General features: G+C 41.9%; 3 protein-coding genes across 9 annotated transcripts in view; 1 reads left to right on the top strand and 2 right to left on the bottom strand.

Annotated features, from left to right (window-relative positions):
* Positions 1-12,399, bottom strand: part of LOC139678543 (interleukin-13 receptor subunit alpha-2-like) — a 20,605-nt gene extending 8,206 nt beyond the window's left edge. For 2 of the 4 annotated variants that reach the window (XM_071569430.1, XM_071569432.1), the window contains exon 1: positions 3,164-3,615. In XM_071569430.1, coding sequence (XP_071425531.1) covers positions 3,164-3,419 — 256 coding nt within the window. In that variant the 5' untranslated portion in view covers positions 3,420-3,615. Of the gene's footprint in view, positions 1-1,064; positions 1,159-3,163; positions 3,616-12,241 lie in introns of those variants that run through there. The other 2 variants (XM_071569431.1, XM_071569433.1) reach the window with 2 other exon arrangements.
* Positions 12,400-21,054: 8,655 nt separating this feature from the next.
* LRCH2 (leucine rich repeats and calponin homology domain containing 2) lies at positions 21,055-66,161 on the bottom strand. Of its 3 annotated transcripts, none has more exons than XM_071569800.1 (21): positions 65,888-66,161; positions 51,126-51,270; positions 49,015-49,141; positions 46,700-46,805; positions 46,462-46,598; positions 46,119-46,252; positions 44,564-44,651; positions 43,975-44,086; positions 43,572-43,669; positions 43,407-43,474; positions 43,077-43,181; positions 39,100-39,168; positions 36,657-36,705; positions 35,883-35,999; positions 32,832-32,876; positions 32,390-32,440; positions 31,302-31,359; positions 29,976-30,088; positions 28,763-28,900; positions 28,412-28,489; positions 21,055-27,558 (listed from the first exon to the last, which is right to left on the bottom strand). In XM_071569800.1, exons 1-21 carry the CDS (start codon positions 66,153-66,155, stop codon positions 27,439-27,441), a joined length of 2,226 nt encoding a protein of 741 aa, XP_071425901.1. In that variant the 5' UTR covers positions 66,156-66,161; the 3' UTR covers positions 21,055-27,438. The 3 variants fall into 3 exon arrangements, with proteins under 3 accessions (XP_071425901.1, XP_071425903.1, XP_071425902.1); XM_071569802.1 differs by lacking the exon at positions 65,888-66,161 and adding an exon at positions 51,896-51,945; XM_071569801.1 differs by lacking the exon at positions 32,832-32,876.
* Positions 66,162-75,422: 9,261 nt separating this feature from the next.
* On the top strand, positions 75,423-86,176 carry LOC139678606 (UAP56-interacting factor-like). Of its 2 annotated transcripts, none has more exons than XM_071569560.1 (9): positions 75,423-75,550; positions 77,590-77,733; positions 80,271-80,413; positions 81,734-81,858; positions 82,675-82,756; positions 83,182-83,225; positions 83,308-83,382; positions 84,059-84,170; positions 84,918-86,176. In XM_071569560.1, exons 1-9 carry the CDS (start codon positions 75,469-75,471, stop codon positions 85,011-85,013), a joined length of 903 nt encoding a protein of 300 aa, XP_071425661.1. In that variant the 5' UTR covers positions 75,423-75,468; the 3' UTR covers positions 85,014-86,176. The 2 variants fall into 2 exon arrangements, with proteins under 2 accessions (XP_071425661.1, XP_071425660.1); XM_071569559.1 differs by having other exon boundaries at positions 82,672-82,756.
* The last annotated feature ends 52,485 nt before the right edge of the window (positions 86,177-138,661 follow it).

Below are 138,661 nucleotides of genomic sequence, written 5' to 3'. Positions count from 1 at the left end.
TTTTATGTCCTATATTTGCATACCTTTAACTCATTATATTTACTGACTTTCAGGACAAGTATCTCTGCAAACATTATGTGCAGCACATGCACCAACACAGGATCACAGATCACAGCAGGCTGTGAGAGAGATTTATATTCCTTAACTGTAACAGACACAAATCACCCATATTGCTTTAAATATTTCAAGTATATTAAAGATTAATTAAAAAAAAGAATAAAAAGAGAGAAAAAGAGCAAAAAACCAGAGAGTTAAAATCATTCTTATTTTGGACATGCATCAGCTATGCAAAAATGTGCCTTTACAGTCAATTTGGCTTTTACCAAGCTATTGTACTGTGCTGCTATATGTTAATAAATCAATGGGCATTATGGAAGAATTCCATCCCAGGACAGGCCTCCTAAAGGTGCAGCTCTGCATGGAGTTGTCAGTCACATGACAAAAGCTGTTTGACTACTCAGTTTTATCTGCTCAAATGAAGTTGAGTTTTGTAACATATAAGGTCATTTTTCTCCACTGTCTAGAGGTGATGTTACCATTTGGTTTCTACATGTGTGGTGCATGGTATACTTTATTTGACAGTGATTTGGAGCCCATCTCCTGCAGTGTCAGTGGAACATTGCCACCCCTTCTCTGTTTGAATCTGGTCTCCAGATTCTCTGACACCTTTATCATGTCAGGATTTACATAATTTTTTTCCTTTTATTTCTTTAATAAATCCATTGGGAAAGCAGACTCTGGGAATATTTTTCAATGGAAGATGGTGACATAAATCAAACTTCAATGTGCTCCTTGTAAAGTTTGCAGGGTAAATCCCTGGAGGATTTGTCTCTTCTATAGAAATTCACCAAAAAGAAACACACTCCAGGCAGCAGTTTTAGGATCCCACTTTTCCCAGCATGGAAAGCTCCATGAGAGATTTGTTATTACATTAGACATCAATGTAGGAGATCATGGCAATGTATTTAGGGTGATGCTGGAGCAAGCGACAATTGACTATAATTATTCAGAGAAAAAAATTGATTTTATGCATTTTTCTGTGTAACAAGAACTCTCTCTCCCACCAGCTGTGAGTCCTGGGTTCCAAGGAGGGTGGTGGGCTTGCTCCAGCTCCAGTGGGGCATGGCCCTGCACGTGCAACATCTTGTATTCATGTTCCTGCAGAGGAGAGGATCAGATACTGCTACACTCAAACAGGCACAGGTTTCCCAGCATGGGCAGAGGAGAGGGAACAGGGGCACAGGAAACTCTGTCTGTGCAAGGAGTGCTCAAGCTGGACTCTCCATGAGCATCAGAGCTGGGGGTGGGGGCAAGGTGAAGGCATCTCACCCACCTCCTGGTCTTTATAAACATGCAAAGGCACCAGGAATGGGACAGGCAGCTCTGGGGACAGCAAGTCTGTAGGAACGGTGCTCCAAGAACTGCAGCTGCCAAAAATGAGCAAGTGGCTCATCCAGTATGGCCTTTTATAGCCACACTGAGGAGGGAGTGGGAAGAAGGCACAGGAATGTTCTTCCCAGCAGTGAGACCAGGCTGAGAACCATAGGGGCCAACAGGAGGGAGTTTTTCCACACCTGCTGGCAGCATTGTGAGCTGGGCTCTCCTGTGCTTGGGAAGCTTCTTCTCAGTGGATAAATGCTGATCCATGTAGCAATGCAAATAAGGAAGCAAAAAGCTACTTTGTCATGAGCCTGGTGATAAACTGTCAAGGGAGGATTAGATTGGTCAAAACTGGAATTTCTGACTGGAAACGATAATGCTTTAAAATTTATTTACATCCTGAGCTTCAACAAAACAGTCCTTTTTTTCTCCAAACAATTGCAATTGTAAACAGCAATTCTTGCAAAATAAATTTTGAGTGGATTTCAGAGGGAACAGAAAAGCTTCTTTGTGGGATGTGGCTTGCATTCTGGGATCTTTCTGCTCTATAAATGTCAGCAGTGCCTCTTGCAGTTTCTCCTTCTCACAAGAATACATTACATTACCAGTCTCACTCACATCATACAAAACACAGGACTAGAAATACTCTATTTCATTATCCAGTCTTGAAGGAAAGCTGTTTCTGAATGTTCCTTGAAAACAAACAAATTAACCACTTGCCTCCCTGACACTCATGGAGGTGAGTCAGATAGTGGTGTGCTGGCAAGACAGTCACAACCCCCATGACCACTCCTCCTGGATGCTGGGCACACTCCTGACAACATCACTGCTTTGGTGACAACTCCTGGTTGTCCCCAGCTGCCTCCAACCATTTGGCTCCACTCCATGCCATGTCTGAGGTGGTGCAAGCAGCAGGAGGGTCTGCAGCTTTCCACCGATTTTCCAGTGGAAAAATGGCAGCCTGTCAGGGTGCTCCCCATATGTCCCCTCTCTATGTCTGCACTTCTCTGTGCTGCTCAGAGAGGTTCAGGTGACTCTCCTGTTTTCGTAAACCCATTCTAAAGGCAACGTGCTTTGCTCAGCATGGCAGTGGCATGTTTGCTGGCAGCTTTCTGTGCAGGACAGGGAGTCTCTCAGTGGTCTCCTGAACAAGTTTTCACCCCTTCACCATGCATTGGTTGTGGCTGGGAGGGTCAGACCTGCTCACCAACCCCTGGGAGAAGGAAGGCCTTTAGGTGCAAAGTACCAGCTACTGGAGGGCAAAACAGTTGGGGCTGGCAGATGCAGTGCAGCCAAAAGGTGCTCGAGGGCTTTGAGCCAGGAGTGCTTGAAGTGCCATTGCCATGGATGATTGCTTGCAGAACAATATTTTTACAGGAGAAAGTATTATTCTTCACGTATGACTAAGCCTTGTATATCTTGTACCTTGCACAGTCTGTCTGTCTGTCTGGGATCACGCTCAGGAGCATTTATGTATACAAGCAGTATTTATATTTGATATCTCTATCTCAAACAATGTATTTCCTGTGCACCAAAGGCAGTTTCTGTTCCTTTCAAATTTACTCTGAGAAGTATCCACTAAACAAATAAAATGTATTTAGACAATGGATTACAGGTTTGTAAGTCAGCCACTTGCTGCAACGTGCACACACACACACACACACACACACACACACGAAGCTTGGATTGAAGGACTAACTCTATAAAGAGCTCAAGTTAACACGAAGCAGGGTTAGACAGGGACACAAAGAGCATGCTGAGGTAAAATCAGCACAGGTTTTACCTGTGGTGTGGGAGGAGGAGGAGACCACCACGCAGCCCCAGAGCAGCACCACGGAGAGCGTGCAGAGCCCGCGGAGAGCCATCGGAGGGGGCAGCTCAGGGTCCTGCCGGGCGGGCTGCGGCGTCAGGGGCTGGTCCTGCAGCTCCTCTGCGAGGGGGCTGGAAAGATCAAAGCGCTCTTCAAAGGCTTCAGTGCATCCGTGGAGCCCTGGAATTCCCTCTGCAGGCTGAGCACTGACAAGTGCCTTTTTACTCATTTACCCAGTCAGATTAATCATTTCCCAGAGGGCTCTTATTTGTAACTTTTGCTGATGGCAACACATGGATGGCTTTAGCTTCGTTTGAAATAGTTTGTGGCTGGCTAAGCACGTTCTCCAAAGGCTTGACAGCCTGCACTTCAGTCACCGGGGCGTCTGCTGCACGTCTTCTGTGGAAAGAGTGATTCAACTGACCCCCTGCGATACAGACTGCCTCGCACTGATGACATTTGCATAAAAAAAGAGCAAAACCAGAATGACTGAGCCTTGCCTTATCCAATAAACTGACACATCTTATGCAACTAACATCAGCCTCTGGCGTTCCAGGGTCAGGAATTGGTAGGAATGGTAGGAATGCCTGTGAGAATTTGTTTTCATCATAATTTTTGGAGGGAAGATGGGGTCTGAGAGGGAGAGGAGCAGAGTTGCCAGGGAAGGGGCTGCTCCTTCCTTCAGATTTCATGCTGAAGGTGGTTAGGAATTACTGCTGACAGACACACTTGCTCAGCACGCTTCCCTGTGTCTGAAAGCACATGGATTACAGGCTTTTAAGCAAAGAGGTTTTAATATTTTTGCATATAGATAGAGGTATAGCTATAGAGGGAGTTGATGAGACAGAAATATAGATATAGATGCAGATACAGGTATATAAATAAGTACAGACATAGATAATAATCTTTGTGAAAGTTTGAGGCTACTGCTTGAGCTCCATCCACTTGTGTAAGAACTTGGCAACATCTATGTGAGCATGCAGTGCATCACTGAGATCTATTCAGATTACAAACTCACTTTATATTGCCCACGTCACCTTAGCTAAAACAGGTGGACTCCCAGGTCATACTTAGGACCTGCAGCCACAGTGTGACTCAGTGAAAATGGGGCTCTGGTGAATGGCAGAACCTCAAGTCAGAGGGACCTTTTGAAATGTGAGGATTGGGGCCAACATTTAGAAAAGCGGCTCAGAGGAGCCAGAGGAGACAGGTTGTGCTGGCAGGGGTGTGTGTGTTTTAAAGTTACCAGAAATTCTGGCTGGCAACACATAGCAGCAACTCAAAATAAGCAATAATTTTAACACATAAGTCAATCACATAAGTGTAGTTTATTGTACACATAAGTATTATTATTACAGCAGTTATCAATACAGTATTTTCTCTGTTTCAATGTGAAATGAGAATGTATGGAGAAGTTCCACTCAGAAGAAATTATGAGAATTACACCTTAACACATCAAACACAACAGAAAACTTCTGTCAGTCCAAACCTGGCTGTAAGCATAAGTGTCTGTCTCAGAAAGGTCTCCCTATTCAGCCCAGAGATGCGGTGATATAGAGAGCTGGCTCACAGAGCTGGGCAAAGAAGCAGCTGAAACCCAGAGCTGCTGAACAGCAGCATTCAAGGACTGTGTGTGAATGTTAATGGGGGAAACTTTTTTCATTTCCAATATGGTTACTTTGATCATATTCATATGGTTTCACAAGGCAAGCCAAATCAAACAAAGGCTTTCACAGAAAGATGTAAAACTATCAAAATGCTCTTACCTGAACCTCTAAGTGCATGGGAGCCCATGTCCCTCTGCAGTGCCGAGCTTCTTATGGTTCATGGCTTCTCTGAACAAAAACTTTATGTCTCAGAGAAATCTTGAGGTTTTTAAAGAGATTTGAGGTTTTCCCTGTTCTCTCCAGGGATCATATGCCTCACTGCAATGCTACTGCACTCCGTACGCAATCAGAGGCTTTCCTAAGCCAGCACCAGAGGAGACACTGCTGGGATTTATGAAGTGCTGCTGTTAGCTGTTGCTGTTACTGTGCTGCAGTAGGTCAAAGGTGTGTTTGAAATATTGAAATGATTCATGAAAATGAGAAGCAAATGGCAGAGCAGGTGGAGTGCCAGAGCCCCTCGGCACAGCACTGGCACACAGCTGTCTTCGGAGCCCCTTGGCACAGCACTGGCACACAGCTGTCCCACAGCTGGGAGCCACAGCCCCACGCCCCACCTCGGCCCCACACATTGCCTCAACACACGTGGCTCCAGCTGGGGGTGCCCAGGGCCAGCCTCAGCATGACCCACCACAGCGCCTTCCCATAAGCTTGCTGGAGCAAATCCAGTCTCTCCTGGTTCTCAGGGCTCTGTGGGAAACACAGAGAATTATCCGTCCCCTTACCCCTCTCCTGTATTGCCTTGTCTCTCACCATCTACTTCATCCCTCCTTTTCTGCATCCCCTTGCAAGCCCTCCCGTGGCCTCAGCCTGGGGAACTCTGTGCAAGGAGCAGGGACTTCAACCACACCTGGTTTGCCCCAGGTGAGAACCGATGCCAAATACATCTTGCTGAAAAAGAATCTGCTGATTCTTGTTTCTTTACTAAGAATCCTGGTCAGTAATACTCAGGTCAGCCATCTCCATGTTGCCTGGTGAGCGCTGAAGGAATTTGGCTGCAGCAACTCCCCTCCAGGAGGGACAATGAAGGGCATTTCAGACAGACTGGAGCCGTGGTGCTCATGCCCTGACAGGCAATGGGCTTTGGCTCAGGCTGCATCTTCCCTTGGACAGATTTAGGCATAAACAATTTAGACATACAAAGAACATGTTAAATGGCATCAGGAACTGAAGGAGTGTTTCTTGCTGGGAAGAAAACTGTCCTCCAAGCACCTGTATAAGACTTATGGTATCACTGTTTGATTTGAGGCCCAAATGAATGTGTTATCACTTCCCTTCTCAGTTGTAGTCCATGGGAATGTTTTAGAGCAGCAAAGGCAGGATCAGGATTCTTTCCACCCTCCAGGTATTCTCTCCGTTTCTCTGTGTGCATGCACACATTGCCAGCCTGCTGCCTTGGCTGTGCAGACCTCAGGTGTGAAGCTGTTCCCATCACCTCACAGGCATTTGTTTCTGGCTCCAATAAGATGCTGTGGCAGTAGGTGCCAGTGGAGACAGCATGACCACTCAAAAGAGCAATTCTGAGCTTTTTGAACTTTCAAGGCAGTTGCAAGGAAAATTTCAGAACCTTTTAAATTTTTGCTATGCCAAAGGTAAAAAGTGATCCCATATGTCTGATTGTAACAACTGCCTCCAGGAACAGGCACCAGCTGCTGTGCGCTGGGTGAGACCACAGCTTTGAAAACAGAGAGGAGTGTGAGGAAGAGTACTCAGATGGTGAGGACCAGTTAGTCCTGATGGGTGTAAAGGGGAGTTCTGAAGTGGGGAATCAGAAATCTCATGACCCACTACTGTCCTGATCTGCAGTGGCATTTGGTTGGGAAACTGCCCCAGAGAACTATGAGGGTTTTACCTGTGATTGATTGGTGATCACTGAGCAAGTAAACAGCCTCTTGTTTCTCATCTTTCCACAGCAAAAAGTAGCATAAATTAGTCATGCTAAACCTGTTGCCTAAGAGCCCTGTGAATTTGGATGGTAAGGAGGTTATGTGTGGGTTATCCCTTCACTGAAATTGCACAGTGATGTTTGTTTCCTTCTTATTTCCTGAAAAGCATGGGGGGAAAAAAGTCCCTTGTTGCTGGTAAATGTATGGTCCGTTTTCAGAGTTATGCAAGATTAGAATTTAACATTTATGTATTCTCATTGTGTAAGCTATTTAAGCAGAAAAGGTCATACTGGACAGATCATTTGAAGCAAATGAGAAACATTTGCCAGCAGAGTAAATGCCAGTTCCCCAGTGCTAGAACTGGGTCAATTCCTGAGAAAATTAGCTTGGAAAAAAGGCATAGTTGGGATTTGCACCAAGAGGTCTCTACAACACAACCACCAGTGCTGGAGCACTGGTAAGGACCAGTGAGGGCAGGTTTGTGCTGAACAGTGCCTGCTGGTTCAGCCTCCTTCAGCCACCCTCCTACCCAAAACAACACCCTTTGCAAACTACAGGTGCTTTTCTCTTCCTCTTCTTTCCCATCTCTGGGACACACAGGAGAAATCCCTGCACGTGCTGGACCAGAGCCTCACAGTCTGGAGGTCAAGGCAGGGAACAGGCAGGCAATTTGTATTTTGCAAATGGGGTTAAGTTGCAAAAGTCTCATTCATGAAGTGATGACAAGCTCATAGAAGAAAATGTAAATGAAAACAGACCAGCTCTGACTCACCAGCAAGTGCCCTGACAAAGCTCTGAGCTGTCTCCAGGAACCATCACTGCTGGCTGGGCTCACTGCTGTGCCCACCTTCCTTTGGAGCCCCACAGTATCAGTAGCAAGACACCCCTGGCACCAGCACTGGGTAAAACCACAGGGATTGTTTCTTGTTTGATTGTCCTCCTTCCCTGTTGAAGCTGTATTTGGAAGTTGATTCATCTTGTTTGCTCATGAATGAGATTTTTTGGGACTTGTCAGCTGGGTGACTGACTCCTTGAGTTATTAGGTGCTCAGGAATATCTCACAGAAGATTCTTTCTCCTCCAGAAGCCTGGTCAGGTCCCAGAGCCTCAGAGCTGTTCTGCACTAAAGCCCAGCGAAAGCAAACTTTGGTAAAAGTGCCTCCAGGCTGAATAAGAGATTTCAAAGAGCAGAGAAGTCCCTGATCTGAGTTCTTCTTGGACTCTGACAGATATGCAGCTGCATGCAGAAATTAATAGTTGCATCTGTAAAAATCTACTTCTGTTTGATGAAATAAAGAAACAGCAGCATCATTGCTGAAACATTTCATTTCAAATGGCAAAGTGGTTGGCAAAGGTAATGGACCTAAATTTAAAAATGGGCCAAATCTTTTTTGGTTAAAATATTTTTATGTATTTATCCCATTTGTGCTACATTGGTTCTGTCAAGCAATCCATTGTCATCCTAGATTAGAATATTGGGATGTAGTAGTTCAGAATAAAAGCTTTTGACTTTGCAATTCACGTCTATGTTTAGAAGCAGCTTTCTATTTGACAAAATCAAAACAAAAAGGCTCCAGCTATGAACAGGCCATTTGGTATTGAATAGCATGAGTCATTTGATCCAAAGAGATAGTTTTGAAATTGTCAGTGGCATTGAAACATCAATGACTTGTAAAAGCCTCTTAACTGCCTCGTGTTTCAGAGAAGCCAGTCTCTTTTACAGGACTTGCATTAAACAAGCTCTTTCCAAGGTGCCGGAGTAGAGGACTCAGTAATTCTGACCAGAGCTGTGGCCTCCGGCACAATGTTATGGATTGCATTGGAAAGGGGTTGTCACCATGAGGAGACGTGCTAGGAAGAGGAGCACGTGACAGTGGAGACAGACTGAGTGTTGCAAGAAAGAAAATCCCTTCTTTGCATTAATAAACTAAACACTTAGATCTGTCATGGGATTTCAGGAAATGATGGAGGGAATCCAGACTCTCTAGCAATGCCCAGTGTCAATATTTACTTTTTTGGTGAGTGGAGACTTCAGTTTTCCACATTTCTTTGCTGATGGCTACTATACAGGCATCTTAAAAGGGACAGCAGCTGTTTGAATGTGTCTGTATCATGTAAGCCAACAAGGCAGCTGCCATGGAGTTGGCTCTGCTGAAATCTGTGCTTTCTGTAATCAGTGTTGTTCCCAGAAGGACCCATCCAGCCGAAAGCTGAATGTCCCACACTGCCTCGCTCTTTGGGATGACTCCATCCATGGCAGGTCCCAGCTGTGGCCGAGGCGCCCCTTGCACATATTCATCATCAGTTTCCTGGAACTCTCAATGAAAAGGTTTCTGTGTGGAGTGTGTCTCCTACCTGGGGAACACACCCTGGCCACAGTGTCTACATCCTGCCTGCTCCTGTCTTCACACGGAGTCATCTGCTCCATCAGCAATTTCATCCACAACCTGTACATGTCCTTTGCCCACACTGGGACTTGCTCTGACTCTCCCTCCTGTGCAGGCTGGGGTTTGGCAGAGACCATGAGAATAATTTAGTTCTTATTGTGGCACAGTATGAAGTTTTAATAAGGAACTCAGTGACTGGGTTCTGCCCTGGCACACCAGAACACGTAAAACTTTTGTAGAAAAGAGTTACAGGGTGGGCTAAGGAATTAGACAGCACTGACCAACATGTGTAGCTGCACTTGGGAATCAGGCTGTGGCAAAAATGGGCTCCAGGGCCTGGGAGTGTGCAGGTAGGCTGGGAGATGCTGGGCATCAGCAAGCTGGAAGGGGATCAGGAGCACAGCCTGGCATGCTGGAGCCCAAATTCTGCCCCTAAATGCTCCAGGGCATTACAGAAAGAACTGAAACAAAGGCACAAAGCTGTCAGAGCAAAAAGTAATGCTAAACAGCCACAAATACATGCAGAGATATATGTAAAAGAAGCTAAAATTTATCTCAGAAAGGCTCGGCTACACCTCCCAGCAGGAGCTGGGGTGGCAAAGAGCCACCACATGTGTGCAGAGCTTTGCTACAGAGCTGCTCTTGGCAGACCTGGCTGCTCCCAGCACCATGAGCACTGGGTGAAACTGGGTGCAATTGGGTGCAATTGGGTTTTGTGACTATGGCAGGCTCTGCCATAGGATGCAGGATTTACAGGGAAGATCTGTGTATCCCAGTCCCCACGAAGGTGCTGTTTTCCCTGTTGCTCCTGTTCCTCCCTGTCTGTACTCAAACCTGTGCTGCCCAGAGTTAGTGGAAGATGCTGGCCCTGAGAAGCAAAGCCCAGGGATGCTCCAGGACCCCTTCCCACTCTTCAGGCAAGAACAGCCAGAAAACACCTCATACTTAAGGGACTGAGCTCTGAGCCCACCTGGAGCAGACAACATGGAAACATGCAAAGACAAATTGTTCTCATCCTTACTGGCTCCCTCTGCCTCTCCCACCAGTCAGACAGGAGCCAACTACAGCCTCCTGGGCACCAGGCTCTGGCCATGTGGGTCCCTCTTAATAGTTAGAAAACAATCTCTATTTTCTTCCTCCCATCAAATCCATCAGCCCTGAGGAGTGCTGACACATTATTGGGACTCTCCTGCCATGGCCATGTTCAGCCTTTTGCCTGCAATGAATGTCCAGGTCTCAGCCCAGTCAGTCTCCCTCCAGAACATGCTGCTGGCAGGCATTGCACCATTATCTCCACTGGACACCTGCCCTGCCTTGTACCAGTTTTTTTCCCAGCAGCATTTCCTCCCAAATGCAATTACTCTTGTGGTAAAAGTAGAATCACAGAATCATAGAATATGTTGAGGTGGAAAGGACCCTTCTGGATTATCAGGTCCAACTCCTGCACCTGTGGTAATTCCTTCCAGTCTTGGTTTCAGGTTGCTCCAGAATTAGATGGACATATAAAAAAAGAGGTTGCATGAAGTGCTGCCTCAGTAACTATGAAAACAAGCCTGGCAGCAGAGCAGCAAACTGCAGGTTGGCCCTGAGACTGTGGATGGTAAAGGCAATGAGATGGGCAAAGCAGTGTGCTCAACAAGCAGCTGCCTCTGATGGCACCAGAACAGACAGTAAAAGCAGCCAATGCTCCATCTCAGCATTCAGGCTTTACTATACATTCTTAAAGTAAGAAATAGACTCCTGGCTTTCTCCTCTCTGTTTCATCCTCTAAAAGTGATTTTTCCTCTGCAAGCCACCAAGCCCTTGGGATAAGCAAAATAAATTTCCCTTTCCTTCTCCTTTAAACTCCATCCAATATCTTGTACTGGAGAGCTAACAGAGATCTTGGCAGAGGTCTTTGGTGCAATCAGTGTGCAGTGGGACTAATAAGTGAAAAGAAAGATATTCTGTACAGTTAAATGCCCTGACTTGTGGCACCAGGGGACCTGAAATTCCCACTCTCTTAATTTTTGTCTCCAGCTAGGATGCAGCACTGCCACTGTTGCGGGCAGGGCAGGATCTGCCAGGGGCTCAGCAGCCATCACCTCCATAGTTCCTGCTGGGCTCCAGCACACACACAGCAGGTACATCCCACAGGGAAACCAGGCCAAGCACCTGGGAGGCTGGCTGGGAGGAGTGGTCCTCCCTGCATAACAGTTCAGCCCAGGAGTTCTAGAGGCACCTTGCAGCCAGAGTCTAGTCCTGCCTTTTCTGCTATGAGCAGGATCTGGCAGCCAGTTCCAAAGGGATGAGCACAGGGTCAGTGCATGAGCAGGGCAGCTGGCACATGCAGCACAAAGGGCAAGGTCCAAAACACCATCATAGAATGGTCCTTGAACCCTGAGTCGCAACTCTGAGCATATAAAATAGCATTTTCCCTGGGGCAGGTGTTTCCCTGGAGTATGAGGGGACAGAAGTGCTGGCCTGCTCTCCTGTGCCTTCTCCACCCCATATTGTGACCAGGAATCACCAATGCAAACAGCAGCCCAAACCTTTATGGCTCACATAAACATGATGTCCTTTTCAGGTGCAGATCTTTGACCTTTCCCCCAAAAGTGAAGAGTGAGCCCAGAATAACTGCTTGGTGAGGACAGACAGCCTCTCCATAGAGGCTGCTGACAGCTCTTATCAGCAAGCCAATGCTGAAATAGGACAAGCCTAAATACTGGTAATTATATGAAAAGGTGTTTTAGTCTTCTCACAAAAGAAATACTATGAGAAGGCACTTAAGAAGGACCACAGGGAGGATTTTAGAACAGCCAGAATGTGGCTTGAAAGGAACAAGACACATATTGGTACAACAATGGTGTAAACACACACAAACTCAAACGCTTGTTTGAAGATATGCAACTTAAGCATCACCTTGAACTCTGAGCAGATGCAACCAAAGTTATTTCAGGAATACAAACATCGGTACCACTTAAAAATAAACAAGTGCTGTAAAACTCTTTCAAATTTATATAGATATTATGGGATGCATAAAAACATATTCTGTACTACCCATGAACAACTAAATTGAATTTCAAACACATACTCACACAAAATAAAATCATAATATAAAGTAGTTATGGCTTACCATAACACAGCAGGATTTTCCTTTGAGCCAGGTAGCGGGCCAGACAAAATATTTATTAGCTCTTAAAAAAAAGAAAGCTGAAACAGTAAAGCAGAAGAAAAAGTCCTGCATATGTTCCTGTTTCTAGAGAGCAAGTTTCAAGCAGCTGTATCTGGCACTTTCAAGCAGCCAGCCTGAAAGTGTTCCGTGTGTAGGATGAACAGGAAGAAATAGGGAAGGCAATCTACTCACAGGCGTCTGGCTCAACATCCTGCCCCAGGGAGCAAAGGAAGCACATTACACACCGGGGTCATAGTAAACAGCTCCACAACGATGTGTGAGGGATTTGTTCGGGAAAACCTTAGTTAGTGTGAACTGAAGAGTTTTGTAATTTCCACCAGGCTCCTGCCTGGCTGTGGGCCAGTTCTCAGTGAGGTTGTGCACCCCAACACAGGGACAGTGCCACAGGCAAACCCTGGCAGCAAAGGGCTTGCTGAGGGCTCTGGGGTCTGAGGTCTGGGCTAGGGACTCGGTGGGAAAACTTTGAGAATCCTGGCTGGTCTTGGAGGTTGCAGGTCTCCCAGGTCCCATCACCTGCAACATGGTCACTGCTGGAGGTCTGAAATTCTGGACTCACATCAGCACCTCGGCTGTGCCCAGGCAAGTCTCCATAGGCAGATTACAGCTGGACCTCCTCATGTAGCAAGAAAAAAACCAAACCAACAAACAACAATGTTGTAAAGTAAACCATTTTTTATCCAAAGTGACATTTTGTTCTTTGCATCCCCTGGGTCCTTTCAAACTGCATGGGGCTCCTTCATCAAAGAATAACCTTGTTCTTTTATTATTTCCAGAGAAATATGTTTTGACCAAGGTCCTGACCAGATGATTGGTGCTTCCAGACAGCAACACAGCAGATGGAAAAAACTGCCTCAAGCAGTTATAGGCAGATGTAACACTGGTGGAATGGAGTTGATTAACAGAGAGCTCAGATCTCACATCCTGAGGAAGATGCTGGTTCTCCAGCTGTAAACTATTATCATGCTGAAGAAGGACCTGCTGGCAGGACTGCTTTCCAGGGAGCTGCAGGTACAGCTGGTTGGTCTTCACCAGCATCAAATGGCCAGTGAAATCAGAAAGAGGTTAGGTTTCACTGGTATAAATCGGCTTGTGGATGTTCTTACACAGGTTTGTTCTGTAACAGGAAATATGAATAGGGAAAAAGGGTAGACAAGTCTCTTCTGACAGCACAGAATTCCCTGTACAGCCCAGGAGCATGCACACATTGGGGAACAGTGAAAAGGAAGGCAGAGGAATCAGAATCCAGGAGAGATCAAGGAGCTGCTTTGCAGCTCTGCTCTCTGTAGAGCATTACTGGCGAGATGACTTTCTCCAGCAGCTGCTGCAGGACTGTGGTCTGCCAGGGATGGTGAGGGAGGGTAAAAGAGCCTCCTGACAGGGTGGTCCGGCCAATCCCCCTCAGCTGTGCTTGGAAAGGCAAGCTGTTCCCTGCCACTCTGGCAGTGGGAGGGACCAATTCTGGCCAGAGGTGTCCCCGGGATGTTTTGGCCGGACAATTTATCAACAATTTATAGCACTGATGAAGGACTAGGTCGTTGTGACCAGATCTAAAGGCAACATTGTGCAAAGTTCTGTAAAAGCATGGCAGATTTCCAAAGCCAGAGCTCTGTGTGGGCCATTCCCACACAGGTCTCCCAAAGGTCCTTTTTCATAGGGGCTGTGTTAGGTTTGCCTTCTGGAGAAGTTCACAGAGGAGCATTTGCACCAACCACAGCCATTTACCTTGGGTTAAAGAAATGTGAAGAATGATATCTTTGACATAAATTGACAGTGTTACATTCCCCATGGATAAAGTAGTCCTAAATTGTCTGAGCCAAAAATCAGATGTCACAGAGAACGTGCAGTTAGCAGTCCAGTAAAAAGATGAATCAAGGCATTGTAGAAGAGCTACAAAGCAGTGACTTTATTGATTCAGTCCTTGCAAAGTCATTACTGCAAACCTCCACAAAGCAAATTAATGCCTGCTGAGCATGCAAGGTTTGTAACACCCAACAAACCACACAACTGGAAGTCAAATGTATCCCAGTGTCCCTGCTTTTCCTGAATAAAGGCCCTACCCCTGTGATGGTTGGATGTGGATTTGAGTCTCCAAACACACAGTTGTCAGGGAGCATGAAGAGTCAGGACAAGAAGGAATGGTTTCAAACTGAAAGACAGTAGAATTATATTGGCTATTAGGATGAAATGCTTCCCTGTTTGGATGGTGAAGCCCTGACACTGGTTGCCCAGAGAAGCTGTGGATGCCCCATCCCTGGGAGTTCGATGGGGCTCTGAACAACTTGATCTAGTGGAAAGTGCCCCTGCCCACAGCAGGGGGGTTTGACCTAGATGGTCTTTAAGAACCCTTCCAGCACAAACCATTCTGTGATTCTGTGATTCTGTGTTCAGCATCTGAACTGGTGTGTCATTTGAGGTTATAGGGATGTTGCAAGCCAGGGCTTTGGAAAGCCCACTGCTCCCAACTCTCAGCAGACCAGAGCATGGCACCTCACTGTCACAAGTTCTCACCCTGCCAGGCTGTGCAACGGTTCAGTTTACCCTCGGTGAGTTAGATTATCACATTTGCTGTGGCAAAGACTGTGTTCACACACCAAGTAGGGGGAAATGCAAGAGACTGTGGTCTCTAGTAAAAAAACCCACTGTTCTCCTACTGCATTTTTCATGCTTGGGTACCCTTAAAGACACTGTCAACCTCCAAAACAAACACAAGCTGGGATAGTTTAAATGTAGATCAGTTAGTGATAGAGAACTAGCATTTTCTCCAGTTTCACCTTGAAGGCAGAGCTCAAACAGTTTAAATACTGCTTTTACAAACAAAAATGTTGGCCAACACCCAACATCTGAAGTCTAATGCTTGAGAAATGGCTTTTGTGGCCCAGAGATCATGATGTTATTTCCTACTTGTTCCCTTTTCTGACTTTCACTCTGTTGTTGTGGCTTGCCCTGTGTTATTAAGAGTTTCCTTTATAGATTTGAGTAATAATATAAAGATGTACAACAGGAAAAAGAAACATTTCAACAGAAGACATATACTAATAAATCCATCAGTATATTAATCAGTTGCTGCTTAAAAGATGGATTTTAGCTGGTGGAGAAAAATCTGTCTTCATAGAGAAAAGTATTTATTTTAATGAAAGGATGTGAGCAGTTTGCCTACTTTTGTGAAAGACATTCTTTAATCCTGTGGGTGCAGCAATCTGCATTCTTCTAAAACTGAGTTGTGCTCCCCTAAATTCCTCAGAAGTTGACTAAGCAGTGACTTTCCAATGTTTTTAATCCAGCTACAGCCCTAAATCTTGAAGAGTTGCCTTCTAAAACATCTCCCAGTCCTGCACCAGCTATCTCTGCAGAAAGCCCCTGGGTACACACTGCAGGATCAGAGGTCCCTGTGATGCTTCTTAGTGAGTCCTACTGCCCATTAAGTCCCTCAAAGAATGAAGTCCCTTGATCCCTGCACTGGCTCAGCCCAAACCATATGATATGGCTTGTTAGAAACCAGACTATATTTAATGAACAAGGTTTGAAGAAAACCCAAGTATTTTCAGGAACAGGATAAGCAGGAAAGGTCTTCACAGATGTTCAGCCACTGAAATGGTTATGCCTTCCCTGCTCCAGAGCACTGACTTTAGTTCCACAGGCTGGGATTGCGGGTGGGAATGGAAGCAGTACCTTCTGTGTCTGCTGGGTCAAGAGCTGCCAGTTTAGCCTGGTGCCCACCCTTGGGCAGAGGGGTTAGCACTGGGAGTACTGTACTCATTGTGTGCTGAAGAGAGGACAGAAGGGGCTGGAGGAAGGAGAGCAGGGGCTGTCAAAAAAAAAATGGTCAGAGCCTCTGAGGAAGCAACGAGCCACAGCCTTGGCTTATCTTCCAGCCCACAGCATCTGTCCCCCATTGCCTCTCTATTTTATAGTCTGAGAATGTCAAGCATAAGAAATCAGAAATTCCTCCCCACTGAGAAGGACTGGTTAACAGAATACAAGTTAACCACTGTCTTCTTCCTGTTGGGAGGGGAGGCAAGTAAAGTTTCCAGTCTTAATCACTTTTGACAGCCCAATTTCTAATGCCTCATTTTGATTTGAAATTTGTCTCCTACACTGTTTAAAAAATTTCTGGCCTGCAGCACTGCAGCAGCACTTTGTGTGAGTGCTTTTCATGGCACCATAATGCATGAACTGTCCACTCAAAACTGTGAGCCTCATTGAACAGTGTGGGGCAAGGGAAAAATGCCTTCGGATTCCTTTGGTCCATCAAAATCACAGCGAGCCTGACAAATTAACCAGCAATAGAGATACATTTTCATATCAATCCAGCTGTTCATTTTGGAAGTATCGGAGCATAGTTGCTTGTGAAGAAACATCCCCCGCTCTGTTCTGCCAGCTGACAGGAGCACCTGAGTGCTCCCCAGCTGTTTTCCTAAAAAAAGTCATAGGATTTAGCACAAACTACCCATCCACAGCTGTCTAAAGGCTGCTGCAGGCCAGTCAGGGCTTCCTGAGGCACCATCCTGTGGAGCCCAGAGCCAGCAAGGAGGGCGGCAATTGTGGGTCAGAGCCCAGTCTGGGAGGCTCTGCAGGAGATGGTCTGGCCCTTCCTCCTGGGCACCGACAGGGGCAGACACACCGCCAGGCAGGCAGCTGGCTTAAAATCTCAGCAAGACACGTTCTAGCCCTGGGCTAAGTCAGGGTCTCTGTTGAAGCAAAAGCACTAGGGGAGGCAGATGTGGAGCTCTTCTGGTTTGGTGAAGGGATGCCAAGACTGAATCCACACTGGGCAACTTTGCTGGAAGATGATGAAGAACTGAAACCCCTTTAGGCAGCCCTGAACACTACCCAGATGTGTATTTTTAACTGCATCTCACTGCCACATCCTCTGCTTGGTGTTTTTCATGTTTATAAGCTCAGAAGGGTAACAGCTTGAGTGGCAGCAAGTAAACAAGCTGCAAAAGTGACAAAGAGCAGAATGCTCTGTACTCCTGGAGATCAGAGTGCAGGAGCAGTTCCCTATGACCAAAATAAAGGGGGTTCAATGTAGGCACAGCACAACCTGCACTTACAAGTGAGTGTAGGATAATTCAAGTTGCAATATTGTCAAGCAGATGCAGCCTGTCAGAAAGTGAAAAATACCTACAGGTTTTTTACCATTGTTGAGTAAACTGTCAATTTAGGCTTGAATTTGCTGTGGCTTTTAAAAATATAACAATAAATTTAGTTTTTAAAATTTTCTGTTTAGAGAAACTAAATTTACCCTTCTGTGCAGAAGGCTTTCTTGGTTTATGTACAAGTCCAAATGAAAAAAAAAACAACAGATGGCGACAAGGTTTCTTTCCCTGTCTGTATGTGAGGGAACAGAAGTGATAAGATCTGCTCTGTTTTATGGATGTCTTCTAAGTACATCACGGCAACTCTGAATTTGCTTTTAGTGAAAACAGAACTCCTTGTAACTTGTTTATATCTGATAGGTAAGATAATTAACCAAAAGGAACGTAATCCCAGTTCGGGGGCACATAAATCCAGAAGGAATCAAGTATTATCCTAACTACAAGGTTTGTCATTTCAATTTATGCATCAAACACAACTCTTAAATTCGCAATGAAAGAACTTTGAAAAAGAAGCCCAAGCAAATTACCGAAAAGAGCATGCAGCAGACACAGCCTGTGTTGTAAGGCTCTTTCTAAGCCACCAACAGAAAAAAAATTGGCAAAGGGAGTTTTGAGACTCCCAAATACAGAAATAAGGCTCAGTGATGCTATATAGAGGCAACACTGTAGAACTGGAAAAAACTGGCCAGGGTGGGACTGCTCAGTCTGACTGAGGAACAAATTGTGCTTAATTCACTGGGGTAGTGAAGAGGAATAAGTCTATCTGCTACCTCTCTTCTTTTGCAAACTTTAGTTTGCAGACATACATGAGGAAGGAAACTGAGAACTCCCCGGCCACTTCACTAGACACAATATAACCATCATTTAAACTGATATTCCTTGGAAATAGAAGTTTATGTTACTTGAGCCAAAAATGATGAAATTATCACTGTTGGCAGAAGTATCTCAATTTCATCACCATATAAATGTCTTCCTAGAGAAAGAACAGAATGAACCCACTTTCAGGACATAGTGGGATATGCAAAATAGACACATTACCCAATGATTAATGCACAAGAATAGCTTTAATATAAACATTGTTTGTAAGTGAATTCAATCTAAAAACCTCCCCTGGCACAACTTCAGGCCATTTGCTCTCATCCTGTTGTTATCTGGCCTTTCTAATTTTCTACCTGCATAACCTCCTGACATCCTTGCAGTCCTTCTGAGCTGCCTGCACCTTCTTCCCAAGGATCATAAACTCCATTTCTCTAACTCCTGCTTATTGATCTAGAGATCACATTCACACTGTATCTATATATATATATGAAAAGTTGTCAAGACTCTGATAATGAAATAATTATAATAAAGTCACAATTATAATACTGCAAAGATAGATGTTTATTGAGTTGCTGAAAAATACAAGTATTCCAGTAAGTCTGTCACATTTAAATGTTAGCTAAAAACCCCTACAGTCCAGATACAGTCAGTTGTTCTACTTCCCCACTATAATGAAAATTATGTTGAGAGATACAAAATCAAACCTTTAACAATCACCTAGGAATTTCAGAAAAGTTAACATGTTCTTTCCAGTTCTCTTATATTGCCCGTACTAGTGACTACGAGCTGTTGTGCTGAAGTTATGCACTGGTCAGCTCTGAAGGCAATGTGTTACAGCTGTGAAAACTAGGTATTTGTAGCAGAATTTACTCTTTGGCTCTATGATCAGAACATTATTAGCATGAGATTTCCCTTATTAATGAGGCCTAACTAATTAAACTCTCCAATAACTACATGCACACTTTTCAAACAGATTTAATCTGCTACAATCATTGCCATATTAAACTTCAAACTTTTGAAAAAATATTCTTGGGAGGGTTCCAACAGCCATTTGAGTGATATTTGTAGCAACCCAGAGTAACTGATGTGACTTAGAATCAGAAACAGGAATAGACAATTTTTTTCCCCCAACTCTTACAGTTTCCACAAAGTAAGAGCATATCAGAACAGCAACATTTGCCTGGGGCACTGTAGTTACATCCACCACTGGTGAGAACAAGTCCCAGTCAAAGTTAAAAGGCTCCAACGGATCTTGGCCAATGCAGACCCGCAGCTAAGAGCACAAGATGCACAACTGCTGTCATCAGGACCTGAAGACAGATTGCAAAAGCAGAAACAGCAGGAGAGCAGACACTGAAGGTATCTGATGCTATGGATGCAGATTTCAGGTTTGAACAGAAAACAGTGAAGTTCTATTAGCAGTAGTTCACCATCTTTGATTTAGGAAGTAGAAGCTCAGTAAGCTCAGTGTGACACATGTGCTGCACTCAGCAAGACCTACACAGACCTACGAACTACTCCTGAAGAATCACTGGGTGGTGGAAGCACTTGAATAAAGATCATTAAATGTTTTTGATGTCTTCAGTTCCCAAACACTGCTGGAACCACAGCAGCCTGCCAGCTACAGGCACCTTTACCAAAGCAGGTGTTGGGAACTGCCTACATTTTGTTCATAGCTGGAGCCTGCCATTCACAAAATGTTCAACCCTGAATGACTCAGTGAAAAAAGTCCATGTCTGAGACATACAATCCACAGCTGATAAGGGAACAAACTAGCTCAAACTAGTAAGAAAATTACAGTGCAAAGATTAATGACTTTTATGTTTCTCTCATGTGGGAACCACAGAAAGTTTTGCTTACACGACTTTGATTATTCAAGAGTGACCCTCCCCATGAAGATTGCCAAGGACAGACAGAATATCATGGTTCATGGAGTTCAGCCTGGAACAGAGGCTTCTGAAAATGGTCTCATTCCCCCTGAACACTCAAAAAGCCTTTTCATAAGAGGAATGTTTCCTGTAGAGCTGAAAACTGAACAGACTCACAGAACATTTCAGCTACAAATCCCTCACTGGTAACAAAAAAAAAGTTCTAACTGTTGAGATGCCTTTGTCAAGGAATGGTGTTCACTCTCTGTAATGCTGTTCCTCAATTGCTGTAGTCCCAAAATGTGCTTCATCAGAAAACAAGGAGCAGCTGGGGGCACACAGGTGCAGAACAAGGTCTCACAGGGAAAAGCATTATCTCAAAAAAAAGAGTATTTACTTTCAAGTCTAAAAGTAAATTTGTCCACATCTTTAAATAGAAATTAAAAAGAAATTAAGGTAAAATTCATCATACAAAATTCTCTTTAACCTGTATTTGAATAACTCAGCTTAACACCCTGGTAGTTCCATTTCCCTAGTGCTAAATCTTGTAAATAATGACTGCAAACAACACAAAAGATTATCTGTGCCCACAGAACAGAATGGAAGCAGATCACCTCTGGTGAGAGGAGTTTCCAAAACGGGATTAAGCTTATTATTAGCAAGATTCAAAAAACTACATTATTCCAAATATACAGGCCAGAAGATACGGGGTAGTTTTCCCATTGTGCAGGACAGGAACGGGTGTAAATGCATAAAGACAGGGAAGTGAAGGCATCGTGACCTCACATATTCTCACCAGTTTTCCCTCTTGGTCAAACCCCGAATCCCAACATACTGTGTGGGTGTGTCCTACCTCCCTGACAAAGGAGTCAGGATTTCTTTAGTTTGTCAAAGAACAAAATTCCTGGTATGTAACAAGACAGGTCACTTATCTATTGAAATGACAACACAGACATTTGAGAGAACATACAACAAATTCTCATTATTTACTACAAATATATAAAAACTGAAGTGAAATCAAATTGAATAACTTGACTACATGAAAGTTATGAAACAGTTCGTACTTTATACACAGCGTATGTACACTGGTTTTGGAAATGTGGGTTTCATCCATGCAAATTTAATACAAAACACTATTTACAAAAAAGTAACAGTAAGAACATTTTTCAAAAGAAACGTGTATGTTGGAAGCTCCAGCAATAATGGAAATCCTGAAAAAAAGGCTTAATACAGTATAGTACAAGTAGACAATCTGCCAAAGTGTGGAAGATGCACTTTACAAGAACATGAAATGCAAAACAAATTGAAATGCACTATCAAAATTTTTTCAAGTATATACACAATTTGAGCATCTATTTTTAAATGATCACCCTCCAGCTGTGCCTCAGAACTACTTCTGTCACATCCTGCAACATTTACATATTGACCATTTGGTTACATTGCATTTTCTGAGTTTTATAACCACGAGTGACAAAGTAAAATAATTGAATACCAATTGAATGGCAATTATAAAATCAATCACATTTTCTTTGTTCTAGACCTTACATAATAGTAAAAATTATTCACATTATTCCCAACGTATTCCACCAAACCAGCCTTTTCAACACACCTGTGTATGCCCTTCCTGGGAATCCCAGCCTGGCATTACTGCTGGTGCCACTGCCAGAAATTCCTATGGCTGCAGGAATGCTTCATGTAACACATCCTTTCAGGAAACACAACTGGATCAACATCTGCACAATCATGCACATGCTCCAGAATGCACATTAATATTGAAAATTACTGGAAGTTCCCAGGGCAGGTATGGCATGACCAAACCCTACATAAATATAGCAATTTTGGAAATATTTCAGTTTCACTCATTTAAATTGAAGAAAGCAAAAAAGCATCCTTGTGGCATTTCTAAACATTGTCTATTTTACAATCTGCCTTCATAAAATTATGAGGGGAAAAAAAAGTTATGTTTGCTTTATTTCACACAATTTTGAAAGAAATGAGGAAATCCTCGTTAGTGCCAAGGGTTCACTTTAAATACCTGACTTCAGGTTGTAGCTGAGTTATAAAACTGTTGAGGGAAGTTCTGGTCTCATTGAAGTCTTAGAGTCACAGGCTTGTTTAGGTTGGACAAGGCCTTTGAACTGATCAAGTTCTACTGCAAACTGAACACTATCGAAGAGTTACCCAAAGCAATTAAATTGGCCATCAGTCTGAGCTATCCTTCTCCTTTAAAATTTGCTAAGATACTAATCTTGGAAAAACTTTTTGGTTTTTGCTTCTCTGAAGATTAGGATTCTAAAATGTGCGTGAAAAACATACACTGAAAATTCTTCTTTGAAAATGTAGTCAGCATTTGAACTGAAAATGACTGTGTGATTTTATGATAACTTGTACTCCTTCCACAGAAATGAATGGGTAGCTTACAGCAATTCTGCCTTCCTCTGCCTCATGTTAAAAAAAATGGTCAACATGGTCAACAAGGAAAAAAATACTTCATATAACCACAAGTTGAAGATAATATGCTGTTGAACTGTACTATGTGAAATACTTAAAAGACAAATAAAGCAAGTGGCATTTTATTGTGTAAGAAACACAGGAGCCAGACCTGCTGCTGTGCACCAGAAGGTTAAACTAAAATTCAGGTAATCACATATATTCTCTATTTTAACAGTGAAGATCAGCAGAAAATTTCTTCACAGTAAGGGAATAATTTATCTTCCTATTTATTTTACAGAACAAGCTTGTACCATAAAATTCCTCATTAAAACACAGTTTACCCTCCCCTCTGCTTGTAAATGAACTACATACATTCCAACGTGGTGAGGTCAGAAAAACAGCAATACTGCTTTCATTCCCTCACATGAGGGCACAACGTGAGTTGTGTCCCTGGACAATCACACTTTGCCTTTCCCACTTCTGGTCTGGATGACTTCTCTTTTTTAATTCTAGTTTTGTGTGTGCTGGGGAGGGTGTTTTGTTTTGCTTTTGCTTTGCAAGTAGAGATCCTCTTGAAAGAAACACAGACATTGGCCTGACTTAGCAAGGAAAAAGAGAAATTTGATTTGCCAATACAAAACCACATCTCCTGTCTACAGGAACTGCTAAAAACTCCCACAGGTTGCTTTCAGCTGAAATCAGTCAAATCAGTTCCCTTTCAAAACAAGCATTTAAGGAACCAGTGGAAGGAAGAAGTGCCAGACCTTCGTTCTTCTCTTCAGTATCAACACACATGGAAGTTCCCTCCTAGTGAAAACAGATGTCTTCATTTTTGTGTGATTTTGAGGACGAATTTATGTCAAGATCTGAGGAAAGTGCCACTAAATTATATAATATTTGAAATAAAGTTTTTAGTGCAGTAAATAACTGATGGTTGTCCACACCTACAACTTTACTAAGGTAACACACCTTCCCATTGTATGAAAGCTGTGCTTCAATGTCATTTTCCCTATCACCTAAATACTGTATTTGGCATATCAGAAAATTTTTATTAAATAAAATAAATCAGTGTTAACATTTTACAGATTCCTTTGGCTTACCAGACATCACTATTTTTAGTCAAGAATTTGACCGTGAAGTTTGCTACTGTCAAACAAGTTTAAGCCATGTTTGCTATGATCTCCAGCTCAAGTGTTCCATAAATGAAAAAATGTGAAGGCTGGAACTCGCCTTGACCTCAGTAAGGCTAGGATTTAAAAAATAAAAAAGAATCCTTATGACTCATGTCTTATTTATTGTTTCAAATTAATTCCTCTGTATTTTATGTAGTTTTTGGTTAGATTTTGAAGGGCCCCCAGACAGATGGGTATGGGTGGTTTCCTGCACTCCCAGCAGGGCCCCAGCTGCCACACTGGAGCAGCAGCACTGGAGAATTGGTGGGAAACACTTCTGAGTTCTGTGTGGGAAGTCACTGCACTTCACAACAATTATTTTAATGTCACTGCTCTAAGACCACACCGTGTCTGGGACATTATTGCTTAAATGAGAGACCATTCATATGTGACATACTGCATCCAATGACAGAAAACACACTAAAAATACACCAGGCCAGAAGCCCTGTCACTATGTTGATTCACTCTAATTTACAGTTCATACCAGATTATTGCAGTAGCTTTGAAGGGCATTCATAACAAAAGCACCCTAGTTAATTCTTAAATTAAGAAAATTAATGCAGCTTCCTAAAGCTTTTAAAGTCAACTTTTCTTTATGTTCTAAGTAAAACTGAACGACTGCAACAGGAACTGAGTAGGCCTCTGTTTTTAACTACCCTACCAGCTGCAGCAGGTATTAAGGAATGGCACTGAATCCTAAACAAAACAGAAGGGTATCTCAAACACTGTAGATGTTTGGAGCAGGGATTCTGGCATCACAGTTCACCAGTGCCACTGGAACCATTTCTTAAAAAACAAAGAGGAAGGAGGAAAGTGGCACAAAGTAATGAACCACCAATGAGAATGCACTAGATCTGAGAATAAACAAAATTAAGATGCGGGGAATCAAACAGAAAGGGAGAAGGGGGTGGAGGCAAATCCTCATACAGAGAAGACAGCAGCTATTTCCAGAGGCTGCCTGGAAATAAAAACTTCAAATTCAAATAATTTTTAGCATCACTTTTGCAGTTGCTCCTAAAACAATCCCAATGGGAACAACCAATTTTAGCAAGACTTTAGATTATTATTATTTGTAAATGCAGTTAAGGATGAGAAAAAGATTCATCCAAGCACATGGGAGCTTTTTTCAGGTTGCTCCTAAGGCTTTAAATTTTGTAGTGCTAAAAAGGAAGCTCTGGAAGAACTGGGATTATCCTTCCCCATAAGCAAGAAGGTGGCTGCAGTAATTCCAAGGGATGGCAAAGCAAGACTTTCCAGCAAGTTTCTGGGGAAGAGCTTCAGAATATTGAAAAAAAAAGTTATTTTAGTTAGTTTTCAGAGATACAGTTTAAGACATAAGTTTCATATCCAGTTTCCAAGTTACTAAGAGAGATTAAAAAGCCCCAAGCAGTAAATGCTGCTGCCATGCTAGATCAAGGGAATTCTTAATGTTTACACTTTGATGTAACTTTATGAAATTAATTCAGGGAGGAAAAAAGCTACTTTAGGATCAGAAAACTTATGACAAGTAGTAGTAGAGATCAGCAGAAGACAGGTAACTAAAAGTGACAAGTTATAGTTAGAAATTCTATGCCTAAGACTGAACTAGAACTTTGCTCTGGGATGAGACCAACAATAAAATGAAAGACAATGACTTATTCTTTTTGAATGGCTGGTTCTTCAAATGTAGCAGGCAAGTATTTTGCTTTTTAAAATTTTTTGCATGATTTTTAGATGTGCTCTCTAACGAAATCAGAGATTGAAGCTGTTAAAATGAGTATTAAGGAATGATTTAAAAACCAACCAGAGAGATTTGAAATACCATATTTCAAAGGTCAAAACAAGCCACATTTATCTAACCTAAGATTTATTATCAAGGACTTTGCAAATTAAGTTATACACCAGCCCCTCCATGAGCTGTATTTTAAGAAAATCCTATATAAACAACTGTGGTTTTTAACTATTACACATACACCAGTTTGTTCCAATGGATTTAAAAATAAGTTGTTGGGATTTCTTTTTAAGCTTGTCATCAGAAAAAGGTTCTTTTTCCTGCCAGCTACTGCCTATAAGGACTACAGCAGAAGGAGTACACAATACTCCTTCATCATTCTTTTATGAATTATATTACACAGGGTCTTGATCAATTGGAAAGAACAGAATCAAGTCTTGTTACATGCCTGGCAAATACATCCCTCAATCGAAAATAACTTAGCCTGAAATAGAAAATCTGTGACAGTCTAAACATTGTTTTAATTGAGTCACCTATTCATGAAGAACAAACTAATGCAAACAGATTTCCTATTAAAATTATGAAATTATTTGCAATTTTTTTAAAGAACTCAACTGTGTATGGTTTCAGAATGTTCTCAAAACACTAAGAATTTGTGCAGAAGCAAACAAATACATAAGCTCAGAAGTTCTGAAAAACCGCTAGTGGAAATTTTCCTTTCTCACGTTTATGCAGAAAAATCTGTCTCAGCACAGTGACACTTCTACAAAGTGAGCAGAGTGCTGCGCCACACGCGTGTAGAGCACACAAGGAATCCTGCAACCACTAAAAAGATAAACACTGATACTTCCCAACTAAATTACGGGTATACCTGTTGTAAAAATGTAATGTGACATCAGGAGCAATATCACACAAAAGCCTGAACATCACAGCGTAAACCTGAGATTTTGGCAGTTTTATCAAAATGTCCTAAATTACTCTGTATGAATCACTAGTCCTCATGTCTTATTCATTGTATTTGTTTGTCCCAAACAAAGAAAAATAGACAAATTTTTTTTGTCCAACAATACATTAAACCAAAAGTAATTATGCATTATCAAATTAAATATCATAAATAAAAAGTATTTACAGTATTTTCTAATTATTAGACAACAAATAACCAATTAAATTGTGCAACAAACTTAAAACACCCAACATCAAAAATGTGAAGAATTACTTAAATCTTCACATACTGATTTTACAAAAAACCTATTAAAATATTAAAAAATTTCCATTTTATCTATTTTAAACAAAGAAATTTCAAAAATGTTTAAGACTATTAAGAATTATCAATTACACAGGCACTTCACATGTAAACAATCTACAGTACAACTGAAAAAAATATTTGGCACCAACCTAGAAGACTGGAAAAACTCAATAAAATGTGTCCTTTTCCCATTGTATACTGCTTTGTGCAATCACCACACACTCAGACTCAATACTGGCAATGTTAGAAGTGCGTAAGTTACAATCAGGAGTGCAAAAAATAAGGAACGCAAATATTAAGCTTTCAGAGAGTGAAAGGGGATTACAAGTGATCAGTTGCTCGCATTTTTACCATCAGACCATCGCTACATTTTTGTCTTATCCTTAAATCAAATAATTGATTCGAGAGAATAAAGTGACAGGGATGTGCTTTGTACTTCTAAATTAATTCAAACAACGTTTTCAATGTAAAAAAAAGAAATCCAGCATTTAACTGTAACACTGAGATGTTAAATGGCAGCTTTTAACTTAACTAGAAAGAGAACCTGATGCTACCACTATTCTCTTTGTATATCCAATTACAAAAGAAAAAAAAGATTAATTATGGTCTTTCAACTGTGAACTGACTCCAAGGTTTTCACATACAGCTCCAAAGTAAGGCTCTCTACAGCATCTGGACAGGTATTAGTTTTTGATGGCTTGGGTGTTCCCATGAAGGAGGCTGAGCTGCCTCAGAACAATCCATATTAACAGAGCAAATGGGAAGTTGTTGAGCTTCCAAGAAGTCACATCACACAGAAGAAAGCTGAGATACTTTCAACGCCGGCAACTCAAGCAGAGCTTGAACTGTGAGGCCAACCTTCACCAGACCCCTTTCCTCCAGAATGTGGTGAGGCAAGCAAAGTCTCTCCTGCAAAGTAACACAGTACACTGAAAAAGTTTCATCCATTTGTCCCCAGGGCTGTACCAAACACACTCTCTCTGAAGTCACACACACATCACTAAGGCACTTGCACAGAAAACATCTTTGGCCTTAAACTTCCCGCACAGTTCTCTACAGTAACAGAATGGGCAGAAACTTATTTGAAGTGTTAAACTATGACAACATCAGAAGATACATAAGAGAATGTGAGATAAAAAGTCAGACACTTTCTTTTTGTAAGCAGCACAAGAAAAACAATGGTTGCTGTTGGCTCAGTGGCTTTCTTCCCCCTTTTCTCATTTTGTAGACTTACTATTGATTTTTCCCTTGGAAAAACTTGTAAGTACTGAGAGTCAATAGAGTCAATAATGATCCATCCCCCAAGAAAGTCACCTTTCAGTTTGAAAATTCAGCCCAAGCTGGACGATATTCCCAACAGCCAGCTGGTGTTACAAATAATTCAGGAGATAAATCTCAGCATCTCTAACTTCTGAACAGCTCCATACTAGACAGAAGCTGTGGCAGAGCAGTAACCCAGGCTCCTAAATCCATGAACTAATTTTCCTGTTGCACTAAAAGGCAATCAAGGGAGTTTAATATGAAGGAAAGACTGAATCTTTAGTTTTTTCCCCCTCACACAATGAGGTAAAAGGTTGAACTTGGGCAACAGAAGCATAAGTAATGGACTGCAACTACAGGAATTTCTGTTCATACATTCAAGTTCCTTAGTCGTGTTATAATCACTACTGCTCCCTGAATAAAGCCCCATAAAGCCCCCAACTTCAGCATTTGCTGACATTTTCTGTGCTTATAAATAAGTCAATAAAGTAATCAGTAATACCTGTGGAACGCCCAATTTTTTACAAGCATCAAGAAAGTTTTCAACGTTTCTTCGGCACTTTGCCATGCTGAGTTTAGGCTGTAAAGGCAGGACATGAGATGAGCATCAGACAGTTGTGAAGGACCATATTCACTTAGAGTTGCTAAAACACAAACTGCATTCTATGAAGGCTCAGTACGTAAAAATAGCTCTTAAACCAAACTGAGCGCTGTTTAATGCTTATTCCAGAAAAAAATTGACATGGAGAATGTAGCAAATTAATATGCTAAACATGATTCATGATGTTTCAGTACTGAAATTCAAAAGCTTGTTTTTATGCCAGATGTAAGAGAAGTGAGACAAATGACTTACCACTGCTGGCGATGGGACGTGAATGCTGGCAACAGAACGTGGCCTTATGTGATTGGCCAAATGGCAAAGAACCACCCCATCCATCAACGCTGCTCCAATGTCATCTGGCAAAATTACCTTCAACCTTGATTCAAGATTCTATAAAAAAGGCCGTAAGTAAGTTACTTCCAACATTAGCTAATTTTTAATTTTAAACCCAGGGCATTTTAAAGCATTTAGACGTTTAAAAGGAACATTTTAATATTAAAGTGAAGCAAATGGAGTCAAATTTACACTTTACTGAATATAAATAACCTTTTCTCCTTATTACCCTTACGTTTCCTATTTGTTTTCTTGTTTTGCTTTTTTTTGTGTGTGGTTTTTTTTTGAATGACACAACTACCTACAGTAAGAAAAGACATTCTACCAACAATGACTATGATGCACAGCTCTCAGACCCACAACATGAACTCACTATTCGTAACAGGAAAGCAAAGACTTTAAGGTCAGAAATGTTATGCTGAATATGTCATCAGTGGTTAGTGTGCAGAATCTGTGCACTGAAACCACAGATGATTTTATTAGAAGGAGATAAAAAAGGGGAACACAACTTTGGGAATGGCTTTTACAGATGGCAGTTAAATAGCTGAGGTGGCCAAGAAGTGTTCACTCTTGTGTTGTAAAAGCGACAAGGCAAGTAATGATTCTTCCCACCCCAGCAAGAGTTCACTTCTCAAGAAGTGAATCAGACAAACAAACGTCCTTCACAGAAGTCACACTGAAAATTAATAGTGCCCTGAAAAGCAAAACTCCTATGATCTAGTTAACTATACCTATTAAATATCTTGAGAAGAAAACTACAGAGAAAACTACTTATTGGAAATCTGAAATGTAAACTCCACTTAGTACTGTGTAACTTGAAGCAACTTTACACACTCAAAACACATTTAGCTATTCAGAAAACTGTGATAATTTTTCTTCAAATCTCAGGTCAAACATAAGTAGACTTACTGTCTCCCTAGGAAAATCTAAAACCTCAGGAACCCAAGAAAATAAATAATTTTTCATTTCACTACATTTTTTAGCAAAAAAAAAAAAACCAAAATAAAATTTAGTTCCTGGTTGGCATTTTGGTTATACCCAAATTTGTACCAGTGTAGCCTTAGAAAGGATACCCCTGCAGTCCAGAGCAAACTGAATGCACTGCACTCATACAGTGAGGAATGGCACATACATTGCGAAGCTGTCTTATTTGTTCCCTTTCTTCCCTTAAATGCTCCATTTTCCTCCTCATTGTAAATCCAGGATCCACTGCACCATAGTCCTGGCGTGAGGCACGGTTGAAAGCTAAGAAACATTAGGCAAGTCAGTTGTCAGAATTCAGATTCAAAACATTCAGTTACTAAAAATCTATCATCAAGGATAAAAACTGCAGAACTGTTAAGAACATAAAAGATACTGCCTATGAAACATCTAATTAAATGCAGAGATCATCTTACTTCAGTGTAAATGGATAGTTATGAAATAGGGAGACAGAATTGATTTCAGTATTGAAGTGTAAGTTTGAGATATACAAGTCCATTTGCACTTCCTCAAGTGTGTCTCAATGTAGCTTTGAAAGTATTTTCATTGTGTTTTATTTTTAATGAAGTATAAAGTCTCTAAAGGGCACTAAAACCAGGACAGAACTCCCTGATATAACTTAAAATGAAAAGCTTAAAATATATACACACACACATGTATGAGAGGTAGGTGTGCATATACAGACACAGGGATTGCTTATGAAAGAACTAAATGAAAAATATAAACTGTCTCACATAATAGTTCAGAGTTTTTTCTGTAAAAAGGAGGTCTGTTAAATAATAACAATCACACTACTGGTCAGAAAGCCTTCAGGTGACTACTATTTTACAGTATACTGGCAAATGCAAACTCTTCTGTAGCAATATTTCTGTATCCTTAAATAGTTTATGCCATGCTTTTGAGAAAAAAATAACCAAAACTCACATAACTGAGAACCTTTTTTGTTGTCTTTAATAGTCTAGATTTTAGCAAGATAACTAAGAATCAAAAATACAATCTGTACAACTGTAACTGGGGGCAAAAATTTAGTATTTCTACCTAGACTGCAGAGAACTGAAAATCTCCTTTAGACAATACAGCTTGCAATAAGGGTATGGCACAGTCTTGAAAGAGTCAGGGTACAATAAAGCACAAAGTCATAAACCTACTGCCATAGGACAAACTACAGAATATTCTACTTTTGAAACCTTCCTGCCTCAGCAATCAGATCTCAACAATTGTATGCTGTTTTCCTGTTTTTTGACAGTGAGTAAACATGCAAAAAATAAAGCAGTGTGAGTAAAAAAATAATTAAAAAAAATAAAATCACTGTGCAACATGAGGAACTTCCAATGATTCATCTGCCAAAGCAGCTGTCTGTGTCTTTCCCAGTGCTCTGCAGTGATAAGCACACTGAGTGAATTGCTGTGCTGGGACATCTGCAGCCTGGGAAGGAAACTTCTGTTCTAACACACCATGTGAGAGAACAACAGCTTACCCGATCTTGGTTTGAGACCAAATGGACCATGACTGTTACTATCTGTCCTTTCATAATCCTGTTAAAAGAGATAAAGTCAATTTTCTTCCACTCATTAAAAGAATTAACTTTTGTTCCCATCAAGATACTCTTTAAATTATTCTTGCCTAAGGAGAGTCCTTCTGCTTAACTGTAAAACAGTCTTTTGGAGGAATGAAAGTAACCTCACTACATGCAGATAAAATTATCATAATGAGGAAGAAAAGCTGCACTAGATTACCTAAAATCTACTGCAAATTATTTCAAACTACTGCAAACCATCCTGTGAACAGAGTTCTAAGCCAGCTGTAAGCAAATGCAAATATTCTTCCAATGCTTAGCACGAAAGTATTTCTCAAGAAATATCAACTTCCAACTATGAAGATCAGCTTTTTCTCATTTCACCACCAAAAAAGAGAGATGCACTCAATATTTTGGTATGTACATGAGATATCCTTATTTCAACTCATTTCACTGTGTTTGGAGATGTTCTGATTGTGCTCCCTCAGGCTCCTCACTGACACGAGGGGCAATTGTGAACAGTATTTGGTTTATCTGGAGCTCAGCACTGCAGAGCTGCCATAGAGAGACTCCATGGACAGCAACCCATGAGTGAAGCTGTAAAGCTGCACCACAAGGGTGACACCAGAATCATAAGGGATGAAACTCCTTCAGAAGTGCCAGTGCCTTTGGGCTCCCAGTGAAACAAAGTATTAAACCACAAGTTTTACTTTAAATCTTCGTGATAACTGGAGCACAGGGAGCACCTACTAAATATGGCAAAGTTGGCTTCTGTTTCACCAGATATTTTCATTGGGAAAGGTGATGGAGGTAAAGCAAAGGCACCTTCCCTCACACCAAAAAGAACCCTAAGAAAGATCAGAGATTTGCAAAGGTAAAACAAGTTGCAATATCTGTGTCTAGTTTCACTCTATTTTTCAATTTTTATTATGATGAAATACTTAATTGTAGTTTCAAAGGGAACTAACAGCTTTATATGAGCATGAAAGCGACAGCAATGCACACAAAGAAATGTTTGTTGAATGAAAAACAAAACCATGAACTTGTACCTCAGACGACACAGGAGACTGTGGGGACACATTAGTATTATCACTGTCTTGCTAAAAAGAAATCAAAAAGATGAAATTATAAAAATGAAAATGATAATTTAACAAGAAACATGAAATTATGAAATCCATGAGACATGTAACATTTGTCAAGTGTGCTTCAAAGTGGCAGAAACTACATTTTAAAACACATAAGCCAAGAAAGCACTGTTTACATCAACTATTATTTTTACATTACCTCTGCTTGATAAGTGAACTAACTTTGCTATTACCAAAGCAGGCAAATGTCCTACTATTCCCCAGTAGGCAACCTTGATTCTTTTTTTCAAATAAAGGAGTATAATACTTATTTCTGCTATGGCTTTGGAATGCAAAGTTAATTTGTGCCAAAAGGACATGTGAATAAATTTTTTCTGATATATTTCACATAATTACTACATCTCACCTCATCATTTTCATTTCCACTTGAACTCTTTCTGGAAGACTTATACTGCAAAACACACACAATTATTACTTTAAAATGGAAGTATGGTTTTCATTTGAACTAAATGGCTTGGTATCACTCAGATGTTACTTATTAGTGATGAAGCTGCTGAGGAAAAAAAAGCCATGTTACAGAATCAAAGAAGCAAAGAAGAAACAAACCAGAAAAGGAACAGGAAGTTCCATGTTGGAGAGATAAGAGCATTTCAAAAGTAAATACTTTTGTAAAATGAACTCTGCATATGACAGTTGATCCAAGTGAAAAGATCTTAACTGGTAATGTCAAGCATTATTTCTTAGAAAAAAATTATGCAATCTATGAAAGTTACTTTCATAATATGTTTTCTTATGTGACTTTAAGACTGCTTACACTTTGAGATTGACTTGACATTGTAAAAAATATAAAAAAGAAATAAGACTGCCTTTACAACTTCAAAGTCTCTTTACATCCTTAAAAGCATTTAAGACAATGCTTTTCCCACAGGTCTGTCTGATTTGTTGTGCACTGCCTTCACCACTGTCCCACTTCCCTGATTGTGCTGAAAGAGTAGGAAATGAAGGAGGGATTGAAGGAAGACATTTACAAAAGCAGTATTTAGGAAAATAAGTGAATTTCATTGCCTGCAGAGCAAGTGTACAAAAAAATAGAAAAAATCCCTATGCAGATAGAATTAAAAAGATCATCACAACAAAACTCAAGTGTGTTGAATGCCCATGGCCAGCCTACCCATCTTCAGGTGTAACATGTAAGCCAGGCTAAATTAATAGACTAACTTTGGCACTGAAAGGAGGGTTCTCTTTCAAAGATCTAATTTTCAGGGGTACATACAGGTTCTAGTTAGAAAAATTGCTTAAAGAAAAACCTGACTCAAGCATAGTCGTTAATATTAATAAACACACAAACTTACACAGCTCTGTTAGAGAATTTGTATTTGTTATGCACAGAAGAGGCCTGTCATCATCAAAAGTTATTACTGAGCAGTGTTGGACTGTAAAATTGAACAGCTGAATTTTCATCAGTTTTTGAACCACATGTTGAATGGCACTGAGAGCAGTGATGGCCTGTACCTCTTGAAAACAAACTGCCTTTGTTCAGAATGCTACTGCCATTAATCTTCTATGCAAATTAAACATGTCTTTTGAAGAGTAATTGAATAAAGCATCAGTTGTTGGTTTGTGGGATTCTTTTGTTGAGTTTTTTGGGAATTCATTTGCTTTGAGGGGTTTTGGTCAGGATTGGTAGATTTATTATTTTTTGGTTGCTGTTTTTTTGAACTATGCAGAGAGTACAGGTAGTTCTGTAGGCAGAAAAGAGATCTATTGTTCATATCCATGACTGGATACTGTTCTTCTTGGGTTGGTTCCTGTGTGTATGTAGAACAAAGGAATATATTACTTAGGCAGCTGATAAGGCAAAGCCTCATCTTCTATGCCCCACAGACCTGTATCCTTTTCCATATGCTAACCAGAATTTCAGCCTGGATGTAGCCAGGATCCAAAACAAACTAGTCCATTAAAAAAAGTACTTTGGTTATTAAAGTTTGTCTTTTTACATATTTAATAGAACAAAGATTTCAGGTTCCATATTTACTGCACTGCAATGCCACGAAAAAAGGATTTCTGATTCTCATGGGCATTTCTCATACCCTTCTGCTGCACAGTAAAAACATATAATGTGCATAATGAAAATGCTCTATAAATGCATCTAGATGCCAATCCAACTCAGTTTTCCCTGCTCTAGTGACACCCATTGCAGTAATTTGGCACATATTCTTAAGATATTAATGTCTGGCAGTACAGATATGATTATTCAATCAACTTTTCTGGCTTGAAAACATGGACACAATATGAACTGTATTGCAGCTGGTTTCTCAGAACAGCAGTGCTACCTATTTTTTCCCAGTTTGCCATGGAAGACAGACTCTGTTTCACTTGCTCATTGGCTTGTTTTTGCAAATGAAACTATGAATGATACAGTATATTTTCTTACTGGTGTGCCTGTTTAATTCAGTTTTGAGGCATGTCTATAGCTGCATGTAATGTGATTTCAGGCATCTGCTTCCTTCACAGAGCTCAAAAGTGACTGGCATTTCAAGACATACTTGTAAGTTATGAGGAATAACTTCTGTATTGGTAGCACAGCTGTTGAACAAGTCAAATCACTGAATTCTGTTTTACTTAGAAGTTTCTCTCCCTCTCCTTAAAGGCTACAGTGCAAAAATAATTTCAAGATGAAAACCCTGGAAAGAGGATACAACTCCACCATAAACACTTCAGAAAAAAAAAAAAGAAAAAGCTTCTGTAATCACAACAATGTATCTAAGCTGTATGGCACACTCTGTTCTCCCAAGAATTTAATTTATTTGAAGTTCCCTGGCACTTCTCAAAGACATTTGATGACAAAGACCCAAGAAACTAATTTCATAAGTGGTAAATTTAATTTGAACTCAACCTAGCACTGCTCAGAACTCTCCCCTATTTCTCTACATACTCCAAAGACACGGTTACCTAACGCTGCCAGAACTCCCCTCTGTGGTGCAGTGAGCAGACACTGGCACCTGCTGACCGAGGCTGTGCATTGCAGCAGTAAAGGAGATAGAAAATCTCCCTTGTGAAATGCAAACACCAGGAGAACCACAAGATATAAATCACTCTTATAACCATGCTGCAAAAAAGGTAGTATAAATAAATAAAAATTCCTCCAAATTGATGGAGAGGGGCCAATGACTAGATTAGTTACTGTTTTTCTAGAAGATACTTGTTAATTAGGTTCTTTTATTTAAAGGATAAACAAATTCTTTGGTCATTTTTTTGCCTCTTGATTTTCCAGCACTCAAATTATCCTAAACGCATACATACATACGTGTGTATATATATATGTTAAAACGGCCAAATAAAAAATCACATGTTACATGCAAATTTACAAGCATCATAACCTTAGAGAATTTACCTACACTTATAGTTTCTTCTACCCTTGTAAGAAAATGTGTCACCCACCCTCACATGCCATTACCTTGAAATACTCTTTTCTAATTTGTTTACTCCTCCTTCTTTCTTCATTCTGCCAGATCACTGGCTGTGTTTCTGGCCAATGCTGCTCATCAACTGAATCCTTCTGGTTTTCCAGTGGCTATGATGGTCAGAAATAATTTTATGTAAAATGTAAGTATACCTCTTGTGCATTAGCATAAATTATTATGAAATACAGCTGCTTGTTAAAATAATAATATATATAATACTATATTTGACTATCTACTTTAAGAAAACTGAAAGCAGATAATCTGAACAAACCATTAAAACATTTCCAACTGTTTCTTATGAGAATACGAAAGCTTTTAAATCAGTTGTAAGTAACTGAGAGATTAAAATCTAAAATAATAAAAAAGTACTGCCCACAGTTTAACTGGAACTTTATCCTACCATGGAAGATTCTCACTGAGATATGGAGAGTGAGAGGCCTACACCATTCAACCCATTTACAATTCACATGAAAAAAACCACTACGATGAGGCAATACATCTATACGGGAAGAAATTCTAAGCCAAAGTAAAACTTACTAGTTTCAAGACCTTCAAGCTGGTACCATGTGCTCTTAAAACAAAAGGCCTCCATTACATACAAGTGAAATTATCTTGAGGCTTAAGTTCTTCCACCAAAATTAGACACTTTCAATAAGCAACCATACGAATGCATAAAAGTTTTCTGTTATAAAGACAAAACCAAGCAAACAACAACAACAACAAAGCTCTCAAATATAAAGCCACCACATTTACATTTGAGTCTTTACCTGCCAGCTGTATGGGGACACTGGGGAGTTCACTTCATTTGTGGAGACACTACAAAGTAAGATGGGAGGCATTATGAAGTGTACTACTTTTTAAAACCAAGTTACTTTAAATTATATAAAAAAGTGAACACTTAAAAGTAATTTCTTCACAGCACTGCAGTATTTTTTGGCTACCTGTATAAGGAGCCATGTCTTAATGTGGCTGAAAGTATGACAATTGCCTAGATCTCAAATATTTCACTCTCCTTTACCATGAGTTGACAATAGGCCTTCCACAGTACAGCATTTTATTCACATTAAGTTTCACCTTAAGGATGCTGATCTTTAGAGATTTATTAAAGCACCTCCATTGTTTTGTTTCTCAAAGCAACCAGCCACAAACTTTCTTCAAAGCTGACAAAAGATCTATTCTGAAATGACTGGAAGACTCACATATTTCATGTTTAATTTCACTGTTAGCTACACAAAATAAAGAAGCAGTTTATATTAATAAAGCAGGGAAAAACATTTTAAAATGGGGCAGTGAAACTGTAAAATGTCAAAAAAATTACAGTCTGGAACAGACTTCCTTGTTCTCAGGAAAATAAAAATGCTTACATTTAAAGCCACTTCAAATTTTTCCTCTGAATCTTTCTGTGAAATTCAGTTCCATCACCTTCCAAACAACTATTTCACTGCCTTTCTAATTGCTGGCTTAGAAGCTGGGCAGTGAATGGGAAGGCAAATGCCTGGGGATTGAATGCAAGGAGGGCATAACACCATGAGCCATCATAATACACCCTAAAGGAAAAGCAGCCTGGCACTTATTTCTGTTAGTCTGTACTTTCTCCTTCCTTTTCCCTTCTGTCTGACCAAAACCATTAATGCTATTTTTAAAGCTGTTACGCACTGGAAATTTGTCTGAATCATATCCAATGGCTTGATAAGTAATTCAGTTGAGAATTGCAGCAACACATGCAATAAATAATAGACTCTGCTGGTGATACATATGTATCTATTAACTATGACATGTTGTAGACATGTGAATACTTGAGAGAGATGAGTCTTTCTATGTGCCCTGTGCAGTGTGTGATTTGGGTTCCTATAAATCAGTGCAATAAAACATCTACCTTATCTTGTGTGCACATCGCAGAACTAAGGGGGGTTGGTTTGTTTCTTGGGGGTGTTTTTGGTTTGTTTTGCAGTGAAGTCACAGAACTGTTTGTTTCATTAATGAAACAGGAAAAGGTAAACTTAACCTTTCCCGGATTACCCTGGAATGAAAAGGCCTAACAGAGCTGTACACTTGAAGAGGTGACAGCATCTCCAAGAGAATAAACTACGTTAAGGACTGGAAAGTTCCCAACAACAGCTGCAGCGTGATTCATATAACCACAGGACACGTGTGCAACCAGCTCTTCAGAGCCACAGGTACCAATGAGAGCAGAGAAAACCAAAATAGGAAGTATCACACTGCAGGATCTACTCTGTGCAAGATGCTTCCTTGAGCTGGTCCCACCCCAGCATTCTCCAGCAACACTAACAGCAGTTACAGCTTTTCTCTCCAAGTTTAACAGCCCAACCAGGGTCTGGACAGCAGCAAACACAGATTCTTTTAAAGGCAGAGATTTTAGAAGACTATGGGGCATGCAAATATTACAACAGCCACCTTTTGAATTGGTTCTCATCAAGAAGCTGCCTGTAAGCTCTCCCTCTCTTTGGCATAAAAATTAAAATAGATTATTTCTTGACCAAACTGTTTAAAAGAACTCATACAGGATTCCCTATGCAGGAAAATGGGAGGCTGTGACTTCCCAGTTTCCTAAAGACAAGGTTTAGGTATTCGTTATGGATGGTTTGTGGGGCTTTTCTGTTTTGTTTTGTGTGGGGGTTTTCTTGTGTTTGGGCTTTTTTTATTTCAAAGCAAAAGCACTGAAGTGCAGCTCCTGCAGACAGTGGATTCCCCACTGACATGTGCTCCACAAATAGTACAGGTTTTGTGGGCTGAACTCCTGACAACACTTCTCCAGGAGGTCTGAAGAGCCCAAAAGGATGGCCAAGAAGGAAAATTCAGATGCCTCAGCACAGCCATGCCATGTTGTGTAACACAGGCTCTGAGACATCTGCACAGCACTGTCACCTTTGGAAAGAGACACAACCTTCGGGACTGGGACTGGATGTCCAAAATGTAATGCCTGTCCTGAGGCACCTGAATTGCTGCCATGATCAGCAGCATCATCAGACCTACAAATCAGTTTCTGGATGACACCAACTTTCCTAAAGGCTTAAAAGAACAGATTTTCTTTAATCTGAAAGGAAGAAGCTCAAGAATAGATCATTTTTGTAGCTTCAACTTCATCATGAGTTAAAAACATTATGACAGAAGATGGCAGCAATGACACAATAAACGAAAATGAAATTAATAAAATATTGAAAGCTACATTACACTTAAGTATATAAATACCATTTTTCAGATTCCATTGGCTGCTTTGGCCTGTTCCTTGTGTTTACTGAAACTGAATGATTAAGAAGCCTAGAAAGAAAAAAATACATATTGAAAACATTTTTCTTAGAATATGTTACTTTCACTGCATAAAATTTCCTGTAAATAAAAAGTTTTCAACATTAAATGACACCTTACAAAAAAACTAAAACATATATGTGTGTACACATGAAATCCAAGCCTGTTCCTGCTTCCATTTAAATCAGTGATACTGTTCCTAGCTCTTTAAGGATCTCTGGTTCTATATTTTAAGGAAGCAAAACTTCAGGATAATTCAAGCCAAAATGAAGCTTCCTCTTATCTGTCTCCCTAAATACAGCCTTTTAAACTGATCTCACACCTTATACTGCCCTCAACACAAAAGCCACATTGCTCACAAAAATTAGAAGGCAGAAGATAGTTTAAGGCAGCCCAGAAAGGATACACAGATTGAGCACAAAAGAGTCAGTCAGTAGGAGCAGATCAGAAAGTAACTTAGTAACAAACACTGCAAGTGCAAAGGAAATGCAGGGAAATACGAGAGGAGCAAAATGGAGAAATGCAGGCTAAAAACTAAAGAAAAGTCCAACACAGAAGTGAACCAATAGAAATTCCATTTTCTAAACAGTCAAAAAAGCCTAAACTAAGATTCAGAAATGTTTTCTCATCTGAAGCAAACACATACCATACATGTGTGTGCACAGGAAGATGATATGAGCTACTATGGATGCTTTAAGTATTAAAAATAACAAAACCATCAGTAACACTTGAAACAAAACATTACAAAGTAACTTGAGTGAAAAATTCTGAATTCCTGAAGGTAGTGATAGGACACTTCAACGCTGACTTCATGTGCAGAACTGTGATGAAAGTGTATTTATGTAGAATTATATAGAAAACTAGAATGTAGTAAGAACCAGAGAGAATCACAACACAGCCATCTATGCAATGGAACAAAGTAAAACAGTAAGAACCTTTTTATATTTCATTACCACTACATAGGGCAGTACAGCCATTAACTGTAAATGATTGATGATTTTTCAATCAAACTTCCCTGATTATTGTGATAACTTTAAGCTCAGTAATCTCATTTGCAGTTTAAATGTCTTATTGTGTGACCCCCAATTTAATGGGATTGTGAGAAGTTAAGCCTGTAAACCACCAGTCTGCTGCACTCAGTCTGCAGCACCTGCTCCATACATTTTGTCTTCAGCAACTCAGTATTGAGGGTGCATTCCAGAGTTAAATTATACTACAGCCCAAGAAAACAGCTACCAAAACTAATATTGAGAGCATAGGTTATCAAACAAGCATATAATTTTGCTATTTTAAAGTCATTCTTTGAGAGAATCCCTATTTAAACTTGCTTTATGCTGTCAGCCAAAAAGAAGGAGAACTTCAGAGACATTGCAGCAAGAGACAATTAAAATTTTAAAACCCCCACCTGAGTCAGTTTGATGCAATGTTTGCACCAAAACTGACACCACAGAGTAAATGCAATGATTGTATATAACACAGGCCATTCCTTTTATCAAACTCATTATATGAAATGTGAGGAAAAACTATTCTAGCAAATTAAAGCATGTACATACACAGACTTTTCAGCTGCACTGTTCCCATGCAGCATGTATATAATTAATGATTGAGTTTATTATGAACTAAGCTTATTATAAACATGTTGATGGAGTATGCCAGGTGGTGACTACCATTTTTAAGGTACAGCCTTAGTAATGGAAGAGCTGTTTTGCAATGCTCAGCCAAAGCTGACTTGGAAAACTCGGTGTCTATATAAAGCATTACAGTTCTTCATCTCCCACCCCTGACATTCCACAACCACTGCCTGGTGAGGGCAAGGGGGTTCCTAAAATACTTTTCTTGAATAGTATTTCATCCTAAAGAAATGTATTTCAAACTACTTTTGATAACAAACATCTTAGTCTAACTTAGCCAATCCCTTCACTCTGTTTTTGAGTTGGCCAAGCCTGTTTCTTTTGTCCACATTTTAGCTCTGGAAATCTGAGGCTCCACAAACACTTTATACCTTGATGCACGTCCTGCCGCCCTTGTCCTCTGGAAGAGCTTTTCACTGAATGAAGTTCTATAGCTTAATGGCCTTCGTCTGCATTCACATTTCATGTACACCAAAGCCAAAGACGGAGGGAGGAAGCAGGACAGGTTGATGGGAGAGGACAGGGAAGTCATTAGCACAGCAAGCAAAAGAAAGGAGACTGCATAATATTACAAAAGCATACACTGAACAAACAGAAACATGGTTAGTAAGGAATTATTCCATGATGCTTAGCTTCTCTAAGGATTCTGTTTACTGATTGAACATATTTTCCACAAATGAACACAGAAAAATCTTCACTAAATACTAAATATTATTATTGCTATTTAAAAAAACCCAAAAACTTTATATTGGGGTGATTTTGTCCTCATGTATTTAATGACACATAAGCAAATTTTAAAATATAAACGCTAAATTAAGAAGTAACACTTAAGAACAAATAAGATTGCATACATCTGCATGGTTCAACACAAAGAACTATTAGCAACATCACTGCATTAAGACACAACAACATATGACAAGTAAAATTTACGTGGCAGTACTTCAGAAGAGGAGTGGCCTGGTATTTTAAATGATTAGATAACTAGGAAATATTTAATCAAACAACAGCCACATGCAACACAAATAGCCATCATATAAAAACCTAATATAAGGAAAATACACTAATTCTCCCTTTAGTAATAAATTAATATGAGAAAACTTTGCATTCTTGGTCTTATTTGCAATACTTTTGGTAATAAGAATATATTAGCATTAAGATTTCATTCTTATTTTTCCCTTTCCTGTGTGACCAAAAAAATCTTGAATGCAGGGCATGGAGTTCTAAATAAAGCCAATTTTTCTCACACACTCACACACACACACACACACACACACACACACACATACTACTGTTACTGTATTTACCTAATACAAATGCTGTTGAATTTTTAAAGCCCTGTAATTCACAGTATTGGGATCTCAGTTTCTCTGAGGGCTTCCCATGAATTTAATCTCTCTTAGAAGAAAAATGGCAGTGCAGAATCTCATAATTACACAGAAATTAGAAAGAAACCAAAATAGTATGTAACTGGTATGAAGTTATATCCATTACTGTGGGATACAACTTTTACCTCCCTTAAAGAACTTACTCTCAAAGTACCTCACAGCATTTCCCTGCTTGGTAAAGGAACCACACAGAACACTGTTCCTATCCTAACCTGTTCACATCCTGGGTATTCCTTCCTGTTTTACATTTTACACGGTTCTTAACTTGTTCCATTGCATTCCTTTGATCTGCTGCTTGTTCTACAGCTCTTTTTCAAGAGCCATTCTATTGAGATGCCCAACATGGAGCACATAAAGGCAGGCACTTGGAATGATTTATAATACATCTATACTGTCATTTGACAGAATAATGTTCAAACAAATTTCCCCTTCAGTTCACAGGCTATTTATAGGTATCATCAGACAGAATGGGGAAAGCATCACCTAAATTAGCTTGTATTTGAATAAAAATAACCAGTCACAAGCAAACTGTATGCAGGTTCTGTAGTTCATACCAACTAAGAAATTAATGTGTTACCAATGATCTACTTACATGAGCATTAACCAGTCTACTTAAGTATACTGCTTTGAAGAAAAAAAGTATAAAGTTAACACATCAAATCAGGAAATCAAGGGACTTTCGGTTTCATCTCTCCCTCTCCATAGAAGATTTATCATTGTTTCTTTAGATGGTGATTTTATGAAAAGAAACATGGGACAGGTATCTTGACAGTCTGTCACTTTAACTGTTCACTTTTACTGGACAAACCTGTTCTCAAAATAAGGTGACAAGAGCTACTGGGTTAAGAGAGGTTAAAGAATAAATTAAGAGTAACACAAATTATGTTAACTAATATTTTAATACCTGTGTTTTTGTTCTTGCTGCAGTAACTGAGCTGCTATTTTTCTTAAGTCAGTCACTTCTTTGAGTTCATCATCATCTTCAGCCAACAGCTGCTCTTTCTGAAGTCTGAAAAATTAAACATTAGCCATGTGACTTTAATGAATCAGGACACAGAAATGGTCCATTGTTGGACAATAACTAAGAAGTGATTCCTTTAAGCTTATTTTCTGTCCAAGAGGAGTACTTGATATTCAATATGATATTTTTTTCCTCCATAGGAAGGAGCTCAAAAGAAAACCACTCTCACCACCATCACTAACAAAACCTACTGCAAAAGATCCAGAAGGTTACCTTTTTTCATCTCCCCAGTCCTCATTTTGTTCTATTTTCTGGGATTTCTCAGGATGTTTTCCCCGTTCCTTACATAGAATGAAAAAAATTAAAAATCTTAGAATTCAACTGTGGGGGTTGGGGGAATCAACCCTGGTGAACAGTTTTTATGTCAGTCCCTGGTACCTTCACATAGGACAGCAACGTGCCAGTCTGTGCATCTCCCTGCTCAGGAGGAGCTCCCTCTTCTGCATTTGGATCAATGTAGTCATATGTCTCCTGGTCTAGTGAGGATTTGAGAAGAATAGAAAAGATATTAAACAGTTGTCTTGACCAAATGTTACTCCTAAAAGAAGTAAGTACTTATGAAAAATGTCAGATACAGATAAAACATAGAAATTGTGTCTCTTTAACCTAGAAATAATCTTTCTCGCTAGCCTTGTCTATTTGTGATTATTACATTGTTTTCTTAAATTATGAAAATACAAAGCCAACATGTGATCACATAGTTTTGTGCAATTTTCCTACATTAGATTACCTAAGCAAAGTACCTCTGTCACCTAAAATGACAGATACACAACAGGTTTACCTTTCTGCGGATCAGGTTTACTTCCCATTACATGATTGTCATTCCTTAATGTCTGTTCCCTTGTTGATTCTGACACCTGGGAGTGGAGGCTGATTGTATCATCATCAGATGGCTGCAAAGACACCCACATTTAGTACAGAACTGACATGTAAATTATACTGTTACATGATCTTGTAAGAACTCACAAATTACAGTGCAACTGACCCCATCTTGAGGGGTGGCTCCCAGGACAGAGAAAATAACATCAAGTCAGGTAGAGGATTTTTGTGGGTGGAAGGGAGTTTAAGAGAATAATTGTTTAGGGACAGCCAGACAACTGTTCATTATGTAATACTGAAAGACAGTATTTTGTTCAAAGAGGTCCAGTCCAGCCCCAGTCAGTGGACTTATGAAAACTGTACTTAGGTACTTTCTTATCTAAAGCCTCCAATTACTTTGGCCCTTGTTAGACTGGCAGTCTAATGGTCTAAACTCAACAGATACTCAAAGAATGTTAAATGCAACTTACTCAGGAATTTCTCAAATGATACAAAATCAAAGGAAAGTTCTAAAAATCAAAATTATAAATCCAATAGTGAAAAATACTCACTTCTGTGGTGGACAACCTTTTATCCCCATTATCACTTCCAATGCCAGAGTCTGGTCCATGATTTTTATTGGGATAAAAGTCCTCCATGCTGCAGTAAGAAAAACAACACATGAAAAACCCACATAAGAATGAAAGAAACAGTAGTGCCCCTTTTCTAAAAGAAAACAAACATCTTTTTCAAAATATGTTCTGTATACTCACCTACAGCTGCTGGTACAGAATTTTTGCACAATGCCACATGTGCAGAAAAAACCTCAAACTCTTCTGAGAGTTGTTTAATGAAAGAGTATCAAAGCAAAACTAAAGAGGAAACTATCCATTATGGTACTCTCTGTATCTAAGCAATTTTCATTCATTCAAACAGCGAGGACATTTTTCATTCAAATGAGGATGTATTTAATTGAAAAATACTCTCCTCACAAAAGAAGCTTTCTCTACTAAACCACAATTCCCTGAATTCTATTGGCAGACATGGTTTTCTACTAGTAACAAAAATACACATTCCCTAATGGACTGCAACATTATAATGATTCAATGGTTATATATTAAAATGGTTTAACTCTGCCTGAATATCCATGAAATATTTCCTCCTTTTGAAGACATAAAATCACATGTGTTGGAATATACATCAGCAGGATGTGCTTTCCAGCTGCACTGTGGAGCTTGGTTTAAATCACAAGATTATCTGGAAAGTTTAATTAAACAAATTCTCACTCACTACAAATTTGTTCTTGGTAATACCCATGACCTTGCTCCTTTGTAAGGCTTTAGGCCTAAATTCAGTGGAGGCTTTTGGGGAGCTGTGGGCTGTGATGTTTAGGAGCTACCTGTGGTCTAATTCCCTATGGCACAGTTGCCAGAGACCAAGACCATGGACTGAATCTGATGGTTCCGTTCTTTTTGTGCAAGCTTTATTCAAAAATTTCATCTTTCCTTTAGCCTTGAACACAGAGAAGCACATGACAATTTAAGAAAATAGGTAGAACTTAGTAAGTAAAAAATAGGAAAAAGAATATTGTTCCCTATGGTTTCCAATGGCAAGTCAATGATGACAGTACATACAAAAGCATTCCCATTTAATTACCCAAGAGGTAACTCAGCACCAAAATCCAACAAAATATCCCTCAATTTTTGACCTCAACTAAGTTTAATAAAAAACATCAGTGAAATACTGTGGGGTTTAAGTTAGTTTCCCTTAATATGTGTGAGGCTGACTTTCCATCCCACAGACTAACTATATTCAGGACATTTATTAGAAATTCGTATCTACTGTTCTGACATATCTGTTTATGAAATAAAATCACTCAGATTTCCAATAAATTTCAATTTTGGTCATTTAAACATCTTTGTTCTGATTTCTACATCTCTAGTAAATACAATGAAAATTTTTCATAGCAACTCGGATGAGTCAACTAAGCTTCCTGTAACAGAAAATAAATACTATGACTCTTAAAAAAAGAACAAGTCAAGTACTGAAATGATAAGCACTATCTGTAATAAACAGATAATTTAAAACAAATGCCAAAGTAAAGTAAAACAAACCCCCACTACTCACCTGTCTGTGAGTGGCTGGGAGGGAATTCGTTTACCTAATGATGGAAGATCCAAAGAATCTGGTTTTTTATCTATTCTGAGGCACGCCTGAATGCTGAGGAATTTAAATATATGCACTTTACCCTTTAAACATATCTGTTAGGAAAAAAAGTGAACAAATAAAAATCTTAATTACACTGCATGTCTTCAGAAAATACACCCCAAGAAGGACTTTCTACACTGCATCTGTACCCACAATTTCCCACCAGGACCTGAAAAATATGAAAACTTGATTGGTATGACTTAGAGCAGTTTCCTCTAAGATCCTAATGAAAATTTCTGTAGTAGAATCTTTTAATACAAACCTGTGCTGGTGGTATCTGCATTGGATTGTTATCCAAAACTATAACTTGTAAGTGACGTAACTTTCTGTAACAGATTGGAATTTCTGTAATTTTATTACAAGAAAAATCCAGCTTTACCAAGGGAAGGTCTCCTAATTCTGCATTCAGGAAAACAAACAAACAAAAAAAAAGAATCAGTTATCTTCTTAACAGTTTACCTAATTTACCTACATCAATGGAAAGAAGATGAGTAACTCACCATCTGGCAGCATATGGAGATTGTTTCTTCTTATGTTCAATTCTCTAAGTGACTGCAATTTTCCTATTTGCTGGGGAAGGACCTGAAGTTCATTACAGCTAATATCCTAAGAAAGACATAATTAATACATCAAGTGAACATCTTAAATGAAATTACACAAAGGCATACTGCTATCAAAGCTATTATAAAGCACTCTATTAAAAGAAAAGAAATCCCAACTCCCTTGGTTTTTCCACACAGGTACCATAACAGATCTCAGTGTTTCTTCACTATTTAGTGATTCATGTCTCAGAAACTCAATTCAAGAAGTTAAATCAATGAATGATGAAATACTGGTTTTGAGATTAAAAAGGTATCCTAGGAACCAGGAGTTCCTGGTACAGTTCCTGTATCAGTTAAAAACTTCTTGTGCTTCTGCTGGCAAATGACTGTCATTTTGCTCCTTTTCTAACAATTTTTCTTCCTTAGAAAACCTGAACCAACCCATGCAACTAAAAACTTAAGAGAGAGCAATTGCAGGCTCACCAACTTTTTGGATGAAAGCACTAGAGGGTGACAAAGCTGCACCAAGTGAACAGACTGACCCTGAGATCAGCTCAGTTGGTTAAAACTTGGCTGTAATAATGCCAAGGTCATGGGTTCAATCCCCTGTGTGGGCCATTGACTTAAGAGCTGGACTTTGATGATCACTGTGGGTCCCTTCCAACTCAGAATAGTCTGTGTATGTGATTGTGTGTGACTACAAGTGTTTCTGATAGTGTTTTAACATCAATTTATGTAGCTCAGAGTGATTAAACAATCACACCGCTAAAGAATCTTTCTAACCTTTTTTATTTCTAAATCAATAAAAACGAATTCTGAGAATTCTGGTTTTCCCAGGCAAGATAAAGAGAGATCTGATGAAAACCTGAAAGGTGATTTTCAAGGCAAGCTGAGTCAGTAATCAGAGGCCAGGCCATCACCAGATGCACCCAGGTTCCTTCCCTACACACTTGCAGAGCCTCAGCTCAGGGGCTGCCCACTGCCTTTGCACACAGGGGGATGTCTCACCAAGCACAGGCTACTTGGGATACACCACTGTGGATCTACTGCAAGTTCTTCTCTGTCCATGTCAAAGTTGAGAGGGGATTCCCGTCATAAAAGCACCTTCTGAGCACAAGGCTCAGTTACAAACTTTTTTTTATATGTGTAAAATACATTCTTATGTTCTAGACAGGTATATCACAGGTACTGAAATCCAACTCTCTCTAGTATGTCTTGATTTATATCATCAAGGATGCTTTCTAGGTTTGACAACTTTGAAAAATCAGTCAAAAATATCACAACTGCAACCATGAAAAACATTCACTTCTTCCTGTAAACAAAAGGAGGGATCACAACTTGAAATCCTCTGACATTGAAAGGAGCACAGAGGTCTCACCAAAAGGTAAAGGACACAAGAAAAGCCAAAAAAAGCATTCACAGTATCTCAAGGTACTTGTAAGTTAAAAAGAATGTTGATTTATAGCTTAGAAATAAGATCCTATTAAAAGACTCTCCAGGGCATACATGGAAACAGGATAAGGATACCAAGCCCTGCAATGACCACAGAAATCCCACATATGAAAAACAAAAGCACAAAATGAGACCCAGTGCAAGTGCCAGGTCAGTGAATGACTCTTGCAGAGCTCTCCAGAACACGGGATATTAACAGGGAGCAATGATCACAAAAGCACAGAATATTAAGAAAGTCATGGATGGCAAAGCACAAAACTTTATTATGCCACACAATAAAATAATGTTGCTCACAGTGTGAGTATCATTTATCGTTCCATTCACCCCAAACAAAATAAAGAAACAGCAGAAATGGGCGGGTGAAAAGAACCACAACCCACAGAACAAGAGAACAATGATTGAAGGGCATGACTTGTACCAGAGTACAGAGTAAATAGCAAAGACAGATGAACTCTTCAGGTGGAAAGAACATTTCTGATAACATACAAGGAAAATAAACAGCATTATGATTACTCTAATGAAGGTAAATGGAAAAATTCACCATTTTTAACAACATACAAGTAAGAGATTCAAAATCATCTGAAAAATGATTTTATTTACGAGCCCCTTAAGCTTTAGTTGACCCAACATACTGATTTCTATTTAACCTTATTTTTGAAATACAATATATTTTACCTGTCATTTCATCTCAAAACCCAGAAGAACATAGTAACTGAATTTAAATTTTGTAGTTCTCTGTTTTAAAAAAATTAATTTGTAACTATACTGAAAACACACTGCTTATAAATTTACTTAGTATAAAGACTCACAATTATACTTACCAACTCCATCAGATCTCTCAGCTTTCCAATTTCCTCTGGAATGGAGACCAGCTTGTTATTACTGACCACCAGAACTTTCAGTGGAAGATCAAACAGGTATTTTGGCAACGTTGACAGAAGATTTCGACTTGAGAGAAGGAAAATGGGACAAACAAGCAAGGCTGGATTATAATCTCATTTTGTTAAACCTGACAGGGAGTCTGAGATGCACATTGACACCTTCTATCAAAGCAGACATTCTCCACCTGTTACAATTTCATCTACATTTCAGCCAGTCCCCATCACCAATTTCTCACCAGGTACAGCCTCTCTCAGACATCCTTTTGCACTGCTGAGATCTTCAGGAGGAACACCCGACCTGACAGTCGGACAAACCAGACCTTTATGTGAGGCCATTGCTCCTCATGTTATGTTGTCATGTCCCTCCTGTCACCACAAAGCCCTGAACATTGATTTATTATTTTGCTGAGCAACAGACTGGAAGCTAAGTCTTAATTAAAATTTCTTTCTTCCGTGTATATAATTTTCCAACTGCATGCACGTGTATCTGCTTTGTGCACACAAAATACAGTTACTCACTATTTGATTTGAATCCATATAAAAAAATTATCAACATTCTTGGACTTTCACTGCTGGAAATACATAAAATTTTTCTAACAAGGTAGTTGTACATAAATGCAATTTGAAAACAAGCTTGTTGGTGTGGTATGAATATAAATATACATATAAAAGAAAAAAATCAGTAATTGTAGTTAATTTAAGAAGAGCTAGTTCTACTTTTGACAGAAAATACTTTTAAAGTGCAGATAACATGTGTTCACACATTAAGAAAAAACTACAAGTTTTAGTCTTTAATTGACAAGAGCACTGTTTCCATATTAAAAAATCCCAACCTTTTTAGATTATGTTCTCCATGACTGCAGTTTATAGGGCTGCAAAACCAACAAAAATAAATGTATGTCCTTGGAACATTCCAGCTTCAAAGACATACTATAGTTTTTACACCATAAAATAACAGGAAACAGTATCTTTATAAAAGTTCTGTTAATTCCAAGTGAACAATATAAACAGGTTTTGGATACAGTTATGCATATGCATTAAGCCTCTTTTTATGTTGCATTTCAGGCAGACATGCCAGGCTTCTTTGGTAAGAGTGCAGGAATATAACATAATGTACAAGAGAATTTTTTTGAATGGATTATAAAAACGTGGCAATGAAAGTTGTTCTCTGTGCCACTTGAATGGATTTCCTCTGTTTTTTCAGGGTTTGGTTTCTGTAGCAGCTGTTTTACTATGAATTGCACAATACATTTCCTCCGCCATCTGAATCCAAAATTAGAATTTAGGATCACATGGTTTTCCTCTGTACCAAAAGCATCTGATCCAGCAAGAAGGATTTTAGCCTGTTCTCCAGAGCCACAGCCCTGGGACAGGAACACAGGGAGAGACAAAGCACAGCCTGGCACAGGATCAGCAGCAGAGTTGACTCCTGAGAGAACATGCAATGCCCAGTTAGAACCACACAGAGAAACACCTTCAGCACCTCGAACACCACCATGAGGGAAATGGGCTGTTGCTGAAGAAAGCCAGGCCAAATTTCCTTCAGATAATACTGCAGTTTTACATCATATTAAGGCTCTTCAGAATTGCCAAAGAGCACATTGAATTATCACTTAAGGACTGATATTTGCAGATTTTGAGACAGCAGGTTTTTGGGATTTAAATAGCTCTTAACGGAGAAAACTGTTTTGGACTTGATGCAGTTAATATCAGAAACAAGGAGTATTGTGGAAAACAGGCCATGAGGGTTCTTTTGGATTCCCTCCCTTCCAGAGCTCATATCCATCTCCTGTGCTTCTGAGAAGAGCCAGCCATATGTTTTCCAAGTTTAAAAAGAGCAATACAGCAGTGGATGTAAATACTGTGCAAAATGAGCAGGGCCTTCTGGCCAGAGTCACCTGCACTCTTCAGACTAGAACATTTTCTCACCCGAAGTTTCTGAACACAAAACCAAAGAAAACTTTGCAAGCCCAATGACCTGATGAGGTAAAATGCCAATGTTCCAGTGAAATAAGTTATATAAAGACCAAAAATAAACCATAATTACTCACCTAATGTTAAGGTAGGTAAGCATTTGCAGGTTTTTAATAGATTCTGGAATGGATTTGATGCAGTTGTGATACAAATTTAACGTTTCCAGTGGTGCAAACAGCCAAACATCAGGAGGGATTTCAGTAAATCTGTTCTTTGAAAGATCTAGAAGCAAATGAAAGGAAAAAAAATCCTTTTTTAGTCAAAAATTTCCCTGCAGTAAGTAGAGATAAAAGTACTCACTGTTATTCTTGTCATGCTCCTAAAAATTAAGGTGTTGCAAGAAGTGTAAAATAATTCAGTTTTACCAGATGCTACTGCATATAATTAATACACAAAAGAGACTTAAGATACTAAAAGATTCTTGCTTAATATGCAATTACAACAAAAACCAGACAACTGACAGGAATTCAAAAATACATTTCCCACTACAGAGTTACATTTACAATTACAGTGAACAGCAACCAGGATTGTCCCTCCTCTATCAAGTCTTTGTTCTGTGCAGTTCTGGGCTTTCTTCCCCTCCAGCTCCAGGCACAACAGTAAGTCAAGGTACAAACCCAGCCAAAGTTATTTTTGCTATTTGACAGCTACATCAGAATCTCATGTCATTGTACAACACAACTGCAATGCTAAAGCCAAGTTCCCCAAAACCCCTCACACATTTATTTCTCTTAAGAACTACAATTCTCATCTAAAAATATTTTATTGCAACCACAATAACTGAGACTTTCTCCAGCTACATTTATAACTTAGCTAAAAAGAGGATAAAGTTGCAAAAACCAATTACCTACAAAAATGAGGATGCAATTTAGCCCAGCCTAAAAGCAGAAAGGGAAGATATCTTTGACAGTGGAAACATAATACTTGGGCTAGAGTTGCTCTGACAATGCATGACTGCATTATGCAAATCTGCATGCAGAAGTTATGGCAGAACAGTCACACCACTAAAATACACAGCACCTCTGACTGTGGGAAACCTTGCAAAGGACCAGAAAATACAAATGAGATGTGGCCCAAGAATCCTGGAAATTATCAGTTAATACCAAAACCTTTATCATCAAAAGTGCCCAGACTACCTTGGAAGAAAGAGATATTTACTGGAGAACAACTGCCTACTCTTTTGAAAGTAACTCTGGTTCCCAACCCAAGACATGTCAAAAGGATGTGGTTTCTCAGAAATGCTGAACAGACTCTTTTAACAGAGAAGAAATACAGATGCCTGGCTATTTCAGGCTTCAGTTCCCAGTTTTTAATGCTCACATGGAATGACTGTGTGTCTGCTTAGCTCCCATCACATTATCACTGGAACAAACACACAGTTTTGCAAAAAGTCTAGAAAGCGTTTGGGAAAGTGGCTCAGAGTCACTGTCAGGCTCCAAGAGCTCAACAACCTGGCAAAGCAGCACGAGCAGCTTTTCTCAGGGCCAGCACTGGGATCAATAAATATGTTTAATTTCTCCATCAGCAACCTGGAAAACAGGACAGAATGTGCCCTCGGGAAGAGCATGGACAACACCAAGGTGGGGGAGCAAAGACAGTTTAACTGCTGTCAGGGGTATACAACCTCCACCACAAGATACAACCCCATTCTGAAAAAAACAGCTCTTAACCTCTTCCTGATTTGGTTCTATCAGCAACTGGAAAGGTAACTAAGGCTGGTACACAGACCTAGTCCACAAAACACCAATGACAGGATCCCACCCTCCTGCCACTGATACCAAGAGCAGCTCTGTAGGTTATGCCTGAACTAGAAAACTCATGGGCACTATTAAAATTCTGCTGTATTTGCATCCAGCCACACCTAAACCACATGGCTTGGTAAGACACAGGTTAAAAACAGCTTTGCTATTTCTTCTGCCGAAATAAAACCCAGAGGTGGGCCAGACAACAACCACAGGATACACCAACTCTCTGCTCCAGACAGTGAGTGGAAAGGGGTGTTGTACCCACCAGGCAAAGTAAAACCAGCTGTGGTTTTACAAAACTTTTGTGGTGACAAAAGTCACATCAGCACAGTCTGGCTGCAGCCCCTCAGTGTGCCCTCCCACAAACACACCCAACTTCACATGAGAAGCAAATACATACCAAGTTTACAATATTTGTGCATTACTGTAGAAACCACTTTGCTGAAAACAATGTCTTTTGTTTGCCCCACTGTGGGGCGAGGATCACACTTTTCTATTATGAAACTCAGGAGTCTATTAAAATAGGAAAGGACACCCACTATCTGTCAATAATAAAATTAAAAAAGTAAATAAAGAGGTGGGAGATTGCATGACTTCTCTTCCAAGCAATTTTTCTTTCCATCATTGCTGAACAGTATTAGAATAGCCCCAGGGGTTTTTCTGAGAAGATTCAAATATCTATAGTTTTCCACAACACTCTCATATTGAATAAGTCAGATTTTTTAAAAAAAAAAAGTAACACTATTTTTACCCAAGCTAAAAAATTATTTCCACTCCAAAAATGTTTGCACAACAAGCAAAATGTTTATGAGATTATATTGTCTATTATACTAAATAAAATTTAGATGTGAAGCTTATGCAATTTAGGTGTTTTTATGGATGACCAAGAAAATATCATATTCCCCTCTAAAGACCATCTCAATTCAAACGAGAGCACATGAGAATGGACTGGTGAGGGTTAATAGACTGGAGAAGAAAGGAAAGCTGTGAAATGCAGAACCACAGATGATTTGACAACTCCTCTACAACAGAGATTATAGGAATCCTTTGCTTAACCAGTTTAGACTGGAAAACTCTCAGTGGGAGTGTCCTGTGATGGCTAAATCGGAGACACTGTCCATGCCTGCCCATGGATCACAGGGCATTTCAATTCACCATCTCTGCAGGAACAATAAATGTGAGAAGTGCACCATTAGTAGGGTTAAATTTAAAAGGGGAACTAGAAAAAGATGAAGAAGTTGGTTGCAGCTCAGTTTTTGTGACAGAAAAAGTAAAGTTTTTATTGACTGTAAGACAATGATTAAAAGCACATACATGGAAGATCAAAAGGAAAGAATTTGAGGAAATCAGTCAGTCTGGAAGGCAAGCTATTAGAAATGAGAAGTATACAAATTTAAGCCATGATCAAAAGGAAAAACAAAAAGCTTAAGCTGCCAGGTTACAGCAGTGTGCAGCAAGGTAGTTAAATTCCCTGAGATCAGCTCAGCTGGTTAACACTTGATTGTAATAATGCCCAGGTCATGGGTTCAATCCCCTGTATGGGCCATTGACTTAAGAGTTGGACTCGATGATCCTTGTGGGTCCTTCCAACTCAGAATAGTCTGTGATTCTGTGATTTGCCTTGTTTTTGCACTTTTCCCAAGCAAACATTAGTGCTTACCACCAGAAGACACTGATAGAACAGACTGGCCTTTCAGTTAAGCCAGTACAATCCTTTTTATATTCACACTTTACACTCACTACGTGTTGAACTTCAAATACAAGGCTTAGCTGGGAAATTTACACTTGAACCTCATGTTGATATTGTGACATTTTTCATAAAAACATGCTGCTGATCCAGGGTACGGTGTCAGGTTTTGATTGCTCAAAATGCTCCAAAATGTTTAGAAACTAGACTTGACAAAACCCACATCCCTCACCCCATAAAATCCAGAACTGCTCTCCCAACTCATCATCACACACACATTTTTCTAGTCAGCTTTTCTAGCCTAAGCAAAAAACATCTAAGCACAACTGTAACTATGTAATTAGTCCTACAGAAGTCAATGGATGCATAAAAAAAATGTTCAGACCTCATCCCAAAGACACACTTTTAGCCAATCTAAACATAAACTGGAGATCACTACAGAAAACATGGGTAAAACTTGTTAGTCTGTCAGATGGATGACGACTGGAGCAGAAGAGTCTCAAACACTACAGAAACACCTGCATGTGGTAATTCCAGTTTCTGATGTGATATTTCAGCAGTGAATATCTAATAGTCTTAAGAATTAGTCTTCAGTGTAACCTTATTTTCTATCTCCCTTTAATCTTCAAAAGATCCATGTGAATTCTATACAAATGCAATATTAAAATGACAAATTATGTATATAGAAAAAAAAAAGAAAATTGTATTTTTGAAGCCTACTAATGCTTGAGGCTCCTTCTCCAGTTTGTTGAGAAACTGAGAAAGGCAGGAAGAGATGTGTCTCCCATTACTGACCCCCGAAATGGCACTGAGCATGAAGAAATCAGTGTCACTGTTTATGTGACAAAGCTTTTTCCAGTCAGAGAACGACATTAACTGAGGCTTTCAGGAGAATCCAGAAAACCCATTTCAGAGAGACTGGAATATCACTGGAGATTCTCAAAGCTCAGCTGCACAAGGCTCTGAGCAACCTGTGCTACCTGGCCCTGTTCCCATCGGCAGATTGCCCTGATGATAATGGTCTCTTTCAACCTGTGTAATTACAGGATATAACACTGTCCTTTGTTTGCATTACAGGAATTTAACTATCTTATCACTGTGTGGGTAATTCAGTTATCAGTTCCTGATAAGGGTAAAGAGAAAAAGCAAAGATGCATTAGAAAAGCCAAGTGTGAGTCTATCCACTTTCTCTAAGGGTCGTGATTCTGCCAGACATTAATTTTGACAAGAGCATTAATGAATCGAAACTTCATTTGGAGCTTGCAGAGAGAAAATTACAGAAGAAAAGGAAAAAAATAACGAACACGAGACAACAAAAATCCCCACAAAACAAATTCCATTCACCTAAACAAACCCAATGTGGATCCTGTCTCCAGTTTACCCCAAAAAAGTGAATGCACTCCAGCGTGTTTTAAACCCCTCGCTCCTTTGCTCTGAGCTGGTTTAGAGGAAAACAAAAAAACCACAACACTAAGCCAGAAACTGAAAGCTGGATTTGATCCAAAGAAGAGCGACTATTCAAGAGGTTTCTTCCCCTCTCTGATCACAAGCAAGTCCTTTGCACCAGCTTCCTGCCACCTTCCGTTACCACTGGCATGGAACAGGCTCCTGGAACCACCGATTCACCGCCCGGGATGTGGATTAGTGGTGACCACTGGGGTTAACTGGTCAAGAGTTGGGCTCGATGACCTCAGAGGTCTTTTCCAACCTTACAGGCCCTATGAGTCTTTCCACATTTTCAGCAACCACAGAAGAAAGGAATTCTGAAGTTTCCCAAGGTCACCTCAAATGGTGAGAGGCTGAGGGAGCTGGGGGTGTTTAGCCTGGAGAAGAGGAGGCTCAGAGGTGACCTCAGCACTGTCTACAACTACCTGAAGGGAAGTTCTGGCCAGGTGGGGGTTGGTCTCTTCTCCCAGGCACTCAGCAATAGGACAAGGGGGCACGATGGGCTCAAGCTCTGCCAGGGGAAATTGAAGTTGGAGATGAGAAAAAAATTCTTTGCAGAGAGAGTGCTCAGGCATTGGAATGGGCTGCCCAGAGAGGGGGTGGATTCCCCATCCCTGGAGGTTTTTAAACTGAGATTGGCCGTGGCACTGAGTGCCATGATCTGGTAAAGAGACTGGAGTTGGACCAAGGGTTGGACGTGATGATCTCAGAGGTCTTTTCTAACCCAATCCATTCTATGATTCCATATAAAATAAATGGGATGTCTCTCTAGCATTTCCCTCAAACTCTACACATCTACTTGCAGGTTCACAGTTCAAATCCTGAAGCATAACTAGTGTTGTTAAGCATAGAAATATTTTAAAATTTTCTCTTCAAAGGAAAAATTAACCTGGTTAATTTAATAATAAGTAACAGAATTCTTCACTTTTATTTATGTTGCAAAATGAAGTATTGAACAATTTAAATATGCCCAGATATGAAATGACTGTGCATATGGATATAAACAACAACCATTTCAACTGCAAAACAGACCAAAAAATTTAGAACTTACTGGCAAAGAACATTCAAGAATTAGAGCAATATTATTTTTGCATGGAACTTTGTATTTCACACACAAATCAACATTTGCCCTCCAACATTAAGAGCTACGGTGGAGAATTACATAGAACAAACTGAGCACCCACCAGCTCTTATGCATAAAAAGGAAACTGACAGATCTGCCAAAAACCCTCTTGCTCTCACAAAACTAAACTGACCAGAAATTGTCACAAGGAAAGGTACATTTAAAGTCTATTCTTATAAGCTTATGTAGGAATATTTAACTTGATTTTTAGCTGTTGTTCTCTTAAGATGTGAAAAAGCACAGTCTGACTCCAAGACCAGAGGTGGCTACAAGCAGCTTTTCCTTGTTTTGCAAATGGGTGTTTGACATCAGAGAACAACTTCTGGGTTTGTACAAAAATATTCAACAGGTATCAAAGTGGCATTTGGGTTTTAAATCCAACAATTGAAGAGCTTGGAACTCCCTGCTTTACGGTGATCCATGTCCCTTAGTTTAGTTACAGGCTTGGTCTGTGCAGTTAAAATGACAAATGAGGAAACTGTACACAGTCATGTAAATAAAGCAGCTCATCAAGCACAGAGGGAGGGTTGTACAGGACATTTGACAGATTCTGAGCTCTTGGCTTTTCCAGTTAAACAGCACCTCTGAAAAAAACCTTTTTAAAATTATATTTTTATTACTTTAGAGACTTCAACAACAAAAAAAGCATCCTGTCAGATTGAACCGCAGTTCTTTCACATAAAGTTCATTTCTGTAACTGGAACAGAACAATAATTGTTTCTCAGACTTTTGCTACCCAGGGAGAAAGGACTGAGGTCCAGAACACCGGCTCTGAAATCAAGGTACCTTTGAGGAACCCGCCATTCCAGCTCACCCTCACTGAACTCACTCTCCCAGGCCACACTGGACTCATCTACATTGAACAGACCGAACTGATGGTTTAGTTCAAACAATTCTTGGTTTTCATGTAAGTCACCTCCACTCGTCCCACGCTGGTTCAGGTGTGTGAGGTTTTTCCTGAGATTTACAGCAACAGAAAACTAAACCAGCAGCTCTGATCTAAAGGTTGGAACAACTGGGGGCACGTCAGCACTGACCAATGCCGGTGTCCACAAAATTGGGTTCATTACCTGATGTGCAACAAGCCAATAATGACTCACTCCAGAGAGACACTGATTATTTATTTCGGAGTTGCACGAGCCTGGGTGCTCAGTGGTGAATATTCCACAGATGGAGACACCAACTAGCAAAACTTTTTACTATTTATACATTTTAGCAAACAAAGGAATTAGTATTCATTTGCTACAAGTTATATAAGTCTCTTATAATTAGCATTCCATCTTCTATTGGTTAATTATTCTCTCTCACTTCCCATGTTATTTAGTTCATGTGCTCAGTCTTTTCCTTGTTTTGGGTCTGTGGGTTTCCTGAGTCAGTGGTTGGATCTTCTTCCCCTGCTGGAATTACCTGTTACTGTCGGAGCTAATTCAGCACAGTTGCTGAGTTGGTTTTATCAGTTTTCTCCTTATCTTGGGAGTTCTCTCAAATGTCCTTGTGGCTCATAAATTCTGCATTCTTTGTGTCCACTATCAGTAGACATCATCCCTCCTCCTAAGCTTTGGGAACCTTCCCCTAGCTCTGACATCATGGAAGAGTGTCAAGCCCTAATCCTTAAAAAGGCAATTCTACCAACAAGTAATTTGTTTTTCTAAGACCTGGACATCACTCAGAGCTTGCCTGTGAGCTGCCATCTCCTTTCTTGTTGATTAGGCTTGAAGGTATACAAAGATCAAACATCAAAGAACATCCCTCCACACCAGGATGAAACCAACAGATGTATTCAAGGAATTCTTCACTGTGTTACAACATCAGAAAGATCGAGGCATTGCCAACACAAGATAGGAAGGAAACTGGACTGTGTTCAGCCATTTCAGCCCAGCATGATTAAAATGGAAAATGAAGAACAACACCAGGATCACCCCCCACACTGGCACATGAAGGTGTAAATTCACATGTCGTGTCAAAAGGATATTTCATTGTGTCAGGGATTATCTTCCTTTCCACTGCTGAAGGTGTCTTGTCTCCACAAATCTTTAGGAGTTTGAAGTGGTAAGCAGAAAATCCCACAGGATGCTTTTTTGTTTTGACACTCTAGTATTTAGTCTAGACTATAATCATTAAAATGCCTTAGTACCAGAAGGAGTAAAATGTATTTTTCTGACCAAGCAGCAAGACTTAATTAACCTGGTGTAATTACAGCACAGAGCATCTTCTTCCCACTTAAACTGGCCTTGCTATTGGTTTAATTCTGACAATTTCTTTCCTGGCTTTAAAATTTTTAAATTCTATGTTTCTGTTTCACAGAAATGTAATTTAAGGGAAAGTAATAATCCTTTGACAATAAAGCAATGTCTGGGTTTGTTAAGGAATACTCAAACTGTACACGAAATTCCCAAGGCAAGATTCTTATCAAGGCCTTTGTCCTGAGGAGTTTACAATCCAAACAGACATGAGGCAGAGACAGAATGCTACAACCAACCTACTGTAACTGGTGTTTACTTTATGCTTTATCTTTTGTGCAGATAAAATGGCTTGTCACTGGATAAACTGAGCAGAAACACTTTCCAAGTAAGCTGGACTGCTGGAGGACAAAGAACACTGGAAATAAAGACAAGTGCACTAATAGTAAAGCAGAAAAATCCCTGAAGAAACTGGGTAAACCCACAGTCCACAAGCACCGAGTGAACAGGGTCCAGCAAGAGCTTCAACAGGTTCTGAAACACAGAGGCCTCTGCTGCAGCACCTTCAGCATCTGTTCTTATGTGCTGGTGGCTCCTGCTGACTCTTCAACTCAGGCCAGACCCCATGGCAGCATTTAACAATGGCTGTAGTCTCTTCTATCAGTAATTGTATAATATCTTATTACTGCATGTAATGACTTGAAGCAAACACTTCCATAAACCTTTCAGCTCTAGGTCAGTCTCCAACAGAACAGGTTCTCCTCCACCACATCCTGCTTCCACCTACTGAAACAGGTGCAGTGACAAACTGAAGGGGTGTTTGGAGTGATACCCAGATGGTCTGGGATTTGTTCATTGTGCAGCTACTCCTGCTGCTCAGGGATGCAGAGCCCCCCCAAGCCTTGTAACTACAAAAACATTTTTTCACAAATGATATGCTGACACTTGGGAGCACATTTGTGATGACCATTTCTGCCAAGCACAAAACTATTTTCGTTCTTCCACCTGAAGTGGCCAACCTTCCCTAGATCTGTCACACCTGGCAGCTTACTCTCCTGGAAAGTGGCAAACCACCCCAGGCTAGCTGGAAGAATGAAGACTGTTGGTCAGCCACAGAAAAGCAGAGAACTTAGAAGACTCTTCATTGTCATGTACAACTGTTACCACATAAAAAAAGATGTATCAAGTATCTTAACAATTTCTGTGCAATTCCAGCCTTTAGACCTGATTCAGTTACCTTTTTGCTAAGGACAGAGTTCAGCATTACATGCTAGAGCCTTGATGAGAAAATGAGTATGTACATTTGTATCAGCTCTGACAAAGCTGCTCAACTCAAATGGGAAGACACATTTCACCAAAAAGAGTATCTCAAAACTGAAAGGCTTCTCCACTTTATCACACAAAGTTTTGAAACAGTCTGTGATTTAAATACATTTGCCCCCTCTGCAAATAATCAGTAACAAAGTAGACATATATAGTACTGTAAGTTCCTTAGTTGACCAAAGTGCACACAACTCATTTCCTCTTAGCCCAAACATGGGACAGGCTCTGAACACACTGTGGGGAATTTCCACAATTACTGTTTATAAACTTGGTCACTTCCAGATTTCACATCAGATCCATTTCCAAGCCATAAACAGTAGCCCCTCCCCAAAAACCCCACAGAATCTGAGTTTCATTTTTCATTCAAATCTGAAGGAGTAGCTACTGAAGAGCCCTATTCTGCAGTATGTTTGATTTCTAGAATGTAATCTAGGTGTAGGATATACATCTGACATGAAGGTTAATTTCTTAATCTGGACATTGGGATTTGCTGTTGCTCTTTAGTTACCTGCCATCATCCATTTCATCAACATTGTCACCACCACCAAAAATAACTTCATTCAGAAAGGAAAACATACTTTGTTTAGAAGTGTATACTGTAAAGGCAGAACAGCATTATAAATTAACATTCTTGTGCATTTCCCACTCAGTATTAAGATGAAGGTTTGTTTGGTTTCATCTGTAATCACACAAACGACTATATACCTTAGAAGGGCCAGAAATAGGATGCAAAGAAAATCAGAGACATGCAAGCAATGCTGATAATGGTATCTGTAACAACAATCAAGTCTTCTCCTACCCCTCAGCAGACCCTGCCAGGGATCACACGGTGGGAGCTCAGGCTGCCCTGCAAAGGCTGGTACTGGCTGTGACAGAAGAGCTCACTCTGAAGTGACACTAAAAATACACCAGGCTACTCTGCAGCTGTGAGGAGGAAACAGGTGGTAAGAAAGGAGAAATTTCAAAGTTAATCTATTTACTCATTTACTTATAATTGCTTGGGGCAGTCCCCTGGTGCAAAGGAGAGCACGCTGGGCTCTGAATCCCGAAGTCTTGAGTTCGAGCCTCAGTGGGACCGTCCCCTGGCAGTTAAAGCTTCCCTGCCATCCCATCCCGTCAGATCTCGGATGCTCAGCAGGGTCAGCCCCGGTCAGTACCGGGTGCTGTGACAGTCCCAAGGACTTCCCTGTCACTGTCCAAGCTCGCTCGGCCGTGGCAGATGGACCTTAGGACTTAAAGGGTGGGGCCAGTTCAGCGCAGGCTGTGCCTCACCTAAACAATCCACTGCACAGCTGGAAGGGCACACCCATGTGGGGAGAGCCCTTCCCAAATCTGCGTTCGCCAAGTCTGGCCATACATACACACATACTTATAATTGCTTGGAAGTTCCCTCAGAAAAGTGGGAATCAAACCTGCTGCGGCAAAGCCACAAACAAGGAAGCCTGAAGGCTCCACTGGGTTCATCCAGAGCACACAAACTGTATCTGAGCCATCAGTCAAGCACCTTTCACATTCAGTAAATTCATGTTTTAATAAGTGCTCACTAAAAGAGGGCAAATCACTAAAGGCACAGGTTGACTTGGTTCAGCACGGCAATATAGCACAAAACCAATCTTCAAAAAAACAAAAGAGCAAACACACAACTCCTCAGCTGAGCAGACTGTGATTACCCTGATGTGATAGACACAATCACTGAACTGCCAGGGGCCCAATGCTGCTCACACAGAGAGAAGCAAAACTACACATGTTCATAAAATGACTGGAATATTCAAGATACCTCTTGATACCTCAAGACCCATGATTTTTTTTTTCCACAAGTTCATTAACAGCAGCACAAGATCTGTTTGAACAGCCCGAAGACAAATTCAGTTATATAATAAAAAAGGACTTCTTGGCCTAACTGCTACAAGGACAAGTCCCAGTTTAAAAAAGAAAAAAAAGCTATAAACAGTCAGATACTGTCACTATGCTTTTAGTACAGCAGTAATTTTTGACACATAACTTAAGATGCAAAAAGTATGCCACAGTATCTGAAAATTAGGTATTGACAAGTCATTATGTAAGTTAAATGCAAAGTAAAATTCCAAGTTATTTTTGATAAATCAACAGCAGTTCTGCTTCAGCACTGCTGTTGATGACTTTACTGATATAAAGGCAGAATATTCTGGGTTTATAGTAACACTGCAGAGCCTACTGCATAAGAGTTGATGATATGGAAAAGAATTGTTTATATCCAGATTGGTTAGAGGCTGATTTTTAAAATGTTTGTTTCAAGTACCACAGAACCCAATTTCAGAGTCACTGACTTAGAACAGAAAGTTAAATATTGCAGAGATTTATGACCAAACTCCCCCCCCATACCACACCTCAACCTCAACACAGAACCTTGTCCATGAGGACATTTTTATGTGAAACGAGGATAACTCCTACAAAAATACCAGTAACTACATGACTGTTGCCTCTGACGCAGCTGCTGATCCCCCATCAAGATTCAGGCCACACTGACAGCATGTTAAGGATGTCCAAGATTCACCAGCAGAAAACCATTTACCCACTAACCAAACAATTCCACAGATCAAGGTAAAACAGAGACTACAGAGCTTTTCTTTACAAGCATCTTTTGAAAGAAATTTGTATTTCTCAGAATCCATTCCTAAATCAGAGCTACATTACATCAGATTTGTTACAAGAAGGCACTTGCACAGACCCACTGCAATTATTTCAGGAGGGAATCTTACAGCATCAAGTAATAAAGCTATTTCTGTCAGAGACTGCCCTTCAACATTCCCACACGGTAACAATTCAATCCTGATGGCACTGACTGGGCTCTACTACACCCTAAAACAGAAATACAAGATCACTGCAGACAGCTCTTACTCAAATGCTGAAATACAAAATAAAATGAACAAAAAACTACCAAAATGCAAACAGTAATAATGAGAAGCAAACAAAAAATATGGATCATTGATACACCCACTTCAGGATACAAAAAATCTTTTAACAATAGGTTGCCTAGATGTCTACAATGCTTCCTACTTAATGCTTTACTGAATATTTATACACGGCAGTGACCGACAACATCACTAAATACATTTTGATGCAGCTTCTATTATTTCATGGAACCTCTTTGTATTTCAAGGTACCATAGTGGGCAGTCTCTTAATCAAAACAATACAACAGCTATTCATAGCCCATGGGGAAAGAAAAGCCCCAAAACAAAACAAAAACCCCCACAGCATTAATTAACCCAAGCAACATTTCAGAAAGCCACCACTCCTTGTGAACAAAAGGTAGTATTTTCTTCTAGCACATCACTCAAAATGATCCATTTTCAATAACTACCCCAACAGCAAATAAACCCACCAGCACATCAGAGATGATCCCAAATATGACAGAACCTCCATGAAAAATGCAGCTTTGTTTTCCAGGAATTGTAGAGAAAAAGGTCTCTCCGTTTACTTCATCTGTGAGTCTGGGTAAATTCAGGCCCACACTCACCATATGCAAGCCTTTACCGACATGGTGAACGCATAAAGCTCTCCACACACCTCCAGGTGCGCACACATCCCTCGTACCCGCACCTTGAACCATCTTCCTGCCGAGCTGAGGACAAGGACCGACCGGAATAGCCTGGGCGATGCTGCGCCACCGCCAGGGATCACCCCTGAAGGCACAAACCAAGCACAGCACGGAGCTCTCACTCCCCAGAGCGCGAACTCACCAGCTCCGCTCACCCTGCACACCCTGCTCGGGGCACACCGACCGCAAGTCTCCATCCTGATGGCACGGACAGAGCGACAGCGGGGACACTGTGGCCGCCCTCCCTCGCACGCACAGCCCGCAGCACCTTCCCCTCGCCCACGGAGCCTTCTCTCCGCTCCCCGCACAGCCCCGCAGCCCGGGCACAGCGAGAGCGCCGGCCCCGCTCCCACCGCACACACGGGGGGCAGCGACCCCTCGAACACACCGAGCACCGCAGAGCGGGGAGCTCGGACAGGCACAGCCCGGCGGTGCGGGGACCCCTCTGCCTTCACTCACACATACAGAGTCCTGTGCATTCATTCACACACACAGAGCCCTCTGCCTTCACACACACAGCCCTGTGCCTTCACTCACACACACACAGCGAGCCCTGTGCCTTCACTCACACACACACAGCGAGCCCTGTGCATCCATACACACACAGCCCTGTGCCTTCACTCACACACACATACAGCCCTGTGCCTTCACTCACACACACATACAGCCCTGTGCCTTCACTCACACACACATACAGCCCTGTGCATCCATACACACACAGCCCTGTGCCTTCACTCACACACACATACAGCCCTGTGCATCCATACACACACAGCCCTGTGCCTTCACTCACACACACACACAGCCCTGTGCCTTCACTCACACACACATACAGCCCTGTGCCTTCACTCACACACACATACAGCCCTGTGCCTTCACTCACACACACATACAGCCCTGTGCCTTCACTCACACACACATACAGCCCTGTGCCTTCACTCACACACACATACAGCCCTGTGCCTTCACTCGCACACACATACAGCCCTGTGCCTTCACTCACACACACATACAGCCCTGTGCCTTCACTCACACACACATACAGCCCTGTGCCTTCACTCACACACACATACAGCCCTGTGCCTTCACTCACACACACACACAGCCCTGTGCCTTCACTCACACACACACACAGCCCTGTGCCTTCACTCACACACACACACAGCCCTGTGCCTTCACTCACACACACATACAGCCCTGTGCCTTCACTCACACACACACACAGCCCTTTGCCTTCACTTACACACACACAGACCCCTGTGCCTTCACTCACACACACACAGAGCCCTATGCATTCACATTCTCACACAGTGCTGTGCCTTTCCACACTCACCCACACACAGCCCCACTCGCTGCTGAGGCCTCTCGCCCCGCATGTCCCCAGGCAACCCCAGGACCCCCCGCTCCCCCCGCACTCGGGAGGCACCGGGTGCGCCGCTCACAGCCCAGAACTGCAGGGACGCTCCCCGGGGACACTCGGGCAGAGCCGCCCCCCGTGCGCACCCCCAGATCCTGCAGACCCGGCCCGCTGCCTGCAGGGAGAGCCCCCTACCCTCACAAAGCGGAGCCAAGGCTCCTCTCCCAGAGCAGCTGCTTCCGTGTCACCCCCCGGCTGCCTCGTCCTCGCAGGGCCCCCTCACTGTAGCCCCTCACGGCCCCCGCAGCGGGGCCCGCACCCGCCATAGCCGGGCCCTGCGGGGACGCGCCCCCGCCCCGCACGACCCCCGCAGCCCCGGCCACAGCCGGAGCTCCTCACCTGCTTGCGTGGTGTCGCTCAGGTCGCAGCCGCTGCCGGGGAAGTCGCGCAGCTTCCTCCCGCTGAGGCAGAGGATGCCCGAGCTGCCCGCCTCCTCCAGGGCCCGCTCCAGGCTACGCACCGTGTGCGGCTGCGGCAGAGCGGCCGCGCCCCAGTGCGGCCCGGCCGAGAAGGACAGAGTGAGGTGCCCAGGGATGCCCAAACCCGCCGCTCCGCTCCCGCCGCCGCTCCCGTTGTTGCCGCCACCGCCCCCCTGCCCCGCCGCCATCTTGCCCGGCCCCTCCACAACAACGGCCGCGGCCGCTGCGCAGGCGCCGCGGGGCCCGCAGGGGGCGCCGCGCGAGGGGGCGGGGCTTCCGCGGGCCCCTCGGCCGCCTCCGCCAATCAGCGGCGGCGCCGCGGGCGGGGGGCGTGGCCGCTCCAGGGCCTGCGGAGCCCGGGGGGTGTGGGCTCAGAACCGCGAGGGGGCGCCAAAGGGGCGGAGGGAGCGGCGCGGGGGGAAAACCCGGAACGGGAGGGGGGAGATCCTGGAACGGGAACATCCCGGAGACGGGGAGATCCCGGGAACGGGAACATCCCGGGGACGGAGAGGTCCTGAGGACGAGGAGATCCCGGGAACGAGGAGATCCCGGGGATGGGAACATACGGGAACGGGGAGATCCCGGAACGGGAACATCCTGGGAACGGGGAGATCCCGGGGACGGAGAGATCCCGGAAAGGGGAGATCCCTGGGACGGGGAGATCCCGGGGATGGGAACATCCCGGGGACCGGGAGATCCCGGGGGTCCCGCACCGGCCGGGAGCGGGGGGAGCTGAGAGCAGCGCTCGGAGCCGACGGGTCAGGGGACGCTCTCGCTCGGCAGCGCCGGTGGGAGCCCATCCCGGCCCGGGGGGATCGGACGGGACAAGGAACGCACTTTTTCCGCAGCGCCGCTGGGAGAGAGCGCTCCCCGCCCGGGGCGACCGGCCCTGAGGCGCCGCTCAGGTGTGAGGGAAGTCGGGCTGTGCCATCGCAGGTGCTCGGCCGCCCCAAAGGGCACCTGCGCCAGGTGCATCAGAGCCCCCACGGCCTCTGCCTGCAATCCCAGTAAGGGCAGTGCCCGGCAGGGACTGCGGATCCCCGCTGAGGGCAGGGAAAAAACCAGCCGGGCGTCGTCCATGGCAGAACAAAGGGAATAGGTCACCCTGAAATGGGGTGAGGAACACTCACAAAGGCCTCAGAGATGCAAATGTTCGTGACTCAAATCGAAGGGGAAGTGGTGAGACATAAATCAGGAGGTGGTTGCAATGTCCGGGGCCCAGTTACGTGAATAAAGTGCTACACAACTGCTGACATACCATATGGATGGATAATTGTCTTTGTTACCATGTAATCTGTACGTGTGAGGTGAAAAATGACTCTGGAGCCATGATTAGGAAATGCTCAGAAAAGGATCATAAAACCATGTTTTAATGGAATTGCTGTGGGTTTGATAAGCAGAATCTGCATTTATGCCTTGATTCTCCTGAAGGTCCCTGAATTCTTGAATCGTTTTGAGGTTTTGGTTTTTTGCATGCATACATCATGTCTAATTTGAGGATCTAAGGGAAATTCTGTCTATAAGCAGTATGGAAGAGACTGGCCTTCAGTCAGCAACATGTGAGAGGGAGCTGAGCCCTTATCAGTCGAAAGAGGAACAGCCCTGAAATGCTATGTGGGTTTGTCTTTAACCAATTTCTCTGGCTGAAATTCAGTAGAACTAAATGAGCCAGGATCAGTCAGAAGGTACTGAAGAGTGAAGGATTCAGTCCTTCAGTGCAGTGTGGTATGGACTTTGGGATCACCAGGTCGTGGCAAACACATTCCCCTTCCAGCAAAGAGGCCTATGTGCAAAATGCAGGTGTGGTGAGGAAAGGGCTTCCCTGGTCACCTGAAAATGCTGTGGCTGGCTGCTTGCTCTAACCCTGGCTACTTCGGGGGGCTGTAGGATTCAAGCTCACAGATCACTATCTACCAGTCAGTCTGCCTGGGCCAGAGCAGCTCTGGCCCTGAAAAAGCTGATTTTTCCCTGGATTCACAGCAAGAAAATCAGACAAAACGCTACTGACTGCTGCCCTGGGTTGAGGTTCCAGCCAGAGAGGGTGGAGGGTGAATAAACTCAGACTGGTGTTGGGCCAAGTGTGTAGGATGACTTTGCTTGCAGACGTGGAGCAGGAGGTACAGTGCTCTGCAGCTGGCAGGAGTGAAGCAGAGCAGCAGCCAGGACCAGCTCCAGCTAAACCTCAGAAGCAGTTCTGAGTTTCCAAAGAGGGTGGTTTGGCACAAGGCCAGCTCAGAGCTGCAGATTTGCTGTCCTCCCTCTCAGCCACATCACTCAGCTTGCTCACTATTCAGAGGCCAAGGTAGATGGAGAAAGGGATTCAGCTCTCTTTGGTTAAAATAAGCCTGACAAATTGTCAGAAGACTCAAAACACCTTTTTGTCACGCTGGAGTTCTCACGTACGAGGGGCCTTTTTATCTTAAACCAAATACTCGCTGTGCCTGCAGGTGCTCCTACTGAGCAGCAAACCAGCTTGTTCAGCCTGCTCAGACACATGCTCACATCTTCAAAGGCATTACTGTGTCCCATACAATAGGCTGGAAGAAATGTCTGAGGCTTTCCCTAAGAGCTACCCAAAAATCTCCAATTTGCAAACTGTCTAAGCAAACTGCTGCTTATTCGGGCAAAAGCTTGAAAAATGATTGCACGTTCCTACGGTGGAGCAGATTTACCTGTGGGGGTCATTTATCACCTTCAATAGCTGCAGAACCAGAACACATGTCTGAAATGCTAAAGTCTAATTACTTTTATTTATACTGAATTTCACAGCCTTTCAACAGTTCTTTCTCCCCATGCCCCTACCTTTGTAATTTCACAAGCAAAACCAGAGGCACTAGCCTAGGGGCAGAACTTTTCCCAAAACAGCCTTCCTGGCATAAGAAGCAGTCAGCCATAGCTGTGACATCCCTCAGCTTCTCTTATAAAACAGACACGGTTGCATTTTTGTGTTTATTATGGCAATTAAGATAACTACAGGAAGAAGTGGAAACACATGTTTTCATGAGACTGCACAAGACAAAGGTATTTTCTTGCTGCCAGAAAGAGCTGATGTTTCAGGAGTTTGAAAATTTCTGAAAATTCCACGCTCCCTTGAAGAGCTTCCACTCTGAAAGTCTTTGTGGTTACCCATATCTCCTCCAAACAAGATAAAAACTCATAAAGATATGACATCAGCAGACTTTCACAGGTCACATTAATGCCTAGAGGAATGAGATCTAGATAGGCTTTGATCTAACTTTCAACATGGAGTGTAAGATGTGGTTGCTCACAAGTCTTGCAAGGATGTAGTCCTTGGCACAGTTGGCCCAAGCCATGCTCAGAGCAAGCATGAGTGAGAGCAGCATGCCTGTCCTGCAGCTCTGCCTGTTCTGCTGCTCTGCCTGTGCTGCTCCCACAGCTCTTGTCACCCCTGCTCAGCATCATTGCTCACAGCTCCAAATGTCCTCAGAGCACTGCCTTGTGGAGAGTGCCATGCAGGCTCATCTGTACTGGAAACGCCGGTATAATATTGATTATGACAGCAGGGAAAGTGAGAGTGGAGTCCCTGATCTCGCTGTTTCCTTCATCATTCTGCAGAGTGTGCTGTCCCAAGTCAGGCCAGGGCATGCTTTCAGTTCTGGGCCCCTCAGTTCAGGAAAGATATTGAGGGGCTGGAGCGGGGCCAGAGAAGAGCAACGAGGCTGGTGAAGGGACTGGAGCACAAGTGCTGTGGGGAGAGGCTGAGGGAGCTGGGGGTGTTTAGCCTGGAGAAGAGGAGGCTCAGAGGTGACCTCAGCACTGTCTACAACTACCTGAAGGGAAGTTCTGGCCAGGTGGGGGTTGGTCTCTTCTCCCAGGCACTCAGCAATAGGACAAGGGGGCACGATGGGCTCAAGCTCTGCCGGGGGAAATTGAAGTTGGAGATCAGAAAAAAATTCTTTGCAGAGAGAGTGCTCAGGCATTGGAATGGGCTGCCCAGAGAGGGGGTGGATTCCCCATCCCTGGAGGTTTTTAAACTGAGATTGGCCGTGGCACTGAGTGCCATGATCTGGTAAAGGGACTGGAGTTGGACCAAGGGTTGGACTTGGTGATCTTGGAGGTCTTTTCCAACCCAATCGATTCTATGATTCTATGACAGCAAAGCACAGTGACAAAGCTGAGGTTGTTGTGCAGAGTGATGCTCCCTGGACACCTCCACAGTGCCTGCAGGCCCCTGCCAGGCAATGAGAGCTCTGGGCACCTGAGGCCAAGCAACAGGGGCTGTCAAAAGCATAGAGACCCCTGAAGCTCTCAAGTGTTCCTGAACACAGCAGGGCTTTTTCAGTCTAGATTGCCATTTGCTTTGAGAAATTAAATCCTCCTGAGATGTCAGCAGTGACCTTTTGTGGCATTTTTTTGAGACTTTCTTGCTTTAAGCAATTAAATCCTAGAGCTTTCCTGCTATTCTTGCTACACTTCTTTATGGGTAGCCTCAGTCCTCCTCCATGGGTGAGGTACTGAGATAACACAGTCACGGTTCCTTCAGTACTCCCATGATCCTTGATGCCTTTGCAATTCCTTCGCACGTACTTGGCATATCAGTGTATGCTCTATTACTCCTGGATACTGCTTTTCTTCTTCTAGACCTGCAAGTGTTCATAGCTTCCCACAGACATTTAAAATAATCTCCAAATACCTGGATTCAAGATTCATACTGTAGGAGCATCATCTGGCCCACTCTGAAAGCAAAGCGAGCAAACGAGACATATATTCCTAATTAGGTCAAAAGGCAACTGACACTCTGTCCGTGCTAAAGGACAGTCATTTATCTGACACAGCATTTTAAAGAGCTAGAAGTAGCTCAAAATACTCCAGCATCTGATGCTTGTATAGAAAAGAAGCAGGCAGAATTCTGTCCAGCTGCTTTGGGAAGCAATATCTGTTCTTAACAGTCTTTTCATGCAGATACAAGAGAGCATATTCATTAATGAGAAGATTCCTGGTACCTTTCCCACTGGGAACATCTGATTCATTGTACAGCTAGCAATGCTTCATTGAGCACCAGAAAACACGATTCTGAAGGCGGGGGGAGGGCAGCATCTTTCCTCAAAGATGTCATTTCAAGCACCACCTATTCCAGCTACATACACTGAAAATACCTCCTTGTGGTGCTGCAGAGGCCTTTGTCCTCCACTGGATCATTCTGGTGTGATTTCAAACAGGATTTGTCCTTTTATTCTATTTTGAATAACTTGTTTGCTGTGCAGGAGCATGCTTGCCTTGCTTGTTTTTTGGTGAGATTAGAAATGTAGTCTTTGCAGTGAAAGTTTACTTTGATATTGAGAGACCCCTAAAAGCAGCATAAACTGAAACTATTGCATGGCAGTGAGCAGCATGTGGTATATCTGTGGATCTTCATTTTCTGGGCTGCAGCTCGGCTGGTTACACATTGCACTGAAGCCACAGACTCCCTGTTATCCTGTACACAATTTATTTTTTTATGGAATGACTTTGGGGACATTCTGCACAGTCCAGAGGTACTGGGCTATTGTAAGAGTAGTTTTGCATGTGCCAGTCTGAGACTGCAATTTTAATACACATGCAGAGAGAGGCAGAAAAAGCCAACACCACCTCTTTAAATACCTCACAGCTTTACTGCAGGCAGGCTGCATCTGCTAAATGTGTAAGAAGCAAAGCATGGAATTTGTCATTATCTATGGTTGAGCAGTTGTTTGCCCTGAGCAGAGCTCAGTGACCTGTGCACCTCAGCCACTTTATACCATCTAGTCAGAACTTCTGCATAAAAAATGAATTATCATCATCAACGTAACTCATGTAAAATAAAGAAATAATTTTCTTCAAAAAGCCTGAAGAAGAGTTTTGTTTTCTTCCATCTTCTCAAGAAGGTGATTTTCAAGTGGTGACATTGGTTAAAAGACCATGTTCAGCATTTAACAATAAACATAAGCTCTTTTTAGTGGTGGTTCACCCATTTTGGAGCAAGCTATAAAGGCTGTACTGCTACCAGGGTTCCTCCTAAGGAGTGACAAAGATGGTCCTGTGGTTCTCACAAATCAGGAGGCCTAAACACTCCCCTTGTGGGCAAAATACAGAGTGCCACAGTGATCAGGATTTGGCCTGTTGAAACAAGTGGTTGTTTTTGCTTTGAGCAAGTCTGGGAGAGGCTGGAGAGCTTCCACACTCTCAGATACAGATGTGTATGTGCAGATGCTAAATCTTTCCTTGATACATATTCCTACAGCCACCCAGACATAGTTCCCAAGAAAAAAAACATGTATTAGCAATTCAGTCATGTAGTTTTGGGTCCATTTCACTGAAAGAGAATGGCCATATATTTTCAATTTTGTATTAAGTAACTGTGATATGAGGTACCCCTGGGAACAACAGACAAAGTGACCAGTGCTAATTTTTAGATCATGGTGTAAGATTTATTACAAATCATCACGAGTTATTTAACATGTAGAAGATTAACTGAATCTATTGAGAGACTGAGAAAACATTTCAGATGATAGAAGTGTTGGATTGCTGACAGGTGTTCCCTTCTCCCACTGAGTTCTATTTTTATTTAGTTTCAGTTAAAAGCCTTCTAGGGTTCCTTAGGGTTTCATTATGTGACAATAAGAGCATCTGATAAATTGAAAAGCCCAGTGACCCTAATTAACACTTGCTCTTTGTGAACAAGTTGGTTGTGCCTGTGCCTAACAAGGGGAAAGAATACCTGGCACCTTTGCCAGAGGTGCCCCAGTCTTCTTTGAAGGCTCAGCTTGGCACTGGTTGCCACAGTATCAGTGAGTCAACACAAACCAGTTCTAGAGGAAAGTGCAATTTTCCTTTCTTTTTTTTTTTTTCATTGTCCTTTTATTAATCTTACTCTTCCATTGCAAATGTCACATTCCTGACATTCCTTTCTTAGGGTGCAGGGTCAAGTCTGTCTGCCAGACACCTGCAGTCCTCTCCAGTAGAGGGGGATTATGCTTTAGAGGAGGTTTGGGCTCTTCAGGCCTTTTCACCAACTCCAGCATGTGTCACCTACACTGTTAATATGAGAAATTACTGAGAACTGAGATAATGGCAGAGCTTAGACATACTAAGCAAACGGGATACTTGCCAAGTAAGAGGTCACAGACTGGCAGTTGAAAGATAACAGAGTACATATCAGCTCATACTTTCCAGATGCAGAAATATGGCTTGGAAAGGTTTTATCACTGCTTTTAATGCTGTGCACTTGAAGGAAAGCAGCTAATTAAACCTCTCACCTGGTGAAGTAGAATTTGCTGCAAAGGCTGTGTTAGTTCCCTGAGAAAATGTCTTTTGAAAATAACCTAATATTTTAGAAGTTGGCATTTTTAAACTCTGCCTTTTTTCTTCTTTGATCTCAAATGTTTGTTTCACTAAACATGATGAAATAGAAACCTTGTTGGAAATCTCTTAGCTGTTGCTTTCAGATTTTCTGAAGATGCAAATGTGCAAGATTTTGCAGAAGTCACAAAACCTTTCATGACACTGTCCCACAGTGGGGCCAACTCCAGCTGCTGCCCTGCATGGAAACTTGGGTCATGGAGCACCTGGCTGGCCTGTACTCAGAGGAGATTCCAGACCCCTCCTGCATCATTCTGTTGTGGCTTCTGGCAGCTGCTGCTTCACAGCTCAGGACACTGCCCAGCACCTGCTCCACCACCCTCCTTAGGTGCTATAAACCATATCTCACAGTCTGTTGCTTTCATGGATACTTCCAGTCCTTTCCCAGCAGCCACAACTTCCCTGGCTGCTCTGGCTAAATTGCTTGGAAATTTTAAGGACTCTCTTTGGAGGAAAGCTCTCGGACTAGGGGGAGATTTGAGCCAGGGCTCCCCAGAGAGCAACAGCACCCCCAGCACACCTTGACTATCCCAGCACACTGAAAAACTGCAGAATCATGACCCCGGTTTCTCACATTTCACATTAAGCTGCTTTAATGGTCATTCTGCAGTGTCACTGCAAAAGACAGAAAGCCCTCTCAACACTGTTCTCTTCTTTTCTGTCATGAAAGAACACTTCCCTCAACCAACACTTTCTGAAGCACTTGATCTTGCTAAGAGCTGTACACATACCAGGAGGTTCTCTGCCCTGATTGATCGGCGTGTAGAAATTTCTCTTCCATTTAAAGTGCAAACTGGAAAAAGAAACTGTCTTGAAAACATAAAACATCAGGCCATTGCTCTAGATTTATGTGGCCCCTATTAAGTATGTGGTGTGGAAGATTATTTCAGAGCATTTATCACATGGAAACTTCAGAGAAAATCATGCTCTTCACTTGATGCACAGCAGACTTTGGAAGAGCAGGGATTGTGACCCCATCTCTCTTTTTATCTGGCTTTAAAAGTAGAGGAAGATGGTTTAGCTCACAGTTGGTATTTAAGCTGCAGAATAGCCACGGTGCCACAAGCAACGTGACACAGACTGAAAGATCCCCTGAAGAATCCGACTTTTGTGAGGATGGTGCCGAAAGACCAGTTCCAAATGGGTGCTTCCTCCTCGAGGCGCTCACAAATACAGAGAACACACCACACTCGAATACAAGAGTATCTTTGTTTGTCGAGTCACCTTATTTTTCTAGTCCTTCAGAATGATGCAAGATCATTCCGTCATTCACATCGCTCAGAAACGACGGCTGGGTTTTTAAGATCCATTTGCTGCCGCCATAAACCCCAGAGGGGAAGGATTCGGGTCACGGGGAAAGAAAAGGCGAAGTGTCAGCCCAGCGGCTTGAAAACGGTGCTTAGGAGAGAGATAGAGGGGATGGGCCAGGGCGGTGGGGAGGGGGCGACGGGCAGGGAGCCAGCGCGGGGCTGAGCACGGAGATCCGCGGGGTGGGAGGGGGTCTGGCAGAGAGGAAAGGGGGACGAGAGAAGACCCAGGGCGGGGCCGGGGGGGACCCAGGCACGGGAGCAGCCCCGGGACAGGAACGGGAGCAGTCCCGGGACAGGGACGGGGGCGGACGCGGGACGGGCACGGGAGCAGCCCTGGGACAGTGACGGAGGGGACGTGGGACAGGGACAGGGGGACGCGGAACGGGCAAGGGAACAGCCCCGGGACAGGGACCGGAGGGACGTGGGACGGGCACGGGAACAGCCCTGGGACAGGGACCAGAGGGACGCGGGACAGGCACGGGAGCAGCCCCGGGACAGGGACCGGAGGGACGCGGGATAAGGACCAGAGCAGCCCCGGGTTAGGGACGGGGCGGATGCGGGACGGGCACGGGAGCAGCCCCGGGACAGGGACCGGAGGGACGCGAGACGGGCACGGGAGCAGCCCCGGGACAGGGACCGGAGGGACGCGGGACAGGCACGGGAGCAGCCCCGGGACAGGGACCGGAGGGACGCGGGACGGGCACGGGAGCAGCCCCGGGACAGGGACCGGAGGGACGCGGGACAGGCACGGGAGCAGCCCCGGGGCGGGGCCGTTGCGGGGCCGTTCAGGGGCCAGTACGGGGCCCGTGCATTCCGCGCATGCGCAGTGCGCGGCGCGCAGCGCTCCGAGCCCATGGAGGCGCCGGGCCCGCAGCCCGTGCCCGGCCCCGCTCTGGGCCCGCAGCCGGGAGCCGAGGAAATCGACATGTCACTGGGTACGTGCGGCAGGACCAGGCTTGGGGCGCTCGGGGGGAGGCTGCCGGCGGCTCCGGGGCACCGTGCGGCGGCGGCGGCGGGTCCCGGACAGTTGGGGTTGTGCGGTGGGGCGGCCCGGGCCGGGCCGGTGGCCTCTCCCCACAAACCGCTGTCCGAATGGCACCGGGCGGGACAGGGAAGGTGTGTGCGGGATCCCGGCGCCGGGCCCTTTCCAGGCAGCAGTCCGGACCTGGGAGGGGAGGGCGGCCCCGGTGACATGAGGAGCGGAGCCATGTCCTCGGGGTGCGGCTATTTATAGCTGCCTGCTCCGATGCTCGCCATTCCTTTGGCACCGGGAATGTGAACTGTGCATAAACAACCGCCCTGTCAAGAACTGCCGAGGCCTGGATTCTGGCGCATTGAAGAGAGAGCTCGGTGGATTATCGTGGTGGCATCCCTGCTGTGGGAGGAAAGTCCACAGCACCTTTTAGTATTGGGTCAGCTTCCTAACTGAAACCTTGTGTCATTTCTTCCCAGCAGTGAGCCATTTGTCAGGAACAGCAGAACATTTTTCACTGCAAACTCAAACTGATCCTTAGGCTGATGCACTCGTATTTTAATGGTTCTGTGAAGAGTTCTAGCAACAGTGGGTCCCTCATTTTTGTGTTATTTTTCTCTCGTGGTGTTGCACACCCTTTTTGTTAATGTGTGATGGTCCCTTTGCTTTTGCTCTCCCTTAGTGCTTCCTTTGGTCAGACCTTCTGCAGTCCAAATCCATATACCAATCCAGAATACAGTTTACTGAGGGTGGAAGAGAGAATTGGAAGACAAGAGTCCTGGTGAAGAACTTTTTCTGCCAGGTGCTTTTTCTGTGCTTTCAGAAACTTTGGGGTTTACTTGAGTTAGCAGTCCCCAAAATTGCAGGAGTTGCTCTAAAGCTGCTTGATCTAATTGTGCCTTGATGGCACAGGTGTACCATACATGACCTCTCAGGATCCCTTCCAGCCTTCAGTAATACTCCATTACATCACTCTGTTAACCCCATCGTATTTATGGGCACAAAAGGCAGGGTGACAACTCATACCAAAACAAAAATAAAGCCACTGAAGGTGATAGATCAAGAACTTCCAGTGAGCTCTTCCTCATGCTGTGGACAGCCCATCCTTGGCCTGCGATCACCTCCCTGCAGAGCCTGCAGGGACGCTGTTGATGTGCTTTGAAGCAGCCTGTGCCCCAAATCACACATGTCCCAAGGGCACACTTAGCTGAGAACATTAATGTGTTCATCTCAAAAGCATGGCCTGGGCTCTCCCAGCCTGCTCTTTTCCTGACAGACCTGAGAGAGAAATCACAAAAGCAGTCACACAGCCTATTCTTACATCTTCTCTCATTTCTTTTGCTTGGGCTTTGTATTTATTTGGACACAGAAGTTTCTTGATAGAAAATGACAAGAGACAAGTGCTGGAGGTATCATGGCTCATGGTAAGCACCCCTTGAAAGCTAATGGCACTTCTGTCCTTCCACTCCAGGGGTACATTAAGGAGCTGGAGTAGCCACTTCCTCAGCCTGGTTTTGGACACTTTGTTCCTTTCTAGTTTGTTAAAACACTCTGCTTGGAGTTTCACAGATGTAACTTTATTACTTGCTAAATATTTTCTGCAAGGTTTTAGGGTAAAAGAAGAAATTGTTGGAAAGCAGGAATTAATGAACAGATATCTTTTTGCTTTTGCCTTTCCTTTGCATCAGAACACCTTGAATTAAGAAGGTCTTGATTTTAGACCAGCTGATTGAGACCTCTGTCCTGCCCGTGGTTGGGGATGTGCTGGATGGTAGCACATTTTTAAATCATTTGCTGCACTCTAATCTCCAGCCCACAGAGGCTGAGTAAACTGATCCTATACTTTCTAAGCTAAGCTTAATCTTTTATTGTCCAGCTAGCACAGCTCACAGAACAGCAAGCTCTGTTTTTACTGTGGACAATTGCAAGCACCAAAAGAGGGAATCCCTGTTGGTAGAAAGTGCAGGTTCTGTGCAATTCTCCTCTGTCATTTCTTTCTAGATGACATCATCAAGCGCCACAGGAAAGAGCAGACAGATTCCAGCACTGCAGGTGATGGCAGCAGCCAGCAGGTGAAGGACAGGAGCTCAGCCTACGGGTACGGGCGGCCCCGTTACCGCGCCTGGAAACAGAGGAACTTGCAAGGTAGGTGGGCACTCAAGAAGGTGGAGCCGTGCAGGCTGAAAAAATAGATTTTTGTAACAAAATACAGCTCTTAAATCCTTCTATCTGATTTTTGTGCATGTATAAGATGTACTTGGGCTCTTGATTAGCTTTTCTCTCTGCAACAATGGAATATCAGGCCCCTTTCAGAACATAATTCATCCGTTTCTCTTCCTTCCACTCTCTTGTGAATTACTAATTTAAAGTGACAATATCTATTCTCTATTCCTACTGGCTTTGCATATTTTAATTATGCCTCTTCCTAATCCTCATTTTCCCAGAGCAGACTTAAATTACCCAAATTACCCCTTCAGTAACTGTATTTGATAGCTCAGTTATTGGAGCTAAATTGTCACTTTTGCCAAGCATGCTATTTTTATGGTGAGTTTTTTTATAATAATGAGTCGTCACACACTTTGTTTTGTTCCCCAAGTTTTTACCTACAAAACCAAAGTGATCTACTGCATAAAATGTCATCTCTTAACCAATTTTTTAATTACTGCTTAATCCCTTCCTTGATGATTTTAGTGACATTTTGCAGCAAGGTCTTTGCAGTCCTATATTGGAGTGCCAATGGCACATCAGGACAGTGGGATTGCTGGGAGCTGTCCTGCTTCTCTCTGATCTTCCTTTCACCCTCATGTTCTTGGTCCCCACCACATATTGCCTTACTGAGGATTGAACAAAACAGAATGATGATAATTGCCCTTTGCAAACTGATTTTTCTCTCAAAACACAGGCTTTGATATTCTTCCACACTCAAGTGACTCCTGCATCCAGAGTCAAATAAATGAAACTATTTTTTCTCCTTATTCCTTAGGTGGAAGAACTTCTGTTCATTTATAGAATTATTTCTGCTAGACTTAGAGTTTCATAGGTTTTCACTGAGTCTGAATTCAGCCCCACTACGCACAGAGACCCACCGTGGTGTGTGGTGCTGCCTGTCAGTAGCAATTTGGGGAAACTCAGCACGACTGGGAATTTAGCCCATAATTTTTCAGGGGCTCAGTTCACTTTGGTCCTTGCTGAAATACAGTCGCTCCTGGGCTGAGATGGGATAATTATTATGAAAATGATCAGAGGAGCCCATCACCGTCATGACAGAGGAGGGTGAAGAGTATTATGCTTATTAAACCTGCAAGCAAAGTGCTTTTATACCTCCTGGAATATGGATTAAACCATCTCCCCAGTGGGGGAAAGATGGTTTTTAATGACAGGAAATTTGAAATTCAAATCACCTTGCAAAAAGAGTCAGCCAGACATAGGGACTTTTTCCCAAACTGGACTTACTAAGTAGAGATGCCTCTTGCCCAACCCAGGTGAGCTCAGCACCAGGCTCTGAGTGTGCGCACAATCATTGTGGATGTGTGTGTGGGTTCTTCCTCAGATGCTGATGCTGTGGGGTTTTATTCAAATGTTCTTTCATTATAAAATATCTGCCAGACATTTTGCAGAGATGGAGCCTCGCTTGTGTCACACTTAAGGACACACATGGCAGACTGAGGCCCTGGTCCCCAGCTGGTGTACACGGGGATCCCCTCAGAGGCTGATGGCTCTGTCATGAGTTATTTGTGTTGGCTGAGGTGTGCTTGAGTGCACTGCTGAGCAGAGGCTCTCTAATAGGAACAGACTGACAGGAGCAGGATTTTCTAGTCAGGGCTGCCTTCTGCAGCAGTCCCTCCCACTGCCCTGATGGAATACCCAGGAAAGGCAGCTGAGCTCACTCTTTTGCTGCAGAGGATATGCCCTCTCTGGCGTGCAGAGAGCTGTATTTCAAGGCTTGGTGGCCTGCAGGAGAACAGTCTGGCAAATAGGCAAGAGAGAGGGACAAGCCCAGGGAGGTGGTTGATGAGAACAAGACAGGGCAAAAACAAACTGGGGGGACAGAACCGGGAGGGAAGAAGTCAAAGGACTATTAAACACAGCAAGTCCACATCTGGTCAGACAGAACCAGTTTGCCAAAATTCAGTGTTTGTCAAGAGAGGAACATTTACATACCTACAGTTCTTCAGTGAGAGGGCATTATCTGCAAGGGAAGTAACTACAGGCCCTGTAGAGCTTGTCAATCACATTGCATTTTTGTGTGTGTTCCCAACGAGCACCTTTGGCTATAGAGTGCGTGGACATTCTCTGGTGCCCTTTTGTTTTAGAACCTGAGTTCTAAAACTCATAGTTAATTCATATGAGAGCTGTGACAACAGATTGACAGGTCTGCTGATGTGGGTGTTCCTGCCTTTATGAAGAACCAAAATTGTGGAAAGCTTTTCTCTTCTGTATTCTTCTACATCAAATAATGTGTATGTCAGTCCTACATAGAATAAGAATGTTAGTGAGACATTAGAAAGATGAATTTTTTTGTATTTTTTTGGAATGAGTTAATGTGATTCTTGCACCACTATTTTTATAGATACTCCTGTATCATATTAAGTTAAGCTTGTAATCCATTTGCGCAATTTATCATAAATCAAATTTTGAAAGACACTAAAATAAGTTGTTTTGTTTTGTTTTTTTTTTTGTAGGACCTAACCGTTTTAGAAGAGGGTTTGGGCAGCAACAGTACAATCGGAGGCAATTCCGGAATGCTTTACCTGGTCGCAAGAGAAAAGCAGCTGCTGGTTTCGGTGGAGTGAGCCCTTTAAATCGCCCGGCATCAGCTCAGGAGGTAGGGGAATAAGGAAGGTACAGCTTTTCCCAAATGTCATGTAGAAATCTGCTTGATTTTATGATCCTGCATCACCCCAAAGAACAATCTACATAAAAAGACACAGGCACCGTCTTTCATATGCCTGTGCACAGCATTTGTATGCAGAGATGAGTACAGACAGGCATGCATATGGAATAGCAATCTTCCAGTTGGTTTTGTAAGCTTCTGACTTAGCATAATTTTACCGATCAGTTCCCCTGGGTTTTGCAAAACAAAGATTCTTTAAATTTTTTTCTTAAAAGATTTAAAAATATTTCCGTGGCAGAGAATTCTACGGGATCTCATTTTACTTTTATTGTTTAGAGGAGTTATATTAAGATCTGTTATTTGTTCTCCACCCAGAGCATTTTCCAAGTTCCTATGAAGTCAAAGGAAAGACTGTTGGTGACTTTGGTTCAGAGACATACTTTCCACTAGCAAGTGGGCAGTCCCCACCAGAGACAATGATTCCCCTGACAGATAGGCCCCTGTGAGAGGCAATTGTTTTTTTCTGCACTGATGGAAATCCACTCAATTAGGAGGTCATGGATGCTCAGTAAGCTTTTTAAAAAGTCCCAAGTGCTGAACATGATTGCACATTTAGTGATTGTGTCCTAGGGGTATAAATAAGAGAGCCCTAATCTAAGCAGGCATGTGAATGGAGTATGGTTATTCCTGAAAATAAAGAACCAGGATGACTCAGATATTGAGTATGGCTGGGTATTTACAGAAAGTAATAAGCAGTTGCTAGGAGGCAAAATTCTACAGTATCTTCCACTCTACAGAAATAAACCAAGGGGGAAGAACATGGAAACACACTTCAGTGGGTAGTAAGAGTGATGGTGTTTGTCCCAGAGAAATAAATGGGCTGGAGGCTGGGGCAGTTTGTGTAAAAACTGCAGTGGGGCAGACACTGCTGAGGGGTTTTCTGATGTGTTTCAGCTTCAAGGCTTGGTCTGGGCAGTGCACGTGTCCAAACAAGAAAGAGCTGGTGACCAAAAGGAAGCCTGAGCAAGGCTATAATGCTCAGCATCTGCAAGATTGGCTCTCCACAGTCTGATGTATTTTTTTTCAATTTCTGCAGTGTTAGAACAAAACATTCTTCTTGGCACTTGCAGTTTCATGCCCAGGAACCAAGGCACATACACTGAGTGGCTGTTAACAGCAGTGTATGCTGAGTCAGGCAGCAGCCGTCAGTGGGGTGAGGACAGTTGGGTGCTGTCCCTTGCCCTCGCTATGGGTTTGTGAACCGAGACTGTGGCGCTTGTGGCACCTGCTGAGCTGTCACCCTTCTTTCAGAGCAACAAGAACAGCAATGCTTTTGCCAAACTCAGCGGTGAGCAGCAGAAGGAACAGCCACAGGCATCTACAGGCCCCAAGAGATTCAGAGCACATGCTGCCAGCAGCCACACCCCAGGGAAAAGGTAATATCTTTGGTAATGCTGGGGGTTTTTTTTTTCACTTTTCAGCAATTCCCTGTGCAGCTCATGGTGTTCTGCTCTTGTTATGTGCCAGCTGGGAGTGGCTACAGCCTTGTGCTTGTGCCGCATGAGAAAAGTACCCCTGGAAAGCACTTGGAAAGAAACCCATGAAAAAGATAATAATGCAGATATTAGATCTGTCATTTTATTTCAGGAAGTATTTTTATTGAACTTTTCCTCTGTTGCCTTCGGGAACAGTTTTGAGGGGTGAAATAGCATTTATTTTCATAGAGGTAGGAAATACAGATTCCAATCATAAGGCATAGGCAGAGAGAGGAAGTCTGTCCCAGTGAGGGGCTGCAGGAGCAGGCTCTGTGCCCCAGGAGCTGTGAGGAAGGCAGGCTGAGCACTGTCTTGGTGCCTGTCTTAATCAGAATCCTTGTCTTCTCTGAGCTGGAAAGGAAGCTCCTTGCAACCCTGTCTTTCTCTGCTCTGAGCAGAGTAAGGCCTGAAAGACATGCAAAAGTCCCTTCCGATATAATATTTTTGTACTATTTTCTTCCATGAGTTTTTATTTTGTTTTCAATGAGCAGAGTTCAGAACACACAAGCTGTTGTCTCATTTGAGCAGAAAATTGAGTTCCTCTGAATTCCTTCACTGGCAGAAAAACCTGTTGGGCTTAACTGGGTAACACACAGTCTCATTTGCTTCTTATGCTGCTTTTTAGGACCAGCTTGGGTTAGATATTTCGGCCTTAAACTTTGGGAGATACCTGGCATTATCTTCACCTCTGTCCTTTTCTCTCTCCTTTACCAGCAGGCCTTTCCGGCTAAACAGGGGACCAGCGTTCCAGCAGAAGCGAGCGCAGCAGTGGTTTTCCAAAGCCCGCTTCCAGAGAGGGGTCAGTATCCAGACATTCTTCTGCAGCCTCCTGGGAGTGATAAGCCTTCAGTTTTACCAGCCCAGTTGTATCTTTGCTTCTAGAAGTAACAGGAGAAAGAGATGGGTGACTTAACGCATATATTGCTGGGAAAGTGCTTGTGGGACAGGCGATTTTTAATGCAGATTAGTAATCTGGCAGCTACAAAGTAAATCTTAGGAGGGTGGTAAAAATAAACCTTGAGGCTTACAGAGCAGCACAAACAGGGCAAAATAAAGCTACCCCATACAGATCACTGTACCAGCAAGAACCCGCAAATTAGCAAGTTTCTTGACAACTTGCAAGGAAGGAGCTCTTCAGATACACCAAATGAAATCCTGAAAAAGAAATCATTGTTTCTGAGAGCTAATTCTTTAAGCAATTTTTGTAAAAAATGTATTTCTCAGCAGGTGGATCTTCCTGGAGAAGGGAAACCGCCAAGGATGAGAAGGTAATTGGTGAACAAAGGCACAATGCAAACACGACATGCTCTTTTCATGCTTGAAGCTGGATAAATCTCCCTGTCTCGGCAGGTGGCAAGTGAAGCCCAGCCCGGGAGCAATTCTGACAGTTTCTGTGGTTAATCCCCAGGCGGGCCAGAGCAGCTCGTAAGTAAATGAGGTGATTTGTTAGGGTGGGAGCCCTACTAAAGCCATTGCAAATCCCTTTAGCGTTATTGCAGCTTCACTTCTATAATGAGTGTGCAATGAATGGTTCAGACCCTAAATGGTTAGCAAATGATGGCTGGTTCCCTTCCCGGCATATCTGAAGGAGATAGAAATCTGTATTTACCTGTAATTACACGGTAATATGTAATTACCTCTGCTGTTCTTTGTTATGCAGAGTGAGGAGAAGTGGAAGCACTGAAGTGCATGGGAGGTGCTGTGCTCATTATGGGGTGTCAGGGAAATGCTGTGTGCCCCAAAGGGACACCGTGTGCTCTCTGTGTAAGAGGAGCACAGAAGATGGAAGGGAACAGCTTCAGGGCTGAGCTGCTGCAGCTGCAGGACCCGGCTGGGGCAGAGGGGAGGGTGGGTGAGTGCAGTGTGCATGTCCTGGGTGCAGAGAGCACCCCACGATAGCCTGGGTGGGACACAGTGCCCAGTGCTGGAACTCTGCCTGCATGGCAGCTCTCCTGGCAGCCTTTTGATTCTGCCAGGGGTCAGATATGCCATGGGATGTAGGGAAGATGAGAGTGTCTCCTTCACTCCATGCTGGTTTGCAGAGGATAGGGAGTGAGCTGCCTTAGCATCTGGAGTGACTGTGGATCTGTGCTTTCCCCAGGCCTGGATCCAAGCGCCCATTCCTGCGAAGCCAAAGACCCCCAGCACGGGTGACCAAGCCCCAGCCCAAGGGGGTGATGCTGAGATTCAACTTCCGTGCGATGGCCAACCAGGTAGAGGATTGTCGACGGGACAGGCGGCACCTGGCACCCTGCAGCAGCCCTGCCACTAAGCTGTTAACACCACACTCGGGTTTCTGGGGCTGCCAGCTGGGTTTATCTAACATAGCCCGGGAGGAAAGTCCTGTAGCCCTGCTGTCCAGGTTGCTCACAAAACTGAAGGCACTTGAGAAGACTGTTCAGCAACTACAGACTCAGCCTGATTTATCCCATTCTGTTGGCCTGTCTTGGCCTGTCCATGTGCTTGCTCGAACCTGCTGGTGGGTGATCCTAGCCAGGGGGGACTGTTTCACTGTTGGTGCTCCCCACTCCTCAGAGACACATGGCACTTCTGGGCTTTGCTCGCTCTTTGCTTTGGTGACCTTCTGCGTGCCACATTTCACACTGAAGTATGGTCCAAAGAGCCCTGGGGCAGCTCAGAAATCCTGCTTCACCTTCTTCATTGCCAGCATTTATTGTCTGGACAGTTTGGTTTTACGTGATGCCTTGTGCTCAAATGCCATCTGCTTACTCCTGTTCTTGCCGAGGACGCCCGGTGTCTTGGGGATGGGAGCTGCTTGGAGGTTTTCCAGCCGCACACAGTCTGTCGAGCTCCTTGTCTGTGTGTGCTGCGTGGTTTAATTGACTAACCAGCTGTGAAACACCATCCTGACTGATGGGCTCTAATCAGTATCCCGCTACAAGCTGGGCTGTGCTTTGCCACCAGACATGGGACTGACTCGCTCTCCCTTTCCTCTGCAGACCAGCCTGACGCTGGATGAGAGGTTCTCTGGTCTGAGGAATAAGAGGCGCTTTACAGCAGCCAGGAGCGCTGGACGGACGGTCACCATGCCCTAGGACTGCATGCTCGTCACAGGGACTGCCCCCAGCAGTCCAGGCCCCTGCCAGGGGGCTCAATAAAAGTCACTAGATTCCCTTTCGGATAGCTAATGTGGCAATGTGCCGTCTCCTTCCTTACTCCCAGAATGAATGAGCGACTGAGGGCAGGGATGAGGCAGGTCAAGAGTTGAGAGTCAGGGCCAGAGCACAGGGCAGGTGGGACATGAGAGGGGTGGTGGAGAGGGATGAGCAGAGATGGATTTACTGGGAGAGCTTTGATGGGGGAGCCACAGGGCTGGCGCCAGCCCTGTCGCCCTGCCAGGGCACCAGGCTGACTAAGGTGACTCTTGGAAGTGAGAGGGGGTACCCGTGACCTTCCCTATGTTGTCCCATGGGTGGGACAGGGTTGAGGATGCTGTGCCCGCCCACATGGGTGACAGGGAATGGAGCATATGTGGATCTGAAGGATGTGCCTCAGCAGTGGCACCAGCGGGGATGCTCCAGCTGCCTACAATTCCCAGCATCCACTTAACTGCCCTATTCATTGTGCTTGCAGGCATCCCTGCCCAGAGTTTTTCAGTGTAAGACCCCTCCACCCTGAGAAAGTCTCGCTTTGCCCCAACAGTCAGGCCTGAGCACCTTGTGTTTCTCTGTGGGTTGCTGTGTTCTGACTGCAGCTGCTGGCCCAGTTGTGGGGACGGGGTGAGGTGTGCCATGTGTGCTGCTGGAGTGACTGTCCTCAGTACAGAGCACAGACAGGCTGCCCCAGCCCAAATCAGGTTTTCCAGTGCTGCAGTTGTTCTGCTTTAGGGCTACTGTAGTTGCAGCTCCACTCATGCTCAAAGTACTGGCATAATAATCAAAGTAGAAGCAGCAGTCTGGTAAACTCTGAGATGTTAATGAGCTGGGTTTAGACATTTGTCAGTGAAGCCCTGCACCAGCCCTGAGTAACATCCATTCTCCACCCACTGCTGGAACGCAGCACTGAACATGCTGGACACCTGTTACTGGGCTCTAAGCTATAATTATGAAAGGAAATATTTGATAGACTGCTTTACATTTTACACTGAGCGTCATTAACAAGAGACTGGACTTGGCATTGGTTTTACTGGAATGTGTGAAATGTTGTTGGTTGACAAAGCAGTGATGTACGAGTCCAGTGTACTGAATAAAAAACTAACTTGACAAATGTCACCTCCAGTTATTTTCCTTCCTTCCAACAGGCTTTTGGTGCAAGTTCAGCCTCTCAGAGTGACACTGCAGGGCACAGTACCAGCGGCTTCACGGACTGGTGCTTTGGGGGAAGCTGTAGTCCCTGGCAGTGCCCACCTGCAGCCAGCGGAGCACTTGCCTGGCCATGCAGACACTTTGCTGCTTGCAAAGGCAGTATGAGGTTTTGAATGGCTATTTTGTAAAATCTCTGCTGTGATTTCTTTTGCCTTCAACACTCTTGGCAAAATTATCAGAGCGGTCCTGGCTCCAAGTACGTTCAAAAGAAAACAAGTGCACCTCAACTCCCAGGTTAATGAACTCTGGAGGAGAGAAATATCACCCTTTCATGCAAATAATCTGTGTGTCACGGAAGATGAACAAGAAACATTGTCACAAATGCCAGTGTCCCTGATTGCAGTTGCCTCTTGACTACAAATATGGACACAAGGTGGTAGACTCGTTAGGAAGACCTGAGCACTTTTTCAACGAAGTTGTAAAGGGGTGGAGCCACTCAGTCCTGAAAGAACAACTGAGTGTTTGGCACCCTCTTGCTGTTCAGAGCACATCCTGATTCTGTTTTCTGAAAAGATGTGTTCCATCAATCTGTACTGTACAATGTTTTAAGCACTCCACTCCTTAAATTAAAATTGAGGGGTTAATGATAAAAATACACTTTTTTCCTAGCTTGATTGCCCTGCAGGGCTGCGTGACTTTGCATGCAGCAGAAGATAAAACGGGCTTTGCACTAAATTTGTAAGTAGCCAAAATTCGTAACCATCGTTCTAAAAACACACTGTGAGAGGGCGCAGCGTCAGTTCACGCAACAGATACAAACCGGCCCTTTCTGCCACGAAAGCCACAGATTAATTGTCTCTGACAATTAGTCCTGGGGGATATGTGAGTTGTTGCACGGGGCCCGGCTGCTCCTCGGGGAGGGTGTTAATGTGGCACAGTACAGCTGCTCCTCAGCCCTCACCAGGGACACACATCCCCTGTGCCCGGAGCCGCGCAGGTGTCCTGCAGTCCGGGCAGTGCCTGTCGGCCGAGCTCGCTGCTGCGCTGGCTGTGTGCAGACCAGGATTCGGCTAGGTGACTTTTACCCTATTTCAGGCCAGCCGAGACCATCTCCGCAGTTACATCCCCGGTGGTGTCTCGTCTCAGCGGGTTAGGGACGCGGAGGGTCAGGACGGAGCCCGCGGGTCGGTCCCCGCCCGGTGCCGCAGCGCCCCCTGCGGGCGGGCCGGGGCCGGGGCGGGCAGGGCGGCGGGAGAGTCGGGTTGGGCATCCCCGCGGGTTGGGCATCTCCCGTGGGCTGGGCATCCCCGCGGGTTGGGCATTCCCGCGGGTTGGGCATCCCTGTGGGTCGGGCATCCCCACGCACCGTGCTCTGCCCTTCTCAGCCTTCTGCGTCTATTTGCCACTGCGGTGGTTATTGAAAATGGATCATTTTGAGTAATGCTAGAAGAAAATATTACTGAGAGACTGAGGAGCTTTTGTTCACAAGAAGTGGTGTCTTTCTGAAATGTTTCTTGGGTGAATTAGTGCTGTGGGGTTTTTGTTTTGTTTTGGGGCTTTTCTTTCTCCATGGGTTATGAATAGCTGCTGTGTTGTTTTAATAGGAGACTGCCCACTGAGGTACCTTGAAATACAAAGAGGTTCCATGAAATAACAGAAGCTGGAGTTTTCCTTGTAGCAGCATCAAAATATATTTAGTGATGTTGTCGGTCACTGCTGTAGATAAATATTCAATAATTAAAGCACTAAGATAGCACTGTAGGTGTACAGGCAATCTGTTATTATAAGGATTTTCTGTATTGTGAAGTGGGTGAATCAAGAATCCATTTTTAAAAATTTTTTTCTTCTAATTTTTACTGTTTGCATTTTGGTAGTTTTTTGTTCATTTTGTTTTGTATCTCAACATTTGAGTAAGAGCTGTCTGCAGTGGTCTTGTCATTCTGTTTGAGGGTGTAGTAGAGACCAGTCAGTGCCATCAGGATTGAATTGTTATTGTGAATGATGGTGTGAGAATGTGGAAGGGCAGTCTCTGACAGAAATAGCTTTATGATGGTGTAAGATTGCCTCCTGAAATAATAGAAGTGGGTCTGTGCAAGTGCCATCTCATGACAATCCTGATGTAATGTAGCCCTGTCTTATGAATGGATCCTGAGAAATACAAATTTTAGATGTCTTTCAGAAGATACTTGCAAAGAAAAGGTCTCTAAGTCTCTGTTTTAACTTGACCTGTGGAATTGTTTGGTTAGTGGGTAAATGGTGTTCTGCTGGTGAATCTTAGACTTCATTGACAGTGTCAGTGTGTGCTTTATTTCAGTAAAGTCAGCAACAGAAAGAAAACCACTACAGTTCTCCGTAAGGTTCATATGTATATATATGTACATCCTATACCTGGCCCTTCTAAGGAATGTAGTCATTTATGACATTACAGATTAAACCTGACAAACCCCCAGACTGTTGTTTTTTCCATAAGGTAATTCAGCTGTGCAAATTCATCTCCATGCCATTGTTTTCCTCTTTCACCTACTTTGTCAGTGAGGAGCTCTGGCTGGGTATGGAATGTGTGGATGAAGGCACTTTACTGGATCTTGTTAGAGACATGTATGGCTGAAGGAGAGCCTGCAGCTGTCAGTTGGGAGGTAAGGGATCCCGCTTGTGATTCTGATTGCTTGGACACCCTTTGCATAAGATGTCCAAGTATTCATCCAAGACTGGCACTCTCAGCCTTTTTTCCCCAAGTTCTGGGTTTCTTTGTACTTACAGTAGAGAACCTTGCTTGTTTTTAGAACTATAACAAAGATGCCAGATGGAACAAGAATTCTTGTTTTCAGTCAGAAGCGTTAGTGACCAGAGGTCACGTTTCCTTTCCTTTGGTCGTATCCTTGTTTCTTCTCAGTGTTCAGACTGGGATATGGGGGTGTACTTTTTTGGTGCATTTTCTGAGTTACTCTTGGATCCTTTGAGCAACTGATTGTGGACTGTGAGGATTCTTCGTGATCCTTTGTGACAAAGGAGACTTTCCAGGTGGGATTTTTTTCATGAGCTGCTACTGTGATGTCAACACAGTGGTGCTAAAAGAACATTGTCGTGGTGCAGGGAAGGCCTCATTGTCCAGAGCAGTTCTTGGACCTTGGTCACTTCCCAAGGATGCTCCTGCTCAAGGCATTCTCAACAGAGAGCCTGTACCCTCTTAAGGGTGCCCTTTTTTCCTTGGAGGTGCACAGTCTTTAGACTTGTGCAGCAATGCAAAAATGATTGAGAAAGTCTGTGCTGCAGTTTGCTTAGTTTTCTCTGTGGTTTATTCTGGTTATTTTTTGACTCACCTGGCACGTAAGTACAGGTTTTCCCTGGGTGCAGCATATCTGGCTTTGGAATTGCTGTGTTATTTATGGTCTTCCTTTGGAATTGAGTTGATTTTTAAACAAAAAAGCCATTAAGGTACTATTAGTTTGGTAGAGATCCTACCAACAGCTTCAGCTAAAAGGGGATGGGTGTGGACAGTATTTGGGATGTAACCTGCAGGGGTTCTGTTCCCTCCACAGGAGAGTCTGTGGCAGCAGAGCCTGTACCTTCCTCAGGTTGCTGGTCCAGCCAAAAACTAGACACATCCTAATATTTTGTCCTGTTCTTTTGCTTGTGTGAAAGAACTGTTGCTCCTGCAGGGATGTTGTGAAGGAAAAATCCTTGCTATTGGGCTTGACTTGTTCCATGGGATTCTCCACCAGAGGCAGTTTTTTTTCTAACAGCACCTGATTAATTTTCCCTCTCCCATTGCAGGTCACTTCACCCGTGGATGCAGAGCAGCTCATCCTTTGGTGAGTGGGAAAGGAACCTTTGGTGTTTAGAGTTGTGGAGCAAGCTGAGAGCTTGGCCTGTTGCAGTAGAGTGCCAGCCTGGTAGGCTGAAAGGAAGTTCATGCCAAGGTCTTTGCAGCAGCAGCAAAGGGATCCTGACTGTTTTCTAATACTGTGTTTAAGAACTTTTGAACAGCTGCAAGTCTGGTTTTCCAAACAGAATATTGCTTGCTGCTTAGACCATGGTGGAATATCTAATTCACAATATGCAGCACTGTCTAATTTGCTTGGTTTTAGTTTTAAAAGCTCAGGATCCCATTTCTAATTTGTCCAGATGGATCTGTAGCTGAGGGTAAATAAGATAATAAATGAAACTTCCTGTCCCTTTCATTGCTGTCTGTCCACAGAGCACAAAAAGAGCACCAGCAGCTCCTCTGGCTCCCTCTACTTCCGAAGAGGAGGGTGAAGAGGAGAAAGAAAAATGTGAACCTCCATTTGTTTTGGAAGAGGACAGCAAATCTCCTTTTCTTTTGGAAGAGAACAGCAAACCTGCCTTAGTTTTGGAAGAGGACAGAAAACTTGCCTTAGTTTTGGAAGAGGACAGAAAACCTGCCTTAGTTTTGGAAGAGGCCAGCAAACCTGCCTTAGTTTTGGAAGAAGACAGCACACCTACCTTAGCTGTGGAAGAGGACAGAAAACCTGCCTTGGTTTTGGAAGAGGACAATGAACCTGCCTTAGTTTTGGAAGAGGATGGCAAACTTGCCTTGGTTTTGGAAGAGGACAAAAAACCTCCCTTAGTTTTGGAAGAGGATGGCAAACTTGCCTTAGTTTTGGAAGAGGACAGCAAACCTGCCTTAGTTTTGGAAGAGGACAGCACACCTACCTTAGCTTTGGAAGAGGACAGAAAACCTGCCTTGGTTTTGGAAGAGGACAATGAACCTGCCTTAGTTTTGGAAGAGGACAGCAAACCTACTTTAGTATTGGAAGAGGACAACAAGTCTACCTTAGTATTGGAAGAGGACAGCAAACCTACCTTGGTTTTGAAAGAGGACAATGAACCTCCCTTGGTTTTGGAAGAGGCCAGCAAACCTACCTTAATATTGGAAGAGGACAGCAAACATACCTTAGTATTGGAAGAGGGCAGCAAACCTACCTTAGTATTGGAAGAGGACAGGAAACATACCTTAGTATTGGAAGAGGGCAGCAAACCTACCTTAGTATTGGAAGAGGACAATGAACCTCCCTTGGTTTTGGAAGAGGACAGCAAACCTACTTTAGTATTGGAAGAGGACTACAAGTCTACCTTAGTATTGGAAGAGGACAGCAAACCTACCTTGGTTTTGAAAGAGGACAGTGAACCTCCCTTGGTTTTGGAAGAGGCCAGCAAACCTACCTTAATATTGGAAGAGGACAGCAAACATACCTTAGTATTGGAAGAGGGCAGCAAACCTACCTTAGTATTGGAAGAGGACAGGAAACATACCTTAGTATTGGAAGAAGGCAGCAAACCTACCTTAGTATTGAAAGAGGACAATGAACCTCCCTTGGTTTTGGAAGAGGCCAGCAAACCTACCTTAATATTGGAAGAGGACAACAAGTCTACCTTAGTATTGGAAGAGGACAGCAAACCTACCTTAGTATTGGAAGAGGACAATGAACCTCCCTTGGTTTTGGAAGAGGACAGCAAACCTACCTTAGTATTGGAAGAGGACAACAAGCCTACCTTGGTTTTGGAAGAGGACAGCAAGCCTACCTTAGTTTTGGAAGAGTTCAACAAACCTACCTTAGTTTTGGAAGAGTTCAACAAACCTGCCTTAGTTTTGGAAGAGGACAGCAAACCTACCTTAGTATTGGAAGAGGACAACAAGCCTACCTTAGTTTTGGAAGAGGACAGAAAGCCTACCTTAGTTTTGGAAGAGTTCAACAAACCTACCTTAGTTTTGGAAGAGTTCAACAAACCTGCCTTAGTTTTGGAAGAGTTCAACAAACCTGCCTTAGTTTTGGAAGAGTTCAACAAACCTGCCTTGGTTTTGGAAGAGGACAGCAAACCTACCTTCGTATTGGAAGAGGACAACAAGCCTACCTTAGTTTTGGAAGAGGACAGAAAGCCTACCTTAGTTTTGGAAGAGTTCAACAAACCTACCTTAGTATTGGAAGAGGCCAGCAAACCTGCCTCAGTTTTGGAAGAGTTCAACAAACCTACCTTAGTATTGGAAGAGGCCAGCAAACCTGCCTCAGTTTTGGAAGAGTTCAACAAACCTCCTTTTGTTTTGGAAAAGTTCAACAAACCTGCATTTGTGTTGGAAGAGGCCAACAAACCCACCTTTGTTTTGGAAGAGGACAGTGAACTTCCCTCTGGTTGGGAAGAGGACAGTGAACCTCCCTCTGGTTGGGAAGATGACAATGAGCCTCCCTTTGCTATGGAAGAGGACAGTGAACTTCCCTCTGGTTGGGAAGATGACAGTGAACTTCCCTCTGGTTGGGAAGATGACAGTGAAACTCCCTGTGATGTGGCATCAGAGCTTGAACATTTTGACAGCAGTTCAGCCCAGGAGTCAGACGAGAGTGAGGAGTGGAGCCTGGTAGAACTGAGTATGTCTGTTCTATTTCTTGTCTGCTGGAGCAATGTGTTGTATGCCTGTCTAAGCATTAGCTGTGCCCAGTGCCCCTCCACAGTTTAATGTCACAGAGTCATTTATTATTCTTGTTCCCCAACTGACTGCAAAGGGCTCACAGCCCCAGAGAAGGGAGTTGCTTTTTGGATCTGCCGCAAGGCAAGATCTCTGTTTTGGACTGAACATCTTTCACTTTGTTTCCTTCAGAGAGCACTGTGAGTGTGGGGGAGCCTGCCCAGAAATACACCGATTTTGAGGAAATTGGCCAAGGGTAAGACCAATTGCAGTTACTTCTACAAAGCCATGGGCCAGGTATTTTGCTTGTGTAATCTTGTGTGAAGTCAAGCAAGATCCAGACATGTTCAGAAAGTGTGGTTAGATCCTCCTGTCTCTCAGTAGTGATCAGAATTTATAACTATGTTCAGGAGGAATCATCAAAGGCCCTGGATGCTGGCAGTGTCTTGCCTGCAGCAAGGAGCAGGATCTGGAAGATCTTCTGTTCCTTGAACTTTATTGCCTAAAAGAGCAACTAATGACCTGGTAACTGTCAGAAGACAGTTCTCAATAGCATTTCTTTCAAATATTTTGCTCAAAAAAATAACCAGTGGTCACGTTTGTAACCCACATACTGTAGAAACTGAAATCAGAGGTAAGTAAAAAGCACAGGTAGTAAACCCCATAAATTCAGTATATAGACACAGTGCCCAGGCACTGGAGGGAAAAATGCATCACCTGCCTGATGGCAGGCCCTTATGGATCCTGCAAGTTTTGGGCAGGAAATGGAAAAGAGTTAAATACATTATTTTCCAGTTCTTTAGACACCCACATCCCACCTTAGATTTTGAACTAAAATAATTTAGCCTCTATATTTGAGATTTGCTGCAGCCCTTTTTCTTTGTTGGACCTCAGTTTTCTCTTTGACACCCTGCATGGCAGAGGGTTGCGGGGCTGGTGTGCTCTTGACTGAAGAATCAATGAACCCAGAGGTTTTACAAACACTCCAGGCAGCAGAGATCTCCTGTCTGGGCTGGATTTCACTCCCAGGGTCTAAACCTCTTCTCTATTCTTTGCTGCTATTTTGTTTCTAGGGCTTTTGGAACTGTTTATAAAGGACTTGACACTGCCACTGGAGGACAGGTCAGTGTCAACACCACCAGTAGACTTTGCAGCTCCAAAGTTCTTTCCCCTCTGGTGTCTGGTTGGAGCTTTGAGTGGCCAGTACCTCTTTCCCACAAAGGCTGTTCCTCTGACGTGCAGACAAGGCTTGCACAATACAATTTGGACAGACTTATTAAGTACTAAAACGAATGCAAGGAGGGCAGTGGTATCTTTCAAGGGAGGACATGCTAGTTCAGTCTTAATAACTAAAAATATTAATGCACCAGGTAGCTGTCATTCAGGCCCAATCTATCTTAGTCACAGGTTTGGAGAGTAATACTATTTAGCATTTTTACCATCCTGGGTTTCATCTTCAAAGTATAATGAAAGACCTCATGAAGGAGAGATCCTGTTTGGGATGCAGTTTTGTGTTTTAGTCAGTGTAGCTGGTTCACAGATAGATGAATGAGAAGATATATACCAAGAGCAAACCTCTCTCCTAAACCCTACAGTTGAGTTTAGGTCCACTGTCAGTGACAGCCTGTGGCAGTGATGATATTAGTAATCTATGTGTGTGTTTGCTTCATTATACAATCCAGAACAACAGCAGATGCTTTTGAAATAATGACAAAACCCCATGGAATTGCTAAAGAATTTCCAGTTGTTTTTCTCTATTTTCACAAGTCCAAAATCAGATTATGCTTACAAAACTTATGGGGATAATAATAGTGTGGTAAAACTAAAGCCATTTGAGAAGAATGTTTGTGCAGAGAGTCTTGTTAGAGCTTTAAGGCTGATAGTTGAGAGAATGCTTTTCCAGAGATCACAAGGCAAAATGTCTCTGGCCAGGTGTCCTGTAGCTCGCACTCAAGTGAATGGAGAAATGGGCTGTTGTAAAGTCAGTTACTAAGCTCTGATGTCTGACCACGAGGCAGTTTGGCACAGCCTGGCTCTGTCATTCCAAAAACATTTGCTCCATGTTTGTTGTGGGTTCATGCAACAGACTTCTCAAGTTAATAGTCTTCAATGTCATTTTAGGTGGCTATAAGGAAATTGAGTCTCCGACAGAAGGCACGAGTTGCGAATGAGATCCTGGTCATGAGGGACAAGAAGAATCCCAACCTTGTCAACTATTTAGACAGGTGAGCATTCAGGTATTATCATGTGAATGTTTTTGTAAATACTGCAGTCCAAAAGTTAAAAGCCCAGTTTTTTGGCAGAAAATGGAGGTCTTTTCTTCTCTGCCCATCCCCATTGAATAGGAGGAGATTCCATTGGCACTGCATTAATATTTTCTGGCATATGTAGCTTGAAGCCTTTTTTGAGAAAGCCTGACTCAGCCATATCTTAAAGAATTAAATAAATATATGGCGGAGGAACTTGACACCACACACAAGTCATTGTGATCGAGTGAATACCCATTTATTATACACCACACATGGTTTATATAGGGTTAAAGCTACACACTATTGGCTAAGTTGAACCTCACACCATCAGGCCACAAACTTTGGTTATAATCCATATCTCACAAGTCCAATATTTATATTATCTCATCCTCGATGTTTTCAAGCACCTGCAGAGTCCTGTGAGAAAGTGCTGTGAATTCCTGGGGAGTAACCTCCTCCCTACTACCTAGCAGCAGCTCTGCTCCTTGCTGCTTCTTAGCTGATAGCTACCCCAGTCTCACAGGGTTTTGTATAGATCAAAATTGCTCATTCTTGATTTTTGTGTACCTACAATGTCTTACTAAAACAACAGCCTGTCAGTTCACTACCTCCATGTTGTTTGTTGTTTTGTTTGTTTGGGGGTTGTTGTTGTTTTTTTTTAAGTTGACCCTATTTTCTGTGTCTTACAAGAAGTGCTGATAAAACATGGTAGAAATTATTTCCCTTGGCTTCTTTCCAACTACTTTCCATTGCTACAGATGCCAGGAAAACTAGGTTCTTGTTTCAAGAATCACTAAAGGTGCTCATTTTTAAATTGTTTTTCCTGTTTCTGAATGTATTTTATGCAAGGTTTTCCAAATGGTTGACCATTTCTGTCCTCAGTGATGCACAGCCTCCTCCCATGGAGGACACTGAGACTCTGACAGTTGTGTTGCCTTCTTCCTGGAGTTAAGTGTGGAATTGATGAGTTAAGATGATGAGCCAGCTGATGGCAAGTGTCCTGGTTCCACATTTATCTTGGCTGTTCCTAAACTGCGTTTTTCCCTTGCTTGCCATGTAAGGCATCTCCTTTTTCATACATATGCCTTTCTCATTTAGACTGCAGATTCCAGGTACTGTATGGCCTAGAAGGAATGTCTCTCCATTTTATTTTGTCTTCATTTACAAGTGACCTGGAAACAAAACTTGACTGTAGTCTTTTTCCATAACAAAATTTAGCTGTTCAAATTCATCTCCATGCCATGGTTTTCTTCTTCCAGCTACCTTGTCAATGAGAATCTGTGGCTGGTTATGGAATATGTGGATGGAGGCACTTTACAGGATGTTGTCAGAGAGACACGTATGGCTGAAGGAGAGCTGGCAGCTGTCAGTCAGGAGGTAAGGGATCCTGCTTGTGCCTCCTGTGGCTTGGACACTCAAGACAGGTGATAAGAACTGGAGTGGCTTCATGAGCTTTGTTTCTGTGTTGCTTTTGTGACAAGTAGAAGAAAAACCCTCTTAAGTGAACTGCCTGCCAATATTGCTGCATTTCTGCTCTGCTTCTGTACTCTAACATACTGTTGTACTCTGTCTCTTTTTAAATTTTATTTACTGTTCTCAACTTTGGCTTGAAACATTTTTCTAGAGCCTGTCTGCACTGCATTCCTTGCCTGGAAAAGTAAAGGTGCTGGTGGCAGAATCCTAAACTATCCTTTCTTGTGTGATGTATTCAGGACATTAATTTTTACCCTTATGTTTCTTTTTTCTGTCAGTGCCTGAAAGCCCTGGATTTTCTTCACTCCAACCAGATCATCCACAGAGATGTCAAAAGCTCCAACATCCTTCTGGGAATGGATGGATCTGTCAAATTGGGTAGGTGTTCTTGGTCAGGTGCAGTGTTCCCAGGATGCAAGGTGTGGGGCTGCTTCTGAGTGACTGCCAGTTCCCTAAAAGTGGTGCTTGTGGGAGTGCACAGACCCCTGCTGAAAGCTGAGAGTGCAGCTGCAATGTGCAAAGAGCTCTAGAGAGGAACAGGGTGTCAAGAGTGGCTTTGGTTTGTGTATGTCCCTTCCAGAGGGAAAGACTTGGAATCTAAAGCTTTAAGTGAATAAATAAAAGCCACTGCTTGAAACTTGGGGGTTTAAGTGGCCAATTTCATATTTCCTTGGCTACAGCCCTGAGGAGCTTTCCCAGCTTGATTCAGTACTGCATTCTCAAACTTAAGAGTGGGGAATTCTTTTGCTTGGCTTCCCGATTCCAGCTGACTTTAACAGTGTTTTTTTTTGTCCTCAGCTGATTTTGACTTCTGTGCTCAGCTCACCTTCTGGCAGGATCAACAGAGCTCCATGGTTGGGACATCCCACTGGATGGCCCCAGAAGTTGTGACCCGTTGTGCTTACAGCCCCAAGGTGGACATATGGTCACTTGGGATCGTGGTAATAGAGATGCTGGAGGGAGAACCTCCTTACTTCAAGGAAACTCCAGCCATAGTAAGAGGCAAATCTCCAAATGTTTGCCTATGTGCATAGAGTGACTGTGTGTGGGGATGAGCAGCTGAATGTTTATGCACGTCAAGGAAGGGAATTCCCAGAGGACTCAAGCCTTAACACAGATGAGTACTCTCCATTCTCAGGCATCAATTTGCTATGGGTTTTAAGTTGTTCCAGCTCTTCTGCCTGTGAAGATGACCCTGAAAACATAAAGCAAGTGGATCAGATCTAATGTTATCTTTCCAAAAAAAGCCCCCACCAAAGCCCACAGCCAAACCCAAAAACTTTTCCAAAACAGTTTCTAAAACAGCTTTTGAGAGATGAACCAACCACCAATTCTTCTCTCTGGGAAACTTGTGTAAAACATGGAATTATCATTTAAGGTCCACATAGTCTAATATATTTTTGTCCTAGTCCAAGCCACTTTCTCCATGTCACCATGCCTGAACTTTCAGAAACCCAAACCTCCTGTTTCTTGCCTGGCAGTTTCTGGGATGGGGACATCATTTATGCATTTACTTGAGTGTCAGTGGCACTGCAGAGATGCATTTTATGTAAGAGTCCCTTGAAATAGTAAAGTCAGACCACACTGACTCTTGAAAATGGCCTGTAAACCTGCTGTCCATATCTGGAGAAGCAAAATGTGCTTTTGCTGATATGTATGGCCAAACTTTGCCAACGAAGATTTGGGAAGGGCTCTCCCCAGGTGGGGGTGTGCCCTTCCAGCCTGCGCAGTGGATTTTTTAGGTGAGGTACAGTGTGCGCAGAACTGGCCCCACCCTTTAAATCCCAAGGTCCATCTGCCACGGCCAAGCGAGCTTGGACAGTGACAGTGAAGTCCTCAGGACTGTCTACAGCACCCAGTACTAACCGGGGCTGACCCTGCTGAGCATCTGAGATCGGATGGCAGGGAGGCATTTAACTGCCCGGTACGGTCTCCAATGAGACTCGAACTCACGACCTTGTGATCCAGAGTCTCGAGTGTTCACCATTACACCACGGGTTCCTACAAACTAGGTCAGCCAATGAAATCAACTGTAAAGGCAAGATCACTTGGATGTTGGAATAGCTGTGCTGCATCAGTTTAGCTGGGCTTTTTGGGGGTAGTTTTTCCTCTTGATGTGGAAAAATCATCTCTAACCAGCATCTCTGACAGGGAGGACAACTGACGGTGGGGCTTAGAAAATGGGAGCTGTTCTGGCTATGAAAGAAAGTGACGTTGTTGTGTTTCTGTTCTCTCCAGGCTCGCGCTCTGATCAGGCAGAACGGGACACCGCGGCTGCAGGAGCCCAGGCGGCTGTCGGCTCTGCTCCGGGACTTCCTCGAGCGCTGCCTGGAGACAGTGGAGCACCTGCGCTGGTCTGCCCAGGAACTGCTGCAGGTAAGAGGAGAGGCGGCTGCAGGTGAAACAGTGTCTGAGGGACTGGCTTTCTCATCAGCTGAACTCATCAGGTGGCCCCTCCTCCTAGTAATCTCCAGTCCTGGGGCTTTTCAAATGGAAAGTAAGCAGAACTCCGGAGTAGTTTGGGTTGGAAGGGTCCTTTAAAGGTCATCTAGGCCAATTGTCCTGAAATGAGCTGGATTATCTTCAAGTAGATCAGGTTGTTCAGAGCCCTGAGCCCTGCCTGGTATGACTTTGAATGTTTCCAAGGGCACATACTACATCTCCAGGCAACCTGTGCCTGTTTCCCCACCGTCCTCATAAAACCTTTCTTCCTTAGATCTAATCTGAGCCTACCCTCGTAAATTTAAAACCATTCCACCTTATCCTATTGTAACAGAGCCTGTGAAGAACTTGAATTTGGAAAGTAATGGTTTCTTTTGTTTCTTTTTGTCCTTTGGGCAGCATGAACTTTTATCATTAGCCAAGCCTCTGTCCAGCCTGACACCTCTGATCACTGCAGCAAAGCAACTGAGGGAGCACAGGAGATGCAGCACTTGAGGACAGCTTTTTGTTATGCCAGCTCAAAATTTTTGGAATAATATTTTTGTTTGTAACAATAGATTAATATCATATAGTATAGTATAACATAATACAGTTAGTATAGAATAATATAGTACAATATAATTCAATAAAAGATATTTTGTTTGTAATTCAGGTGTATTTTATCTTTTTCCAAGCTTTTCATCCTCTTCCTCCAGTGTAAATTTTTGTGTCCTTACCCACTTTATAAAAGTTAGGAGAGGGTGAAGCACCCTGTGGTAGTATTGACACAAATCCAGTGTGGTGGGCTGTACCCCTGTGTTCCTATGGGATACAGGTAGAGGTCATCAGGTGGATGCTGCCTGTTCCCAGATCCTTGCCCAAGCATCTCTGGGGATGCAGGGGCTGTAGCAGTGGCACACCGGGTGACCCTGATGCCTTCTCACCTGCACCTGGCTCTTGTTTACAAACTTTGGGTTGTAAAAAAAGCCACTGGTGCTGGAAGAGTGCAGCGGGGGCCTTTATCCCTCCCACATAGGCCAAAACAATTAATCATAAGTCATGTCAAAGAATGGGAGTGAAAGAGTCTGGGCTCTTCTGTTCTTGGCAGATCAAACCGGCTGGTGGCAGGGCTGGGAGCAGCCTCCCATTTCACAGCACCCTCCTCCCCACTCTGCCCCGCCAAACAGCAACTGAACGGCCGGTTGAAGAATGAATCCAGTCCCCTATAAGGAAAAGGGGAATCTCCGATGCCACATCCACGCTCGGGAAACGCATTTGATGGTCACCTGCGAGCCAAGGGGAGCGGCAGGCTGAGCTCCTTCTCCTCCGCCGCCGGCGGTTCCTCCACTCACCGGGGCTCTCTCCACGAACTGGTACCCGCCGAGGCGCTGCCGGAGCCGCCGCTCCCCGCCCGGTGCCGCTTCTGCAGGGGCTCCTCCGCCTTCCAGCGTCGGTGCGGCGACAGCCGAGCGGGGCAAGGGACCACGGCGGCCGCAAGGGCGGGGAAGGGGCGGCCCCGACCGGCAGCGGGGGTGGGCTGGGGTGGGCTGACGGAGGGGCACGGACCGGACCGGACCGGGAGAGGGAGACCGGGAGAGCAAGACACCGGGAAATAGAGAGGGTGGCCGTGAGAGGGAGACCAAGACCAGGACCAGGAGAGGAAGAGGGAGATCAGGAGAGGAAGACACCAGGAGAGGGAGCCGGAGATCAGGAGAGAGTGAAAGGGAAAGGGGGTCCTGAAGAATCAGCAGGACACCGGAGGAGGGAGAGGTGGAGGAAAAGCAAGAGCGGTAGCGGGTCGGTAGTGTCGGTGCTGCCGGGGCCGTTTGTTCCTTTGTCCGTCAGTCCGGCAGCCCGTCCGTCTATCTGTCTGTCACTTTGTCCGTCCGTCCCCCGCCGGGTGAGCCCCGGGGGCAGCACCGGCCTCTCAGCGTTGGGTGGGGAGGGAACCCGTCAGGCTCGTCCCGGGGCATCATTTATGTGTCATTTCAGTCTAATTAAAGACACCGTGATTGAAAAATCAGCAATAGATGCTTGTCCGCCCCCTCTTAGGATTTTAGCTCTCATGAGGTGAAGGCCAGATGCCTTCATGAGAGCCTACAGATGCTGATCTACAATTTCGTTCTTCTGTATTTAATGAATCCTTTTTATTTTTTGATGTCTACAAACTGAGCTGCTTCGTGAGAAATGATGTAACTGTTTTGAAGGAAAGGACCATCAGAAAATGACTGTCAGTGTGTCAGAGTTCCCAGGTGACCCCACCGGTGTGCCGGCAGTGCGGACCTTTGGAGTCGGGAGGATCCAGGGCAAGACCCCGTCTGGGTCTCTGTCTGCTATGGGGGAGTTCGGACCCTGCGGTCTGAGCTTGGCTGATTTCAGCTGCAGCTGGTGCCCCTGGAGAGGCACCCTGAACAAAGCGGTCCCTGCCTGGCCCTTTTCCCACTCGCAGTCTGAGCATCCGATCCTCTCACACTCTTCCTGTGCCCTGCGCTCGCCTTTCGATCCAATGGCGGTTTATGGGAGGTCTTCTAACACCTCGTGGCATCCCTTCTCCATACCCACGTGGGGAGCCCATTACCTGCTTCTCCAGCTCGGTCCAGCCTTGGGGTCCTCCAGGGTCTCAACCCTAACCTGAAGACATCCAGTCTTTCCATGTGTGGGGTGATAAAGGGACAAACAGGAGTCCTCTCCTAAAGAAATGAATGTAATCCTTAGACGAGTTAAAAAATTTAACTGTGGTAATTCCCAAATAAACCACGAGATGGCAAGTTATGATTGCATTAGGCACCTCATCTGACAGCAGCAATGAGGCAGTCAGCAGGAAAAATCAAATTACAGTCACTGAGACAGGGAAGGAGCATTTACAAGAACCATTTATGAGATCTAATGTTCCTTTTCTCGAGACTGAAAATAGTTTTGAAACAATTTATTTTCTCTGCCTTTAAACTTGCTGGGGTTCTCTGACACGCAAGGGCTGTTTTCCTCAGTAGTTTCTAGTTAGTTTGTTTGTTTTAAATAGCAAAACTAAAGAAAACTGATCATTTTCTCTGTTTCTTAAATATATTCTAAGTAGTTTGGAAATAATTGTTAAAGTAAAAAGTAATGAACCTCATTTTATTTTTTCTTTTGTGGGAGGAAAGTGTCTATGAGACAAAAGCTAGAGATTAATGATAGTATTCAAGAGTAGGAGTACAAGAGTATTCCTACCTGTCCATTGCCATTCCTTGTCTGATTCTTATAGCATGATTCTTGCCAGTGGACTTTTGGCCAATTCTGCAGTGATGACTTAGCAGGTAAAATGCTTTAGAATTTATAAAAGAAATCCTGTATAAAAATGTGATGTAATATAATTACTGAAGACAATTTTTATAAAGTCTATATAGCTAATACTCCAATATTTTAAAGACACTCTTTGAATGTCTGAACTATGAAGAAAAGCCCTTTTGGAAGATGGAGTCTTTCTGTCATTCTGGTTGCAAACAAACACACTATATAATGTTTTTCATTTCTTCTCCTAAAGCTTTATTTGCCTCTGTGATAGTGTTAAAAATACAAGACGACTGATGGACAGAGGTGGTGACAGATGCTACGTCAACCAGGAGGCTGTCCTGCGTGAAATAAATCCAAACTCAGTGCTTTGCTACCACATTGGTGCTAAAACAGGTACAATTACTGTCTACACTAAGGTGACAGAATGCTGACTTACTCAAGCAGCTCTCATTTATTTACTTTTTCACATTACAAAAATCCTTTTATGGCATTTCATGGGGTTCCAAGAGAAGCCAAATCCTTCACCTGTATTGCTCTATTTCAAAGATGTGCAAGTACTAGTGCTGAAAAGCAAGGCAAGGGAGGAGAGGGTATATGCAAAAACTTGAAGGAGCAAGTGTCCAGGTTAGAAATCAAGAGTAAAATCCTGGTTGCATTAATGCCTCAGGGAATTCTGCCTTCAATTCTTTGGATTTCCAAGTCTCCCTTGCCCTGAAGTGTGAATGACCTCTCTCAGCGTTTGTCCCTGCCATGTTTGCCACTTTCTCCTCAGGTGAAACCGTTGCAGTTCATCTTGTCTGTTTGGATTCATTAGCATTTAGCAATGAGAAATCCCCTCAAACTGCTGAAACTAAGCTGCTCTAGCAAGGAATAACATTTTCCACACTGTGAATGTGAGTGACAGACAGTATCACAGTACAATGCATCTATTCATGAACATTTACATCATTTATATCCAACCCTTCATCTCTCAGCAGCAGTTAACTGACTTGGTGACTAAATAGCAATGCAAAACCTCTGTGACACTGACAAGTGGTGATAACCAGCCTGCTGACAGCCTTTCCCAGATGTGCTGCTGTGTTTGTTTAAAGAACACCGTGAGCAATACTACATCTTCAGTACAGCACCATTGCTGCTGGCTTATCAGAGTTAAGCCGTGAAGGTCAAAGAGAACATAGCTGTGGTTTTGGAATAATAGGCGTGTCTCTCTGACTTTATTCAAACCCATGAAAACTGTCAAATCAGCTTCAACGGAACTAGGATGTTATTGAAGGCTTCACTCCAAAATGTCTTAAACCATCAGCTGCTCACTGGAAGTTTGGATGGTTGGTGGTCTGTCTCATTTCCTGTGAAAAGACAGGATACAGTGCAGAGTATGTGCTCTAAATTGCTAAAAAAGGCAAAATTATTTACTTGTTCATCGTTTGCCAACTCCTTGCTTTCTTGTATTCTGGTTTCTCTTTACAGCATGCCATGCTTCACTTTTGTGTGCTTGTGTACATATGATATACATTCATAGAAATCAGTCTGCTCTCATGGAAGTCAACACCTTTCTTTCCATAGGGATCTGAATAAGGCGCAGTTATGTTTAGTTACCAAGTTCTCTCTGCTCAAACACTGCTCTGAAGTGTACCAGAAACCAGCTTTGATCCTGACAGCTGCCAGGACAGTGGGGAAAACCCAGTCCCAAGGGAATAAAGCTACCTGTGGTGTGCTTTTCCAAAATCCTGGTCCAACACCAAAGCTTAGCAAGGGGATTCTTCCCTCAGTTATGTGGTGTATATTTGAAGACTTGACAATGGCACCACTGCTGCCAAACACCAGGGACTCTCACCCTGCAAGTACAGCCTTGGCTCAAGTATTTTCTGCCTTTTCTGTTGTCACCATAAACTCTGCTAAAAGAAGCAGGCCCACATCTCACTGGGTGTGTGCTGGGCTCAGGTTAATGCAGGACTTGAGCTGGCTAAGAGAATTTAGATGTACTTTATGTGCACATGTATTACCCTTCTGCTTCAAGATCTGTGACAATTATTCAGGGATTAGTATTTAAAAAAATATAGCATGATAAAATTTCCACACTCATCTATTTGGTTTATATTACTGGAATGTAATATGCTGTTCAAACTTCACTTGCCTGTGCTTGCTTGAAAACAAAGCAGTAAAGTCAAGTGCAGTTTACTATAAAAAGCTGTCTACATATGAAACAAAATCCATAAGGAAAAAAGTTTGTATCATGAATATATGCAAAATATTAGAAAATAACTGGAGCACAGCTGTCTGGATAATAAACAGATGGAATGGACAATAAACAGCAAGAATGGAATTATTTATCAATAAACTGATAAGCAACTACATTGAGGGCTGAGACTCTACATATGCCGTTTTGCAGAAAGGATTCACACAGTCCAATTAATTCAACAAATAGGCAAACATGATTTTTGGCTTAAGGTAACTTATTCTCTTCTCAGATTAAAATCAATAGAAAAATTTTAATAAAGTCTGATTCCTAAGCCTATATTCATACCACTGCAGAAAATGTAATTCATTATTTATTATTATAAAAAACAAAAAAACTGGAAGCCTCTGTGAGATGAAAATAGGAATTACAGAATAGAAGTTGAAGAATAGATTACATGTGCATTGCAAGTAAAGAATATATCATGACAGATTTATATATAAAGAAAATCACTCCCATATCCTATTAATGATTCCAGTGAGAAGGATAAAACGTGTGACAACTTATTGCCTTATGAACATGTTTTATATCTAAAATACTCCATACTCTTTCCATTTCTGAATTATTCATTAGTAGTTCTATTTAGTTACAAGAAACAAAAACTTAATTTTTGTTTACAGATAGCATTACAGTAATTGTAGTAACATTTAAGCCTCTTGTAATTAAAGACATTTAATCCCAAATGCTAAGAAAAGTCTCTGGAGACCATTAAATTGAAACTTTGTTTACAACTTTTGAGTACCATTTGAGGATGCTAACTTTCAACCCTGAAAAAAAGGCCTCACTTTTTATTTAAATTAAACTTTGATGGATTTAAAATCCAATTTAAATATTCATGACAAATGTGCTTCTTATTTAGGAAGAAATTCATGCATTAGAAAGCATACTGATTAAACTCAATGTAGTTTTAATGGAAACAGGTAAACACTTGATTAGTGGCCAGTAAAAATCTGTTTTAATTTACATAAACCCACAACTTCTCTTTGAACCCAAGGTCTAGCTCATTTAACTTTGTGTTGCTTGACATAAATAATTTTACCGTTATTGTACCATTGCTAAGGACTTTCAGCAGAATCTTATAACGTAGTCTGACAAAGGGTGTATAATATTAATGTTAAAAAAGAAGTTAAATACAAAGGAGTGAAGAAATAGATTTATTTTCGCTAGGGAATTAATTTTTAGGTTGTTCATCTTAACCTATCAGTGATGTTTCGTTGCAGTTCTTGATTCAGCAACATCTCTTGCTTTTTCATAAACCTGGTTTAACACATGAGATTTGCAGATAACAGATTTTTAGTAACAATGAATTTAATATATTGCTTTCACTCACAGCCATGCAGCAAGCGAGCCATGTCCACCAGTGAGGAGCTCTGTGTGTGTGTGAACACAGAGCAGTCACAACAGTCACCAATTTACCTGAGAGCCCAAGGCTGCCACCTTTTATCTTGGCACAAAGCTCAATCATTCCTTGGCACCAGTGGGTCTGGGTAATTGCCATTTTTCAGCCAAGAACTGAAGACAAAGTTTCCTCCCAGACAAAAGATGCCAGGACTCAAAGGGCTTGCTGCTTTTGGAGTGTTTGGGAAGACACATCATTGGCCCCTGAGAGCCCAAGGCTGCCACCTTTGATCTTGACGCAAGATTAAAATGGAACATTTAATTTGGCTAAAGGTGGCATTATCAACTCCTTGCAGCAAACCATCCTGTTCCAAGCCTTATATTATCAGCTGAAATACTTAAATATAAAAAAGGGGTACACACACATATCTGGATTTTTAGAATGAAAAGAACTATAGTTGATGTCATAGGAGTTGTTGGCTTCAGAGAGCACTAGGCCAGACCCAAGAGCACCTGGTCATGTTTGTAATATGGGACATAAAAATATCTGAATCAACTAACATTCAAAAATGCAAGTGATACTCAAGGATGACAGTGAAAGCAGAGCTGAGTACAAGAAACATGCACACAGTCATGCATAAAGAAGAACACAGGAAGCTGGTATACAGAACATGGAACTTGCAATTAATACTATGTTTAACATGGTATTAATGCTAATAAACTATTTGCCAAATGAGTGTAAACCACAGTGATAACCTGTTTACAAGAGTAAAATATTCTAGGAGCAGAATTCTGTCTCATCTGTAGAAACTGTAAAAATATCAGGGTTATGGAGTGCAATGAGAAAACAGTTGTGGTAATTAATCCCAGTAAGTAATCATTGACTGAAGGATTTACAAATTCCCTGTCCTCTGAGATGAGATCGGATCTTTTTGCCCCTGGGTCAGACTCGATTAAATATCCACACAAACACAAGGGGTTTAAATGTTCTCTGAAGAATTGTAATTGATATAAAGGAACAGGAACATGTAATTATGATGCTTTGATTTCACAGCATCTCAACAGCCAGATCATGAAAGGTGGTGTAAATATACACTTTGCACACTTGTGGGTTTCTGGGTGAAAGCATAAAGAAATCTTAAAGTAAGCAGGATATGGTTAAATATTTAAATGATTATCTCTAGTGAAAACCAAGGTCATATTTCTGTTTGGTTGCTCCTGCACAAACACACAAAGAAAACTCATCCCAGGAAGTTTTAGTCTCTGAAGCAAAACCCCCAAATGTTTTGTATTTCACTGCATTCCCCCCTCCTCTCTTTCAGTTTAGGACTCTGGATATATCACAAAGAACAACAAGTTTTAGCATCAGTTATCAACCTCTTATTTAATATGTAAGATTCAAAATTCAGCAATGAGAAATCTTCCATTTTGTCAGAAATCAATATCTAATTTACCCTAGCATATCACTAGAGTGGGTTTCTGTGCTAGCTCATTCACAGCTTATAATTCAAAAATCTATTTTAAAGGCATGTTGTGCAGTACAAAGTATTACACACAAAGGAGCTTGTTGCAGTCAACACTTTCCTTGAAACAACAGGAATATTTTTCATTAGCAACTCTCATCTCAGAGAGATTATCTTATCTATGCATTAATTACACTGCCCTTTGTGCAAATGAATTTAGTTCCTATGGAATACATGCTTTTGCACTCAAAATAATTTAGCCACTGTGGTATGTAATCTATATCTAAATAAATGTGGGATAGCATTTTTATGACAGACACATAGAAGAACACACAAGACTCTTCAAAATCCTCAGTGCTGTAAACTGAAGGGAATCCTTAAGCCTGACATTCCCTGCCTCCTAGAAGGTTACATGATAGGTTTAAAACAGGAGAGCAGAGAGTAGGAGAAAAGTTTGTTGTTTCATTGTGATTTCTTGCAAGACATATCAGCAGATATTGGCATGTACTCCAACAACTTGCTATTAAACCCAAGTGACAAGGCTTTGCCTCTTTTGCACTCAATTTAGTTTGGATCACGAAGAAAAAGAAACCTGTTACAAAGAACCAGTGATGTGCTTCTCCTTTCAAAATGCTTCACAGAAAACTTCCAGCTGCCTCAGTCTGCTGTACAAGGTGCAAACAGCACAAAGACCACTGAAATGCTTCAGCTGGGGGTTTCCCTACTGCAGGAAAATCTGTGTGGTGCATAAAACTGAACACAGTCCCTGCCTCCCACCATCCACAAGCCTGCTAGAGGTGGCCCAAAACTTGGAGCATGACTAGTCATGCTGCACTTCAGTCCTAGAGACACACGGAAAAAAGACCTCATAGCAGTTCTAATCCAAATCTACAAACTAACAGCCTCCTACTAAGTCTAAGAACTAGTTTTGAATATACTGCAGATTACTACAAATATTTTACTAACCAAAGTAAATGAAATAAAGTGAAGTTGCTAACTCTGGCTCAAGCCTTTTTCCATTTCAGGGGTGAGGTTATCATCTACCTTGATTTAATGCCAATTACTAAACCCCCAGCAATTTAACTGTACTTATAACACCACCATAGGTATTTTCAAAAACAGTTAGAAGGAATGTTTTCTTTAAAACATGGCTGAATATGCTGTCAGGAAGCAGAGCTGTGGCCAGCAGACAGGCTGTTTGTTAGACCCTGGCAGGGGTTGTGCCAGTTTGAGACACCTGTGCAGAGATTCTGCTGTGTAATCACAGCTAGGTGAGCACTGGATGTCAGAATAGTCTTTGTGGGGGCAAGAAATCCCTTCATTAGCAAGTTCAAGCAAATCAAGGTCTCACAGAGGAGCATTCCAGCCTTGAGGACAGTCTGGCTCTGTTGTTCCATGCTTTGTGAATACATCAGGTGGTCATCAGGACCTGAAATAGTATAGAATGACCCAAATCATCAAACCAGTAAAATGGGAGCTGGGAGACTGAGATCTAGTGTCTGTTTCTGTGACTGATGGAAGTGGGATAGCAATAACAGGAGACAGCGGGCACAAAATGGGCAACTCTCAAAGCCCAAAATACTCACAGTCTAAGAAATATGCTGGAACAAAGGCACAGTTGCTCAAACACATGAGGAAGACAAAGAAATTGAACCTGGATTGCTCTTATGCAGCACAAGAGCTGTAAGGCTAAAATTATTGTATAAGAGAGTGAAGACCAACTTAATTTCTATGAATCAAATTATTTATTCTCTTTAACTTTTTTTACAAATGCCTGGAAAAAAAGTGCTATACTTTGTGTCAAATGAACTGATTCACAGTTGAGTGAGATGAAACTGCATTTTACTTGTTTGAGAATAGTTTTGGATCCTGTACAATATTGAAGCAAGCAGAAATGATATAGGTATTTTTTCGCAGGGGTATTTCACAAATACAGAAAAAAAATCTCATAATATATATAATACTCTATGAATGAGTGATTTACATGTAAATGTAGAAAATAGAAGGGTTTTATCTAAAGAGTTTAAAATTTCAGATTTCCAGAGCTTGCCACAATTCTGAACTGGGATTAAGACAGAAAATTTTCATTTCCTGGATCAAAACTTAAGAACTTTAAAAGCTTAATAGAAAAACTATTTCAATTCCTGACAGACATTTCTGTTTGTTTCATTAAAGTGTGAAAATAAGATGTATTACTCAGCAATCAGCATTTTAAAGATCCAGTGATTTGTTATGTCTTGGTTTTTTCATGCATCCTTGAGTCATTTGACTGCATTTAACCACAGAAAAATCTATCAGTAGCTTCCAAAGAGATTATAAACTTCTTAGTAGAATTTTGCTATTGCCCATCATCAGTTATGTCAAAAGTAAACCCCAATGGTGCAATCTCAGCTAAAATAAAATAACTTTGTCTCCACAAATTAGCCTTATCAATACCCAGAGAGGAACTTACAGATTTTCTATATTTGATGCTTAGGTATGTTTTCTCTTGAAGCTGTAAAATCATAACCAGAAAAAGCCACCAGGTGACACTTTAGGACTACTGGAAAGAGATTATCATCTTGGCAAAATAAATAATTTTGACACTAGAATGAACCGGGCCAATTATTAAGTACACAGCAAATGTGAAATTGGTCTAAGTCTTTTCTGAGGGGGATTGATTGCCTGGCTGCCAAGAGGCAGGCAGCCAAGTGCTGTATTGACCCACAGGAAGAAGAAAGGGCCTCAGAAAATTTTTATTGAGGGCTCTACCTTCCTGTTATCAAAGCTATAAACCACTTTTATTTATGGAAATGAAAACCAAATCAGAACAGTGTGCATGACTTGAAAGGCTCGTGTTTGCAAGGAGAGCACCCCCAAACCTGGCACTTAGAGGTGGCAACATGAAATAGATGAGTGTGTAGCTGGAAATAAACTATACATTCAGCAAGTCTATAGATCACTGCCACTTGTTTCAGTGACTGTTCTCTGATATGCTGCAAGTGAAATAAAATAGGTTAGAAGACATCATTTTACAGTATCCTCAGTGGACAGCTTTGCCACAAGCTGCACAATCAAAGTTGGGTTCTAACATAAAGTTGTTATCGGAAAATTCTTATTCAATACTAACCAGTCTTTCTAGAAAGCCATGTATCCTTAGGAAATCCTTGATGTAATTTGATTAAAACCCCAAGCTTTCTATAACAGATAGTGCCATAAATATTGAGCACAAAAGTATACACATTTCAAAACAAGGAATAAAACCAGCCTGTGATTCTTTTTTCATGTCTCTTCCAGACCTTTAAATCCTTTCCTAAGAAGATGTTCCTCAAGAATGCCAGCAATAAGCAGAATGTATACACTTGAAATAAGATGCTTCTGACATTCTAAGTGCCTCAGGCTCCCCAGGTGAACAGGAACTGGCAGGGCAGTCACATGAACCGAACGGGAGTTCAACTGTCACTGCTCCCTCAAATCATCCAGGAGCACAACACTTGCTTGCCTTAGATGAAAAAGTCAATTTAGTTGACAACTCAACTGAGGGACCTCATGTTGCTCCTTGGAGAAGAGATGGACGGACATTATTTCCTTGTTTGTCTCTTACTTTCAGATTGTCTTGTTGAGATAGATAAAGAGATAAAAGGACTTAGAACTTCCTTGGACATTATTGTACTGTGTGAGAAATCACAGCGCAAACCATGCCAAGGGTTTTTCCTCAAGTCCCAGCACCTGTTAGACAATGGTCTGTAAAGTAAGAAGTCAATACTTTGCTTTTTAAAACTCTAAGCGTTCCTAAAAAAAGCAAAGCAAACAAGAATAACAATACATTTCCAGGGTATTGAGAAAAGTCTAAAAAACATAGCAATGTCATGTATTCTCTGTAAATTTGACAGAGATTTATAGATTTTAAAACTTTTATTTTTTTTTCTGTTAGTTTTAAGGCATTCTTGTCTTCTAGAAAAGTTTCCTTTCCCTACTGATTTTGCTGTGTTTCATTCGACAGCTACCGATTTTCTTTTTCCTCCCATTTTCTACAGGGAATAGACTATCATGGCAGACTTTTGCTTATGTACTTTGTATTATTAATAAGCCCTGGGAAGAGGGTTTGTTACTTAAGCTCCCTCTGCTGGCTCTCCAGCATCAGAAACACAACAAATGAAAGGTTTTTCTCCCCCACACCCTTTTTGTTAGGCTTGGACCTGGGAAACTGCTGTTGCCAAAGTTAGAGAGCACTTTCTCCACAAAGGAAGTGCACAGAGCTCAGAATACTAATGTGATAAAGAAGCTACTGGAAGTAGAGACAGTAGCATTATGTATAAAATACTATTTAGGTAAGTCTGTACTCACTGCCTGCAGCACTCAGCTTCAGGCAAGGCACCCACAAGCTGGGAAATAAATTTCCTTCCACCCTTCATTCTCACCTCCTCATGATTTAATACCAATTGTGTTATTGACGGTCAGAAACCTTTCTCAATTATGAATATTTCACTCCCACCATTTCAGAATGTTCACACAGTGCACAATATATAATTTGGATGTTTAGGTGTTCACCAAGACTTGATACAGACTTTGCAGTTCCTCCAACCGCAATGAGTACAGCTGCTCACAATTTGAGAGTACATTTTTAGACAATAATCACATTTCCACTTGTGGCAAAATCTCACCTATGCCCCCTTTTGGACTCTACTCTAGAGCTTGCAGAAACATGAGTCCCCGTATTTCCAAACATTTTAGTTATTCACAGTCACAATAAAATGCAGGCACTGTTCTGCCTGGACATCTTCAAACATCCCAGAGTCAGAGTCACTTTAATTCAGATGCTGCAGTTAAATGGACACATTAGGCTCAAAGACTATGATAGATGAGCTCCTCTAAAGACCGAGTTAGACTTTTTCTTTTCTCCCTAGTAATTTCAAAAGGGACACCTGATTAGTCTCCCCTTTATGGTATCTCATCAGGCCAGTCTCATTCTACTTGCCTCTTTGGCACTCAAGCTTATGGTAAAATCAAGAGTCTCTGACATGGGAAAAATTTCCAAGACAGATTTACTAAATCACTGAAAAAAACTCCAAAAGGCTTCCAAAACATAGATTCTCACAGAAATGAGGGTGAATATCCTCCCCATTCACGTCCTTACTAGAATGCTGATGTAATTTAAACATCAGTATTTTACCTTGATATGTGCTTTGAAATTGCATCATTCTTACACATAATTATTACACTCTTTTTGCTATGCTGTGTTTTATGGGAAAGACAAATTAGTTGCTGGCTCTTCAGTCTCAAAAGGTGTAGAACTCCTTGTCTTCATCATTGTAAGACACTAATGCATGAAACACTTTCCTTGGTTTCAAGGCAAAGAGTCAAAGCCAAACAATTCCATCCTGCAAAGCAAGAAAGCAAAAATTCTCATGCTACACTTATTTTTCATTAGTGAAGCATATATAAACTTGGAAAACGAGTTTGGTGACATAAATTTTTTTCTGATAAAATATTTTAATCAAACAGTTGGCAAAAATTTTGCTACAAATCATGATCACATTTACTTTTTAATTTCTATGTGTCCCATTTTTCTGAAAAAGTCACCTCTCACTTTTCCCTTTGCAGGCTGTTACTGACACAGGTATGAAAAAACTTTTGAAGTTGCTCCTTATATTTAGTAAAAGACTATTCAGAATAGTAAATCTGTAAGAAGAAAGATAATGGTCTGGAATACCTTGCAGGCCAAACCCTTACAAATTTTATATTTTGTAATGAGGGAGGTTAATAATTAAGACAGTAATCTATTGATTTAAAATTCATTTTAGCATGGTGGTAGCCTAATTCCTTATATGAGAATCTCATTCAAGAGTAACAACACTAATTTTTATCTAGAAATCCATCCCCTCAAATGACAAAGAACTTTATTAGTTACATGGTGGAATTCCTGCTCCTCCATTCAGCTAGATTAGGATTAGAACATGGTATTTGTGCTGAGCTCCTCTCTACAGATAAATGCTGTGGAACAGGAAGTGAGGAATATACAACATCCTCCTAAGGAGATGAAGGAACTCTAAGTCACCTGGAAGTCAGCCAAAATCTACAGTTTGCAACTTCTGGTCTATGAAAAGGTGTGAGGACATATTTACAGATCAGGAAACAAGTGACCAAGACTTCAGTTAAGACCAGAGTGTTCATATCATGTTAATCCCCTCTGATAGTGCAGGGCGCTGACAAAATCTTATCCACATCAACACAACATCCTCCCTTCTCACTCTGTCTTTAGAGGTCATGTTTTCAGTTTGGACAAGCCCTGGTTCTCTTCAGCTTAGGAGAAAGGACACACTAGTCAGCAAAATTAACAGGGCATGGATTTTAAAACAATGAAAGGTTGCAATTAAACTGCTTTTAATTAAGCATATAAATTGTAGATTTTGTGGAAATCAATGAGAACTGATGTGTTAAGAAGGTGTGCTGGTTTAAAGGTAAACTGGCAGGAGAAATGGACCCACCACAAGAGAGATTATAAGTCAGTGTTACAATTTAATGAAAGATATTCCCATAAATACACTGACACAAAGAGAAATTGTTTTCAACTCACAAAACCCAGCAGTATAACCCAGTGTCCTGGGGCACAAACCCAAAGGGGTTTGTTAGCCCTTGTGCTGAGACCCGTATGGTTCCCCCAAGTCCAAAGCAAAAGGAAGTGAAAAACCTGTTGGTGTAGGTGATGGCTGTGGTCTGGTTGAGAGTAGTGGTCTCCTCCTGTTGAGGTCCTGCTGCTTCTCTGGATCTGACAAGTGGTTCCCAGGGTCTTCTTACCCACCACTTATGTACCCTCAGGGGACACCCAGTCCCTCCCCCAGGGTGGGGACTCACACAATGGGTGATTAACTCTGGGAGCCAGGGGGTATTGTTGAACTGTTGATGGCCCATTAGCAGCCACACCCCCCCAGGCTGGGTGTGAAGGTGCTAATGACTCCCTGGGCAGCTGCTGCTAATGGTCCATTGTCCTTGGGGAATGAATAGAGGGGGTAGAATACACAGCTTTGATCACCCCCACACAGTGATGACTGGTCCCACCTGCTGAACTAGGACAGGATAACAGAAATTCATGAAGGAACGCCCTTCTATTGCTATTAAAGATTATTGTCCACCAAGAGCTTCCAGGTATCAAAATTCATGTACTTCTCATGGATGAAGGTGAGGAGGAGTTCCACAAGAAATAATCTTACTTGCTGTTTCCTGTAGATCTTGTTCCATCATACTTTACTGGTTATTAGGACAGAGAGACATGGAATGGGATGGATCTTTGGTTTAAACTGGTATGTACATATATTATCATACAAACCACTCACTGGTTTGTTTGCTTAAAAAAATCTTCTATTTTCCTTCATTCTGTATTATGTCAGAATAAAAGTATCTCTTGGAACCTTCCAAGCTTATTAATAGTGGGTGATATTTTAGGACATTGGATAAGTCATCTTGACATTTCAGTCCCTTGTTAGATAATTAGGTATTCAAAAGACAGGAGGGCTTTTACACCCACAGATAACTACCAGTGAATGTACATGCCTGTGGTCATTTCTGTCAGAATTTATGGGACAGAAAGCAGAAAGGAAGGGAAACTTAAAAAAACCAACCCCACATTATCTAAGAACAGCAGCATTATTTGAGGCAGTCAGTCAGAAACAACATTTTATATATATCATGTACACTGTTTCAAAGTAAAGACCTTACCCATAAGACCAAATTATTTCAAAGACAAAGGGAGAAAATTATTATAATATTGTGTCAAATTGTTTTGCGAATACTTTCCCAGGGAAAATTATCTGCAAATTATCAAATGAAACTCTTGGATTGAAAGTTAATAGGTCAAGAGAGAGATGTATGTTCACACTACCACAGACACTGGAAAAATAATGTCCATCCATTCTGAAATATCCTGGGTGCATCTGGAGAGACTGCATTAAAAGCAGACAGTCTTAGTTGGGGAAATACACTGGAAGAGAGTGATGGGGAAGAAACCACTTTAATATACTTTTAGAATCAAGCTTGCATTAAATGTAAAAATAAATGTAAAAGTAAAACTGGGTTGTGGACAATGATAATCCAGCCAACCATCTTCATCAACTGTGGCCCCTGTCAGGCAGCCCACATTGATTATTTAGTGTTTTTGCAAAAGCCAAGAGAATTCACACAAAGGATCTTTTCTTCCTCCTCCACAAATGGTATAAAATTACAAGTAATAAGTGTTATGTCAAATCATAACTTCTATTTGGTCTGCAGTGCTTCAAAAGCAGCTGTAATAATAATAATAATAGTAATACAAAGCAAACTCTGCTATATGTTTAAATAAAAAAACCCATTACTTTTCTGCAAGACACTGAATTCTGTTCCAGCTGTTCCACCAGGATGCCAAGGATATTTCTTCTCCCCTCAGGAAAAAATAAAATCTTTTAAAAATCAAATAAAATTGTAGAATCTGCAAATTAACAAACAAGAATATAATTTAACATTAATCGTGATTCACAGTTTCATCACCTGATTTATGTTGGCTCTGCACCTGCACTGAAAGGATTTGGAATAATTCAGAGCATATTGTTGAAGCATGATTACTGATGACAAAAAAGCACCTTGAAGGTCCCTGCAAAAGCCAAGAAGTGTTAAACACACACATTGAAAAAAATTGGGATGTAGAAGATATTATAATACATAGGAAATAAAGAATGTGATTATTTGGCATTTGGTTTATATTTCATTTACGTTCATCAAAAGGACTGCCTGAAGATTTACTCTCTTGAGGAAAAGAGAAACATTCCCAGTTTGTTTCTGTCATCAGTAAATAATCTTTTAAGTGTTCTCTGAAATATTTTCCCTCTCCAGGAATTTAAAGAAATGACAACACCACTCTCAGTTGCTTTGCTAGAAGGACAAGGAACAGGCAGAGGGCTCATTGTTCTCTTTGCCTGTTGTAGAGAGACACCTCATCTCTCAACTCTTCCCTGCCTCTTTCCCCCTTCTCTTAAAGAGCTCTTTATACCTTGTAAGCCATCTAGGGCTGAACTCATCACTTTGCCAAAGGAAATGGAAGTTTTAGCATTTTCAAGGAGTGCCTAGAGGTTTAATTTGGATGGGGAACAGGTTCCTTCAAGTGTGACCATCAGGTTTGGGCACCCAATAAGTGGGCTACTATTTGTACCAAACTAATGCTATTTGCCAACTAGTTCCATGCAGGTTAGTTTTTCATTATATGACACTTGCACATAAAAAGTTCCTATGAATATGACTGTGTTTTGACACAATTACAATATAAATATATTTTAGAAATAACAGTCAAAGTATTGTACAGATCATCACAAGGCAGGGATGCACTGGGAAGAGCAAGACAGCCTTGGCTTCAGGGCCCTCTGACATCAGGAGCTCTGATCTTACTGCATTGCCTTTTAGAATTCCCACAACCCTGTTTTTAACCACAGTAAACAGTTGCTGAAGCCTTAATGAACCATATGTTCAGGATGGCAAATGCTCCACTCTAAGAAAAGCCCTAAATTCATTTGCATTTTTCAAAACTCCACAATCAGTTCATTCTGCACTGTAAATTGCCAAATGTAAATGTCTCTTTCCAAGAATACAAATGAAATTTTTGTTTTATTGTACATTTCATGTTGATGCACAAAATCGAACTCCCATCACTTGAAGCACTGGGGGAATGAGCATCTCAAGGTTTCCTCTGGGCTGGAATCAGGAATGGTGGCTCAAGGCAATTCCAGATCAATGATTCTATAGTTCTTTGTGCTTCCATAAAAGCCTCCTTCTGTCATACACGTATGACTGTCATATTTTTTCCAGCAGAAACTCAATACTCAGTTTCTTTCTGAACAAAAATTTCCCTCTGTTTTGCTGCTGTATTTAGTAATAACAATACAGAATCATGAAGAATATTGTTTCAAATTAAGAATCTGGAGTATTTGGCTTATCAGGATACTTTTAATCATGTTCATAAGGATGGTAAATATTCATCAGTGTCTTCTGCTATTTCAGAGGCAGCACAAGGAGTTTAAGGGGCACTGCCACTGATGACCTCTTTGGTTTCATTTATATTGAATGTTTTTAATTTTTATTTATCCTGTAAACTCTCTCGAGTAGGGGCAATCTCATAATCCATTTGTGCAGTGCCTAGCTCACTGCAGATTAGTGCCTAAAGTAACAATCACAATGACTTCCAGTAGTTGCTATCTTTTGGAATCCATTTTAAGGCTTCCAGCAGAGGTCACAATTGCTTAGTGGTTCCCAGGAATTCTTTTCTGTACAGAAAACTAATTTCTGAAATGAAAGGTAGAAGGCTTTGCTGCAAACTGAGACTTTGCAGCAACCAAACAGGCATTAGGTTATTTATTGGTAAGAAAAAAAAAGATGTAGCTAATTAATAATTGCCTCATGTTTTGGAAAGCTAATGAAGTAGTTTTGGTCTCTTACAAAAATAATTTGCCATAAAAGATAAAGTCTCTGAACTAAAGCAAACCATTTAATAGATTAACTGCATATCAGTAGTAATTTACTTATGAAAAGGGTACTTGTGTTAGAGAGAATGACTTTCATTCATGAAAAGTTCAGGGTTTCACTATTGCCAACAGAAGAATACTTATTGTTTAAAATCTGGATTTGCATATTTCCTAACAGCATTTTCTGTATTCCTCTATTGTAGCATAGGCCTGCTTTGATTTATACAAAGTTAGGAGTCTCATTATTACTGGAAGAGAAAGGTAATTATTTCTGCAGTAGAAAGAAAGAAAAAAAGCCCAAATTACATAGTGAAATAATAAAATGGCATCAGGCTTTTTTTAGAACTAAGAAAGCCAACCAAAACAGTACAGATAATGGGATTCTAGCTGAGTCAGTGAAAGTGTTGGGCTAAAGAAAGATGAGAAGGAAAAGCACCTGGTTGAAGAGCCTCAGGGAATAAAATGGGGAATTAAAATGAAGGACAGAGAAAAGTGAAGTCACATGACTTGGACTAATAGTACAGTTGCAAAATATCCATCCTGGCAGTCTCCTCCAGTTGTGTCTCCTCATCTTGACCTGCACCACTCTTGCTCTGCAATCCTCAGGGTAGCTGTGGCCCAAGGCTGTTTGCATCCCCCACTCTGCATACAAGTTTGTCTTCTTGTCACTTCTTTTGTTGCCTGATTCTTATGACAGTGGCTTTTTCTCCCAGTGTCTTTTAACTCTTGTACTTCTATTAAGTGAAGTGTCTCTTTGTAAGTTTCTAAATTCTTTGGGCAATCTGCTGGCTGCCCATTTCTTTTCCTTTGGTTTGATTTCCTACTTCTTCTTTTTCTATTCATTCTAACAATGCTTTTACTTTGGGACATCAGTGGCCCTCCTTTAAAACTCTCAGTCTCCTTCTGTAATTTTACATGTGCTTCTCAAGCCTGTCTCAAGGCTGTTGCTCACTGTAGATTTAACCATTCAAGCAGCTGTTGAGTCAGTAAAGGCTTTGCCCTGATTTTGTCCCTCCCTTGTCTCTGACCATCACTGGTCCCTTCTGTGATCTTTCTGCCTTTCTCTTCTTGCTACTTTCCTCACTCAATAGTTTCCATTCCAGGTTACTTTGTGGCTTTGCAATCCCCCCCCCCCGCCCCTCTCTCCTGCTTATAATGATCTGTTCAGTCCCTGAAATACAGTTTTAGATTTTGGTTATGCACAGTTCTAAAGAAAACAACAATGCAGATGTTTCTGTTCTCAGTGTCTGACAGTCCCCATTACTGCAACAGAAGGAAGAGAGGGGGATACAGTTCTGGAGTGAAAGGTCAGTAGAAAGTAATGAGAGCTATGGAGGCTTCAGAAAAACCTCCCTCCCTGCATTTTATTTTCCAAAGAGTTAAAAAATTTGAGTGAATGAAATGTGTAGAATAACTGGGTGATGAAATTCATTCCACCAAAGTGAATTCCTTTCTTCATGTCACCACCACAAGGCAAGCTTCAATTTTAATCCTGACCAGCAACAGTGGGTTTGTTTTTGGTTTTGCTTTTTTTCTTTTACATTTGCAAGACTGATGAATAATTATGTGTATACCTGCCAGAGCAAAGTTAAAGGATCTGCCAAGTTCTTTTTGATATTACAATACATTGGGGGGGAAGTGAAGTCTAGCCACATTTTATTATATGTTTATTTATCAAGAATCTGTCATGCACATCTACCCGACTGGACTGCAGACTTAAAAGGTAAGAACAAAGGCTGTTTGTTTTGGGTAAAGCAATCTGCAGACTAACTGTATTGCTGCACTTAGAAGAGACTTACATCCTCTGCAAGGGCAAGAGGAAAAAACGAACCATCAACTCAGAGAGAATGAGATTTATTTAGCGTTTTAAAGTTTCTTGAATGAAGTTTACAAAGTGATTCAGTCTACTATTATTTATTGAGCCCTCTCCCAGGGACTATCAGTTATAGTAAACTGCATAAAACTGTTTGGATTTTTCTTCTATTTCCTTTATGGATTGCTATTTGAAGTGTGTACAGAAGCTTTACTTTTTAAGGTATTAATTCAATGAAAACAGAGATAAGCCCAAATCAAACTAACAAGTAACAGGTTCCTGAGTCTATAAAGTAGTATTAAAGAATTTAGAAGAAAATGCTGAAAACCACCCTGGGATAAACAGCTCACTGACCTAACTGCAATTTTTGTGGAAATGAATACTGAAGGTAACAGAACTGATAGAATTCATCAAGTTTTCGATCACCTCTATTTATTTGTTCTTGCATTTTTATTTTATAGAGAGCATTATATCAATCTTGGAAAACTTTTGCTGTATTAACCCTCACACACTGATGACCCTAATCCTTTCCTGATAGACAAGCCAGAAAATCAGCCAAAACTCATTTGGAGCTGATGATAAATGTAATTACACAGATCATGAATGGGTCCTAAAATCAACACAGGACTTGGAGAAAACTTTTCTGCCACAAAATCTCTTTGCCCACTTCAAGAACAGCAGCATATACAAAAAAAAAAAAAGGCAAGTTATTGCTTGTGGGAGTTATTTTGCAAAATAAATGAAAAATATTTTTTCCATTGAAAACTATCCCAATATTAACATGAAATAGTAACCATGAATATCTCAGCCAGTTCATACCTATCAGTGGAGTGAAAACACAGGAGTCTTCACTGGAACACAAGGGTTCCAGTGCCCTGATGGTGTAACAAAGTTCTGACTGGAGAACAACACATAAAACTAGAATTTTGACAAGATCTCACATCTTCTCCCTTGAGGTCTCCCTCTCCTCATTGCTTCCCCAAGCAGTGCACCTAAACAGCTCTTCAGGCAGTCATTTAGAAGCACGAAGTAGCCTCAGGCATGAAATGCCTCAGAGTGACGTTCTTGGCCTTCAGAATAAAACTGTTTCTTTGAGGTGTGGGCCTGTGCATCACTTAATCTAGAAAAAGAGAAGTTTTCTTTTGAGGAAGTGCAAGGTTCTATCTATGATGCAAGACCCGGGGAGATGGGTAATAGTAACAAAACCTTCCAGAGGAATGAGATTCCTCAGGCATTCCCCACAGACAGAGTGTATCCCCCCGGGGTGAATCGATGGGTGATTGTAGCCCACTCTGTATCTGCAAAGCTGCAAGTGAGGGAATCCAATGCCAGTCATGTTGCAAACCTGTAATAGGGATTCTCAAATTCAGGCAAGGAAAGAGTGCTCAATTTAGTAAGAACAACAGCAGCAGCAGGAGAGGAAATAAGTGTACATTCACACATGGAGTAATTCAGTGACCTTCAGATGCACAGATTTTGATCTGGAAAACAATGTAAGAAAGTGAATGGGTAGAATACAGGTGCTGCTTATCTCTAAAGCTTAGAAGGAGATATCTTGCTCTCAGGTGGCTCCAGGCACTGCTGGGCCCCACTATTTGGAGCTGTTAAACAAAACCCAACAAGAGAATATGAGATCTCAGTAGAAGAAAACTAAACTAAAAATCAGACATAGAGGAAGAAAGAAAAAACAAGTGCCTGCAGCAGCCTGGCCCAGACTAAAGAAAGTGCTACCAACAGGACAGATCATTCTGCAGTGAGTGCTCTCACCAGCACATGCCTCACAGAAGATGCTCACTCCTCACTCCTCACTGCTGCACAGGGCATGACCCTGTATGGTGCAACGTGACAGAAGAACAGCTCCTAAAGTCATAGGGCAGTGGGTGTGGAGACTAAGTCATGGAGCTTGTAACAGCCCGAGTTCAATCATGAGTGCCAAGATGCCATAACCATGGGCAGAACTTCAGAGAACAGCATCTGGTGAAACCCGAGCAGCAAACTGTAATCTCTCCCAGTGAAAGAAGGCAGCATGGCAGTGGGCATTGCTGCCAGGAGTCAGCTGAGCAGGAGCACCCCTGGGTGTGGTTTTCCTCGGAGCAGGGTCTGTGAAGGGGACCCTTCCCTGGGAACTGGGACACAGAGATTGTCAGTGACTGAGTGCCCTCACCAAACTCCCTTCCCCTGGTGACTGTTTCTCTGCTGGATACCCCTGAGGGATCATTTGACCCTTTGGGTGGAACACTCTGATCTGTTGGGTGCCCTCAAGTGAGAGGTGCCCATGTGTGTGTGTGTGTGAGAGTGAGTGAGTGCAGCTTTGGGCCATCATTCCTGCCCATGAATCCCCAAAGGACACAGTGAATCTGTAACCTGGGAGAGGTCACTGAAGAATCATCATCATTACCCCCTTGTGTGTCAGTTTTGGCCATTGATTTTCATTGTGGATTAAAGTTTGTCCAAGTTTGTCATCTGCATGAAGTTGTTGTCCTGTACTTCTGTGATGTCAGTGCATAGTTCATCCAAAGGAAGACAAAACTCCATTTGTTTATCTTCTTTTGTCCTGAGAAGCAATTGTGACCATGTGGCATTCAAGTGTAGCAAGAATTACTGATTAATCTCTCTCATAGACAGTCTAGATAGCCACAATTAGCCAAATTACCTACCCAAGCCTGCTGTCTGAAAACATCTATTCTTGGAACTTAGATGGAACTGTAGAGCTTATTTCTTATAAGGTATTAGAACTGCAAGTGCATCTGCAGTGTATGTTTGTGAAAAAGGGCTTGTTACCCATTGCAAACAGAAGAAATACAGCTGAGTGGAGGAAAAATGATCATTTCATCCTAGTGCCAAACCCCACAGTCCTATTGATTTTTTTCAGATGGTGACACCTAGTTTGATTTTTTAATGAAAAAGAAAAAAGCCCATTTAACATAAGAGCTAAATCATAGTAATTCAAGACCAAATGTTGAAAATTTGCTTCTAATTTTCATCTTCAGTTTCATATTCATTATCAATTATGGTGTAAAGGATTGAGTGATTACACTTTGAAGCCAGGCTGCCAAATTCTATCCATTGCTTATGGTCAGAACTGGAGGCATGATGAGAATCTAGAACACTTAGCCCTGAATGTTAATTGTGTTTAAATACATTCCTGTGCAGTGATGTCAATACACATATAATTTGATAAATTTGGAAAAAAAAAAGGTATTTGTAAATGTGTACATACATTTGTGTATGCATTTTCTCTCTCTCTCTCTCTCTCTCTCTAGGTATACAGGCCCATATCCACACTCACAAAGTCATTTTGAGATGTTATATGAAGTCCCAAAGCTCTGTGCTCAGTTGTCAGGCTAATCCCAGCACTCCAAATGGATTCCTGCAGAATCCAGGGTGAGAACATCAGCTTTCCTATACTGACCCACAATGTGCTTAAACGAGGAGCTGAAGTGATGAGAGTAATTTTCTCTCTGTGTGCACCTCTGTGTCTACCAAGATCATCTTCTGATTTGCATTTCTTCTATATAATCTTTCCTATTAAGGTTCAAATCACTGCCACCCTCCCAATCAACACAGTTAATGATGGCATAGCTATAGACAACACATGTAAAACTAATTTTTCAGATCTGTGGACAAGTAAGAAAGCTAAATGAATTGCTTGTTTAGGTAATCCTTACTTAAGTTTGCAGGAGGATTCTGGAGCAGGATTTGTTTTAGTAGGGCCAAAATTATGGGTAAGCAAATTTTGAAACAAGCACACTGTTAATGGGAAGTCTGCAATGAAAAGATACCTCAGTTCTGCAGAATCCAGTAAAATGGAATGCCCTGCCCATAAAATCCCTCTTCCAGCAGAAAAAAAAGAGAGAGAGAGAGAGAGAGAGATAAAGAGAAATAAAGAGAAATAAGACAGATTTAAATGGACAGTTACACATGATTTCCACCTTCAATATCATGCTAAGATTCTGTGTCGAAGAAAATATCTGCTAATAACAGGCTACCTGTCCATCAGGCTGGAATAACCCTGAGAAAGGTCTTTAAGAGGAAAGCTGAAGAGTGTCTATGCAGCAAGACTTAACAAGGCCACAGGTGTTACAGCAGGGTACAGGGTAATTGATCTGTCTGGAACAAGAGACAGACAAAACTAATGAGAATATTGCTGTGCAAAAAAAAATTACCTTTATTAGACTTAAATTTTAGGAACACTTAAGCAATAAGAGGACTTGACTTGTTCTTTGTAAGTGTTGTCTTTATATTGTGGCCAAACGAGAAAAAGATTCTCATTTTAGAAACATCTTTAACAATTTATTTTTTTAATGCATCAAAAGAAAAAAAATACAGAGTACAATGAAAGAAAAACATTATATAAACAAACAGTGCAAAATATGACATCACAAGATAGAAGACCTTTTATTAAAGAGTATAAACTTAAAAGCCAGAGGAAGTCTTTTAAAATATTCATTAAAATATATATATTTGGAATACTTGTGTAATGATTCCACCTGAATACTAATACAAGATGAGGGCTAAGAGCTTGTACAAAAAGGTAAGTTTACTAAGTGGATACATTGATCTCTGAACTTTACACAGCATTAAATTTTAATGACCTTCCATGATTTGAGAAACCTTGGTTGTTTATGTAAGAATCCTAAAAACCCCACGGATTTACATTTACAGACTGTTTATCTCTTTGTAAACGACAACATATTAAAAAGAAATCGAACAAAACCAGAAAAAACCTGCCTCTGATGCACAGTAATGACCATCTTGTGTAAGGTAGTAAAAGCATCAGAACTCAGGGGGTAAGCTTTTTCTCTCCTGCTCTGTTGAGAGTGAAGGAAGCAAAACATCCTTTTAAAAGTGTCTGTTGCTCTTACACTTCATTTACAGCACGTCTTGAAGGGCCTCATTAAGGTTTACTGTCTAAACAGCAAGTACAGAGCAACACTAAAATGCTGAGAGCCTCAGATTAGGACAGAGCAAACACAGACCAAAACCAGGGCTGAGGGTCAGAACAGCCACATTCCAACATTAGTCCAGTTACCAACTCAAAGCCAACTCAAAATCTGCTGCAGAGAAATGTGGGTTGTTGATTTTTGGGATGAATATTCCAAGACTTTAGTTCTCCAAAAGGTGGAACTCTTTCCAGCCTAGTCAGATACAACCACATTCCTAATCCCCCCCTAAAGCTCTCCCATAGCATTAAAGGTCTTTTAAGCTGCTCATCTATAATGGCAAGAAGAAAACTAATTTTTGTACTCTGAGTAATATTTAAAAAAAAATCCTGCTTTGAATATCACAGCCTTGCAGAACATTTGTGTCATTCTGTTCTCCAGCTAATTTTGGTGCTTGCACTTTTCCTGTTGCTTGTCCAGGTGATGTACACATGTACACCCATTTAGCGTGACAGAGCTCCCAGCTAATTATCTGTAAAAGCCAGTTCATGAAAAAAGCTGAATAACAAAGAAAAGACAAGAAATTGTGAGATTTTTGTGTTTTGTTTTGTTTTATTTTCTGTTTCTTTTTTTTTGTGTCGTTATTGTGGCAGTTGAACTGCTTTCTTTCTCTTGAAAACCCTTAGACAGACTTTGAAAGAGCATGACTTTTTTACCTTAAAAACAAACTGCAAATTACAATTAAAATTACAGTTATTCTTGGGATTACATGTTCCAACTGTACAGCTTTCCCAAATTACACTTCAGCAGGCTGCATTTAAAAGAAAACAGTCTTTTCAAAAATGCAGTTGTGTTTTTTTTTTTTTTACTGCAGTGTAATTGCTCCCTTTCAAGAGGTAAACCATCAATATAACTTTGAAAAAAAGAATCTATAGATTGAAATGCTTTTAGAATTCACATAGACACAAAGAATGAATGGATAAATGAACTAGTAGCACTCTGTGCAAGTTACCTCATGCAGAAATACTTACTTAAATAAATAAACCACTGAATTAAAAGGGTTTCTTTGGGGAAAATAGTACTTTTTATATTAACAAGGGCTTAGAGCTTCCTAGAGCTGATATATGACATTTTTTGCAAAAATTAACATGCCACCATCACAGGCTTTAATGAGGTCCACCCAATGCAAAGCTGAATTAAAGTTCTGAAAGTGCTGTATACCTATCTGCTTTTCTTACATCCAATTTTTAATACAAATATATATACATTGCTACTATAGGTAATATTATGCAAATAAATATAAAGACCCAGTGTGGAAATGAACAAGTTGTATTAGGTTCTTTAAAAAAAGAAGTATTTCAGTAAAATGAAGAAAGATTCTAATGAAAAAACAAATAAAATGCCAATGTTTGACTTGGTTTTATAATTGAAATTTAAAGCAAATATTGCAATTATTGTTCAAACCACATGCTGTGTCTTCTGGTGAAGTTATACTCTTCCCACCTTAAATATCCTTATTTAAAATCAATTATTCTCATAGCTTCAAACAGAGGAGGAAATTGATCTGTTTTAAAATCTATGCTCAAAATACTTTCTTGCAATATTCCTTCCTCTCTACTGGAAACATTACCTTTCTATTTAAACAGTAATGAAAGTTTAGATTTGTTTCACTTAAACCCCTCCCTCACAAAATGTCAACTAAAATTCTTCTTCTCGATTGACCTCACCCTGGATGGCACAACTTGAAGTTGAAAGGTGGGCTTTCAAAACCTCCAAATGGACATGAAAGCTTTGAAAGCCCTGAGTTGCGCAAATGGGAATGATTTGTGAATAAACAAAGGCAATTTGCAATTAATTCACTGGAAATAATCTACAATATTGTTATTTCCATGAACCCTCCCAATGGTACCAGGCATTGAGGTACCCCCAGTGGTACCAAACACAGGAGGGGAGGTCTCAGGGCTGTTCTAGGGGCTCAGAACCAGCCCAAAAGCACCCTTTGGGATGGGGAGCCAGGGAACAAGTGGCTGTTCCCAGTCACTGGTGCCAGCTGGGGAGGGGTTGGGGACAGGAGGGGGTGTGATCCCTGTGGGTTAGGGAAGGTGTAGGGGCATCAGGATGGGTATAACAACTTGTACAGATATTTAAATGATGGCAGTAACGGATTTATGGCCCTGTCAATAGCCATGGACTGTGGGGCTGGAGCTGAAACCTCACAGAGCTGGAGCCATAATGAAAATCCTGCCCTGACAAGCAGCAGCTTCACTTGGTGGCACTGGGAAGATGTGGAGCTGTGGCTGGAACAGCAGAGCTGGCAGGGAAATAAAGCTCGTGGGCTGGACCTGGAACCACTGTGGGGCTGGAAAAAGGACTGTGGAGCTGTGAGAGGTGGGCAAGGGAAGGGCAAACAAGGAAAGGAAATGCAAGGAAAGGGAGGGGTAGGGAAGGGAGGGTAGGGGAGGAAAGGCAAGGCAAGGGAGGGATAGGCAAGGCTAGAAAAAGCAAGGAAGGTTTAAGCAAGGGAAGACAATGCAAGGAGGGGGATGAAAGGCAGGGGACTGATGAGCAAGGCAAGACCTTAATTTGTTGAATGAAGAAAGTAGTGTAATGACACGGGATGAGGAGAAGTCAGAGGTACTTAAAGCCTTCCCTGCCTCAGTCTTTAATGTCAAGAGCAGTGGTGTTCAGAACTGGAAGTTTGGGACAGGGAGCTGAGCAAAGCCCCTGAAATCCGAGAGGTGGTTCTGGACATGCTGTGCCAGTTGGACACACATCTGTGGGCCTTTAGGGCATCCAACCCAGATAAATGATGGAACTGGTGAAGGAACCTGCAAAGCCACAAACCTAAGAATGCAGGAATATATTATATTCAATTCACAAGTAAAAAACCCCAAACTACACATTTTTCCTGCAGTTTTGGTATGAGAGTGCTGAAAAATATCAGGACATATGGAAATTTAGTTCTTATTGAAATTTTGATCTTATAGCCTACCTCATAATTATGCATATATTACAAATTTAAAGGAATTCACAAAAATGACTCAAATATTATCTTGTGTTCATACTGATCAGCAGTCAAAAGTACAGTTTTTGGTGTAATACAATTGCCTGTTACACCAGCATAATAAAAAGATTAAATAGGTTAAAATTTCAGCAAACATACCTACTGCTTGAGGTATAAACTGGTACAGACACTGCCCCATTAAAAGGAGACATGACAAACTTTGCTGATGTCTTACAGTTGTACAATCTCCATCAGAACACTCAAACAGACAAACACTGCTTTAAAACTACTGATGACACAAAATCATGTTCCCACTTAATGAGGAAAATATACATGACTCATCAAGAATAATGGGAATATATTACAAATTCCAAAGCAAGACTTAATTCATCTCTGATCTCCAGATAATTATTTTTTTAATTAAAGCAAGCAAAATGAGAGCAAACAGAGCTATAAAGAACAATTATTGAATGAGAAATATGTCAGTCAGATAGTTCTGAGCAGGGATAAATTTGTCACTTTATGTTGTCTTTTATAAGACACCAAAAAGAACCTTAACATCACACATACAGAGAATATTCTAAAAAAAGGCCTTGAGAACTTTAAATTCTTCCCAAATTAAATTAATAATAGGAGTTTCTCAAATATACTGAACAGCAAATAGAACTATTAATCTCAGTGGCTGACAGCACATATTTCACCCCAGGTTTAGCAGTGAGAGAGACAGGGCCACCTGGACTTGCTGTTCTAAGTGACCTTGCTGCTATTCTACACTTAACTGTGGGGAAAAATATTTATCTTGAAATAGATGGCTTTTTATTTAGGAAAAAATGCCTCAAGTTTTTTCAATAGGCAACCTCATAATAACCAATTAAATAAAGCAGGACAGCTTTAGGCTCATTACAACCCTGCTCTTCTCAGGACAACATGAAGTTCATCATGAGGGGGCTAAATTAGAAGTGTGGGCAACTTGACACCATGAAAGGCAAAAGGGAACTGTCACTTTCCATAAATGGACCTTCTTATCACAAGCAAAAGAACACAGCATAGTTAAATTAAAACATAACCCTGAGCCATTCTATCCAAACTCATCCCAGTCATGCTGCCCTTTTCCCAGGAGAGAGGAAAAACACCATTTCTGCTGCAGTTACTCTCATCACTGAGCAACCTGTGACATTCTGGTCCATGAATAGGACATATTTCAGCTCATCTGGTCTTACTTTTAATTACTTTGTTGTATCAGTTTCAGGCTAGCTTTCTGAACATTTCCCTATGCTTTAAGTACAACCAGGATATTAACAGGGGTACAAGAAGGTCAAGTTATGTTAAGCTCTATAAAGTGGAACAGCACTTATTTCAGAGGAAATTAGCCAGAACTTCCCTTGGTCTGGTTCAAATATCCTACTCATAAGTATTGTGTTAACACTCACGACAAAACACTACTAGGATTTAAAACACTACTAGGATTTTAAATGGTAATACTGGATTACAGTTAAATAATATTTTGCTGTATCAGAGCTAGTCACAGGCAGCAACACTTTTAGAAAGGCTTCTCTTAAAAACAAGTAGTTTCTTCCCACCAATCCCACTGTCCTGCAGTGAATCTCACTAATCTGATATGCGGACTTCTAATTTCTAGCTGCTAGGCCAACATTTTTCTCTAAATTCCCCTCCATTCCCCTCTATCCCTGAAGAATGACAATATCTCTATATCTTTTGCCAAGACAAAACAACCTTTTTTTTTCTTCCCTTAATAAAACAGGACAGTCTTCTTACTCTTGAAAAATCTCATGAACTCTGTGTGCCTGTTTCATCCTTTATTCATCATTACTCAGCATGAGTGATTGGAACTTACACAGTATCCCAGATTAGATCAGCAATTTTCTGGTAATGTTCAGCTGTAACTCACCTTGTGCTTAAACAGTAGCAATAAATTAATACAGGATATTTCACAGAATTTATTCCAGCCATAGGCTGAGTAGGAAAAAATTAAGACTCACAACTCACCTCCTGTATTGTAATTTATTTTTATGTTAATTACTAATATCATAGTAGTGGAACACTACACTCAGTTTCTGTTTGATGTCAGGAAGGCACGTTTCAAAATTCTTCCCATGTATCAATGGCATTCCTGCTATGAGACTTCCATCTGATGGGAAGTCTCTCTTGTGTTTTTGTGGTGCTGAAGAAGTTTTTTCACTAAGCACATTTAAAGTAAGTTGGACCATGAAATAAACCAATTATTTCATAAGCATTTAGAACTAGAGCTGCTTCGGACACGTCAAAAACAAGGAGAGGCAATTGGAATATGCTGCTCAACTGATGTCAAAGTATTTCATAGGTGTTATTTTTTCTGTTATTGGAAACATTTTTTGATCAAAAAAAAAAAAATCTTGCAGTGCCTGGGCCATCAGCCTTCCAACCTTAAATTCCCACCCTGTTTCAGGGAGCAACTGCACTGTCCTCTAAACTAAACAATGGGATAGTGCCCCTTAACTAAAGTTAATATTAGCTGACTAGAAATTGAAGGATCAGTGTAGCATTTTCCTGTAGCATATTTGCTCTGGTTTGTAAAGTAAAAGCAACAGCTGCATTAAGCTGTTCAAAATGGAAGAGCTCTTGCCTGTGTGATGTATTATGCAGTGCATACAATGCTTGTCTCGGAATTAAAATGTGGGTGGAGGGTCAGAGTGAATGGAACATAAAATATGGACACTTTCATGAATCAGTGTAACAATACAGTTAACTATATTCAAGGCACAGTGCATGAGACTACTTTCTAAATTTCAATTTTTACTGGCTTCAAAAAGAGAAAATCACAACTAGTACAAAGACTGTGGTTCTCATACTAATGTGGAAACTGTGCTATTTAAGCTTTATGTAGAATAAGTGTAAATGTGCTCCTGAATATCCTCTTGCTTTCACAGTTAACCTGGTGCTCACCTCTTATTTAAACTAGATTTTTTTGTGCCACTTCGTTCACAAATGCTCAGTCTCCTGAGCCCTCCAGGCACTGAATTGGGCAGGGGAATCTAAGCACGAGAGCCAAGGCAGAGCAGGAGGCTGCACTCCCCCTCCCTATGCCCCTCTCTTTTAATTCCACTTTTCCTGTTGCAACAGTCAGAATGTTTGAGACAAAACATGCTTGAGCCTTGTCCTCCACAGTTACTAATGGGAAGTACCCTGCTTTTTATTGTTAAGGGTAAATACTGTTGTATAACTTGTTTATTCTGAGCAAAGAAAAAAAAATTGGGGGCAGAGTGTCATAAGAAAAATGCTTTAATGAGTAATTTAGCAGTAAACAAACTGTGCTTTGCTGCTGGAAAAGGGAGAGAGATTTCCCAATTCAAGAACAAAAGCATAACATTGCAAGTCATTAAATAAGTACACTGTGACTTAGGTTAGCTGTGAACAGATTAGCTTTGTGTTAATATGAATAGCAGCTAGAACATTTTAACAATTTCAGCCACATCAGAAACATAATGTAGATGCATAAAGGTGTAGATACAAAACCATCAGAGCTCTGGCTAAGCTGCCTCACCTGCCCCTTTGAATAGTATGTGCAAATGATTGATTTTCAGTTAAAAAGTAAGTAAGATTTCCTTATACTTTTTAGACTTTTGCATTTTGAGCCATGGCTGTTCAGCTTATTTTAGTGCTTTTTTGATGATACCTTGCCTTTGTTATTTCAGGTAACCTTCTTGAACTGCTACAGGAAATGGACTTGACTGATTCCTGACTTCAGCGTCACCTTTGGAATCCCATAATCTTCTTCAATTACTCCTGCTGTGTCGGGTTATAAGTGGAGCCTGTCTTGCCTTGGTATTGTGAGAAAAAAAACAAAACAACAACAACAACAACAACAACAAATCCCCTCTGTTTTTTACAGTGGTATTGTTGCTTTTTGTTTCCAGCCTCCCTGAAGTGCATTGTGAGGTGCATGGAGGAGGCTGGCAGTTCTTATGAGAACTCTAAAATGGGGCTGCTGTCACAGCAGCTGGATTTTATGTGTTTTAATGAGATTAGCTAATCTACAGACAAATATTTCAGTGAGCCTTGCTTACTGAGGAGGGCATGGGGTTTCACATCTCTCTGGAAAAAGTTTTGTTCCCTGAAGCATCCTTGACCCTTCTTTCTTGCTCCACATATATATATGAGATACTACACCAGACTTTGGGGAATCTTAGTTGTGCTATCTTTGGACTTCTGTTTTGTCAGGACTACTGTGTATAGCTTCTTACTCACCTGATACTTTCCCAGGCTAGAAGGGGAGACTGCCTTTTTCTACCATTCTGCACATTTCCAAAGCTTAGTCATATTTCAAGGAAGACGTGGAACGTGCTCTTAATACTGTTAACACATAATGAATATTTTATACCAAGACGGACATGGGTTTTGAGTCTAAAAAATCATGTAGTACCAAACTTTAAATTAAGAAATGAAATATATTTAAGTTATGTTGAAGAAGGCTCTGATTAACAGCCATTAGCATTAAAGTTGGCATTTTATTAAAAGCACAGGACATGCTTAGGAAGAAGTCTGTATCTTCCTAGAAGTACTTTTCTGTATACATTTGTCTTTTCCTTTATGCAGAGACATGGTGGAGCATTTTACAGAGAGCTGTAGAAGTATCTGCATAGTCTTAGAATCATGGAATCGATTGGGTTGGAAAAGACCTCCAAGATCATCAAGTCCAACCCTTGGTCCAACTCCAGTCCCTTTACCAGATCCTGGCACTCAGTGCCATGGCCAATCTTGGTTTAAAAACCTCCAGGGATGGGGAATCCACCCCCTCTCTGGGCAGCCCATTCCAGTGCCTGATTACTCTCTCTGGAAAGAATTTTTTTCTGGTGTCCAACTTCAATTTCCCCTGGCAGAGCTCGAGTTCATAGAGTTGTCTGTTGTGTAAATTCATAGGGTTGTGTGTGTTTGAGTTTGTCTTCAAGTCTTATCCGATACTGCTACTTTTCCTACCTGTTATGGGATTTGCCTACACATAGAAGAATGACAGCTGGTATTTTGGAGGGGGAAAAGTTTTATGATCTTGCTGAGGGAGGTGAACTTTTATGCATAGAGAGGTGAGCTGAGTGCAAAGGTTTGATTTAATCCTCTCACCTCTCAAAGATAATGCTATATTTAGGGTGCTTGTGCTTTTGAAAGTGTAACTAGTGGTTATGACTGCAAGAAGACAAGAACTTTTGTGTTTAACTCCTATATCTTGAAATAGAGTTCTTAGATTTACTGAAAAATATAACTGGGGTGAAAATGAAATAGCCTAATTTTGAAATAAAGGTAAAGTGAAAAAGTAAAAATTAAAATTTATTTGTATTACATGTTTTTGGGCAATATGTCTATGAAGGGAAATGTAGCACTTTATCTAATTCAGCTGCTTGTTTTGGCATAGTAACTTTAATTTATTTCAAAGTCCTCAGATTCTATACTAGAAGCACACAGTTTAGTTCTGCTGCAAGATTCAATATTTGAATTTCATCTGAGGTGGAATAATGTTTTGAGAAACAGGAAAACATTTTCCAGATATGTTTTACAAAATTAACATACTCTGAAAAAATGTTATTTCTATATCATTCCAGATACTTTTCAGAATGGTATTAAATCCCTCATTTTTTCATGTCTTCTTATTTCTGGAAGATGAGAGACCTGAAAAATATGTCCTATTATGTTTTCTCCATATTTAAAATGAGCTGTTAGTTATCAAATTATTTCACTAGAATGATTTGTGTTGCAGAAGCTGATATACTGTTATTAGGTTTCTTTTAATACATTAAGTATTCTCCACTGCAAGCTGGGTGCCTCCTGCAGGCTCTGCACACCCTCTGCTGCCATTGCACAACTTTACTGTGAGTCTCCCAGTGCTTTGTAGACTAATGCCTTATTTGTCTAGAAGGTTCTTCATCACCTTCTCTGCAACTGTTGCTTGAACTCTGCTATTTTTATGTCCTTATTCAGTCTTTTTCTAAGTAAATTTGTAGTAAATTCACATGTAAATTACAGAAATTATGCTTTCACTAAAATTCTAGAGCTGTGCTCAGATCCAACAGCAGCTTTCTAGTATGATGGAATTACTTTATGACTAGTTTCAGATGTGACTTCCAAAAAAATCCCAGTGTGCCTTCATCCTCAGCAATGATTGCATATCTTGCTCTGCAGCACTGACGCGTTTCTCTTCATGCCAAGTGCCAACTGTTTCATAGAAGAATTTATTGCTATGCACAGTTTGTTTCATATAAAATACTTTACAAAACAAAAAAGCTCAAACCATTGGTAAGTAGGAAGATATACTTTACATATTTCAAGGATTATTTACCTGGACTCCAGCAATTGAAATATTATGTCATATACTCCAGTTGTATGTAATCAGAGGAACAGTTGTTGAGACTTAAAATCTTGGAAGATTTTAAGAATATGCAGGTGAAGAATTGGGCCATAACAAGTCATTGTTTCATGTGGGATGGATAGGTAATATTTTAGCTTTAGAAGCAGCTTATCAGCTTTACAGACTCAACAGATTATGCTGGATAAGGCTTCAATTTTAATTATTGAAGAGATCTTGTGTAATCTGTAGGTGTCAACTGTATATAGGTATTTGAAAGAGTTTGCCTTGATTATATTTCAAAATCAATGTTGAGGAACACACTTGGTGCAGGCAGCTCCATGTGCAGCTGGGAGGTGTGCCCTGGGTGGGAGAAATGACCAGAGCTCCAGGCTGGGAACTAGCACCAACCCTTCAGCCAACAAAGGACACAGGGACCTGTGGCACTGGCCAGGTGACCAGAGTCTTTTTTGCAGGGGACTAGAGTCAATTTTGGAGAGGTGTGTTTGTCTTTCCTGTCACTGTTACCTGTGATGGAGCTCTGCTGTCCTGGTGGTGGCTGAAGGCCTGCCTGCCCATGGGAAGTGGAGAATGAATTCTGTAGTTTGTTTTGTTTGCCTGAATGGCTTTTGCTTTATCTATTAAACTATCTTTGGCTCAACCCACAAGTTTGCTCCCTTTTACCCTTCCAATTCTCTCCCCCATCTCGTTGGTGGAGGAGGAGAGAGCAGCAGATGTTGGGCTGAGCTGCCATGACAAAATCCTACATACCTGTGGATTAATGTGGGAGATTTACAGAAGATCACTATCTCTGTTTGAGGACTGACAATAAATCTCACTGACAGGCAGTTGACCTGACAGACACAGACATATCAGATAAAAGATTTACTATGAATCAAAGTAACAATTTCACATTTTGCAGTTCCTCAGGCTGGTAACCCAACTGACTGCCAGAGTAGGAATGGCAGGAGAGCAGGATATCTCTTGGGGTGGCAGTGCTGAGGAGCACAGTCAGTGCAGGAGCTTAGGGTGCAGCTGCAGGGGATGCTCCTGACTGAGCTCTGGGTGGGGACAGTGGCCACAGCCCCGGGAAAGGGGATGGGAACTGCCAACCCTTTGGATAACAAAGAGCACCTGTGGCACCAGCCAGGTGAGGAGACACTCAGAGACAGGGAAGGAGACAAGAGCCCAGTCCATCAGGGCACATGGACCGTGACAGGATAAAAGCACAGGGGTTCAAGGTTTCTCCTTAGAGCTTTCAGCTTGATCTGGTTTTGTGTTACTGCACAGTGAATAAATGGCTTTCTGGGACTCAGCTATGGAAACCTGGGCTTGAGCTGGTGAGGAAACCTGGTGTGACTCTGTGTGCGGAGTGTGCAGGGAGCCAAGGGGGACCCTTCAGGTCGCTGGAGCTGCTGCTGTGAAGGGGCTTTGGCCCCAGCAGGGACAGTCTGGGGTGGTGTGAGTGTGACTGCCAGAGAGTCTTGTGAATGGTCACACTGTGAAGTTTCTTTAGCATTTAACAAAGAGAAAAATAATGCAATCTTTTATTGCCAGGTTTACCCATGTAATGGTTGTAAAATTCTGTGTATGATTTTTTTTAAAGTTGAAAAATATACTCCTTAGGTGAACACAAAGGAATGAAATCTATTTCAGAGATATTCACTGAAGTGTTGCCTGGTTTTGCTAGTGGTGAGATCACTGAATGCTGGAACTAGAGGTAGCAAAGCAAATAGTTTGGATTTCAAGGTGTTAAGTATCAAGTAGATAAATGAAAATCCAAATTAAACCCATTAGCAACATTTCAACTTCAGAATGTCTACATATAGCAGTGAGGTGTTGTTATTGCTTTGCTAATCTGTATGTAAAATAAAATCCTTTGGAGACCAACTTGATATTCATATGACTGGCTTATAGTTATTATTAAATGGGAGTTGGCCTACTAAGTTTTGGTGGAGGTTGGCTGGTGAAAGTTATTCTCTAAGTACCTTTTCTGTGCAATAAAACAAATAAAGCTCTGTATATGAGCTGATCAGAATTGTTGTATATTACTGAAAAGCAATGCATTTGTAAGGCCTGACTCCCCAAACCAAAATACTTTCTTTTCAGATGTATGTATGAAAAGTGGGCTGGGCCTTTAATAGTCTGAAGAAGACCTCTGTGTGCTATACAAATATAACATGCAGTATTTGATTGGACAATAATAACAGTAAACCATGTTAAAGAGAGAATCCGTCAAAAAGAAAGAACCAGCAGGAATGTTATTGCACCAATACTTTTATTTAAAGATTACAATCATTATTTTTCTGTTAAAATTTTTTATAGATAAAGCATGTTACTGAACACTCTTCTGCACTGGCAAATAAAAGATGTGAGTTTAACGCATTCTTTAGGAACAGCAGTTTTGTGCATCTTGATTTAGGAAGAGAAATTCATCTGTTTCCATGAATTATGGGACTTTGAGTTGCTCCTTTTAAAATCTGGCTGCAAATAGAACTGCCAGTTTATTGAGGCCAGAGTGGAGTTTCTGCTGGCTGGTGATAAGAGGTGCCTGCAGCACAGGGATCTGATAGCAGGAGGACAGACTGAATGTCAGGGCTGCAATGTGAGCAATGGGAGGAAGTCATTGAAAGCAATGGTTTGCAAAATTGTCCCTTGGTTGCTTCCATTGTGGCTCACTTTCTTTCATCTCCTCTAAGACATCAAAACAATTAGATAAGACATGAAATTATCTGTATATGTTATTTGCATAATGAGGATGCAGATGTAAGTTTTCCTGGCTTGCTGTTCAGTTTGGGCCTAAACAGGCTGTTTAACTTGTCAGTGACCAGTTCATGCAATAACATGTGAGTGAATGTAAATCAAACCTACAAAAAAATCAGAGCTAAGAGCAAAGAGACACAATTTCAAACATGCCATGTTTAAATTCTTTTGGTTTGATCAGATAATCCACTTTGTAACAGCTTGATTTCCCATGCCTTAAAAAAGTCTAGAATGACTAAAACACACATTCAGTCTGTGAGAAGGAGTTAAAACAGTTTACAGGGGTTGCCTAGAGAGGTTAGCTAAGAGCAGAGATAGTGTCAGCAAGCCCATTCACTGTCACTGGAAAGCAGGGCTCTGGGGGAAGCTAAAACTTCTTCATCAGACTACCTGGGGCTGGAGTTGTCAGAGGTTAGTCTCAGCAGAGGAGATTAGCTAGTGTCAGTCAAGAAACAGGCTTCCTTCTGCCTGGAGGTAGGCTGGAGTCATGGTCACAAGGCATTGTATTTTACTTGATTTCTTGTTTGCGTGCTTAAAGAAGAAAAAAAATCCAAGAGACCTCTATCCTTACTGGTTGTCTAAAAAAATATTTAAAACCCTATGGTTGCTCTCATTGATTCAGCCAGTCAAAGGACAAATGTTGTTAACCCTTACGCCGCTTTGTTCTTGAATCACTGCACTGTCAGTTCATTCCAACTCCCCGGAATGATGCTGAGTTGGAAATGCTAGCGGTATACTCAGCTGAGTTAACAAAGAAAACACTTGGTTTTCACATGATTTTGCTTGTTACTAATCTGTTCCGAAGTGTCGTGCCGGCAGTGCCGGCCCGGCGCGCTCTGCACCACACGGTGGCACTGGAGGCGTGCGGTGACATCGCTGTCTGAAATCACCGCATTCAGGAGGCCTGAACGGAGTAACTCCCTCTGACCTCCCCGGGAAACACCTGCCTGTGCACCGGGCAAACACACAGTGGTGTTGTCACATAATGATCGAAACTGCAGTATGAGAGATTCCAGCACATCCTTGGCTGGATGCATGACTGGGGAGGTTAGTGGAGTATCTGCCAAGGGGAGATCTGGACTGCAGTCTCAATAGATGCTTGGTAGTAATGCTGCTCTGCTGATTGTGGAGAAAACCTTTTCAGTCACTATTCTTATATTTTTTCTTTTTTCTTTTTTTTTTTTTTAATGCTACTTTTCTAAAAATCCTGATTAAAGTAAATGAAAAAAGAGTATTTTGACTCAGTTTTCCTTAAGAGGCTTATGGACAAGGTCTTCAGACTTGTATCCCTTTTGGTCACTTTTGAGTGCAGGACTGAAGCAGTTACCATCACACTTTCAGATACATGGGGCACAGTGTGTTTGAATTACTTTTTGTTGTAATTTTATTTCATTGATTGGATTTCTCCCTACAAGTTCTTATGGGGAAATTGAAAATAGCTTTGTATTTGTCTTTAGTGATCTAATCATATTTTCATCTCCAGGATGCTTCCTTATATTAGAGAAGAGCTTACAGCGTAGCCAAGGCTATCTCTGACTCTGTGATGGAGTTGTTTGTTCTTGGCCTTTAAGAATGTTTCTTTAAATAGCTGCCAGCATCCTGGACAGCTTGTTTCCAGTTCTCATTTAATGAGAACTGCCTTCTTGAAATGAAAATAGTTTTTATTGTGGTATTATTTTCTCTGTCAGTTTTTTAGTGGTGTAATTTGAGATTTTCACAACTGTCATCCAAGTTACCATCCACTTTGACATCCTTAGCCTGTTCCTTGCATTCTGTGTGACATTGAGAGGTCTTTCCTTTTCCCCATCAACTGTACCAGACAAACAGGAACTTGTGGGATTCAAGGGTCTGCTGATTAAGTGTCCTGCTATATTTCTTGTTCAATAGTTACGTCTGTAGTTAAAATTCCTTCTTACTGTCAGGTCTTTCAGAAAAGACTCTGCTCACCACATTTTTCTGTTTGTAGGATGTGCTGTATATCCTCAGCACTGATTGAACCTGTGACCTTTTCCTATTTTATTCCATAGTAAGTGATCCTTCAATGAGTACAAATCATTCTTTATAAACTGGACCTCAGAGTAAACATAATCCCCTTTGACATGCAGTTTTTCATGTTCAGTCTGGAGAAGAGAAGATACTGGAGAGACCTTATTGTGGCATTTCAGTATATATATCAAAGGGGCTTGTAAGAAAGACTGAGAGGGATTTTACCAGGGTCTCACAGGAAAATGGGGTGAAAGAGTAGATTGATTTAGATATAGGGATGACATTTTTTATGGTGAGATTGGGCAGACATGAGCATAGGTTGCTCAGA

Source organism: Pithys albifrons, chromosome 14 (assembly GCF_047495875.1).
Source record: "Pithys albifrons albifrons isolate INPA30051 chromosome 14, PitAlb_v1, whole genome shotgun sequence".
In the NCBI taxonomy this organism is placed as follows: domain Eukaryota; kingdom Metazoa; phylum Chordata; class Aves; order Passeriformes; family Thamnophilidae; genus Pithys; species Pithys albifrons.
The sequence above is the reverse complement of the archived record's forward strand: the minus strand, read 5'-3'. Positions and strand labels throughout refer to the sequence as shown.

What these genes read in the sequence shown, in the direction of transcription:
- LRCH2 (XM_071569800.1), bottom strand. Translation starts at nt 66,155, where the DNA reads ATGGCGGCGGGGCAGGGGGGCGGTGGCGGCAACAACGGGAGCGGCGGC. An exon ending in GAGCGACACCACGCAAGCAG is followed by an intron (nt 51,271 to 65,887) that starts GTGAGGAGCTCC and finishes ATTTGCTTCTAG; the next exon opens with ATCTTTCAAAGAACAGATTT. An exon ending in CCAATGGAATCTGAAAAATG is followed by an intron (nt 36,706 to 39,099) that starts GTATTTATATAC and finishes CTTACTTTGTAG; the next exon opens with TGTCTCCACAAATGAAGTGA.
- LOC139678606 (XM_071569559.1), top strand. Translation starts at nt 75,469, where the DNA reads ATGGAGGCGCCGGGCCCGCAGCCCGTGCCCGGCCCCGCTCTGGGCCCG. An exon ending in GGAAATCGACATGTCACTGG is followed by an intron (nt 75,551 to 77,589) that starts GTACGTGCGGCA and finishes ATTTCTTTCTAG; the next exon opens with ATGACATCATCAAGCGCCAC. An exon ending in AGCCACACCCCAGGGAAAAG is followed by an intron (nt 81,859 to 82,671) that starts GTAATATCTTTG and finishes CTCCTTTACCAG; the next exon opens with CAGGCCTTTCCGGCTAAACA.